This window comes from Hirundo rustica, chromosome 10 (assembly GCF_015227805.2).
Source record: "Hirundo rustica isolate bHirRus1 chromosome 10, bHirRus1.pri.v3, whole genome shotgun sequence".
NCBI classification, from domain to species: Eukaryota; Metazoa; Chordata; class Aves; order Passeriformes; family Hirundinidae; genus Hirundo; species Hirundo rustica.
In genome coordinates, this window is record NC_053459.1 from 15,011,690 (window position 1) to 15,124,438 (window position 112,749).

A 112,749-nucleotide genomic window follows, 5' to 3' on the forward strand; every position below is an offset into this window, starting at 1 on the left:
AAGGACAGCTAAAAGCTCCCCAGCATCTTCCAGGGTCTCACACCCAAGTCTACCTGAAAAGCTGTTTTGTCAGCTCTTTGCAGAATGTCAGCACTGCAGTCAGATCACAGAACAGCCTGGGCTGGAAGGGACCTCTAAATGTCACTTTGTCCATGCCCCTGCAATGGGTGGGGACATGTTCAATAAATCTTGCAATGTCAGACCTCATAAGTGGCCAAAGCCCTGGCAGCTAGTGTGTATCCCATCAGGATTACCCTCCTACAATGGTGCTTGCCCACCACCTTAACTCCTACCAGCTGGCAGAGAAGACGGCTGGTGTCACACGGAGCAGAGCAGCCACAGGCTCGCAACAACCGTGCATTTCATCCGGGGCTTTGCATCCAGCTGATCTGAGCTTTCCAAACTGGCCTTTGGATTGCAACACAAACAGTATTGCAAGGGTGTCCTCCCTGTCCCCCTTCATTAGGCTCCTCATTCCTCCACTCCCACTGGTTCTTCAATTTGCCTTGTTGCTGTTTCCCTGCTTCTAGAAGTCCAGCCTGTGACAAGGAGCTTGTTCTTCTATAGCATATTGCTTTTGACCCTTTCTGCAGCTCCTGAAGTCCTGTGCTCGGGCATCTGCATCACTGAGCAGAAAGGGAAAAACACTCCTTTGTTGAGCCTCATGTGCTTGATTGGAAAACATCCCAACTCCTACAGCTTTTCCAGAAAAGCCCTGCCTGGATTCCTAGCTGAGTGTGTCAGGGACTTGGTGTTCCTAGGGTCTGCATTTCCTACAGGGACCTGCTGTGGACACCAGGAGCCCCTGGAGCTATGGAGCCTCTGGGTGCTCCTGCTTTGCTGCCACAGGGGCCATAAGGAGCCTTCAGCTGGTGGATCCTGCCTGGGCTGGGGGCCAAGCCCTGGGCAGCCCACCTGGATAACACATCTGCTGGGTTTGCCTTGAGGCACAGAAGCCACCCTCCACTCCTCTGTTTCAGCAGCGAGACCCAGAAGCAGGTTTCATGTCAGAAGTATACATGAATTTTGATGTTAGGTTTCCAATATTTTTGCCTTGTTCTAGAGTGGCTCTGCTTCCCTTGTGTCCTGATTCACTATAGTTGTACAGGTCCTTCCTCCTGCTAGAAGAAAGTCTGTTTGGAAAAATGTTTTCATCACCAGGCAGGTCCATCTGACCATACCAGACTGTTGCTGGTACCTCCAGGCTGGGTGGCACATTCTGGGACATTGCACAAGTCTGCATTCTTACCGTGGTGTTTTTGTATTTCACCTACCACATCATAAAATTCCATACCTGCAAAAGCTACATCACTGCTCCTTGTCCAGGAGGTGAAGGACGTGACTGTCACAAAAAAAACCCAAATGTATTTTTAAATCAGGGCAGAGGATCCCCAGGACTAAGCAGTACAAAGACAACCTTTGCCAATGTCCTATAGCATGTACGTGGGTTTTAGTGGAAAAGAAAAATGAAGAAAGTGAGGGAACAACAACATGAACTAGCTAGTGCCAAGCTTTCTTACTTCCCGAGCTCCTAGAAAAGTCCCAGTTGTGTGAAAGCTGCTCTGTGCTAGTATCAGTGCTCTCCCCTGCCGTGGATTCACCTCCCACTGCAGCCAAGGGCTTTAACTTTTAGTTTGGGAACCACACAGCAAGGTTCAGCAGGTGGGAGGCATGGGATGCTGCAGTTCCCAGCCCAGCACTCCTTGCTGCCCCAGCAGGACAGCAGCCAGGGAGACTGAAAACAAGCTCAGCCAAGGGGAAAAAAAAAGCAAGAAATAGCATTCTTATTACTAGGTAAACAGTATTAACTCCGTCTTGGGGGAGTAGAAACATCACGGCAGCGATCGGCTTTTCTGCCCACAAGCTGTGGAAGGGCGGTGGAACGCGCTCCACCCTCCCCTTGTGTAACACTCCCCACGCAGCAGCTGTAAGTAATCATTTACCTGTGTCTGCTCCTCTTTCGCTGCTTTTTTTTGTTAAATGCAGCTCCCGGAGGGTGGGTGCCCTGAGGTGTGCACGGCAGAGCCTGAGCCCCGGGGCTGGCAGAGCTGTGTCCTGCACAGCCGGAGCTGCGAGCCCCGGGTTACTCCTGCGAGTAAGGCTGCCAGCTCTGCTAAGGGGGATGGGATGGGATGGGACAGTGTGGGCTGCATTTGTTGTTTTTCCAGGAAAAAGAGCTCAACGGTTCCTTTTAATTATTGTTTTCCCAGACCCACAATAACATTTCTCCACACTGCATTCTCCAGAAAAGATCTGGTAAAAACACATTGGTCAAAACACATCTGTCAGAGAACCAGGTCTGCTTGTTTACCTGACGCCAGGATTTCAACACAGGTGCTTTGAGGTCTTCTCTGAACCTTTCCTGACTTCAGGTCCTCAGAAACTGAGGACAGAAAGGGGAAGCCAGTCCCTTCTTGTGTGAGGGTTTTTTTTCCCAATGAGTAAAAATGTCTCAGAACTGACCCAGACCAGCAGGTAGTCACTTTTGCTGAGATTACTGGTCACTGTCATATCGTAACGTGACAAAAGCATTCTTTGGGAAGTATGTGTGGGATGGATGCTCTGAGAGCATGAGCAGAAATGTGACCAAGCCCAGGCAGCCCCATGCACAGAGCAGGGGAGTTGAGGAGCAATGAAACCCTCAGCCGCTGCCTTCCCTCAGGGAGGGATGTGGCCTTGGCCCAGCAAGCAGAGTCTGCAAAGAGGGAGTCTAATTTACAGTGCCCTGTAATTTGCTGATGCCGTAATATGTTTAGCTTGGGGAGAAGGCTGTGTTGATGTTAGCGTGTTCACTCACATTGGAGCTGTGGTGTGTTCCATCCACATGGAAAACACCACACAGGGCTGGGGCTGCGCCCTCCATGTGAAAATAACGGGCAGTAGCTCAGCTGGGGCTCAGCTGTTGGGGCTTTTGTGGGTGGGAGCAGCCCTCAGAATCCTCCAGACCCAGGTAGGATGTGACAGCCCAGCACCTGCTGCAGTGACACGCACTCTTCGTTAAGAATTACTGCCGAGGTTAATTAGACTTGAAGTGTCAGCACAGGACCAAGCAGATTTCCCTAATGCTTTTGAACTGGCCCTAAATCACTGATTTCAGTGTCAGAAAACATAGCTCCATGCCCCCATCTGTGACTTTTCCTCTAGCTGGTGCTTCTTTGAGTCCAGGCAGTGAAGGTGAGAATGTTGTTGTCGGTACCAACAGTGATAGCAGAAACACCACAAATGATCTCAAGACACAGACTAGGGTGCCAGGGCAATACTGGACAGACAGACAGCAAATAATTACTTCTCTGTGATCAGGTCCTGCTTTGGGATACAACATTGTCGTGGCTCAAACACGCCTCTCTGTTTGCCTGGTAGGTTTGTTAGTAGTAATTGTTTACACCTGTGCAGCACTTGAGCTCCAGGGACTGCTCCAGGCTGTCTGCTGCATCTTTCAGGGCAAGACTGCAGGACTAAGCCCTGCAGATACAGAAAAAAACTTGTTTGAAATTCAAGTTAACTCCAGAGCAAGCATTACTCTCCACAAGATATACATGGCTCTTTACACCTAAATTCTTCATCATCCTCAGAGCAGCCGAGCGAGTTAGGACAGTGTGTTCACTCTGCTTACGGACGGGCAGCAGGAAAACTGTAACCCTGAACCTTAAATGCCTGAAACCAAGTGAAGTGCCTACAGATTCAGGAGGCTTTGGACTTGGGTCTTCTGTCATCTGTGCTGGTTCTTCTCCTCCACACATGCACCACACACTCAGGGAGCTTTGTGTGTGTTGGTGGGGGGCTGCCCAGACGTGAGGAGTTATTAACTCTGTCTGCAGACACAAGATGCAGATGGACCACTCAGTCCTCAAGCTGCCCTGGAAAGGGAGAAGTCTCTCTTGCTCCATTCTTGCCAGCCATACATTCTTGAGTCCTTCTTTTTGCCATCTCTGGAACACCCTGAGCTGAGTGAAGAGCTCCCTGCTGGGTTTGCCAGTGGGTTGTCAGGCCAGCAGAAGGCAGGGAGCTGGGCTGAGACCCTGCACCACACGGGACAACAGAGATACTTATGGCACCAGTGACTGCCTGGGCAAAGCAGGTCAGCAAAGCTCCCAGGCTTTCAACAGAATTCCTCAGAAAGTGGAACGTTAAGTAAGAGTCTGCCTGGAGTCCTACGTTTCAGATAAATGATGAAATTTTCCTTGCACACACCTAATTCTACTGAAGGCAAGAGCTAGTCCTGATGCAGAGCAGCTCTTTTCACTGCATGACAATGTTTTAATAAGAATTTCCTTACAATTTGTTCCCAGAGCCAGACTCAGGCCAGCTTTGAAAGACGACAACATCAAGACCAAATTTAGGAGCAGAGGAAAATTGCTTATATAGAATTGCACTTTGAAATAAGTTGAAAACAGTAATTACAGCCGTAGCAGCAGTTCAAAATGTGACAGGCCTTTTAGAACTTGTTGCCGTAGATCACAATGTCAATATTGCAAAAGAGTAGTTTGTTTCCATCATAATCTTTTTGTCTGGCACTGAATAATGGACTACTGGAGGCTGCCCCTTTATCTTGGCGTACACAGAGCTCAGCAGTGTGTGTCAACACCAAGAACTCTTGAAAGATTGCATTGCTTTGTCTGCCTGGACCCAAAAATACAAGGGCTTTGGAGGGAATTCAACTGTTTTGTAAAGTACCTACTCTAAGCCAGCTTACCCCCTTCTAATATGGGCAAACTTGCTTATCTGTGTCCTGGTGTTCAGAACTTAGCCCTCCCTTTCCTCCTATTATTCACCTGGATAATGAAATCTGCGCTGTGAGAAAGGGGCAGCGACACACAGTGCGCACAAACCTGCAGAGGCTTCCATTGGTGCACTTCTGCCCAAATTATTTTGGGGTTATATCAATGGTGTCGGCCCTCAGCCCCTCTGAGCAGTGGCTTCAGAGAAGCTGTGCCAGGTGCCATACAAACAGCTAAGAGCTTGGAAAAACACATGGTATATCAAGGGTGGGACAGAACCAAACACATACACTTAAATCAACTTGTTCATGCATGACTGGAGTGCAGTAACAGCTCCAGTGAAGCAGCCAGTGTTGAGCTCAGTGTCTCTGAGCCTGCGGCACCTGACTGCCTTTTGGGGCATAACTTGGCTGCTCCTACTAACTTTAAAGAAGGCATACCCATGGAAATGATTGAACAAACACAGCATAGAGGGTGCTGGAATTGACCACAGTCTTGTCCCTGTTTAGCTCATCTAAGCATTTCTTATAGAACAGCTGCAGATGGCACATTAAGTGCAGGGCAAGATCTGCTCCCTTCCTGCTAGAGAAGAGATGTGCAAGTAAAGCAGTGGATCTGCCAATCTCTTCCATGATGAGATTTAGATAAATGCTTGTTTGGGGCTCCCCTGTGACATGGATAATTTTGATTCATATCTCTTGGACAAATGGGAGATAAAAGCAGTGATTTCAATATCCATGACTTTGCACAGGAGATTCTTTCAGGATATTTGAGTTTTTACCTTTTTACAGAACTAAAAGAAATTCAGAAAAAAAATGCTGGTAAAACCTAAACACACTAAATTTCCATGGAATTCAACTGCAAAACAACTTACAATGTAGCTAATAAAAAATGGAAAGTTTCCTCTCAGAGTCATAGCTTTTCCTCTAAAGAGCAATTGAGGCAATTTCCTATGAAAGCCTGTTCCTGCCCAGTGCCAGTAGCAGTGTTTTTCTTCTCAGGATAGGTGGCTGCACATATTTGTGGAGACCACCAGTGCACTTGCTGCTGGTTGTGCCATAACACCCAGCCTGCATGGGAGAAGGTGTCCCTCCCCACAAGCATGGGTCTGCTCCTAACACCAGTAACTCTTCATCCTCATGATCCTTGGGGCTCCTGTTGGCAGTGAAATCTCTTCCATGTCAGAGATTTATTTTTTCCTGCTGGATGTTTCTCATGTGGCTTTAATTCTGTTTGTGGAGGCAGCTGCACGCACAGATCAGAGGAAGGGGCTGGGCCCAGAGTCAGCTTCCCACAACTTATTTCTGGTTGACTAGGGCAGGTGGGAAGGGAGGATGTGGGCTCCATCCGTCCCAAAACCTGTGGGATGGCTCAGGATTGTTACTGTAGTGATGATATCTTCTTGCAGAGAAGACCAGAAGAATGTGGTGGGTGCAACCTGGGACACATTCCCACACCCGCCTCTGTATATTTACACTCATTCAACTCTAGCATCCCATTAAGCTTGATGGAAGCAATTAAAAAAGGCAGCAGTAGCTGCTCTTGCTCATTTGTGAGAACCAGCTAGTGAGATTCTGTTACAGATGAGCAGTCAAATTTTAAGCTGACTGGTGAAGTTAGGCTCTCAGGGTAACTCTGTACTTTGGAAACGTTGTGTGTGTGTCTGTCAGTGTAACATAACCCAGCCCAGCACAAGGAGCCTTCCAGCAGGACGAAGTTTAACTGCTCAGTAGAGTGGAGAATAGGGATCTGTTCTGAAAAGGACCAACAGGAGAAAAAGTGTGTTTATGCAAGCATGCACATCTGTAGGTGGCACACACACACACACTGGACTGTTTGCAAAGGTCAATGCCAGAACATTAGAGGTGATTCCAGCATCTGCTTGAAAAAGACTTCTAGGAGTGTCATAAGAGGAATGAAAGCCTGGAACTGCTGCCATTTGTGGAACGATTTCTTTTATTTTTGTGTGGAGATACCACTGTGAAAATGTTAAGTCCATTTGTTTGTTGTAACAACACAGGAAGGGAAGAGGTTTTCCTTTTATCCTGCTAGAACAGCCACCTTTGGCACCATATCCCTTTTCTCATCTGGTTGAGATTCCTATTCAAACCAACAGAGCTTGTCCATAGCTACCATTCAGTAAACAGCAACAAGCTACAGCTGGCTTTTTATCTAGATTGAATTAAGCAGGCAGCAGATCAAAGATGCAGCATGTTCACCTTTCCGTTTGCTAGAGCAGGAAGGGATGGATTGGACACCACTAGGAAAGGGCCTCCCTTGTTTCTGATCACAGAATCTTGTGACTGCAGCTGATGGAATAGGAAGCCCTTGAGTTGCAATAAAACGTCCTAAAAGTGGTTGACAAGCTTCTGACAAAACCAGTGGTGAGCCCCTTCTTCAATTGGATGCTCGCATCAGTTCTAATCCAGAAACGATCACAATCTCTGCAGACTGGTATTATTTGAAAATGCCATCAAATTTTCCAACCTGAAAGTGCCCTGAGGCAATCCTCGGCTATTGACTCTGGGCTTCCAGCAGCCACTGAAACTTCAACTGAGTCCTTTAACTAAGTCTTTTCTCCTTTTGGATAAACAAACCACCCCTTGCTTCCCTGTTCCCTATCCAACAGAACACTCACTCTTGTAAATGAAAGCAAGCTAATTTACTGATCTCAACGTGGTATTCAATGCTGTGAGTCACCAAAAAGGGCTCTCCCCTTTTCCATTAAGGTCAGCAGCACCTTCAGCAGGGAGCAGGTGCCTGGTCATAGCTCCAGGTTGGGCTGGCAGCACCAGCAGCAGAGTCCAGGTGGAGGAAGATTTTCTGCATCTGCCACAGATGAACACCTTGGAAGGTAATATTAGAGGAGGTCAGATAAGCAAGATAGGTTGCATTGCCTGAACCTTCTTTTTTAACAACTCTTTTCGGATGCAAATAACTCCGTTTAATACAGGTAGATGCTGCCCCAGGTCTAAACATAATTAGGGTGACAAATGGGGAATGGCTTAGGGGCAGGGAGAAGTCACCTAACTTTAGAAACAGTTTAATCTCTCTCTTAGAGCTGCAACAATGAGGACTTTTCTTTGTGTTTCTGTCCCCAAACAAACTTCCTTTGTTCTGGTGCAGTTTCTCCTCCCCTGGAATTTGCTGTCCCAACTGCCTCACTCCAATCATGCTCAGGCTTGCTCCAATGCCAGCAGTGTCTCAGAAGCCTGATGAAACCTGAATGATCCCTTCTCCCCCTATATGCCTGTGTCCAGTCACCCAGATAGAAGACAGGAACCATTTCCTGCAATAGTGTTGGCCCAACAGCAGTGAATGAGGAGCAGGAATGGAGGGATGGCACCTGCTGGAGCCCAGCCTTTGGGTACAGGTTCCGAGTAACTCAGGCGTCCACAGTGGTAGTTGACTCACCAGGAGCATGTGAGTCTTGTCCTGAGTCCCTGATGAGTGTTTTCACACCTTGACACACCTCAGCTGGAGTGGAGGACAGGAAGCCACCCGGAGAAGCCACCAGCTCAAGGTTAGGGCACTGCTTTGGGAGGACATTTGCAGCCTCCAAACTGACCAGAGCAGGACCTTAATTAAATCTTCCCTCTTGCTCATGGATATCCCAAAGGTCAGCACCAGCACTGCCTTTGCTTAAGGTGGACCTGTTTTTGGCTTTGAGCATATCTAGGGCAGAGGATGGGAAAATGAGCATCAGCTCTTCAGGGTGCCCAGCCTGAGCTGCTCCATTTAAGGAACTCAGCTCTTCGACACCTTGGCACAGCTTGGTATCCTGATGGGTACAAGGACACCCTTGAGTGAGGAACCCAGGCTAGGAGCCACATTCCCACCAGCTGAGACCAGTGGAATCAGCAGCCTTGGTGGCTGACTCAGCCCAGCTCTCCCATTCGACCTTACTGAGGAGCAGCTTCTAAATCATGGTGTGACTTCAGAGTCAGGTGAATCAGACACTTGATCAAGAGTCACTCTAGGATTTATGGATTTGAGCGTAAAGCTCAACTGTGGCCATAGACCAAGGTCATTGTGTAAAGGGCAACATCAAAATGCAAAGTCAGTGAGACGCCTGCTGCAAGAACCCCCCTACATTTCACAGCTGCTCATGGAGCTGTGCAGATATTTCGTCAAGCAGAATCAGAGCAGTCTGCAATCTCCTGTGTCATCCTTTAACCCTTGTCAGGTTCCTCTACATGCAGCTGCCGCTGGTAGGATCAAGCCAAGAGTGAAAAAGCAGCCCCGTGTTCAGTGAGGGATTCTCACTGGTGTCCAAGCCATGTTGCACAGAGGGCCAGGGTGAAGTTGGGAGCTGGAAACATTGGAAAGAGCAAAGTTTCACCTGGAGAGACTGTTTCCATCAACACTGCCTGCATCTGCCTGTGTGATACCCGCTCTGCAGTTGTAAGTGGGGGAGCAGGAAGGGACCCATTCTGTCTCTAATCCAGTCTGTATCTCCACCCTCACCTTAGCTACTTGCTGTGTCCTGGTTTCCATTTTCTCCTGTGCCTTGTGGGAGCAAAACTCAGGTTTCAGGAAATGTTTCAGTAAATTTTCCGTATTTTGAAATTGAGTGACTCACTCTCACCAAATCAGCTGCTGTTTTGTCCTTGCTCTGTGCAGTGAGACAAGCACAGGACTCCCCCCTGCCCCACGACTGACCCCAGGATTCTGGGGAGTTGGGGGTCCAGGCAGCAGCAAACATTCACCACCTTCCCCCTCAAAAAATGTCCCTCTGTGGCTTTTAGACACAAACATGATTGTACATGAAAGGGCAGTGGGTGGGGGCTTGTGCTGAATAATAAGCAGCAGCCAAACAAGTCGAGCAGGTCTGTGGAAGCAATTCAGGCAAGCCAAAAAGATCGGTGAGATGTAATTATAATCCCTCTGAGCTGGGACACTAGGAGGGAGCCGAAGGACCCACGACACAAACATGCAGCGCTGTTACACCAGGTGGAAATAAGCCTGAGTAACGACTTGTTTACAACTTCACATTCGTCCTGGCTGAGCCAGCCCCACAATGATGTCACTCTGAGTACCTTATAACTTGGCCAGGACAAATTTTTTGGGGGGTGTAAGAGGAGATAAGAAAGAGGCACACAGGTACAGAGGTCAAATTTTCTTTTTTCCTTTCCTGTGTCCTATCCTAGAAATATTTAACAGAACAGCAATTTATTCAGGATTTTCCCTCTGTTTTCTATTGCGTGTCATGTGATTTGCTGGTGTGTTGATGATGGAGGAACTTCAGAGCAATAGCTCACTTCCAACAATAGTAAATGAAAGTTCAGAGCTCAAGCAAATGGTCTCCAAACCTCTAGTACCCTGTTAGATAATAAAGAAGCCAAAAGGTACCTAGGTTATCACCAGAAAATAGCCTATGGGAACATCCTGCTCATTCAGCTGTCCCTAACTCGTTTTCTTTCTTTAGCTGTATGAGGTTTCCAGTCTCAGTTGTCCAGTGGCACAACATGAAAGGATGAAAGGGTGGCCCTTGGGAGCCAAGTGCCCAACCAGAAGCTGAAAGAAACCAGCTAGAGTCAAAGACAAAACTTAACCTAATGAACATCATCAACAGAGAAAAATATGAAAGCAGGAGAGTTTCAAATCGTCCTGTCATTTCAGATAAGATCTGACTTTCTACACGTAAAAATTGAAGTAAAATTAAAGGGAGGGGGGGACGAGAAAGAAGCTGGGGAAGTGTTGAAAGCTTTTAGGCTTTGTTCTTTAATCACGAAAAAGAAAAGAGGGGTATGTTTTCCCCTTTGTAAGTTGTATTTAAAGGCTAGAGCCTTCTTTATTTTGAGCCAAGGGAATTTTTGCTTTTGAGTTTGAAAAAAGCAGAATCAGGGTCATGATTTTTAAAAAGCTTAAATCCCAGGCGTGTTTTAGAAACAGATTCAAAAGCACATGCTCACTGCAATTATCTACGCCTGCGGTGTTTTCAGACATGTGGACTTCAGGGTAACAATAGCCAGCCCTGTTATCAGCACAAAGGAGGATCAGTTTGGAATTACCGTACCTGTAACTAACGTAGGCAGCCCTCAGCTCCGAGGGCTTCCATTCCCACTGTTGTTCAGCTGCAAATTTACTTGCAACATTCCTGAAATAGAGGGGAAAAAAAAAAAAAAAAAGGCATTCCTGACTGAAGCTTGGAGCAATTGAGAGCTGGCACCCTCTAAGCAGTAACTCTCAGCACAGGTCTTGCCTAAAATCAGGGGGATATTCTGCCACTGGAAACTGATGGTTTTTGAAGTAGAAAAAAAAAAAAATCAGAGAGAAAGGATGTCCGAACACAGGGATGCTCCAGCTGCAATACAGGCACTGCACAAGGATAAAGAGGGGAAGGATGTGTCCCTGGCTGGAACACTCCTGCACAGGAGCCATGACTCTTTCTATCCATTTGAAGCAAAGGACCATGATGAAGCATTGCAGCTCCAGAAAATGGTTTAATAGAGAGATTTGGCGCTGATGACAAATATCCAGATAGTACCCAGTGTGATCACACAGAGGCACACACACCTTGGGTAGCTGGGCCGGGCTGGTGAAAGACTGTCTCTTGGAAACCCTAAGCTTGTTATTTAGGTCAACTGCATATGACTCTTTTATGCATTTGAGTTCAAACTCCCAGGGATAATATTGTTGATTCTCAGAAAGCTGGGTGGCAATCAGAAAGGCATGGGTGGTCAAACCTTAAGGATTTGAGTTGGGGAAAAAAAAAAAAAAAAAAAAAAAAAAAAAAAAAAAAAAAAAAAAAGGGTGATGGTGAGTTTTAGCAGGTGCTGGCTCCCCTGAGCAGCTCCAGAGGAAATGGTCCCTCTGTGGTATTTTGCATTGCAAACTATGCTCAGCTGGTAGTGACAGTTTCCTAAACAAAGTACCAGAAATATCTTAAAAACATCTTAGAAATCCTGGGTCTCTGTGTCAGGGGCTACAAATCCTCGGTGGCCTGGGTCCTGCGTCTCTGTGCAGCCGAGGGGCAGGGGGACAGCACACACCCCGGTATCTGTAGCAGCCATCTCGGCTCCTTCTGTAATCGATGGGGTGAAACTGGGAGGAAAGCGTGATTCACCCCACCTGCCCGACGCTCCGCCCCGGCTCCCCACGGGTCTCAGCCCTTCTGTGGGCTCTGCCAGCCTGTGCCGACACTGCCCTGCCTGCTCCCCTGTCACCCGCACCCCCGTGTGTCCCCTGCCGCTGGCTCCCGACCCCGGCAGAACGCTGCCATCTCTGCGGGTAGCTCTGCTGTGAGTGCATCAGAAGCCGCGATGCGCAGCAGCACCCCCAAACCAGCACCCTGCCTCCTGCACGGGTCATCCCTTGTTGGCACTTGGGAACGGGAACACGCTTGTGTCACCTTATCTGCGTGATCTCAGCTGTGCATTTCATCTCTCTGTGTGCCAGAGGAGGAGCTGAAACCTGCACCCGCTGTGATTCATGTGCCATTACCACGGGTAAACCCCGTGGTGGCGATTATCAATCACTTATATAAACCGGGTTTCCAGGGTACTGAGCACCTGTGAACTATGTTAAACCGTAGGCAGAGTGCTCGGGAAGCTTCTGGACCTTTCTGGTCTTTGTCAGGGGCAGCCATGGGCTCCCCCCTGCCCCGGGCTAGCCAAAATTGTGATGCTGCGTGGAAGGGAGCCAAGGCAACAGCCCTGCCAGAGGGCTTTCCCCGGCACGGGGAGCAGATAGCCAAACCTCCCCGGCAGGCTTAAATGGAGGGAGAAAAAGCCAACAAGAAAGAGGCTGGGCTGGGGAGAAGGTAGAGCAGCGTGATCCTGGAAAGGCGGGCTGGTTTGGAGAGGGGGAAGTGCTTGGAGGCTCGGCTGGGGAGGAGAGGCTGGTGAAGGTGTGGGGTGAGAAGGTGACAGTGGAATGTGGGGACTCTGGAAGCAGCCTTGCTGGAGTGATGGGATGGAGCTGGGCGAAAACTAGTGGAGGAAGGGCGATGAGGCAGATCGTTTTGCAGCTTTCTGTTGCAAATGAACAGAGGTGGGAGAGGCTCTGAGGGTAGATAGGGAGATTCAGTTAATCTCTATCAAATTAACCATTCTTTAAAGACTTGCTGAGCAGGCAGTCTATTCATGGGGGGTGGGGGGCGTGGTGCGGATACCGGTGCCAGTCCCGATCCTTATCCTCCTGTGCCCGTGGAAATACATGGCTCACACTAACGCAGCACGGGCAGAACCCGAGTGAGCCCCGGCTGGTGGCTGGGGGCTGAGAGTGCCCCGTGCCACCCTCACACCCCCGAGTCTCCGGCAGGGGCCACACTGAGCCTTTGATGAAGATGGATAAAGGGATCTGGGAGAACTGGTCCTACAGGGAGCCCGGCAAAGCCCACCTGACAGCTTGTGCCCAGCTCTGCTAAGCACTGGTTAAACTCGGCTCCATTCTCAGCCAGAAAACCCCTCTGATAAGTCGTAAGTCAGCCAGCTGCATATTTACCTTCCAGGGCTGGCCAGCACTGACGTGCTTAGCAGAGCCAGGCCCAGTTCCAGGGAGAGGGGGAGTGCCCGGGAATGCTGCGGCGGGGAAGTGGGAGGATTTATAGCTGTTTGCGATGGGGGTCGGGTGGGTCACCTGAGCCGAGGGGGCCTCCCAGGTCCTTCTCCCTTGCCAAGAAAGACTTTCCTTGTTCGGCCTCCCAGATAGTTGGATCGAGCCGCCCCTTCCCAGGGTCACTTCGGAACAGCTGAGCCTGAGAAATGAACCCACGGGTAGGGCTCCCATCTCCCCGGGAGAAGCATCCTGCTGCTGGGATGAGGAGGTGGGCTCGGAGGCCTGCAGGGAGCTTGGCGGAGAAATGGACCGGGCTGCAGCCATTGTTCTGTATTGACGAGCATTTCTCTTTTGCCAGCGACCACCTCTTTGTACACCCCCACCCTTCCGGGCAGCCTTCACACCAAATCACAGAAAAAAAAAAAAAAAAAAAAAAAAAAAAAAAAAAAAAAAAAAAAAAAAAAAGGGATATTTCCCGGGTAAAATGGGGTCAATGCCTGGGCTAGGAGGGGTGCATAGGGATGGACTTTGTTCCCAAAGTGCAGTGGCTTAGAGAGACTGCTTTACCAGCCAGCAGTGCGTCCTGCAGGGGCTGTAGCATCCCCCACCATGGACTGACACAAACGTAGCTACGGCTACAGAACTCCCCCAGCTCTGCTCACTTGCTGGTTTGGTTTTTTTTATTTGTTCCTCTTTTACCAAGAATGCAGGAACCTGCTGCTCCTGGATGGCTCCGAGATGAGTTCCTCCTTCCAGCACTGCCCCTTCCAAAGCGGAGCTGAGAGTGCAGCCAGCCGAGCTGCAGGAGAACTGCACCGCGCCAGGGAAGCACTCGGCAGAGGCGCTGAGCACCCTGCAGTGCCCGCAGCAGCTGGCCTTGCACAGGGAAGGGGCGTGGGGCACGAAAGGGAGATGTGCGGGGAACCCCGTGTCCCTGCTGGGCACAGTACAGCTGTGGGGAGCTGGGGGACATTGTTCTGGCCGCTGCTCCGCGGGAGGTTGTGTGCGAGGAAGGCTCACAGGAAAAGTTTTCCACAAAACTGGATGAGGTCACAGAGTGTTTTGACTGACAACAGGTGACATGTAGGCTTTTCCTCTGAGAGGAGTTCTTGCAGGAAAAGACAGAAATCTGAGTAAGGTCTGGCAGGATTTCCTACAGCCAGGCCCTGGGGACAGGGTCAGTCTTTCTGGGTCAGTGAACATTGAATATTTATGCTAATTGAAAAGCCTGGCAAGGTGAAGGCTGGCTCTACAGGTTCATGGTATGGTAGTCCCACTCCCTGTCTTAAACTGTGCTGAACACCATTTTCAGCTTATTTCCCCAGCAAATACCCTGACAAGGTTTGGGTAGTTCTGCTGTTGGCAGGGCATTTTTGTCCAATCCCCATCTCCCTCATTCTCACCCTAGTTAGGAAACCAGTTGCAGAGCACCATAGATTCCTCCAAACACTATTTCCCAGCCTTGGGAGCCTCCAGCTTCGTGAGACAAAGTCTGTGGCCAAGTGAGAGTCTCTGTGTCCCTCTCCAGCCCTGCCTAGCTGCCTGCCTCACACACCACGCACGGGGCTTTGCAGGCAGGGGATGCTGCTGCTCCTCAGGACCTGCTCTTGCAGCTCCATCTGCAGGTGCTCACCCAGGCTGTGCCTGCACTGAGCCCCTCCCCGGGGCGTGGATTTCCAACCAGACTACATTGCTCATGCTGGGCTTGCACAGTCTGTTGCTGTCTGTCCCTTTCCATCGGGTTCCTGCCCTTGGTTGCGACACCGGGGTGCTGCTCCTCCCGGCTGCCTTACTGTCTGCCTCTCCACGCGGTGTGTTCTCATGCTTTGCTTCCAAACCCTTTGAACCAGTCCAGAAGATCCCTCTTATCCTCCTCTGGATCTTCCCCTGAGAGGATTTCTCCAGGACAATGATGAGAAATTCATTGTCTAGCTATGAGGAGAGGAAGGGTGTAGAGTGGAATCTTTATCTCCCATCCCTGCTAGGACATTGGCTCCTGATGTGATGTGACCCATTTGCTGACAACCACATTTGCAAACTGTCCAGCAGTTGCTCTGCTCTCTGCTGGGTGAGAACAATCTCTGGAGAACAGGATCACAAAGCCACAGGCAGCAAGTCCTGGGAAGATGGTCCAAGTAGTGTGCAAGGCTCCTCTACCCACCTGACCATGTTACCCTGTGTCACAGGCAGCTGTCCCTGGACAAGGCAGAAAGGTGTATTTGGCCTCAGTGTGAAGTCCAGCAACAGTTGAAGCAGAGCCTGTAACAACATTTCATCATCCCAGTGTCCCTCTTCACTCAGTGTTCCTCAGGGGACTGCAGCAGCCTGTCCCAGCTTCGTGCAGGGCAGTGGCCAGTACCTCTTACTGCTTCTTTGGTCACTGCAGCAGTTGTGATGGAGGCTCTTGCATACCTTTGAAACCATAGTCACAGGGTTTCTGCATCAATCCAGGTGCTTGACAGTCAGATTAGCATCTACAAAGAGAGGATATGAGGGCTGAGAACGCCTTAAACACTAAAAACATCTCCAGATAAAACTGACACCTCAGGGGCAGTCATGACTGAGGAGGGGCCTTCTGGTCTTTCATAACTCATTACTAATTACTAACATAAATCCTACAAAACCTAGCATGGGGTTTACACAGGCAATTCATGTCCTGTTGGCTGTGTTTTGTGAAAGACCTGCCCTGATATGTCTGTGGGCAGAGCTTGGCAAACTCTACACAAGTGGGAATGTTGAGATATTGGAGCAGACTCTGGGTTTACTATCCAGGAAGAAAAAGGATCCTCTGCCCAGGGCTGACTCACTGTCAAGTAGGATTTCAGGAGGCTGTTGTACAAGATTATAAAATAAACAGGAATAGTGGCGTACAAGGCTTTTAACTTGACAATTTTTCTTGATACATGAAAACAAAATGAGCTGGAGGTGGTCAGTGGAAACCATCAGGTTTCCAGCTCTGTTTGAGGCAAAGTGTTCAGCCTGGGCTGCTCATGGGGATGTGTGGGCTGCTAATGGGATGTGTGTTGTTCCTTTAACCTAAGAAATCATGAGCACAGTCCCTCCTGTCAGCCAGATGAGTATTTTGTACCCTGTCTATTGTGGCTACATGCATAGGCCTTGTTCATCCCTCTGTCTGGAGGGGCAGCTAGATTGACCTAGACTGGCCTCGAGTCTGGGAACTGCTGGCTCTGAATTTTGGGCTTGGAGAAATTCTACTACTTGTGATATATAAAATGGGGGGTAATGATGCCTCAGCAAAAGTTGCTTAGAGTGGTTATGGGGGTTAACTAGTCAATCCCTATAAGATGCTGTAGGTATCTGAAGTGTGATGGTTATATTACTGCCTTTCACACAGGCAAACAGAGTACACTTCATCTGAGAACTTAAAGCAGGCTGCTCTCACTAAGACTGCCAGAAGAGTTTTTGCAACCTCTTGTGTATGTGACCTTGCCAGGACTGACATGACCAGTCTGTGTGAAATAAGCCATTGTGATCCCATTCATTTTTTTCTAGCAGGCAAGCATGGTTCTTTCATCAGCTCATTTGTCTGATGCAGAGACCAATGCCTGGGATTTCAGGTCCCTGGACCAAGTCTGGTGTTGGACTGGCTTCACCTGCAGGTCTGCAAGCTCTCCATCCTGAGTAAGCTGGCAAAAAGTGCATGAGTAGCATCAATCCACTTACGCATTCCCACATGGGAAAGCCCGGCTGCCCCGTCTGGAGCAGAGCGTGCCTCGAGCGTTTCAGAGCTAGGAGCGGGCAGTGGGGAAGAAGCGTGCGATGGGACACGCACAGCTGCTGCAGAGAGCTGGGAAACGCGGCAAAGCGAAGGGGACCGCTGTTTCTGGCCGCGGCGGGATGCGGAGCTGCTCATCCCCGCTCCCGAGGGCTCATTCTCCCTCCTGAGGGCTCATCCCCGCTCCTGAGGGCTCATTCCCGCTCCTGAGGGCTCATTCCCGCTCCTGAGGGCTCATTCCCGCTCCTGAGGGCTCATCCCCGCTCCTGAGGGCTCATCCCCGTTCCTGAGGGCTCATCCCCGCTCCTGAGGACTCATCCCCATTCCTGAGGGCTCATCCCCGTTCCTGAGGGCTCATCCCCGTTCCTGAGGGCTCATCCCCGTTCCTGAGGGCTCATCCCCGCTCCTGAGGCTCGTCCCCGTTCCTGAGGGCTCATCCCCGCTCCTGAGGCTCATCCCCGTTCCTGAGGGCTCATCCCCGTTCCTGAGGGCTTATCCCCGCTCCTGAGGCTCGTCCCCGTTCCTGAGGGCTCATCCCCGCTCCTGAGGCTCATCCCCGCTCCTGAGGGCTCATTTCCGCTCCTGAGGCTCATCCCCGTTCCTGAGGGCTCATCCCCGCTCCTGAGGCTCATCCCCGTTCCTGAGGGCTCATTCCCGCTCCTGAGGACTCATTCCCGCTCCTGAGGGCTCGTCCCCGTTCCTGAGGGCTCATTCCCGCTCCTGAGGGCTCATTCCCGTTCCTGAGGGCTCATTCCCGCTCCTGAGGCTCCCGGCGCCGCGGCGACCCCCGGCGGTGGTGGCGGGGAGCGGCCGGCAGGGGGCGCTGCGGGCCCGGCCGCGCTGCGGGCGGAGGGAGCGGAGGCGATCCCGGGATCCCGGGATTCCGCCCCAAATCCTGCCCCGCAGGGCACCACACCTTCGGCTACAAGGAGCCCAGCGCCCCGAAACGGCACCGTATCACACCCAGCCCGGGCTGAGCTGCTCATTTGTGCTGCTGGATGCCGGTGTCTGTTACCCGGGCTCGGCCGAGGCACCGTGCGGAGGATGGAGGAAGGAGTTCGCTCAGGATGGAGGCAGGAATTCCCCCAGGAGCCGCCTGGTTCTGATCTTCCTACCATTGCCCCTTTCTTCCCCGCTTGAATGCAGGGGTGGCCGCTCGCTCGCTCGGCTCGCTCGGCTCGCAGGGCATGAAGGGCCGAGGGGTGGATCAAAAGGAAGACATTGTGCCCTGCTAACACCCTCGAGCCCGCGCTTGTCACTAAAATGTGTGACTTTGTCCCAAAGCTGGATTTTCTGCCTTCCCAGTACAGCCAGGTGACTTTGTCCCTAAAATACTGAGTGACCCTTTCAAGAGGCTGACAGCCATAACTTCAGGCATCAGAACGAGATGGCAGAGCTGCTCTGTGTCTCCCCTGTGCTATCGCTGCTCTTTTCTTTGCCTTGCACATCTCAACTCTCCTAGCAAGGACTATGTGAACTTAATGGTTATATTTCTGCCAAATTAAATTTCCTTTTATCTTTCCCTATTAAAGGGAGATGCTTTTCAGGTGTCAAGGACTCATCTTACTCCTCCAAGAGGTGATGAATCGAGGGCTGAGGTTCTGCTGTGTTTTGGTGGGAGTGGACGGGATACCAGAGAGCAGGGGGATGTGAGGGGGAGCAGCATGTCACCTGGACAGGTTATCAGCCCCTGGAGGGACAGGGCAGTGCATGGGAAGGGAAACAAAGGGACCTTCCACCATGGGCTAATATTTTTCAATCTTATATTTTAGAGCATGAACTCTCACAGGATTAGAGGCTGGGCAAGCATCCCTGCTCCTAGGAGCAGGGAGGACCCCTTCGTGGTCATCTCCTGCAGGTTTTCTGTCTCCTTGGGCTTGCCTGCATCCAGCATGACCCTCAAACCTTCCTCCTGGCCATCTTTGTCCCTCCTCTGCTCTTTCTTCAATTTTCAGCTATCGTCCCTGCATTCCAGCACCAAAGGAAGAGCTGGGAGGAGGGCAGCAGAATGAGACAAGGAGCTGCATTAGGAAAGACTAGGCTGGCCATAACTTCTTTCCAGTGGTTCATTCTCCTCACATGGCCCCCACAATCTCACTACATCCCAAATTTCTTCTGCAATACGCACCCTTTGTTTGCTTGCTTGCTACCCTTCATCTCCCAAAATACAGCCTATAGAGTCCTGTACTTTCTCTGTAACACTCCAATACTCTCCTTCTTGCCCTGCCTCCTGTACCAAGGAGAGAAGGGAAGACACTCTCACTGTTCCAGTTTCCAGGGCACTGTATCCTCCTTCTCCCCCCTGCACCCATCCTAGCCAAGCAGACGAGGACAAGGGGCTGTGGACAAACATCCAAACTCCCAGGGCAGCCATACAAGCCATAACATTGAATAATACCCTCCCATGAAGCCCAAGCACATGCAGCATGCTGAAGCTGGCCTTGATTTTCAGCACACTCGTGAGGCCAAACCTTGATTTATTTATGGCAATTTTCCAATCAGCTGGAGTAGACCAGGACTTAGACTGAGACACACACTCTCACTAATGTTTCGTATAACTGTACTTTATCTTCAAACACAATGGTCTTGTTAGAAGCTGGAAGGCTTCAGAAATGTGCAGAACAGATGTAGGTAATTTGGGATTTCCAGTCTTGGGAATATTTTGTGCCCACTGAAGTCAGTGGGAAAGCTACCAACATTTCCAGTGGGTGCTGGAATGCCTCTGAGCTATTTGGCAGAATAAATTTGATTGCCTTAATGAGTAAAGGAAGGCTTAGGTTTTTCACAGATAAAACAATCACCAGCAGTGAGCTCTGGAAATGGCTGTGTTATCACTTATGTCTCTCATAAAAACAGACCAAACCCAACAACAGCAACAAAGTCCTGAATAAGGGAAAAAGAAAACATTTTTTTCCTTAAAAGCTCTGGGCATTTGGAGCACTGGGAATCATCTTAGTGGAGTGATCAGTTTGAAAATGAGGGTGTTTCGTACCAGTTCGTTGTGGGAATATGCAGCCTGGTATTTCTGTACTGAGCAAAGATCTTATCTGACAAATGAGCCAAATTACCGAAAAGGCCTGTGTTTATCCCATTTCTATGGCACAACAAGTCCAAATCCCACTCCACAGACTCACACAGCTCTGTGTGTGCAGCAGAGCTCATTTCGGGAGGACCTTTGAGATGCAGATTTCCAGGAGTCCCATGGGCTGATTTTTTTCCCACATCATGGATGTTCCGTGCACTCAGGTCACAAAGGCTGTGTCTCCTCCTTCTCAACTACTCAGGGAAGGCTGCAAGGTTGGAGTCAAAAACTGAGATTCAAACCTTTGCTGCACCTCTTCTGTTCTATTACACCATGTTTTCCCTTCCTGCAGTAAGGAGGTTACTTTTTTTCTCTCTGAAAAGGGGCTCAGCAGAGGCAAAAAGAGCCCTCCGTGCAAGAGCCAAATCTGCAAGAGCAGGGTGTAATGACAATTCACAGCCTCCTGTAACACCAATCGGTAACAAGAGTGTCGCCCGTGTAGTGGGGAGAATATTCCCGGTAGAGCTGAGGAATCTTGGACTAGATACAAAAGTATCTCACTATGGAAATTCTAAATCATGAAGCATCAGAGGCAGTTTAAAGAAATCGTGAAAGCCACAGCCCTCTGAGCTTGTTGCTCAGGGAACTGCACGTTCTTCTAATGTGGGAACAGGTGATGTAAAAGCCCCCTTCTATTATCAAATGCTCAAGACTGACCCCAGCCAGGAGAGTGTTTTCCCTATAGTGTATTTTCCCTTCACATTGTGCAATTTCATCAGTTTAATATCCCCTGCTTGTATTTCCTCAGTCCACAGCTACAGAAAGTAGCTTCAGCTGTAGCTGTCCTGCAGCCAAACTGATGTGCTGCACGTAGGAGGCAGGTGACCCTAAGGTGACCTTGCAATGACTTCACTCGGTGCCTCACAGTAACCTATAGATACTGGTGCTGTAAAAATGGTTTTGTGAGAGGTATAAATACAAACACTGTGAGATCACATATTCCAGGCTGTAACTGAATGCAGATTCTTGGAAGAAAAACAACTCCAGGAGGAAAAAGCTGTCGAGTACGAGTACACTTCATAAATTTTTCCACAACCCCAAATGTACCATGCAACAAACAGGCTTTTTCTAGAAAGCAGGGCCGTGAACCCCACAATGGCTGGGCATTACTTGTATTGTTTGTAAACTGCCCAGAATGGGGAGGAGGAAGGGTTATCTCAAGCTCTTGTTGTGTTGATGTTCTTAGGATCTCCATGGGAACCAAGACCATCAGGAAGGAGTCGTGCTTGCTCTGCAAAGTGAGTGTGATGCCTTCAGTCTGGTGGCATGCAGCAGCTCCCCTTGCCCAAGGAATGCCCAGTGTGGCTGTTCCAGGCAGTCTCAGCAGTAAAACCAACCAGTGACTCAGGAGATCAGCCCACCCAGCCCAGCACTGACTCTGGGCAGGGAGGACACAGACTGTGCAGGAAACTGCTGAACCTCTGTCTTGCTGGACTCAAGTGCCACCAAAGGACCTGAGAGTCAAACATGTACCTGCCCACTACTTCAATTTTTGCTGTCTTTTCTCTCTACTTCTAGGAAAGCCAGAGCAAGGATAGTACAAGCAGGATTCCTAACAGCTTGTTCTGGAGCCATCATCCTTCAGATTGGAGAAGGGCAACCATCCTGGCAGATGCACCTGCTTGCAGTCAGAACAGCAAACCTTTGCTGTGCAGGAGATTTAGTGAGAGTTTACCTAGCTGTGAAAGGTGTCGTAACAATGACAATTACACTGTGGCCATAGGGAGCTCAGAGCTCCCTACACTCCGTCTCGCACTTGTCCATTAGTGTCTGGTGATGTTGCACAAATGCCTAGAGCAGGCAATCAAATAGAATTATGAGCTTAATTAAAACCCACCATGACTATTTAACCAGGCATAATTAAGCTATCCGACCTGGAATTTGCCCAGCACTCAAACACTTGCTATTTCAAATGGGCAAGAGTGGCCAGAAGTGGTTTTACAGTTCAGGGGAAAACTGCATGGCCAGCCCTACAGTCCCTCTACATCCATGCCAAGGCCTCGGTGCAACACAGTTGTTTGTGCATCTCCTGTTGAGCACTGTCTGGGCACAGGGCCACCCTCACACAACCCCTGCCAGGAGCTTGGCCCCAGCTCAGTGGGCTGCACACCACCTTCTGCCACTCTGCATGTTTTTCTCCCTCTCTCCAGCAGTTACTCTCTAATTATTCATTGGAGCAGGGACTGGATGCTGTGACAACAAAGCTTGTGCCACAATCCTGCAGAGTCCCTCCCTGACCAGTAAATAGTTGTTGAGATTGAAAATAATCCATCTGGGCTTCTGTTCAGCCTCAGAGGAGGAGAATGCAGAGGCTGCACATGGCCTCCATGGCCATCTCCTACTCATGCTGCTTTTAATGAGGCTTAGCCATGCTCCTCAAGGCTCTGTCCCAGTGAGGGCCGGCAGCAAGGGACATCTGGCTTGGGAGAGATGCCAGAGCTTGGCCATAATGCAAGATCCTGTCTATCAGCAGGGTCAGCCCTGGTGACTGCTGCAGTGTTGTCCCTGTAGGCACCAAGCATGGGCTGGGGACCCACCTGCACTTCTGGGCATCACCTCCCAGATCTTCTTCTGTGACTCTCTTAAGTACTCTGAGCTAAAGGTTTCCATGTGGTCTGTCCATCTCAGGCATTTCCGTGGTTTTGGAATGTTTCAGCTATAATTGTCCTATTCTCTGTGGCCAAGATTTGGGACAGATATGTACTTTTGTGCATTCTTACCTCTGGTTTGTTGCAAAAACAAAGTGCTGCCCAAGGCTGGAGGTTTGGCAGGGAGTGCCCACTTTGAGTAGGAGGTTTTCTGCTTTGCCTAAACTGGACAAGTTACAGGTGTCAGAAAAAAATTTTGTAGCACTTTCTCAGTGTGATGGGGCTTGTAGATGCTCACTGATACGGCTGATGTTAATATTAAATTGTGTTCTAGGTAGAAAAAATATGCCAAACTCTGAAAAATCAGCACATTGATGCCACCATCAATCAGAAGACACACCAAAAATTGTTGCTATATTTCATTTTGTGTGGATTAATTTTATGCAGCTAACATGGAACTAATTGTATTTATTTCTTGCACAGAGAAATTAATGAATGTTGGAGCAGCATTTAGAGACAGCATAAAACAGTCAGAGAAAAGCTGAAAATGAAGTTATGTCCTCAGAGCAGCATTTAAACTGAATTTAAACTTGCACTGAAGCTACAAGCTGAAGAAGAGAAAACAAAGGATGAAATTGTTTCATATGACATGAACATCTACTCTGTGGTGTGAGCAAACCACAAGGCTGAGGGGGAAGGAGGAAGGAAGAGTAAATAATGTACAATATGCCCTGGAGATCTTCTGTAGAGCACTCAGCTCACAGGAAGAGCAGGAAGCAAAATAAAGCACCCTCAGTTCTGATACTCTCTGATTTCAGAGGGTTTCACATCATCCTTCATTTTCCTTAGCCAGTTTAGGAACAGAGAACGTCCTTGCATGACCTGATAAAGCCATCTATTGGTGGTTTCCCTTCAGTGTCCCTGGCTCTTCAACCTTGCCTGGGCTTGCATCAGTCCTGTGGATCTCTGGGCTCCTGTGTCTCTTTAAGAAACTTGGCCAGGCTTAGCACTGATGTCTTTTCATCTTCCTGGATTACTGGATGAATGTCAAACCCACTTAATCCCGTAACTCACAGTAAGGGGTTCATTTCTTGTCCCATCTGCAAGGTGCCAGGCTGGGGCTGAGGGCAGCGAAGGCGGCAGGAGACTGGGATCCTTCTCCATAACTGGGGACTGGATGGGATGAGGGAAGGGGGAGCTTCCCTAGGTTTGTTTTTTTGTCATGAACTTAGGCATCATAAGTTTCTATTTTATTAATTTTTCTCTATGTCTACCTGCTTTCTGTTTTTATATTGTGAGATCCTGAGAGACGGGGATTGAGGTTTTTTTTATTCTGGATTTTTACAGCACTTCGTGCAAACCCTGAGTGCTGTCATAACAGATAAATATCGTAAAAAAATCCTGTGTATATAATAAGTTGTGTTGTTTCCTGGCTTCATGATGAGGTGCCTAATTAACGTTGCATCTAATGCTTGGACCAGCTCCATAACTGGTGTAAACTAACAAAGTTGCCTGTTTCTTGCCCTGCGGTAGCAGAGTTTAACCTGACAGCCACCTGAAATATTTCATTTAACCTGAAATATTCCATGTGTGGAGACACTTCCGTCTGATTTTCTCATGTACACGTGTCCCTGTGAGAGATCATTTTGGTGCAGGGCAGTGTTAGTTATCTCAGCCCTACAGAGGGAAGTAGTAGCCCCAGGGGGCTGATCTTAGCTCTGTGTTTTGCTGACCTGTGCTGAGAAAGAGCAGAACCTTTTTGAAATAAGTGGGTAGCACTGATACATGACAAAAATAGAGCTCAAAACATGTCTAAGGCAGGGATATCTTGGTCTATTCTCTCCTAGATGTTTGGATAAAGGAGAGAAAATACAGCTAAGATAAAAAGACAGCCAGGATGGTTGGAGGCCTGGGGGGAGAAGAGGCTGGGCTGTATTCATGGGTGCCTGCCTGGCACTTTCTCCTTGACATGCTGAGAGGCAGTTCACAAATGCAAGAATTTGTTGTCTGGGTGTCACATTGCTGAATGTCACTGAAGTGTCTCAGACTTCAGGTTTTCTGTGCTAAGTGCAGAAGAAATCTCCATGACCACTGCAGAGATGATGCTCCTGGCATCAGCAGGCAGCTGGTTCCTCCTGTATTTGGGGCTAAATCTGTCCACTTCTGTGTCGACCCTGCTCATTGTCTAAGGCACAAGAAACCCAGCCTTGACATAGCTTTTGGGCTGGACACATGAAAACCTCAAGTACTGCTTTTTTGAGCACAGAAGCTCATTCTATTCACACAGGAATGTTTGTGTGCTTGCGAAGCTGGGGGTGTAGCATGGGAAAGAATGAGTTCCTGTGATGTTTTGTGACGAAAAAGTGGACACACAGTTAAAGAAAAAAGGTCCCATTTTATCCCAGCCAAGCCTCATTGGGGAAACTCCAACAAAATCAGTGGTGTTTGGCCCAGAGTGAGCATGTTGGCATAAGCATAAAATGAAGCATCCAAATGGTCACAGATGATTTATGAGAATTCCCCATGCCTTTACTGCCATTTCCTCCAGCTGTCCGAACTCCTTCCACACCATCCTCCCATTGGAGAGCAGGAATTAGCCTCCTTTTTCCTAAATGCTACATTTGGAGAAGACATCTGACTGAGCAGGCCCTCCCTGCAGATGGGAATGGCTTCGGATATTGAAGGGTTGTTCTTAACATAAACATGCTAGCTCCAGCTCCCCTGGAAAACCAAACACCTTCCTTGGGCTCCTTTAGCAGGCACTGTTTCCCCTCGTGGAAAGTCTATGTGGAATGGATATAGCATCAATTAGGGAAAAGCTAGCAGCAGCTGATGGGAAGTTGGTACCTCCCCAGTGTGAAAAGGACAGAGTTGTTTTACTTTGGGTTCTCTACTTGCTTGTTATTTCCTTCTGTCCTGTTTGTCCCAGAGCTGAATAATGTTTTTACATGTGTCCTTCTCCAGGGCAGGGTCCTCTGGGACCTCTGCAGTGCCACATTTAATGTCCTGCAGAGACCTGCCGTGACTGCTGAGGGAGGAAGAAGGTCACAGACTTTTGGTGTTCCTGTCAACCTGACCATCACTTCCACTGGAGCACAGTGCTCCTAATAGGTCTTGCTGATCCCTCATGTCTGGGGAGCAATGCTCAAGGCCGGTTTCTTTGCTCCCAGGTGACCCCTGGCTGGAAATGTGCCATGCTGAGGATAAGAGCCAAAAGGAATGACAGTTTTAAAGCAGCTGGGGGTTGAGGGTGGGTCACAAAAGCCACAGCCCTGGAAGGTGCCCTTGGTTGCTCCTACGTGGTACTGACCCTGGTGTCAGTATTAACCCTCAGCACTGTCATGACAGATGGGTTTTGCTGTCTTCTCTCCTCAGGGTCTCTCTCCGGCTGCTGTGTTGTCCATGGGCCATCCCCCTGGCCCAGGGACTGTCCCTTGCATCTCCACCAGGACGCTGCTCTTTGGTGAGGGAGGAGTTGAAGAGAAAAGCTGTGGGCACAGCTACTCCATGTGCCACTGATATGGAGGATCCTGATTGCAAGGTGCTTTCATGAAGTTGGGGAAAATCCCCTGAAGCCCTACCAGGTAGGGAAGCTCTGGCCAGTGCAACGTGAGCAATTCTGTTCAGATGTTAGTGCAGAGGGAGAAAAAATTCCCAGGGATGACTCACAAATTCCTGAATGTGCTGAATGTGCTGAGGTTTTTCTGAGATGAGGTCAGGTCTCACAGAAGCAGGACTGCTGCAGAAGGGGCTGAGCTGATGGCTTGATCTCCATCCTGTGTGTGCTCAAAAAGAGATACCACAACAGCCCTGGGGCAGAGTCCAGTACTGGAACATATCCTTCTCCAGCAGCTGAGGAAATACAAGGATGTCTGCCAGCGTCCCCTTTGCCACCTCTCCCTGCTAGATTAGTATCTGCAAACTCACCTGGAAGGGGAATATCAGCAGTTCCTTGGGATTTGGTCAATGCTTACAACCAGCAGTGTAGCAAGCTTAGAGACAGACACAGAAGCAGAAAGAAACACAAGGAAACACTTCAAGCAGGGCTAACATCAGACATGCTTTTATTTCAGCTTTCAAGGTGGTTTTCCAGATCTAATTGTGTTCAGTAGTTAAAAAGCGCATTCATTTCTTCGTTACCCGCAGCATATTGGGTGTCCCTGTTCTTATGTTGTTTTGATTTCTAGGCATTTGAGGGTTTAATAAGGCTTTGTGTTTGTTTAAAGAATTATTGCCCACCCAATTGAAAGATAATGGGATGCTGTAGCCTTGCCAAGTGTTTTTATGCTTCAATAAAACAACAAGCAATTTACACAAGGCAATAAAACGGTACCCTGCCTCCTCAATGAAGAAACACAAAGCCATGTTTGAAACCATGTCTAGCTCAGAAAATAAATCCACCCTTGCTCAATGCACTCCATAAAATTAACTGGGTACAAAATCCCCCATACGCTCCCTGTTTCCCAGAATTTGGAAAATTAGCACAAGATGTGTTAGAAAATCTTATAATGTGTCAGCATAATTTGTCCCAAGATATGCTGCTGTCAGTGAAACAACAGACTGACTACCCATTAAGACTTCCAAAGGGGTGTAGGTTTGATCACGTACCCCATCAATCCCTTATTTCTTTTCTCTTTGGGCTCTGTCACTCTTGCAGCCCTGCCTGGTTGTGTGGAGCATTGAAGAACCCCCTCTGATGTAAGGAACTGCCTCTTTACCCACTCTGCTACAGGGCTCAGGCATTTGAGGGCATTTTCCACACTGGCATTCAGAAAATTTTGAAGGCTGTGCTGACCTTTTGCCCTCTGAACAGCTCTGTCATCTCAATTCAAAGGGCTGAGAGCATCCTCGAGCCCTCAGGGTGGGCTCTTCTTGCCTTGCCTGCTTCTTCTATAGTGGCAAAGGAGAATTTTGGAATCCCATGGAGACCGACCACAGCAGGGAAGTAAGAGCCCTGTTCCCTCAGAAGTGTCTTGTCAGGTGTCTTACCTCAGTTTGAGTTTTGAGCTTCAAAAGCCTGCCTGGAGCTCCATCTGGAAGCTATCCTGGTCAGAAGGAGGCTCTGGCCCCTTCAGGGACTGCAATAGGGAGGAGAGTTCAAGCTCTGTCATGACTGAAGTGGCAAGAAGAGTTCTGAGCCCAAAGTGGAGTAGAACCCTCTTCTTGTCCTCACACAGCACTTTCCCTTCCAGCAGAAAAGGATTTCTGCTGGCTGTTCCAGTGGATAATGCCCCAGCAAAACTGAACTTTGCCTTCTCCTCTTTGCAGCAGTTTGTACTCTAAGTGTTGCTCTTGGTAGTGCAGCAGGGGCACCACCTATAAATAAAGGCTCAAATTTGCCTTTGCAGATGCCAACCAAACTGAGGCCCTGAAGCACAGGATGGAAAAAAGGATGGTGGAGACTCACAGCAATACTGCCCTAGATTCCAGCTGGGAGCCAGCGAGGAACACACTCCCTACATTCCCCAGTGAATCCTCCCTCAAAACCCATCCAGCCCTGCATATCCAAGCACGTGATGGTTAAAAGCTTGGAGTCATTGAGAACAGCATTTTCCCTACTGGCATGAGGCACTTCAGAGCAGCATCCAGCTGTGGCCAAGGACCTTCTGAGATGCTTTTTAGGCCTGCACCTCCACCCAACCGGCTGCTAATCCTTTGGGAGTGCTTTGGTGACCTTTGTTTTGGGGCACCCGCCAGCCTCTTCAGCAGCTGCTGCTCTGAGTGACCCTCCTGGCTTACAACAATGGAGGATGTTTAAAGAAATAAATATACAATCTGGCCCACAGCAAAGCCAGGTTCACAGCAATCTTTCCTGACAAATAAAGGTCAGAAACTCCTGAAATGGAAACACACTGTGGTATTAAGGTTAAAGCTTTCACATATCTCTTTTGCCATTAAAATCCCACTTTTCATGAAGATTTTCTCCTTCCAGAAAGGATCCAGCTCATTTGAGCCATCAGCTTGTCAAAGTATGATGGATTAATGCAGCAAAAGGTTGCTGAAGCTTTTAGCTATCCTCCTCTGGATATATATTTCAAAAACCACCCTTGACCTGGCATACAGAGCAAATTTCACTCCTAGTCCTGAAGGCTTGGCCAGGGGGATGCTTGTGAGACCAGATCACTGCTCCCTGCAGAAATGACAGGGGTCAAAGAAGTAACCACAGTCTAATTTCTAACAGCTGAGACCTTCAATGCGAGGAGCTGATACAAAAGCAGCACTGTCTGTGCCTTACTTATTTTCCACTAAATGCTGAAACAGAAACCAGAAAATTAAAGAAAACTGAGTCCTTGCTACTGTGTTTAGACATCATCTCCTCTTGGCTACCCTCCAGAATCTTTTTTTGGACAAGTCCCAGAGGTAATGCAATGTAGGAGAGAGGGAGCAAATGCACACTAGGGTCTATTTTTAGTGATTACAGTAAGGCTGAAATCTGTTCCCTCCCCCCAGTCCATCCTCAGCCAAAAAAAAGGTCCCAGAGAAGCTGCTGAAGCCATACTGAACAGGCTGTGCCGGTGACACCCTCTCTGCTGGGGTGCTCACCTTCCATGCCTGAGCCAGCAAGAGGGGACACCAACGACAGTCAGGAGAGCTGGCTCCTCTGTCCTGGGTGATTTCAGGCTGATTGCTTCCCTGCTTGGGTCCAGGGCATGTGGTATGCTGGGAATCTGCTCCCTCCACAGCCTTCTCCTGCTCCCCTCAGAGAAACAGCCACTAATCAGAGAAACATCAGCTTTCACAGAGTGCTGCACCACAGGGAACACAGAGGCCATTTCCCTTCCCATTCTTCAAGAGTCTTTCTATTCTGCAGTTTCTATAATTATGGGGAACACTTCAATGAGATGGGGTATTTGCTCCTCTCCACTTCATCATCACCATCTGGATTTGTTGCTCTTGCCATATGTCCCACAGCTCATGTTACAGTCACCCTCTGTGCCTCCAGCACTGGCTGCTGTGCTGTTGTTTGCCCTGGAGCTTGGCACCCCTTGGAAGGGTAGGAGAGGGTGGCACAGGGGAGCTTGAGGCAGATACTGATCTCACAGTGTTGTTCTTGAGAAAACTGGAGTCACTCTGTAACCTCACAGCACCGCTCCACCATACCTCATGGTTCCCATATCAGATCTTTCTGTAATTTACACCACTGTGAAACCAGAGTAAGTTTGCTGCTGCAGGAGAGTTTGTCCAGGTTTACTTCAGCTTTAATGAAGCCTAAAGATTATCCATGGGGGAAGAGAAGGAAAGAGGGAGAATGAGGGAACGTGTCATTGCTTGGATTGGCAGAATCTTTTCCAAACGGAATGTTTTCCACTGGCCTGCAGTAGTTCAACAAATAATGACATTAATCCACTCCTTCCAAGTCTCCTTCCTCCATTCACCCATTCCAGCCCTTTCTCCAGCAGGAACAGCCCACAGAGTATCTGTGCAGCATCCAGCTGTCCCCAGTTATTGACACAGGTACAAGGGATGGGATGAGAGGAGCAATGATGGTGCAATATCCTGCACACCTGAGCTGGCCACAGAACCTCAGTTGCCTTATTCCTTTCCGCTGCAGCTGACCGAGTGTTAGGAGGTTTCTCATGGACTGGGGGGGTAAGGAGGTAGCCCTGCTGTTGTGTGTTCTCAAGCTGGTGCCAAGCACAGCAGTGTAGGTGTTATGGACCCACCACCAGGGGAATCTGGGCATGATCCATGGCAGCACAACTCTGACATCTTTGTGTTTTCTCTCATTCGCCCCAGGACCACACAGTTCCAGCACTCTGACTCCAGCATTACATTTGTAAAGAGTGACCAAGACACCCCACAGGACTCTGTATTACACAAAATGTTAATAATTCCAGTTCTGCTTCCTTTCCCAGGAGTTAATTTCCCTTAAGACAGGATTTTGGTGAGATGTCCTGGGTTGGTTATTCCTTTCCCACATCTGGGTGGGAAGCACTGTGCCAGCAATCTGTCTGCCTAGCAGCTGTAGCGAAGTGAGTTTTATGTGTATAGCATTAGCAGAACATTTTAGGATTCTCTAGGATGAAAACTATGGCCATATAAACCTAACACCTTGCAGTAAAAACAATTCAGCCAAATGTGCTCTGGAGTGTAGTTTTAATCACCTCTGGGCCTCTCTCTCTGCATGCAGTGTGTCTGTGATCTGCCCCAACAGCACTTCACCCTCATGAAGATTTGTGACTTTTAACCAGGGCAGGTCTTGAAGGCAATCAAAAGCTAGTCAAATTTATACTTCAATGCATGTAATTTCTTCTGTTTTCCCTTGTGCTCCAGCTGATAGGGCATAGATGTTATTTGCACCTCTTGGGCAGCTCAGTCAGAACTGCATTAAAGTACAGGAAAGATGGACTGTGAAAGGGAAGCCACAGGGAACCCAGTGCTTGTGAAAGAAGTCAGCTTAATGTCTTTCATAAGTCTCTCAGCCCCCCACTTTTTCACTGAATCATAAAGTTAAAACTGGGGAAGGCTGACAACACAGGAGTCCCCTCTACGCCTCTGCCATGCCACTGTTGGTGAGAGCCTCTGGTATTTGCTGTGGTCCTGGTGGGGGATGTCCCCAGTGGGGGATGGATCACAGTTATCACTGCTGGTGTTTAACCAGGGAGCTCCTCTCTGCTGAGCATGTCCTATCATTGCCAAATTATTTTTTTCATTTCCTCAATGGACTTTGCCTCTTGGGCTTCCACTGCTGCTCTCTTCACCCCTCTGATTTCACAGACAGGATGTTGTGTTTCCCACTGCAATAACTCCCCATTGTCTCTTGTTGGGTTGCCGTCCTCATGGGCCTCTTTCCCCTGCCTGACATTTCCTTCTTTCTTCAGTAAGTTGGGGTCTGGCTCATGTGGAGAGCTCTGTGGGGAAGACAAATATTTATTCTTGGGGTCACAGTCTCTCACTGCTGGGCAATGCAGGGAGAAAGGTCTGTGGATAAAACCTTGCTGTTTGTGATTATATTTTGGATGGGATGCAGCATCTACCTGAGCTGGCTCAGCTGCCCCATGGCTTATGCATAATCTTATTTTAAAATGTTTTCAGAGTCCTGAATGATATTTTGAAACCAGACAAGAGCTGGACAACCAGACAAACATCAAGGTGCTCAGATTGTAAGTTAATGCTTATGAAAAACAAACATGAGGTCATACAGAGGAAATATATGGCCACACTGGATTTAAGGGTAGCTATATTGATTTTAATGAGGGTTTATTTAATATTTCCACTAAAAAACACAAACTGCTTCAGATAGCTTTTGAGAGGCTGCTGAGGATTTTCCAGTTGTCCCACTTTGATGCCTACATCTCACTTTCACAAACTCTGATTCTTCCACGTCCCTCAATAGCAGCTCAGTCCTCACGCTTTTGGCATGAACAGCCCCACTGCAGGCAGCAGAGCTGCCAGCACAAGGAAATCTGGGAATCAAATCCACCAGATGTTTGCCCTAAAGATTTTCACGGGCTGGATTTCCATGGGAAGCTCTTCCCTGGAGAGGTGGTGAGTCTGCAAACATCCACACCAGCTGCGTGGGAGCCTGGGCCACCCCATCTGCACACACATCTCCATCAACCTCATTTTGGGCGGAAGAGGAGGTTTGCTCTGTGTGGCCTCTCTCTGCCATCCCATCTTTCTTCTCCCTTCACACACCACCACAGAGGGCTGCAGTGTGTCAGACAGAAGTGTCACTTGTGGCTCTGCCCCTCCTACGTGAATTCTGTGTCCCTCAAACCCTACTGAAGGAGGCCATCTCAGCCAGCCTGTGTCAGCCCCATCCATCCATCCATGTCTGTGACCTCCTCGAGCTGCAGCCAGGCTCTGGCTGTGCGAGCACACGCTCTGCACTTGACCCATCATTTTGGCAATGTCACCGACTTCGGTCCAATTACAGCAGTCATGAATTGGACCCTGTTCACGCCCTGGAACTGCCACAGCTTACAGCTAAAGTTCAGACAGTTACACAATGAAACCATTCACACGACTCATTAACTCCGGACTATGCATTGAAAATAACTGTGTCATATGAGTCTCTGATTAAATTTTCCCAGTTTATATCATTTATAGGTGCCTTCCTGTTCATAACAGCAAATCTAGTTATGTTAAACTTTCTGTCTGTCAGTGTAGGAAGAGTGGCATGTAGAGCACAATATAATAATTCTTTAGTGTTATTAATTGTTGTCATCCCAAATAATACAGGCTCTGGAAGTATTTTAAATCCAAGCTCAAATGTGATAAGAATGGAGCCAGCTTCTTCAAGACACCAGTGTGCCTTTGGATTTGTATTTCATACTTCTTGAACTTTATTTTTATTGTTTTTTAATTTACAACAGCAGTCAAGTCCAAGTTTCCAAGTAAGCAAAGTGTGAAGGCACTTGGAATTCAATAAGGTTTATACTGTTGTCTACACATGGGAAGACACAAGGATCTTCTGCTTATGTGATTTATAGGATTGTATTTCTCTGCTGAGTGCCAACAGCAAACCTTATGTTGTATTTGTCTGTGCTCTTGTATTAAAGCTTTAATAACAAATGCAGCACAGGGGTTTCTGTGTATCACAAAGCACTTGCAAACTAAAGCACACGTGTCCCAAGCTCCAAGAGGCACAATGGAGAGATGATTGCAGAGATGGCTTTGGGGAGTTAGTTTCGGTTTGTGCTGCAGTAGAGAAGCAATGGCAAATTCTAGAACACAAAACCCTGTCCAAAACAGGCAGAGGTGCAGTAAGTCCCATGAAGTGAAGCAGAGATACAGAACAGACAAGGACAAAGAAAAGAATGAGCTGTCAAGGCTGGTATTAATAATAGCGTGCAGCGAGAGAGAAGTGGACAAGCCCGTGCCAAGGCAACTTTGCTGGATGCTGCGAAGGAGGATATGAGATGACCTTAACAGTCTGTGCGAGGATACAAGAGCGGGTCACGCACTTAGAGCAATGCTGTGAGCACAGCTTTGCTGGCAATCACTTTGTGCTTCTGCAGAGGTAATGTCAAGAGGAAGTCATTAAAAAAAACGAGCCTGTCATCAGCAAGACATGAGATGGACATGTGTTGGAGAAATGTCAGGATAGAGGGCTGCTAGGACAGAGGACACTCCAGGTTCTTGAGATAGTTTATGAAATAACAACAGCTGGTGTTTGATCACAGGTCAGATGTCTGGGAGAAAGAGATAGCTGCTCCCAGGTCCTGAGCCAACAGAAATATTGCTAGAAGGAAGTAAAAGTTCAAATGCTTAGGAAGAAAAATTAAAGACCTGTTCACCTGTGCCAGTCTCAAGTCATCAGCAACCCATGCAGAGCAACGCATCAGAGAAAGACCGAAACACACAGTGAGACAACTGTGGGGAAGCAGATTTGTAAGACACCAGCAAAGAAACAACAGGTAAAACATGGAGCAGATGCAGTGGCATCCCCAGCAGGCACCTTGTGTTCTCTCCATCCAACACTGTTGCAATGCGCTACATCTTGCTATGCCAAGGTTAATAATTTACAGAAAAAATTCTTCCTTAGTCACTTATACTTTCAATCTGCCCAAACCCAGACTAGTTTTATACAACTCTGATAATGGATTTTTCCTAGAAGGAGAGTCTCAAAGTAAGGTGCACAATTAATATTGCCGCACAGCTTTTTATTTGGTATTTATTTTCTGACGTTTACTGATATTCACAACCACTCTCACACCTTCTTGAATAAAAAAAAAGTGTTGGGTAGATGGAGGCATTCTATGGAATTCAGATACAGATTTGGGTCTAAATCATGAAGTATTTAACTAATAGATGTGATATATTCAATTAACTTGCACTTTTGTACATGAGGCAAAACCCAAAGCGCTTTAATAAGCGTACGTTATACTTTTCCATCTGATTCAAAGCTCTCTATCACACTAAGGTACGTGGCTGAAGAGGTCACCTGTGTTTGACTTGGAATTATAAAGTTTGTCCAGGTTTAAATATGAAAGCAAGTCTACAAATGAAACAGGGCTTGAAACCGAGGTCTGATTGAAGTGCACTTTGGAAAGCCATTTTGAAAGGCATTTTAAATTTTACTCTTACCTTGTTGCCAAATCAACAGTGGTTTGACTCACATATCAGAGTTTTCAAGGAAAAAAAGCTTCAGATGAACTTATTTACGTAGGAAAAGGTTTTTCAAAACAACTGCACAGGGGCCAGGATCAACATCTGAACACGGGCTGAGTTGTTGCATGTTTAGAATTATTTCTTTCATTAAAGGCATGAGGGATATCTCAGGCATCTTGGGGCCTGATTCAGAGTTGTAACATCCTAAACCAGTAATTGCTGTGCCGGGTAAAACCTCTTTACATATGCAAAGCTTCCAAACCCAGTTCCTTTCCAGCTCCATAGAGGCAAGCCCACCATGTCTATGATGCTGGGGCTGTAGCAGCAGCATTGCTGGACGTTATGATCCAAATCTTCTGCAAGAACAAGGCTCTCAGTAAAAGGACCAGCAAACTTCTTTTCATCTGGTCGCTGCTTAGGCAGTGAGCAGGCTCATAAAACTAAAGGTGTTTGTTCAAGCAACTGCACTGAATGTGGGAGAGATACACTGGATTAAGAGCCTTCCCTTGTGGAGCTCTTCGCTGCAATTAGCTAACAACAGACCATCAAGGTGAGGGAAAGCCAAATGTTTGTGAACAAAGAAAGTGTGACTTCAGGCAGAGAAACTGAAAAGTGGGGTGGTGGCAGTCTGGTCCTAAAGTGAGTGGGTGCCTACAGACAAAACCCTGCAAGAAGGGCAGCAGAATGGGGCTGTAGGGTGTCAGAACAAAGAACTTTCTCTTCACTGTTTTAAAAAGGACTTTTAATGAAAAAAAAAAAAAATCTGGACTAGAACATGCAGCAGTGTGAAATAAAATATTTTGTTTGACTTCCTTCTGTCTCCAGTCACTCATGTACTTTCTGCATTCCTTCCTATACAGGGCCTCAATTACCACTACAAGCGCAGAGATGTTTCTGACTTGGAAGAAATGTGGCATTAGGTGCAGCATGTCTGCAAACAGATCATGTGAGATGTATCGTTCGGAAAATGTACCCAGGGAGCCGAGTATTTTATTTTGTGATTTGGGGCAGAGCTCTCCTCAGCTCTAAACTCCTGCACCCACCAGTGGCACCCTTGAGAAGGTTTAAGTAGCCCTCTCATAATGTTGCCTCCGCTCCCAGAGGAGGGCTGATAAACTTTTCTTTGCAAACGGCTTTATCTGGACCTGAGACCTTTGTTTTGCACAGGCAAATGGTTACAGCACATACCCCTCCCACTGCAGATACCCCTTCAGGGCGCTGGGTTCTCTTGTGAATACCCTCCCCAGCATGCCAACCTGGCAGGCAGAAGGGTGGAGGGACACCCAAACCTTTAAAACACTTTGTGCCAATTTGTAAGAAAGCAACAAGGACAATTGTTATGAAATCTTTGCCAGCTGGGAAAGATCTTCACCAAGAACTCTAGTAATTTCCAGTCATGTGGAAAAAAACTTCCTTTATTTGCAACTGTTTTAAACTGACTCCATAATCTGATCACTTGTCCGATGGGAGACTGTGGAGCCCTGTTTCTGATCCTGGACACAGCAGCATAAACAAGGCATGATTTGATCAAAGTCACTGGAGCAGCAGAGGGGGATGCACGGCATGACTGTGAGGAACATCTGGCTTGATGCAGTAATAAAATCTGAACAGAGTGGATTTCAAGCATCTCCCATTTCCAGCTATTTTAGTCTACGAGAAGATAGGCAATATCTGTAGAGATATTCCTGAAATATCTGAAAGAAATAAAGCCACAATGCCTTGTGAGAGACCCTACTAAGAATGGCACTGTACACAGACTTTGGAGCAGCAGAGCCCAGAACATCTTACAGCAAAGCACCTAGCTAAATCCCGGGTCTGATCATTCCTCCTCACTCAGGAACAGATGACTTCAGACAAATTAACTGTGTTAATATGAAAAACTTCTTGGTGACAGGTGTTCAACACTGAGATTATTTAAAATGCCAACTAAGTTTTTTTTTTTTCATGTGTCACCAGTTTGCATTGCCAAGTATCTCGTCACAAGAAAGCATTAAAATTCATGCAGAAAACCCCTAACATTTTTGGCAGGGCATTGCAACACTGGAAGAGAGAAATTTTGGAGGAATGGAGACAAACACACAGCTGGGCGCTGAAAAACTTCTCCAGCCACTCGCTGTGCCCATCCCAGATTATTTATTCGCGGAATTCCCGAAGGCAAGAGGGTGCCGGGGTAAGAAAAGCGAGCTGGGTGGAGAACCCAGCGAAAAACGGCTCCGAGCAGCAGCCTCGCATGGAGACAAAACCAAGCATCCTTTGAATAAGCGCGGGGATGCGGAGCGGCAGGAGGAGGTGCGGAGCACGGCGGGGAGAAGCGGGAGGGAAAGGCTGCTGCCGCTGCCTCCGCTGACATCACCCCGGGCCGATTTACATTTCCCGACGTCACTCACAAACCCCTGCGGCCGCAGGGGAGCGGGGATGCTCCGAGCGGCTCTGGCTGCAGTCGCGGCCCCTCCGCGCCCCCGGCCGGCTGCGGGGGGGCCGGGGCCGGGGCCGGGCCGGCGGCGCGGGCGGGGCGGGCCGGCGGCGCGGGGCCCTTTAAGAGGTGCCGGCGGCGCGGGAGGCGGCACAGGCCGGGCGTGCGTGGAGCCGAGCCCCGCGCACGGCCCCCGGAGCCCGCGGCGCCCCGGCCCGCCGCACCGAGCCCCGCTCCCGCACCCCCGCGTCCCATTATACCCACATCCACCGCAGGGATCGCCGGCGCCCGGACGGCGCGGACACCGCACCGCGCCGGGATCCGCCGCACCGCGCCGCTTGCGCGGACCTCACCGCACCGAGTTCCGCCGCGCGGAGCCCGCCGGGCGGACCGAGCGGCGCGGAGCCCCGGGCCCTCCCGCATCCCGCGTCCCGCATCCCGCCGCCGATCCCCATCGCCCCGAGCGCGCTGCCCGCGGCGCGTCCCGGCGGGGCGGCGGGCATGGCAGCCGGGAGCCGGCCCGGGGGGGCCCTGCCGCTGCCGCTGCTGCTGCTGCTGCCGCTGCTGGTGTTGCCGGCGGCGGGCGGCGGGTGCGCGGCGGAGGGCGGCCCGCTGGAGCCCTTCGACGCGCTGTACGCCAGCGGGGTGGAGGCGTACTACGGCGGGGACTTCGCGGGCGCTGCGCGGCTCCTGGAGCGGGCGCTGCGCAGCCGGCGGGAGCTGCGGGCGGCGCGGCTGCGGTGCCGGCGGCTGTGCCGAGCGCGGGTGCGGCTGGCGGCGCCGGGCCCGGGCCCCGGCGGGGACCTGGCGTTCTTGGGCTCGGTGCTGCGGCGAGCAGAATGCGTGCGGCGCTGCGAGGAGCCGCGCCTGGGCGCCGCGTCCCGCCACCGCGCCGCCGAGGAGGTGCGCGCCGACTTCCAGCGCAGGGTGCCCTACAGCTACCTGCAGCGCGCGTACATCCAGGTAGGCACCGCCCGGCCCGGCCCGGCACTCATAGCCTCCCTCTCCGAAGGGTTACCCGCGCTTCCATATTCGCGAACATCCCAGGGGTGCCCCCTCTGCCATCTCCCAAGCCGCCCGGGTATGGTCCCCCACAACGTTCTCAGTGGTCATGGCCAGTTCCCGAGGCACAGAATCCTGGATGGCAGTGTAGATTCTCTCCAGCTTTAGTTCACCTTTGCTTTTCCTGTCTGGTTTTGTGTGGTTTTTTGTTTTGTTTTGTTTTTTTTTTTCCTATTTGCTTCGGGAAAAGGATGTTTTTGTTTCAGTGTAACACAGTATAATGCTGAAAATTGTCTGCCTTCAGTTCGCAGAGAAAAACCTCCAGAAACCCCTCAGTAACACCCCAATGCCCTCTGCCAGAGGTGTTTCCCTTTCAGACAAGCTGAAATGAGTCCATGTTTCAGGAGCTGACACTGTATGTGAAGCTGGAAGGTACATAACCTGAGTTCCAGGGACCTGACGGTCAATATCCTGATGTGATGTGAAATACTTTGTAGTATTTCTTCAAAGTAGCAGTGTGCAGTCAGTATTTAGCGGCCACTGACATCCTGAGTATCATCCTCTTATCCCAGTAACTTCTGCCTTATAACTGGTGCCTTCCCTGGGACAAATGGTGTTACTCTTTGAACTTCCTTGCCAAAACGAAGAAGAAAAACCAAAGGAAAAAAAAAATAAAACTAAACCAAACAACCTCCCCACCAACCCCCACCGTGATAGTTAATGGTATTTTTCTTATTCATTCAAGACTTGTGCTCTGTCAAGCCAACTACCTGTAGTAAGTTTTCCTGTTCATGACTAGTAAGGATAGAAACTCTGGGAATCTTGTTTTGTGCCAAGTGGAATGTTTAAAGCATTTCTGGAACATCTCCCTGTGGATTTCTGCTTTATTTGAGCACATTCATAACCTTTTAGTTGCTATAGGCAACTTAAAAGGTGAAGACCTGCATAGCAGAGCACGGGGAGGGTGATTCTGCTGAAATCCATTTCCAGGTAGAGAAGAAAACGTCTTTCCTAGGCAGTGCTGGTGCTGTGGTGCAGTGCTTACACAGCAACGCATCAAGGAGGCAAACCATCAGCTCTGAAACCTAGTGGAAAATCATTGCTGCATTGCTTTTTTTAATGCTTCCTTTTCTGTCATTGCCATAATGTCAGTTTTACAAGTCAGGGACTAGAACTGCATTGGCTTAAACTCTAGTGGCCATGTGATGCATAGAGTTCCTGAAGGAATTCCTGGGGGTGAACTGGAACTGTTATTTGGCTTGTGTGCAATGCCAGGGCAGCTGATGGTCCTTACGATAAAATATACTCTATGTCGTGTCAGCATCTGTGGGAAGTGACACAAAATTTGCCATGTTAAAAAATGAAGTGATTTCTTAATCTGATTCCAAAGCCTTTTTCAGACTTACTGATGTCAAACTCACTGAAGAACTTTCCGCTAAATTAAGTAATAGGGTTTTTGTCTCCCACTTCAGTAAAAATGATATATAAAGCCCCAGAAAATTTCGGGGTATGGGCTGTTCTTGCATGTATGCTTCTATTGAGACTGAGGTTATTTTCCTCATGAAAAATGGCATTATAAGCTTTTCAAAGCAATGTGTTGAAAACAGCCCCTTTAAAATTTATTTTATTTGTGACTCATCTTAGTTTGCTTTTGGAACATCTGGTGATTTTGTGTTCATGCTAATACCGATTTCACTGCTCTCAGATGAAGTAGTGGATGTTCTTGTTACCTGCATGGCTGTCCAGGTGTTGGGCATTGGAGCCAGGGGAAGGTACTCTTTGACTAGACTTGTTTGCGTTTTTAATACCTTTTCCTTTAACCCTTTCTGATGTTTTGTGAGCAGCCCTCTGACCAACCTTGTCCCTCACAGCACCCTGCAGTGATTTGTCCACATCCTCACCTGGCTGCTTCCTGTACCTGAGCTCTGCTCCCGGGATTGCCCTTTTGCTCTGGCTCAACAAGTCTGTGCACAGGAGAAAATACCCCACACGGGATTTGCCTGCACTTGCAGCAAACACGAGGTCTAATATCATACACTTGGATGTGAAGCAACCCCTCATGCCAAGGCTGGGTGCCAAGGCTTTGGCATGTTCCCTGAGGGTTGGGATGCACCAGCTCCGCACCCTCTCGGTTGACTTCGGCTGCAGCATCTGCTCAGCCTTTTGTCTGCAAAGGGGGGCTGCAAAGTGGGGCTTGTGCAGAGCCCCCCTGCCTTGCTTCACCCTCGTGTTTTGCTTCTTGAAACCAAAGAGGAAATGAGATGAGGTCCAACACCCTGCTGTGTACCCTGTCCAGCTCCTCCCTGGGCTGCATGATGAGGCCAAGATCCTGGGCACTAGTACAGAGCACTGGGATGATGGCAGGGTTTGGTGGCATTTGTGGTTTGAGAGAAGAGGAGCAGCCTGGAATGTGCTTCCCACCTCCCACTCTTGCTGACCTCGTGCTTGTTTGTTTCTCAGGAGGGGAGAAACACATCCCATCAGGAGGGAGTGACAGAGCAAGGAACAGATGAAAAAAATCGAAGGGTTTGGCTCTTGTGCAGTTCTTTGAAAAACGGTGCTGAATATACATGAACTAATCCTTGCAACACTCCTGTGGGGTAGGAAAAGCAAAGGCTTTCAGTCCTGCTGGACAGATGCATAGCCAAACGTTGGCCAGTACTGCGTGTGCCTCTGCTGTTTTGGGAGCAGCAGATCCATCCAGATGCCCTGAGAGCAGGCAGGGCTCCCTGCTGCCTTTTGGTACCCTGGGAACAGGCTGGGGTTTCCCCCTGCCTCTGGTCTCTCGCTGCAGGGCAAGCACCAGCACAGCCTGGCTCAGTTGTGATGATGTGAATGGGACTGTGCAGTGAATTGGTGGAAAACTGGTGCTAGATTTGGAAGTTTGGGACTTTATTGCTCCTTTGTTTTGCTTTTTTGGGACTTTTAAACTGGATGATAGCAGCAACTGCACTGGGCTGCATTGCCCCTGCTTCTGAGCAAATGCTCAAGATATTCCTACAGAGAGCACTGTAAGGGGGCAGGGAGGTGATGATGTGTGTAGGTGAAATACCAGTGCTATCCCTCTATAAAAACATTCTATCAGCCTCTGCCTGATCATCCCCATCATCCTGTCATTTCCTAATTTATCCGTACTTTTCTGAAACAGCAGCAGTGGTCTTCTGAAGACCACTTTACTATTTCACAGATGTGATCTGAGTGTTTCTGGTGACTCTGGCATGATGTGAGGGGAGGCTGTGGTGCACTGCAGGAATGGGACAGCTTGTGGATTCAGCTAGAGGTTTCTGTCAGCTTCGGGCTTAGGATCAGGCTCCTGAGGCTGACTGCAAACTCCACAGATTGCAATGAACAAGCAGCCCAAGTGCAAATGCGTTTTCAAGACTTTGCAGCTTCTCAGTAGGTATTTAAGTACGAAGACTCCTCCTTTTCCTAGGACAGCTGGTGTGTTCAGGTAATTTGGAAATATAGTGGGTACATCTGGTTGAGGCAGTTAGGGTGGGGTGGGTTTGAAAAGGTGTGGAAACATGCAAAGCATCTAGTGGGCTCTCTACATCACAGTGAAAAGGTTCTTCGGTGGGTTTCTGCTGTCATGTCTCATGGGCTGGTCAGTTTGCCAAATGCTGGTGAGCCTCAGCTCTGTGCTGGCTGCTTGGTCTTTGTCAAAGAAATAACCTCTGGGCTTGGCAGGTGGGTTGGGTGGGATCTCTTTGCCCTCTTAAATATTTTATTAGTCCTGTCCTCCTTGCTTTGCTGCTTTAGTCATCTTGTTTCTGAAAAAAACCAAGCCTGCAGGCCATGATTTTCCTAACCCTGCTTTTTGGAGTTTTTCTAGCTGAGAGTGAGTGGAGGAGGAAATGTACACAATGTACTACGTGACAGCATTTGCTGCTGCAAGCTGCTGACTCAGGAGCTGTGTTGGAGCTTGCCCTGGATGGTCTGCCATAAACCCTGTGACAGAGCATTACTTCCAGTCCCCACTCTAACTCCTGCAAGTCAGCTTGGTCCGAAAACAGCAAGTAACGTGGAAAAGTTGATCACTGCGTCAATTGTAAGACCTAATCTTATTTCTCTTCTACCTTACTGACCCTCCCCTTGAGGTCTCTTTCCTTTGTCTCATCCTGTTCCCAGCCACAGCAACCCCTGGCCTGGTTGCTGGGTTGATGGCTATAGCCTGTTTTAACTTTCCCTGGATATTGGTGTGCTGTTGCTGAGCACTTCCTCCCACTCTGTAAATACTGAATTGCAGCGGTCTTGTCTCCCCACTCGCCTGAATGCCCCATTGCACATCGGTGAAGCATGGCAGGAATCATACAGACGTAGTATGTAACCACCAGCCTTCAATCTAGATGAAATAAAGCCTTTTAGTCTGTGCTTGGGTTTAGAACAATAAATAAAACAAGTCCCCAGCATGCTGGACATTGCTTCTTGCTTAGTAATGCCAGATTGTAGGTGGAGCAGAAGGGGCGAGAGTCTGACTGTGTCTGGCTTATTCTGCCTTTGGCCTGAGTTCTCCCTTGCCATGTCTGATATGTTCTTCAGTTGTGTTACCATCATGACTTCGTGTGTTGCAAGCATAAAACAATAATGTTTAGGTTTTCCATGTTGTAGGAGAAGCTGTTTATTTGTTCTTTAAAGCAGTTTCTTTTTTTTCTTAAAGACGGTCTTGTATGGGGAGAACTTCCACTTTTATCTTCAATGCCGAGTTTTCCACAGTGCAGCAGATGGGACAGTGCTGGAGGCACCCCTGGGAACATGTCCTTGCGTCACACCATGCTGTCCTGCCCACCCACACCCCCATGGTGTCTGAAATGCAACAGGCACAATAATCACTTGATAAAAGACCACAGGAGAAAAACAAGAGAGACAAGTGGGAGCCCAAACTTCAGAAACACATGTGATACAGATTATTACTGACTCCAGTTCTGCCTTTGAAGACTCCCTATTTATGGGAATCCAGACCCAAGGGAGGAGAGTTGTGTATGTAAACCTTGGCCTTTAACCTCTCTAGGTCTGGTTGTTGTGTCCTCTGCCAGTCCTTATGTGATCTCTCCACCAGCCACATTTGGGTATCTGAGTGGCTGTACCAACCCTCGGGATGGTTGCTGAGACACCTCCACCAAATTCTTTCCACCTCAAGTAACTACTCCCTGCTGCCCACCTCTGAGTGTTTCACAGGGCCAGAGACCTTTGTCTGTGTGACAGATATGTGGATCACCTACCTAGGGATTGTGGAGTAATTTTGGATTCACAGCAATGTAGTTGCTTAGGGAATTCCTTTTGTTTCACTCAAGGACTGCTGTTTTCCATGAACAGTTTGCTCGGTTTTCCTTGGTGCCACAATGCTGCATGGACCTAAGCAGATAACGGGGTCCTGTCCTGGGGTGAGCCACAGCCTTTGGGGAAATGTGGTTTCACTTGCAGCATCTCATGGGCAGTGACACAGGATAATGTGTAAAACCTCTCACTTTAAAGTCTTTGGGGGAGCAGCTATTTCTCATCACAGGCACCACCTGGCCTGCAAGGTCTGCCTGTGCAGTTGGTCTTGTTTTCACAGGATTTATGTGACATCTCAGACAAAGACCTATAGTAAAACTGTCACATAATCATTATTATTTGGATTTTTACTATTAGTGGTGTTTATTTATCTTCAATCATGAGAATTAGTATTACTCAGATACTGGATAAATAAACAGATCCCAGAATTAATCTCTTGGAACGTCTCTTTATTTAGATTTTCTGAGAAAGCATTCCTACTCCTCAGCAGAGGGTAAATGTTAGTGCTCAGAAAGTTAAAATTATTTAGGACAAAAATAAACTCAGTTTATGGGGATGGAAAACTCTTGAGTCTTGATGCTTGGGTCAGTGTCCTGGTTTAGAGCAAGACATTTAGTCCTGCCCTATGCCAGGGACACTGACCCAGCTGCCCTTGCTTCTGTTCTTGCTGACAATTCAAATTAAATGCTTTAAAAATGTTTAAAGTTGAAAGTATTGTCAGAGATGGAAAGAGGTGACCCAGTGGTTCAATCTGCTGCCAGCAAATGCAAGCTAGGTACATCTTTGTCGTGATGGTGTCTCGGTGTCTTCACAGGAGTCTCAGTCTTGACCTTTTGGGCTTGACTATGGGCTTGTGATGTACTAAAAATTAGACTAGGTGATTGTAGTGATTTTCTGCTGGTTTCTTCTGTTTATTGAGCGTTGGATTGTTGTTGTCGTTTTTTTAATTATTATTTAAATAGAGCAAATCCAAAACCAAAATTAAAGTGTTTGCAGTTTGCCACATGTTTTCAACTGGTAGTAAATTAGCACAGCACTGCCCAGCAAATCAGGACACGGCCAGTGAGCACATACTGGTCTTAGACCCACTAAGGTCATTTCATACAGCCTAGTATCATCCATTTGATAGCCAGGGCTGCTCTTTTTGTCTTGCCAAATCCTTCTTTCTCACTTCATGGCTATGCAGTCAGGCCAGAGCCTCAAAATACACTTGCAGTGTGTCCCAGCCTGTAATATTTCTCAGTCTTTTGGAGAAAACAAGGTAATCCTGAATTCCTCCTTACTTCTTGGCAACCTCCGCTGGCATGGCTTGGATGATGGATGAGACAGGTGTGACTCACATGGTTTGAGTGGATTTTTTGAGACCTTGATCTAAAGGCCTCAGATATCCTAAGTGGAACAAAACTGGGCACCAGTACTGCAGGAGAGCCCAGACTTGTGCTCTCGTTTCTTGGCTGGGACCCAAGAACCTGCCCCTTCCCTGTTCTTGCATCTCCTTAGCTTCTCATGGTTGTTGCACCTTCCCCTGCTGGCTGCTCCTTGGCAGAGCCTTGCTGCTGAACTGCCCTGTCCACGGACCTTGGTGTGCTGGGATTTGTTAAGTGGCTTTTTGTGCTGCCTGTTAAATCTCATCCATACGTCCAAGAGCTCTGCTCTGGCTTCTGCGGAGCCTTTCTGTTGTCCTTGGCCACAGGAATAACAAACGGCAGCTGATGATGAACTGCATGTGAATGAGCAATGCAATTTAGCCCTGCTAAGCAAACTTCTGCCCAGTACTCTCTAGCTGTGGCTGAGGTTTCAGCAAGGATTATTCCCATTTCCTTGTACAACTGGTGACTTCATCGTGGATGGCACCGGCAGCGGCGAGAAACCATCCTGTCAGTAGCTGATACATTTACTGCCAACCTCCTGAGTGCTGCTGGAGCCTTGCTAGCAGGATTCTGGGCTCAAAGCACTGCTGGATGTCTGGAGCAAGGAATCGAGGGGTTATTTATCTTAGTTTTTTCCTTTGGAGGTGGTATGAATTAGTCATTGTGATTGGGTTTGTTCCCAAGGAGTAGGAACCCCTGTACTCTGCGCAGGGCATATTTCCATGTGTGTAGTCTGGACTGAGGCCAGGCTGAGTTTGGATAAATCGATGTGAACCCGGAGTGACCCAGCTGAGGGCCATGGAGTTTCTCTGCCTTAGCACTGGGGAAGCTGAGATCAGGGCTTGGCCGGTGCGTTCCAGCAGTAATGGATGGCAGGGAGGAGGGCGCGAACTTCCCTGGATGCTTTTGTTTCCAGCCAATGGATCAGCAATAAGGTATTGACATTTTTATTTCTTGGCCACGAGCTGGTGATGACTAATGAAGGCAGGGGGTCTGCCTGTGGGTGGGTGCAGGCAGCAAAGAACTGTTCCTCATCAGCCTGTACCTCCCACCCAGTCCTTCTCCTTTCCATGACAACTGGTCAGTCAAACAGACCCTCCAGGGCTGACGTCAAGGGTCAGGGATTTGGCCACCAAATAATTACAGCAACAAAAATAGCATCACTACCCCACCCCTTCCTTCCCACATGATCCTGCTGAATCCCAACTCATAAATGTCCTTTTTTTTCTTTCTTGGATGAGAAGCAAAGCCCACATGTATTAGCTGGAACATATGGCAGGGTTTGGCTGCAGCCCATAAGTTGTAAAGGCCAAATACTCACTTGCAGCTTCTTGTTCACTGTAAAAAAAAAAAAAAAAAAAAAAAAGGAGGAGAAAAACACGTTCTTTCAGGATTGGATGAAAGGCTGAGTCTGTGCTCGTGCTGGGATGGGAAGCAGATTGGGTGTGGGACAGCACGCCGACCGTGCTGTCGTGACAGGGAACGTGTCCTCTTGCAGCACAGAGGTGATAGGCTGGCCACTGAGAGGTGGCCTGGTGGCAGTGGCCACTGTCCCCTGCTCCCTGCCCTAATGCTGTTTCTCAGGTCGGGTGGAGTTTGCAGACAGGCTGCTCAGGAGAATGTCACTGGCATCAAGGACGCAGAGCAGGTTTTACATGTGAGTTGGCCACAGGCAGGAGAAAATTCTGTCCTTGCAGCACTAAAGGTTTTATTAAGGGTCATGGGAACACCTGGGAGGTCACAGAAAATTTGTGAAGGAGAGGAAAATGAAGGGATATTGTCAGGAATTGACTGTCTGCACCACCAGAATGTTCCTGGTGTACACGGATTTAAAAAAATACCAGGAAAATCACAAAAATGCTTGTTACACACCAACATGCTGCTTTTCACCGTGGGTTTTCCAAAGTAGCTGCAGTGGTGGCTTTGATCTCACATCATATCCCTGCAGAAAGATGAGCCTGAGACTGTGCTGTGTCCTGTCAAGGTTAGAAGTGGGAGCACAAGAATCTGCAGAACCTTCTGCCTGAAAAAAAAATGAGTGGGCAAATCCTGCCTCAAGATATTGCAGGTAGGGCACTGCCTACACCCACAGCTCTTTGAGGTCAGGGCTGGACTCCCAAGGGTGCAGTGGGGAGATGTGCATCGCCCAGGACTGTGGGTGCAATCTCTTTTGAAGATGGAGCCAGCCATATTCCTTCCCAGGAAAGATCAGTGGGGTACAGAGAGAAAGAGCTTGGAAAATATCCTTCAAAATATTTGCTGAAGGTGTTGCTGTGACTGCCCAGGGACAGAAGCACAGTCTGTTGATTCCCTTGCTCAGGAAGCTGCTTTTAAAGTGGTTTTTGCCAAGGCACTGCCTGTTCTAAGATTTATATATATTCTGGGGCATCTGTGACCTGAGTTACTCTGTGTCTTTGGAAGCAGATGAGAAACGGCAGAGTTTCGTTGAAATGGTCTGAAAGGAAGAGCGCTGACTTGTTGCACTGTTCTGCTGCCGGAAAGCACTTCCCCATCCAGGGCTGCCAGCCTCATCCAAAGGATCTGTGGATGAAGCAAAATATTTTAGTGAAAGGGAGGAATATGTTGTGTCTTCTCCCCATTTTTCCTATTTATGGAGCTGCTGGTCTCTCTGTTGAAGGGGCTGAAGATGGACAGGAGTTTTCTTACCTTTGGGCAGCCCTGATCCTGGGCATGTGTTTGCAGGCTGTTAACCAAGAGTTGTGAGATGCACTGAGCTCCAGAGGTGGGTGAGGAAAGGCTGTTTTTGTAGGGGGAACTCATGCTGCTTTGGGAGAGGCTTTTATGGCATGGTGATGCAGGGTCCTGGTCCGTGCTGCTGAGAGCAGGTGGTTGGGGTTGGGACAAGGTTTGCTGAGTGAGTGGTGCTGGTGCATCTTGTGGTCCTAATTACCCTGGTGCACTCAGCACAGTGTGTGTAGACACTGCAGGGTGCTGCTCTAACTGCAGATCCCATTGTGGGCTGCTGGAGAACCTGGTCAGCCAGGTTAAATATTAATATTAGTGTCTTTTGGCAGATGGTGGTTCCTTGGTTGGCAGCCCTACTCCATTTTCTTTAACCTAAGTGGTGCACTCTGGTACCCAGGTGGCTCTGCTGCTTCTCTGGAGTTGTTGCTCCAGGGTCAGTCAGACCTTGGCTCTCTGCTGCTAGTAACACTTGGTTTCAGCTTGGATCCTGTTACAAGGCAGGCAAATAGCAAATAAAACAGCAATGTGCCACTTGAGGAAGCAGCTTGTCCGCTCGGCTGTCAACTGCATGTCCCTTCTGTGCAGCCTGGGCTGGGCTGCCAGACTGTGGTAGCTCACTGCAGACATGTCCTGTGTGTTTTGAGGATGCAGACATGTCCTGTGTGTTTTGAGGATGCAGAGGACATCCTCAGGCTCCCCCAGAACTGTTTCCCCAGGTAATGTCCACGTCTGGGCTGTGGTCTCCAGCTGAGTTCCAGCTGAAGCCTAGCTCAGACTGGCTTCATGCAGCACTTTTGCCTGCATGGGGGAGCTGAAGCTATTGCACCCCTGTCTGCCATCAGCATGACCTTTGTGTGCTCTCCCAGCCCCCCTTCCTGCTGCGGGACTTCGCTCTCCACCACCCAAACTGGCTGAGCCTTCCTCAGTGTAACCTGAGCATTTCTTGACCAGACCTGCTGCCCTCTAAGGGGCAGATCCTACACACACTCAGTGCTTTGGTGCTGGGTTTAGGTCTCATTCCTGTACTCTCAGTGAGGTGGGGGTTACAAAAGCACAGCATGGGACACCAGTGTCTGGTTGTTCCCCAGTGCCCCCCATAGTTCAGGCCTGCATGTCAGGGGTGCTGCAGTGAGCACTGTGAGAGGAGGTGGCTGTGCAAGACACTGCTTTGTAGAGGACAAGGCTTGTAGCTCCCCGATGGCCTGGGATGTGCAGGACAGTTCCAGTTTTGGCAGCTGGGCTCTTCCATGTGATAGCTGAAGCTCTGGGACTTGGAGGCTATGATTCTTTGAATGCTGCCAGACTCAGATCTGAGCTTAACAAAAGTGATTTTCCCATCTTGGGAGGCTCATTCCAACCTGATTACTGTTTGGGTTGTTCAACAAAGCAGTCCCTAGAAAATGACTTTTGCACTGTAGCACAAGGCTTCCCACAGTGGCATTTTTATCTCCAAATCACTGTTTCTTTAATCACTGTGCTTCTCTTTTCCAAATATATTTTTGGATCCTTACTGTGAAATCTGGCTAGATGGTAGATAAACCCTAAATAAACCATTTTTAGTTTCTAATCCTTTTTGAATCTAACCAAACCAGGTAGAGGGGCCTGACTAACCATTCATCTGGACTTTCTCTTTGAAAGTTACAGCACTTGGGGCTGCCACTGAGTTGCCAGCAATCAGTATACTCAGCTATCTTGAAAAGCACAGTGTAGAAACCATAGTGTCCTTCACAACGCTTTTGAGAAGTATTAGTGAAGGTTTGCATGTTTCAGACTTACTGTTTCCATTCCTGTCCCTTTGCTGCTGTTTTACATTGTGGATGTTACAGCTCAACTCCTAAGTGGTGGAGCCCTGCTCAGAAAGGGTTCCAGGTCCTTTGGGATCTTCTGTGCTGCACTTTGGGGTTGCTTTGGTGTTGCAGCCAAACTGTGCTGAATAACAAAGTCCTGCTAAGTAGGAATGCCAGTGGAGCTCTTGCATGCTCTAGGGGTGTGTCACTGGTCTTTTCATGTGCACAGATGGGAGCTGGGGAGATGAACAGGAAAACCCTTCTGGTGTTTGCCTGTGCTGCACACCTGAGATGGGAGGGAGTACTCAGGTAAAAGAGCCAGCAGTGCTTAGCCCCTGAGTGAGGGATTATTTTAGTGGGGTAAGAATGTACTCAATCCTAGAAAGGATTGTGTTTGGGAAGTGATCAGGATTACTGTGCCAAGGGAAACAGAATGCCAACGTTGCCAACAGTGCTTTTAAGTGCCCGTTGGTCAGTGGTACAGCTGGGTCAATAATGCATTATACAAACCACTTTACTGTCCATCTTATTTAAGCCACTTACTGGCAGCTTTGGAAGTTATTCTCTGCTATTGAGGGAGGAGGGCTAAGCCCAGACAGCTGACAGTTCAACCGTATTTAATTTTGAGTCCTAGGGTTGGAAAGGTAAAGATTGTAGGAAGACAAGGAAGGGAGAATCTGCTTTTCTTTTCACAGTTTCCTCTGAGTCAGGAGGATCATCAGGCATTTTGGAGTTTATCCTTGTAGATTCCCCTGTTGCAAAACTGCTGTAGAATTTTGGCTGTGCTGTATTCTCCCTTTTATGTGCCAGCAAGCTTGGCCCTCTGCTCTTATCTACACGTAGTGCTTTAGCAGTCCTGAGCACGGAAAACTAGATCTGCTTTTGCTTAGCATTATAAGCCAAAAGCAGCACTCGACTATCTCTTGTTTCAGAGCCAGGGTGCTGCTGAGTGCAATCAGAGACTTTGTCCAACCAGTAACGGGTGACAACAGAAGGATGTCAGTGCTAGGGAATTTCAGACAGAGATATGTACCAAAGACTGCTGAAAATAGCAGGTTTGAAGCCTTTGGAGCCGCACACTTTGATCTTGGTCCATGCTGAGGACAACTGCTCTGACTGATGGACTGCACTGTAAGTTGGTGATGGATTTAGCAGAATCCTCACGGGTATCTGGATTTGAGACCTGCTGATGTTTGCAATAAAACTGTGTAAAATGTCTAGTGGTATAGGTGTATCTATCCTTTAATCTGAAAGCACTGAGATGGAGCTTATTAGGATAAACAGAAGGGAGTGTGACGCAGCTTATTCAGAAAGAAAAAGAGCTGAAGTGGTGCCTGTACTTGCTGTGGACTTACATCTGTTCTCATGACTCAGGTTGATGCCTGATGACTTACTAAAGCACAGCTGCATTGTGCATTGAAGCGTGTGTGTTGAATCCAGCCTGTTGTGTTTTCATTCTGCACAGCGCTCAGATGAGATCTGGCAGACCTCAGGCTTAGGCGTCACAACCGCCTGATTGTCCCAACAGTGTTTTATTTTGGAGTGTGTGACCCAGACCCCAGGACAGGAATGGCTGGGTTTGCTCCAGCCCAGCACTCTGTGCCCTGATTTGCCCATCTGTGGATGGAGTTTGATGTGCAGTAATTACACAGCAGGCACTCGGCGCTGTAAGACATGACTGACATCACATATCTGGGGAATGTCAGATGTGCTGCGTGGTGTCCGTGCTCTGTGAGTGAGCTCCAGCGGGAACAGCACACATAAACAGTAGCAGATTAATTAAAGATGTCCTGTTCTGCAAAAAGCCAATTATGGAGCAGTTAGCTCAGTCAGTAGTGCTGCCTGGCTTATTAACAAGGCACGAGATAACTGTCCCCTGAGAGGAGAGCAGTCATACAGCTGTGGCAATTCACTGCCACAGCTGTCCTGCCCGTGAAAGGGGAGACATGGATGTCAGCCACGCAGCTCCAGGGCAGGTCAGCTTCCAGCCCTTTGTTAAAGCTCCTTCACAGGCAGCAGAGCAGTGTCTGTGTTCCATACAGCAGGCATTTGCAGTCAGGTGTTCCTTACTACCTTTGCAGAGATCTCATTGACTTCAGTACCTTCAGTATGTTTATTCCAGATGTTTCTCCTTGAGCTGCTGCTGCTGCTGTTTAAAGGGCCCACAAAACCTGATAATATCCCTGGGATCTGGGGAAATTGAGCATTTCAGATGAATGGGAGTCTGAAATCATTGCCAGCCTTCAGAATAATGGCTCTCCTTGTTTTAGGCCTTCAAAGCCTGATAGGATCATTGTAAGAAATGTGTCTAAAGAGTTTTCTTTGGAGTGGTTCCTAAGTTACAAACATTTTCTGGTTGGGACCTGGATTAAATGTGGAAAGCCAGCTGCCTTGTCCAAGGGCAGCAGCTTTCATTTCACAGGACGCATCTGGCTGAGGATGAAGGGTGAAGTGTCCTAAATGTCCTAATGTCCTAAACCCAGTCTCATCCCTCTGTCACACCACTGCCCAATGCCATAAATCCCATTCTACAGCTGACCATAAATTACCCTATGAATCTTTTTTATACACATCCCTGTTTCTTTCTGGTGAACCTCACCAGCAGGACCCCTACAATCAGCATGAGCTACTGCAAGGAGAGTCAGACCCATCAGCCATGGGGCTGAGCAGGGCTGACAGCTCATCCTGTCTCAGCTGCACTGTTTGATGAGAGTTGCTGAGAGGGGTTCTCCCTTTCCAGCAAGACTTTATCTATTTTTCATATTGCTTAACTTTAAACAGACAAACAAATCATTGCTGGAAAAATAATTACTTCAACACCCACTGAAATTTTTTTCAGAAAGTTGATATTCTGCTTGATTTCAGATTCATGAGATGAACTGAAATTTCGGCTCCGGAGCATATTTCGGGTTGTCTTCCACCCATGGGAGAGTTGAAAGAGAAGTGTAAGCGAGAAAAGTGAGGCAGGGAAGAGAAATGCAGAAGGAATCAAGGGAAAGGAGTCGCAGCATCAAATGTGTTTGGCAGACTCCTGTTCCAAACTAGAGCAGGAGAACGTGGGGATGCTGTTGTATTGAGGGGCATGTGCCTGTACCAGGGTTTGAGGAGGATGAGCAGTGATGGGTTTGGTTTCTTTTGAAAGGAGGTACTTGCCAAAAGGTTGGATTTGAACTTCTTCCTGCAGAAAACTGGAGCAAGAGTTCATGCTGGGCGTGAAGCAGCCAGGCAGGCTCACTGTGGCTGGGAAAGAGGAACGATTGTGGCCTGGTAATACCTCACTGGCTCTCAACCTGCACAAAGCAGACAGCTTCCGTTCATGTCTCTCAGCTTGGCACTTTTGAAGGCCATGGTAGCTTTGCTTTCATTCCCTAAAGCCTTTGTGCCTGGTGTATGGAAGAGCCAGCACTGTCTCTCAGGGGATTTGGTCCTTCCTCAGGAGGGATTTATCCTTCAGGCCAGGTAGGCAGAGAGGTGTAACCAGAGTTATTCTCAGGTAGTGTGCATTGGGTTTTCATGTCATTGAAACGTGTCCAAAATTTGTTATTACTTTTTTTTCCTAGTTCATAGTAGAGGATTTCATTTTTGCAGTAGGGCATTGGTCTTCAGCAGCAAGCATAGACACGTTTCTTTTCTGAACCATAGAGACATGGATCGCTGCAGAAGAAAATTCACAATGATTGGTGTTTTGATGGGTCCCAGGTTAGCAAGTGGGTGGATACACTTCCCGGGCATGGGATGCAGTACCCCTGACTCTGCTTTACCCCAGACATACATCTTTATATCCAGTTGTACAAGTGTTAGTGTGTTAAACTGCTGGGTGATCTCTTCCACATAGCTGGGCAGGAAGGCTCATAAATTTGGGAGATCTTGGAGCTTGTTTGTGCATACACACTCATGTGCACTCATGAGTGCAGAGTTTTAGGAACGAGTGAAACAGTTGTATTCCTTGAATCTTTCCTAGTTCCCTAATAGGAAGAAAACTTGCCAAAAATATGGCACCCTGAATTTGTAACTGTTGGCTTCTTTGTTCGCATTTTCTCATATCCCCAGGGGAATGAAGTCATTTATTTGATTTGCCCTGCTGCTTCACACTCCTCCCTATGAATGGCTGGGACAAGACTGGGAGTATGAATATCCTGGCTGCGTGTGGTTTGGAAAGATGTGTTCACTTGCACGTTGGTGTCCAAACAGAGTAGCTGCCTCTGAAATCCTATCAGTAGGGCTTTTGAGTAACTTAAAACCCCTCGCGTAGATGCTTTGAATTTCTTCCACTCTGACATTGTGTAAGCCCCTGTTGAAGTTTCATTACCTCAGTAACCACAGAAAAGCAGCCAGCCTTTTCATTGAAACCTTCCCCACAAAGGTCTGGATTCATTCCCTCACCCCCCTTTTTCCTTGAATGCAGAGCACAGCTTATTGTAGTTTAAATAACAGGAGAAGGCCAAGACTGCATATGGATCTGGATGGCATCATGCTAAAGAAGTGAGGATGTGTGCTGTCCCCTGGCTATCTCTGTGCCACTCTGTACTAAATATGGAAGGTGGCCTGTATAATTTTCAACATAATTAGGATATTCAGTGCTTTCTTTAGAGTAGCTTATAACAGACCAGTCCCAAACAGCTGCCGTTTCATGGGCCATTCTTGGTATTTTCTGTGCTTTAAATAACTCCAGAGTTTCATGATGTTCTCTAGTGAGACTTTTCCTTACTTCCCCTCTAAAATTTATTCCAGAGCCCTGCGTATTGAGTCATTGATTCACCATTGGCTTAGCAGTGCATTGTGATGTGAGCAGTCAGAAGATTTCTCTATTGCTCCTTCTCTTAGGGGTACTGTTCCTGGCAGAAGAACTTCAGCCCTCCTCAGAATAGTACAGGTCCTCGTCAGCACAAATATCCCCTTCCCACATTTGCTTCCGAACTCCATCCGGGTTGCTTCTAGCCCAACTCCTCCTGCTACTTGTAGCATAGATCAGAAGAGTTACCCAGGAATAAAAAAATGTAATTCTTTTGCCAATTTTTCATCTCATCTGGTTTCACCCAAGGAGACAATGACAGTGCATGCCACTGCTATGTAGAGAGGCTAAAATATCCTATTGAAAAATTGAGCCAAACCTCTGCCAGCAGCCACTACATGGAGCATGGAGCTGCTGATGACTTTTCCTTGCTGTGGAATACTGCTAGAATTTGGGAAAGATTTTTTTTTTTTTTTTTTTTTTTTTAGTTACCTGAGCCCCAACAACTGAAATCAATGGCAACATCAAGTGAAAAGGTTTTTCATTTGAGCTCCACAACTGACCAGTTTAAATCAAGTCAAGTTCCACTTGCTGACTCTTGGAGAGGAAAAGGAAAGACCTTTTTAGACACCAGGCAATGCATTACATGTGCCTCCCCAGACACTCTCATTTTCAGCCTTTTTTATATTCAGACACCTATAAAATTAAGGGATTATTTTCTTTGGAACAAGATCATGTCTATTTTCAGAAGCACCCAGAGCTGCTCCAAATGCTGCAGTTACTGCTGCTGGGGGAATCAGTGCCAGGCAGCTGCTCTTCATTTCTAGGGAATTTAAGAAAAGTTCACAGTGCTTAGCTGATGTTTTGTGTTCAGTAAAGCCTTTGTTTTCTCCCTCAAATTTTCATTAATCACTTTATTTGTTGCTTAAGCAGTAAGGTAGCAATCAGGCACAAATGATTGATGTTACTTGCTCATATCCCATCCAAAGTTGTTGAAACAAGAAAAGATGAGAAGACTTCTGGGTGCTGAGAGAGAAAAGCTGTTACTTCTGGCTGTGCTGTGGGAGGTCCAAGGCGAGAAGTTGACCTTAGCTGAGCGAATAAGCACAAAAACCCCATCTAACAGCTTTCCTCTTTCATGGTGGTTATAGCTCATTTTTTTTCCCCCCTCTAACTAATGATTTTTTCATGTGTAATCTGCGCAGGGCCAGTGTGCAATTCTGCTCTGTGCTAGAGGATGGGATGCTCAGAGCCAGTAACAGGTGTGCAAACTTTTGGAGTCCTTTCATCTCATAGAGCCTGCAGTGCTTGCACTGATGTGGTAAATAAATTACTGAGAGTGTACATGTTCAGCAGAGTGAAAGCAGGAACAAGAGTTCCCTGCTCTTGGTTTGTGCCTATGGTCAGAATCTGCTGGGCATCAGGCACTCACCATCCTGGTAAGATGAAAAGATACGAGGGCACTAGAAGTGTGATCATGTGCTTTGCCACAGATCACACCCTGTGTTGTTGGAATTGTTCAGTATAGAACACTAAAAGAGCCCAGTAAGTTGCCTTCCATAGAAAATGTTAAAAGAAGAAACCCAAAACAGCAATGTATGCCAGAAGGGTGGCAATGGGAAATGGACCAACAGGGCTGCTCTGCTCTGCTCTGGAGACCATGAGCCTTTCCAGTGATGTGGAATTAATTTTTTAATTAATTTCAGTGGTGCAGCTATTCAAACTCCCGTGCAGGTGGGAGGGTTTGCTCTGCACGTTTTCATTGCAGGTCACTGCAGAAGGAAAGAGGCTTCACCACATCACAAGGGGGGCTGAGCTGTGTGTATTGCCAGGAGAACAAGAATTATCTCTTCATTAGCGAGCTGCGAATGTTTACTCTGAACGTGTTGTTGTGACTTGACACCTGCGGTTCATGTCCTTCCCATGCCAGATGCTGTCAGGCTCATCAGTAAAGCCACTCTTGGCCACCCTGTAATTGTGGTTAGACCTAACCAAACCCTCAAGTGGGCTGGGAGGGGGAAACAACTCTTGGTGCATACACACTTGTGAACGGCTGAGAGATCAAGAGACACACTCTTGGTCTTTTCTTAGTGTTTCCAAGACAGAGGTTTGCCATGCCTTTGAGTGGATGCTGACATTGCCCCCAGATATGCAGGAAAGCATTTTACAATAAAAGCTGTGGTGCTAGAACTGCTTCCCTGAGAAGCTGACATTTCACACTCCTTGCTGAGAAAGCCTTGCTGTAATCTGCTAGATAAGGAAAGTATTTTTATTTCACCTCCAAATACACTGCTTGCTCAGATTGTGGCTGTGCAAGGAGAGGGGGAGGAGGCTCTTGGTTACCACAGATGCTGATCTTACCCCTTCTCAGCTTGCTGAGTCACACAGATGCAGCCCAGACATGATGTAGGTTGCATCTCAGACTTCCCATGTTTTTCCACCCGTGCAGACCTCCCATTGTGGTTTCAGCTAAAAATAGAATTGATGGACTTGATTCATCCTTCAGGGAAAGAGCAGAGGAATGACCTGGATTTTCACGTCTTTTCCGTGCAGGGATTGAAATTCCAAAGGCAAACATTGGTGTTGGCCTCTTGGAGAGATGATTGGCTTCCTCCTTCGTTCTTGGGGACTCAGGACACTTTCTGACTGTCACGTTTTGGGCTGTGTGCTAGCCCCAGTGACACTTGGAGATGGGAAACCTTGCTGTGGTGCTGATTCAGGAAGGCAGATGGGGAAGATGCTGGAAGATGTCTGTATTGTGACGTGACCAAAACTGTTTCCGGGAAGAGAGTTGCTCTACTTCTTTCACAACTTCATTTACAGCAGCCAGCCTGGAGCAGAGCCCGGAAATGTAGAGTCATGGGCTTTTTCCTTCTTGGTTGTGCACATCTTCTTCATCTTGGCCCTTGAAAAAGAACAGAGCTCTGGTTTATTATTTTCCATCTCACAGCCAAGCAGACTAGTCTCATGGAAACTGGATCCTTGCAGAAGGAAAGTTTAGAGGGTGTTGCTTTGTTTTCTTTGCCATTTATCTTGCTTGAGGAGATGAAGGACTGGGAATGAGGCAGGTGTATCACCCTCTGAATAATGTGGATTGTTTAGTGGGTTTTGGGATGAATCCTTTCCTTTGGCTATTTTTATCCTAAAAGGTGTCAAGTGCTTACGTAAATTTCATCGAGTGACTTGTTGACTTCTCAATTTCAGTTGGAACGAGGCATGTTTCCCAGCTTGAGGAAACAGTCATGAGTGCCCTGGGTGGGAGCAGTAAATTAGGCAGAAGCTGGAGGTACCAGCTAAGGAGCAGGCTGATGGAGGCAGTGGTGCACCAGTGCCTGCTTGCCCCTGACACACTGATCTTGCTCTACAGATTGATTTTCTTCTCCTCTGTTCTCAAAGGTGTCCATGATATCAGTCCAGCAGCTCTTTTTCATCTCTTTTCCCATGTCTGTAGCACTGGGTTCAACTGGGTGCCAAGGGGCAGCACAAAATCAGATGTGCCTGGCCAACACAGGGCTCCTTTGACTTCTGGTTTCAAGCGGAGGCAGAGTTGGATGAGAAAGTTTCCCACCTGGAATTTCCTGTTTGGGTGCTGGGAAGGTTGTTAGGGATTCCATTCTTAATTACGAATTTTCTGTTTCAATTAAGATCCCTCCCAGATAAACTCGAGCCCAGTGCCAGATGTGTCACAAACTACTGCCTGCCATTCTGCTCCTTCGAAGCTCCTTGCAATAACAGACTGTGGACATGCAGGGCAGTGCAGAAACTACATTTGGATTTGCTGGTGAGAAAACCTATTTGTCCCAGGCTTTTTGTTATTGCTGCTGTTGCTCTTGGAGTATTTGTGTGCACTAGAAAACACATGGTTAATGGTATTGGGGAGGAGGAGGAGGTTTGCTTTTGGTTTTTGTTTTTATGCAACTGACATGGAAAGCAGCTGTATCCAGTTACAATAAAGGTCCCCAAGAGTGGCCAGCACTGGGCACTCAAGGAGGGACAGAAAAAGGTTCAGAGCACAAACAGGATGCTTGTTTTCAGTTTAAAGGCAGTTAGCATTTGCAGTGGTTCATTAAGAACCTGGGGCAAATGATCTGGCCTGGCAAATTTTCTGAGTTAAAAGTGCTCAAGATCTTTCAGAAATTGTAATTAATTCTCAAAGTTCATAGATTTGTGTGAATGCTGCATTGAGAGATACTTTAAAAACTTACATAGTCCAGCCATCTGCTTGAGATAGGTATATGCCAGATTTTTACATGTATTTTTAAAATCCTCCTGTAGAAAATCCTGAATTCCCAAAGGAAAATTACCTTGAAGCTGGGTACTCTTTTTACCTAGATAAACATTTTTACTTGGTACAAACTAAGCCAGTGGCTATACTCTGGTTCCTCATCACCTTTCTTTTTATATGTCAGCCTGCATCTGAAGTGTGTTTTCAGCTCCCCTCTGTGCTTTTGATTCTACCTTCAGAAAGCCAACTGCTTTCAGTCCTCCCTCCTGGGCCAGACCTTCCAGACTAATTTTCTCTTGCCTCCTGTCCCTGCCCCAGCTCTGTTGGATATGTATTTAGCTTCATTCCACTTTCTCCAAAGCACAGACTTGGTATTTCTTGCTGCCCTGCAGCAGGAATGCCAGGACTGATGTTATTGTGAGATAGGCTGTTTGCAAGAGCAGTCCACATTCTTCAAGTTATTCTAGCCCTTACATTTCTGCAGAAATCAGATCATTGGCGGGGCAGGAGTGGCCTTGGTGTTTGTAGGTCCAAGGCTGAGTTAAGACTGTGCAGGGAAAGAGGAGAGTGCTTGTGAAGGGCTCTTCCTGCTGAGGGAGGCTGTTCCTCCTGTCACAGGCACTGCCCAGGGGGGATGCTGCCTACCCAGGAACGCTGACAGCGTGTGCAGATGTTTTGGAGTCGATGGGATGGACAAAGGCAGCATTTCCTGTCAGAGAAGGTTCATTTGCTGAGGAAGTTGGTTTCAGGGCCAAGAGAGCAAGAGCAGAAGAGTCCCGTGGGTGGGTTTTTGCGGTGTTTTTCCAGAGGAGATGCTGATTTAATACTTCCTGTTGTTCAGTGGGATTCTCCAGTTCCCAGGGCAGGAGAGTTCATGGTGCTGAGCCCTTGCATAATGGTGTGCAGTGCAATGGCCACACGTGCTTTCCACGCCAGCAGACGTGGGAGGTGGATGCTACTGCCTGTCAGGCTGGAAAACACTGCCAGGTTCATGAGGAGGGGTCTAGAGGGGGGGCAGAACTGCAGGATATTGCTCTGGAAGCAGCTGGCATTCAGGGAGTCTCCTGCCTTTCTGGGAGCTGGTGAACTGGACAAGGTCATAGCAGGGGTCTGAGCCATCTCCACGGCAGCTCCATAGCTCCATGAAGCTGCAACTGGTGGTGAAGACAATAGTTCCTTAGTGTTTTACTTAAAAGCAAATTCCCCTGCACTGGATAATGAATTATCAGATCCAGACAGAGGAAGTCTCTCATAATTCTCTTCCTCTGAGGTAACTCAAATTCTTTGTGAATTAACTTGTTTTACAAACTAGAAGTTCAGGATACAAAAACAGTGGTTAAGAATTTTCTCCAAGTAGTACTCCAGTGGCTGGAAAGTTAATATAGGTCAGACAGCTGTGCCAAATCCCAGCTATCCAAACTGGGTAGCAGACTTTCTGCTTTCCTATATCCCTTCACATCCAATATGATGTAAGCATCAGTAAGCAGCTCGACACATGTGTATTCCAATCATGTCAATGGATAAAGCCACACAGAATGGCTCCTTGGGCTAAAGTTGTCTTTGGGGAACTGGAGATGTGTTTTCCACCGTCCCCCCTTACTCTGTTATTTCAAGAAAGCTGATAACCTGTCCTCCCTTCCTCCTGGCTTTTTACTTGCCAGAAACTGCTGATAGGCAATAGCAGACCAGTCTGTGTGTGAGCTGCCAGTGAGCAGGGTTATCATCCCACACACTGCAAAAGTGTTTGATACCATTTTCCATTTCCCTTTTCCTTTTCCCCTTTTCCATCCTGTAGTGAAGTTAAAGTTCTCTTGTTTATGGCTGATCACATTTTGTCAGCCTTCCCAGCAGCAAGTAGTGCTTGGCAGGGTAATGCTGAGAGTGCATGGACCAAAAATTATAAATACCTCAAAATTTAGGTTGCATGCTCCAAATTTCAGTTTTTATAGGGGAAAAAGTATTGCTTCATGTTACAGCAGGGAAGTGGAAGAAGTGGAGAAAATCAAATGCTCCAAGCAACGTCTTGTCCAGGAATGGAATCCAAATAAATGCTGTCAGCTTGTGGTCTCTACAGACAGAGGCAGTTTGGGAAGGGGACGTGAGCTCAGCACTGTATCCTGTGTCCAGGGACGTGGCTCTGCTGCTGCTGGAGGATGGGGAGAAGGGCCAGTGAGAGCTTGAAGAGGCTGTTTCCAAAATGAGGAAACATCCTCAAAAGGAAGAATTGGATGACAAGGCCCTTCACACTCATGAGGTAAAGGAGGAGATGGACAGGCGTGGGTGTCCTCCACAGGTGACCCCTGTGAGTGGAGATAAGCTATGGAAAGGAGGGTGCAAGCAGGGGCCCAATCTGGAAAGTGTTTTCCCGTAAATTCGGGATTGCCATGCAACCTAGGTGGGAAGGGAGGTGTGTGTGAGTGACGGTTATCCTGCAGAGTTTTGGGATGCTCCAAGGCTGCTCTGGAGTGGTGGATTCAGTGAATCTGCCTGGATTTATCGCTTCAGTGTAAACACCAAAGTTCTCCCCAAGTGCACACCTGAGAAATGAGGCTTGCAGCCATGGATAAATTCATTATATTTGGAAATTTTCATTATCCATACATAATAAAAAAGGCCAGATACACACCTGCATAAAATTCTGGGTGAAAGCTCTTAGAAAGAAATTTTAGTAGGACGTAAGAAGTGATTTAGGGGAGAGATGATAGTAGGGATTATGGAAGAGTTGAACTGATATGTTTCTGCTTTATTAATTGAAAAAATATACTGGGGAGGAAAAAAAAAACAACCACAAAAAAACAAAAAAAAAAAGCAACACAGAAAATTTTTTTCAGGAGCTGGACACCAATGTTTAAATACCCGCTTTGGGTTTGCCCTCTGGTGTGAGAGACTAACCCCATTCAGCAATATATTCTGATTAATGTGTCAGTTCCCTTCTCTGGAACACAGAGATCAAAGGTTTTCAGAAAATTCTTCCTTCCCCACACAGAGGGCTATTCCTAGTATTATTTTTGGAACTGGGGTTACCAGAAGTTTTCCAGGAAGAAAATTACAAATCTCAGTGCTCTGTGGGCCATCTGCTTAATTTAATTTTTTTTTTTTTCTTTTTTCTTATACATGAGACATTTTGGAGCCTGTACGTAACCAGACAGTCGTGTTGACTGATTCTGGCGTGTCACAGAACACCTTGTAGCCTGAACCAGATGTGGGGAGGCTAATGAGGTGCCTGTAACCTGAGTGTGAAAACCTGAAGCTGCAGCAAAAATTTGGAATTTGATACCTCTTGTGGTAATGGAAATTAGTACTTTAGGCAGAAGAGAAAGTGCAGTTTTGGGGTAAAGTGCTATTAAAGGCAGCGAAGCAGTACATGAATTAGAAATGAGGGATGTTACTTTGAGAGTTGAATACTGCCTAGAAAAGTCCCTGGAAAAGCTTTCACGATACTTCAGTTTTGGTTATTTTTAACTGCTGAGAAAACACAGCTTGCAATTGTGGAGTTTAAATCCATAGTCCACGTTTACCTGGAGTATGATTTCCTCTCTTGCACTGAGATCCAGCACAGTGCTGGTGGGAATTGTGGTCCAAGTCCCCACACAGGGTCTGGAGCTCAGGAGTGGGCCATGAGTGGTGACACAGCCACTTCTCCCCACTAGTCACATGTAGATGGAAGTGGGGGCATTAGGGAAAGAGACTATTTTGGAAGCTACCTCGGGATGTTGGATTTTCTTCTGCCTTGGCAGGAGCAAGAAAACTCCAACTTCCAGCCATCCCCTTAGACCACTGTCAATCATTTTGACACGCTTGGACCTCCAGCCCCGTAGCTCAGAACTGTTAGTGACGGCATTTTTCTCTTCACTTGACCTTTTGACAGCTCCCTTGGAATGTGAAAGCCTGTTGGGCAGCACAAGTAGCAGGGGCAGAACCAGCTACTCTCATTAGCTGGAAATGTGACTTTGCCTTCGCTTTTCTGGTCCTGGATCCTTGAAATGCAGACTGTGGGGCACATGCCACCATCCCTGGATAGGTGGGAGTCTGCATGCCATCTTCTCAGCTAAGGCAGGTCCCCCATGGTCCCAGTGCCCATTGACTCCTTGGGAGCTGAACCCAAGGAATGGTACCAGGGGGAGCATCCGTGGAGCCCAGGACATGCAATGCACGCTGTTGCCCACGTTGGTGAAATCAGGGCCATCCTGTGCAGTGGCTTTTAATCTGGAACTTGCAATTTGGTGTTCCCAGTGGTTTCAGGCTGTAAAGATGTCCGTGTTCCCTGAGATGGATTCCTGCATACTTGCGTCATAGTGCGGGTGCTGTGAGCTGGGGTGGGGACAAACTGCCTGTGCTTGACCTGGGCTGCTAAACTCCCCTCTGATGTGCAAAACTGTACTTAAATGTGAATGCAGAATTTTTGTGGTGTCATCCTCATAAAGTAGCAAGGAATGGAAATAGGAGGAAAACCCACTTAGCTTGGGGTGTCTTGCACCCAGAGGCATTGCATGTGTTACAATTATCTAGACAGAAATAACTACTTTCAATCTTCCTTCTTTCTTTAGGGCTTTTGCTTTCCTTTGGGAGACGGCTCTTCACTCTTATTCCTTTGAGAAACTTCATATGTTTGTTTTTGTCTTGTCTGTTTGGCATGTTGAAGCAAAATGATGTGATTGACCTTTAGGGTTACAGTTGAAGTCTGGTTTCCGATCCTTGTTAATTTAGGATAGCTGCAGGAAAAATCTCAGAAGCACTGAGATGGATATTACAGATGAAAGCAGAAGCTGAATGGCTTGAAGAGGTTCAGCACTTCAGAAATTTGTAAATATTCATCTGAGAGGAGTGGAGCTTGTGTGTGATTTACTGGGTGTCCTTGGCAACCTTTGCCTGTTTATTGGAGCAAAGCAGGCATAACCATTATTTAAAACAAAACCAAACAAAAAACAAACAAAACCAAACAACAAACAAACAAACAAAACTGCCCAAGGAAATGTTTTCAAATTTTGCTTGAGGCTTCCCTGAGCACACAGATGAGGTGGCCCTGCTCCCATGTCCCAGTGGAAGCCGAAGGCGTGAGCGGAGGCCCAGAGCAGAGCCGCGCTGGCGCTCTGTTCCGTGCGGCTGCTTCCCGGTGGGTCGCAGCCGGAGCCCTGGCGCCTCGGACTCCATCCTCCAAGCGCTGCTTACCCTGCAGCTGCTCAGTGCTGGCTGTGGGAGAGCCGCTCAGCGGTTTTCTCAGGGATCTTGGAACGTGTTTGCGGCACCACGTGGATCACATGCGGCCCCTGGTTCCTGCTGGAGCGAAGAGGGGAGCTGGGTCCAATCCACTCCCTGTCCGTGCGATGGAAACCTGCCCATGCCTGTTATCTGCTAGGCTCCTCCCAAGGAGTTTCTGAGAAGGGAGCAGCAATATCTGAATTCAGCTCCAAGGGGCCGTGGAAAACCCTGCTGTAATAAACATCAGCCCAGAGCCCGTGGGACAGATGGATAAATCCTCCAAGACCGTGCTGAGAGGGAGCGCTCCACGTCACCGTGGCTCTGTTAGTACAACACCAAGTATTCAGTGGGGTTGTTCCTGTTGAGTGTCCTCGGCTTTGGTTTAAGCATCACCTGCTTCGTGCAGCATCCCTGTCTGCTCGCTCAGCCCCCAAGGAAGCCGTAGCAATTCACTGGAGAGCATTGGGGTAATTACTGACAAGGCTGTTTACATATCAAGTTCCCTCGTTGTGATGCACTGATTTGGCACTTTGTGCACAGCTGCCGGTTTAATGCTGAAGCCAGCCTTTTCCCAAGCTCGGCTGTGAGGGAACCGCTTAAAAATGTGTTGCCTAATTGCTGTTGCTTAATTAACGCTAGGAGCATGCCAGCTCTGCATCCTGGCTGTGCCAGAGAAGGGAGGCAAGCAAAACTGGGAGGGGGAAGCTCAGAGAAAGCCTGGAGTGCAGTGGGGTTTGTGTAGGTCATAATGATCTGCCAAATGCTGCTGAACTTTTTCACTGGGCTGCAAAAAAGTGGCGCAGTTTTTTTTTTTTTTCTCCTGTTCCTCCTTCCCCACATGGAGTCAACTCAGAGCCAGCAGCTTGGTACAGTGCTGATTGGAAGGGAAGGTGTTAGGCTTAACGAGTGACAGAATCACAGAATATTCTGAGTTGGAAGGGACCCACAAGGATCGTTGAGTGAATGGCCTGTCCTGCAGGTTTGTTTCTGGCTATCCCCATGTTTGCTTTGGGTGTCCTGGGGTGGCCAGTCAGCGTGGAGCTGTGCAGCAGCAGCACAGGTACCAGCAGGGGCTCGAAGCAGAGTGGTTGTGTTTGCTTACTGCTGTGCACTCAGGTGTCTCTGCACCCATGGGGTGGACAAGCCTGGTGCTTCACCTGTCTGATTCTTCGGCTTTAATGATGTCACGTGATTTTTTTTTTTTCTTTTTTATTTTGGTAGTATTTTACTACCTTGCACTACTGGACTTGGAATTACAGAGGTAGGAAAGGCTAGCATCATCTCTTCCTCTTCACTGCCTGTGCAGGGGTCCTGTCCTGGGGAGCTGGAGGCTGAGCAGCATTGGCCTGGCTGCTCTTCCTGGTGGGAAGTGCAAACAGAAAGGTGTTGATGTTCAGACTCAGCTCCCAACCAGCCTGTTTTTAGCATTTAACTGTCTGCTGCAATGGAAAGGCCACATTCAAGCAGAATCTCCCTCTGTGGGTCTTGGATGACAGTGGCAGGGGTGAAGGTATGAATGAGTGGGTGTTCTTTTGCTCCCTGCAGATGAGTATGTGCAGCTCTGCCCTTGGAGTTCAGAGAGGCGTTTAGATCCGTCTGCAGAAGTGCACTGAGCCTCTGCCGTGGTTAAATGGCTGTTCAGACTTGGAAGGAAGGAGTGGAACATAAGATCAAAGGTAGATGGATGAGGCTGTGTGTCTCTGACATCTGCTAAGTGCATTGCAACTGGCTGTGCTGCAACATTAAATTCCCAATGCCTCTTGCAGAGGGGAATTCTCATTGCCTGTATTACATGGCAGCTCAGATACACAGCCTGTGCTGTGCTGCACTAGGGTTTAATTTCTTTTCCAGAGCAGTTTTTAATCCACTTACTTTTCAATAGGCCTTTTTGAACGTAAATGAGTGCAATTAAATGTGTGTTTCCCAGCTGGATGGAGGCAAGGTAGATGAAGGCGGATGGCCTGGAAGGGAACACAAAGACTTTGGAACAAGCTGCTGTGAGGTGCTCATATGGTTTTTGGAGTGCATGAGCATCCAGTGAGGGAGATGCCAGGGAAAACGTGGCTTATGCTCATGTGAATTGCCGTGATCAGAATCCTCCTGTTTGTTGCAGAAGTGCGTGGGACTCATCAGGGGAAGTGGTGAGGAAATTAATGTCTTTGGGATCTCGGTTATTGCTCTGTAGGAGTGTGAACATGCTGTGCTGTTGCTGTAGATCTGTTGCAGCTGTGTCATCTGATGGGGTGCTGAGCAAAGAGCTCTTCAGGCCAAGGGGTATTGGTGTCTTTGTTTTGTAGGATTTGGTGCACCAGAGTAACTTGTGAGACACCTCAGAGTGTGTATGTATGTGAAAGGGAGCATCTGGGTGTGAACACAGGTCAGATTTAATTCTCACACTGCTATGAAGGCAATTCTTCATTTCTTGTTGAAGAGTGGACTAGATTGACCTGGACCAGTGGAAATTCCCTTGACTCCTTTGAATGATGGGACAGCAGAGTTCAATGCCTGCCTGATTGATCAGTGATCAGATAAAACCTGAAGCTTGCTGCATACACTGAGGAAAAGGAGTCCCACAAATTTGTCCATGCTTAAAAGGACCTCCTGGAACTGAATCTTTGGTTTGTTTGCCCATTATTCTGGGAGGTGAAGTGGGATGTAGTTTCAGTGCCTGAGTTCAATACTTTCAGAACTAGACTGTGAAGATTTTTGATGAAAATCCTCTGCAAGCTTTAAAGGGAAAAATCCACAGTTTACCATCAAATCTTCTCCCCAGGACAAGGTTCCTCCCAGCAGTGCTCTCAGAATGCTCCCACTCATACTGGCACCAGATCAGTTGGACGCTGTGGGAGGCTCAGGGTGCTCTGGGGGCAGATCAGTGGCCAGCCTGTGCCTGGGGAAGGTGCCATTGGCTCAGTCAGCTGCTGGAAGGGAAGGCAGCCTGAAGGGTAGGGGATAGTTAAGCTGTTGGTACCCTAGAGTTATTGGCCACTGCTGGCTGTGAAGGATGCTGTATGTGTCTGAAGCTCTGGATTTCTTTGTCTTTTCATGCAGCCAATGCTAAGACATTCATGCACACTGAGGATACAGTGCAAAAATCATGTCCCAGGCTGCAGAGGACCAGTTTTGTTTCAGCTGCAGGGCCCTAAGGGTGTAGCATCTCCCATCAGTGGAGCTGGGAGAAGGGGCAGGAGCAAGTTTTTTGAGGTTTTGGTAGTGTGGGATGTAGCCAGCCTGCTCCTTCCCTCCCCATGGCAGCTCAGTGGGGACAGCAGCTGTGCTCGAAGCAGTTTGCTCACCCCGTGGTGACAGCAGCAGAGGCAGAGCTGGTGTGTGGAGATGGAGCACAGCTGCTTGCAGCGGGTGACAGATGGCAGAGCTCCTGCCACGGCCTCCTCAGGCCTCTTGGTGCCGATCCCAGAGCTGCTGCCTCAAAGCTGCGCTGGGGACAGGGTCAGGGAGGGGTGCAGGGAAGGACCCACGAGCTGGGGCAGGGTGACCTCTGAGCTGTCCTGTTCCCTCAGTGAGGGCAGCAGGGCAGGGAGGGGAGTCAGTGTTTCCAGTCCTGCTGCTGCTGCTGCTTTCAAACTGGTTTGGCCAAAGGAGCTGTGGGGGGTTGCAGACAATGGCTGCTCACATTTTCCAGCTGTCAGACACTTAATGACATTAACTCCCCAGCCTCCTGGGTTTTTTACTGAGTTATTTTTTTTTTCTCTCTCTCTGGCACAGCCAGCTGAAGCGCTTCCAGCAGCCTGATAGACCCAAGTCTTGGCCCCCATCAGTGCCCTTCCACTCTCAGGGACCCTCCTCTGCCCTCCAGCAGCAGAGGGGTTTCTTGCTCGTTGGAAGGAAAGTGCTGAACGTCTGAGGTGCAGTGGGGATCCCTGGTCTTTCCCTCCCCTGGAGGAGCTGTAAATGTGCATTAACTTGATGGATGTGTGGGAGGGAATTGTCCTCCCCCCGGAGAGCAAGGAAATAATTCATTTTGTGTATGGAAAAGGCATCTGTTCTCTGCACAGACTACTGAAAGCAGCAAAAGCCACGGGATCTGAGCATCCCAGAGGAGGGGAGGACACAGGGCCAACTCCATGGCCCTGCTCACATGCAGCCCCCAGTGTCTCTGCCTTTGACCCTTTGTGGTCCCTTCCTGCAGAGGCTGGCAGGTCCCCATGGCTCTGGGTCAGTCGCTGGGCTGCAGGGCCAGTGGAACCTTGGGCAGGGCAAGGTTTGAGCCTCACACCCTGCTGGTCTCCATCATTTTCTTGAGCTCTGTTGTGCCCATTTTGGGTCAGGGACAGCTGAGCTGGGAAGTTGCTAAGCCCTGCCGCAGCCCAGTTTTTTCAGTTATTTTTGTCAATTAACAGGCAATTTGCATTCAGCTTTTCCGGCGGGTAGGGGTGGTCAGGGCGAAGACACTCAGCACGCAGAAAAAGAAAAGGAAAAATACCTTTGAACTCTGTTCAGCTGCTTGAATTCTGGAGCTGAGGTGCATCACACCACTTCTAAACTGACCCTCTCCACCTAGCTTTGACTCCAGGAATACAGTTTGCCCTTGTTACAATATATGCATTATATATAAATGCATGCAGATCTGCAGACAGTTGGGCAGGCTGTCACAACATGCTGCTGCTGTGTGGGCATGCCTGTGTGTTTGGATGATAAGGGCTGTAATGCTTGAGGAAGCTCTGGCCTGAGAACATCCTGAAGATTTTCAGTGCCTTTATGCCCCACTGTGGGGTGTACCTGCTAGGAAAGCACTCTCATATGAATTCTGCTTCCCTCCTATCATGTGCTCTGGATTTTGCACAGGTTCTGCATGAAAAATAATTTAAAAAATACTCATTAGGTCATTTAGAAACACTCCAGAGAGTTTCAGTAAGTTGCTTCAATTATTCTTTGGTATTCCTGCTTTTTATTTTCTTTCTTTTTTTTATAATGCTACGGCAGTAGGTAGTCACAAAAAGTCAGTGCTTTAGTTTATTAATCCGTGTACAGGCATGTTAGCAAAGCCTTCCTGCTCCAGAGAGCCCAAACTCTGGCTGGGCTGTGGGGTGGTGGAGTGTGAGGGACCCAGCACGGGAGAGCCACGACACCAAAGTCTGGCAAGGTCTGAGCTGTCTTTCTGTGTAGCAGCAAGGAGATATCCTGCAGGTGTTGATTTAAGAGCTGAGAGCCTGTGGGTCAGACTCATGAACCAAAACTCATTATTGGAGTTAAATGTCAGCAAAAGCATCTTTGCTCCCCTTTGCGCTGAAGAAAGTGAACTTCCGTTGTTCTCAGAGGTAGCAAGTGAGGATGTTCTTCCCACAGCCATCAGAGTGGGCAGTGGGATCATCTGCCTCCTGTTTCCCAGGGGCTTGCTTTAGCCTGCAGGCACTTGCCAATTTACCAGCAGTGCAAAGGCAGGAGTGTGGGAGGATTCCCATGGGGTGGTGAGTAACCTCACAGACCTCCTGATGAGCAAAAGAAAAACTCAAGCATTAAGGGCACTTGAGGGCTGTCATTCCTGCAGACCTGGTATTATTCCAGTCCACTTCACCTGAGGCTTCTCCTTTTTGCACCATTTCATTTTCTGCTTCACTGCCAATGAAAGCAATATGCTATTTTGATATTATTAGCGTTAGAAAGCCTAATCAGCCCTTTTCTTTCCTTGACAATATCTGCCCTGCCCGCCTGAGAGCTGATCCACCCTGCCCGGGCCCGGCCAGTCACGCAGCAGGATTTCCCAAGGGCTGTGGCACAGCATCCTTCTCCCTTTCTTGATGTTTTTCCTATTTACTAGGCACAGAGGGCTGTGGGAAAGAGTCAGGCTGACTTTGTCATCCTCCTCGCTCTGAACTGACACATACTGAAGTCATTAACTTGGCTATCAAATCTCAGCCGTGGGCTGAAACTTGGCAAAGAAGGTTTTGGGGCAAAGTGTGTGTGAGAGGCAGGATATGGTGGATTTTCCTGTAGGAAGCTGCTTGGGTCAGGGACATAAGCAAGAGGGGTCATCAGCGCCATGCCTTCAGAGTTCTTCACAGAAATGTGATTTGTGGGCAGGGCACTCATCCTAGTTCAGATTTCTTTCACTGGTATTTGTGGGCTGTGGTTCATGCTCATCTGCTGTGCCTCTGACCCCTTCTTGTCAGCTAAACACATGGCTGAGTCTTGTTGGGGTCACTCATTACAGTGCTCAAAGTACAGTCATAGAAATATGGATTTCTCCCTGGGAAGCTTCAAAAGTGCCCTTCTCCCCATTTGCAGATTTGATATTACCATCCAAGAGAGCTGTGAGTTAAGATGTTGAGAAACAGGCAAACCTGGAGCATCTGTTTTTTGGGCCAGTTGTATTTTGGACTCCCCTTAGCATTAGGAGGTTTGCCATTGACTGTCATGGCTCTAAGTTTTGATGTTTTCCTGTACCTGTATGTGAGCTCAGAACCACCCAGCCTGTTGTGCAATAGTAGGGGAAGTGCTTGGGGCATGTGTTACCTCTTCTGATGTTCTACAGCAGAGGGCAGGCAGGGAAACCCACTCAGCAGCACTGAAGTATGGTGAGCCACCCATGCAGGGCATTGCCTGCTGTGTGCCAAACACGTGGACATGGACATCACTCCACTAGAGCAGGTGGTGAAGTGCTGGAAAGGGCATTTCCCTCTGGCAGAAGAAGGGCCAGAGCCCATCCGTGTGCCAGCGCAGCACCACCGTGCCCTGACACCTCTCATGCTTTGCTCACCCTGTTTCCCTGTTGGATGCAAGCAAGGAGAGCTGAGGAGGATTTTCTTTCATTTTGTTTCACCAGCTTTCTAATTTGAGTCTGCCTGTCACTTCCTTGCTCCAAAACTACTTACTTGGCAGGGTTGGGAGCGTGAGTCACGGCCGTGGCCCGGGATCCTGCCTCCCGCTTTGGCCAGCAGCACTGCAGCTGGGGCAGAGCAGATCTGCTTGTTGCAGGGCATGCAGGCACTGACCTGGAGCAGGGGAGAGGGTGAATTACTAGGTTAATGAGCAAAAGCACTTACTCTGATGTCTGAGCCCAGACAGTTTTCTAATGTGTTGCTTTCGAAGGAGAGGGTTGTGTGCACCCACTTGGTAACTTCAGCAAACTTCTCCCAAAGGCAGGATCACTCTCAAAAGAAAAAGCCAGTGGGAGATGCATCTGTCTCTAATATCATGGGCTGGGAAATGAAACTGGATTCTAAAAGGAGATATTACTTAGAGATGAATTGGCTTTGCAGAAATTGTGCTGAATAGGGGTAGCCTTTCTACCAGGATTGTAGGGAACATGGGGTTTGTTCTCTCTGCTGGTATCTGACTATGTGACTTGTGCTGGAAGAAGAAACACAGTTCCAGTTGGCAGCACAGTGAAATACAGGGTTTCCTGGAGATAACCCTCCTGGTTTCCATAATGGCAGGACCATTGAGCCAGTCCTCAAGGATTCATCTCTTGCACCCCACTGCTAAAGAAAGCAGAGAAATTGAATATGCAGACCCTTAGAAAAACTGCCTGGCAGTTTTGTTGGTGAAAATGCCAGTGCTGCCTTCTAATAAGAAAGACAGAGAGGGAGGGAGGGAGCAATGTTTTGTTTCTGGTGATAATGTTAAAAGCAAACAAAAAGCCCTCTTAGAGATAAAGGAGACTCTCGGAAGTGCCGTAGCCTGCTTGAGATGTGCAGAACTTTGTCCACAGCCTTGAGGACTTCCAGGCCAGCTTCAAGCATCGTGTGTTGGCCAGACGACAATGAGCCCTTTGAGCACACTTTGGGTCAGAGTACTGTTTTCCTGGAGGGGGAAAGGGAAGGGAGGTTGGTACTTTGGTCTTGTATCAGCAGCTGTCTGTGGTGAGCCGCGGATGATTTCAGTGGATGGCAGGGCTGGCTGCGGCTTCTCCGTGCAGGGCTGGTTCCTGAGGCACTGAATCTGCAGCAGACCCACTGCTGCAGAACCACTGCTGTGCAAGACTTGAAGTGCCTCTGCCCTAGCTCTGTGGTTCCAAAAAGAGCTTTTAAACTAACGTGGGAGTCTGTGAAATTACCCTGCTGCGATGTGTCAGCTGTTGACACAGCAACATGACAGTATGTCATCACTTATTTCCTGCTTGAGGGATCATAAAGCCTTTTTGCATGGTTTGGTACCATCTGTTTTCCAAAAGAGAAACTTTATTGTATCTCTCTTGCCCTCATTGTCCGCCTGTTCCAGACTTGGCCTCTGGTGCTTTCCTGAACCTTGCTCATGAGCTGTCTGGGGTGAGGTGAGAGGAGGAGTTACCCACCTTCTGGTACATGTTTGGGGCTGCACTGGCCCTGCTCTAAGCCATCTCTTCAGGCTGCTGTCATCTGCTGACAAAGAGGACTGTTCTGTGCAGTTTATGGGTACCTAAGTCTGAGCTCTTTGCCTGAACAGCTTGGGACCAGAAATGCCAGCAGGCCAGCTGACGTGTTGAGAATGAGACAAAAACTGTGATATGGTACCTGAGAAACAGCAATTGCTTTGCAGCCCTGGTTTGAGCATCCAGGCATGGTGGGCAACCCTTTCTTTTAAAAATCCCTGCACTGACATATCAGTTTCTTTAAGCTTTCTCTTTTCTGTTCCATGGAAAACTGGACTTGGTACCAATGAGAGAGAGTCCAGTTTGGTTCTGCTGCTTCGGGCCAGGAAAAAGTTAGTGACATGAGGTCTACTAGATGGCAGAGTTCCTCTGCCTTCATCCATGTCATGTGCTGCCATTTGAGCTGCTTGCAGGTTTTATTTTCTAAATTAATTAATAACAAATTATTTTTAAGGGTTCCTGAGTTTCCTGATTGAGTTTTCAACAAAATGGAAATATTTGCAGAAAGCAAAAGAGTGAATCAACATCTGGCAACTTCCTCAGCCACTATATTTTTTGTCCTTTCTTGTGGATAAATGCAAAAAAAAAAGTTTAAGTGAGGTCTTTGTGCACATAAAACCCTCACTGTCCAAGCATGATTGATTAGGGACGCTTGCTGTTTTCCTAATTGTCTTTCTTAATCTTGGCATCATCCACATTTTCCGTCTTTGCTATTTCCACTGGAGATGAAATGTTTCTTTGCGGAGGGGCAGGAGACACCCACCCACCCACGTCACAGGCTCCTCACACAAATGGCTCAGTGTTCCCTGCAATCACGGGGGGAGCAGGAAGCCAGCCCCTGGCCACAGCTCAGGGCAGCAAAGCCATAGAGAGCCTGACCCTATTTGACTTCTCTTTTCTAGATCTTGGTCTCTATAAACAGCTTTTTATGGTATTTGCCTTTCAAAGAGGAACCAGGGTGTGGATGGGAACAGTGACAAAGAGCCACTTATAAGGACTGAGTGAGCTCTTACAGGAGTCCACTGCATAATTTTCAGATCAACAGAAAAATCCTGCAATATCTTAAGCCCTGACATCATCTGAGGTATTTAGTCTCTGCTGAGGCTGTCATTCATCCTCCCAGCAGTCAGGGCCGAAAGGTTTGTGCTCCTGTTACAGGGAAACTGAGTCATGGAGGTGCACAGTGCCTGGCAGAAGAATTACCAGTAAATCAGAACCAGAGCCAGCAATTGAAAGCAGAACCCCAGTGCTTGGAAAACACTGGCTTCTCACAGGAGCATGACTTCAGCTGTGTCCTCAGCAAGGGCAGACAGCTCTCATTTTTTGCATAGTTGAGCCCAGCTCTGCCCTGGACAGCAGGTACTGTCTCTCAGGGTGCCAGGGTGACGTCAGTGCTGGGGCTGCAGCAGGGACACAGAGCGTGCCAGTGCTGTGAGTGATAGCAGCCTGTGCTCACGGGGGTCCCCACAGCATCCCTGTGGGACACACCACTCCTGGATATCCTGCTGCATTCCCCTCCAGCTCCCCACGGGCTCTGGATCATCCTGCAGCAGGGCAGGGCTCCCTCTGCAGAGAGCTGCCGTCCTTCCCTGGAGCTGCACCAAGCAGCTGCTTTCTCCATCTCAGGCAGGCAGAGCAACGCAAGCAGTGATGGAATAAACACCTGTGTTGTGCCTCAAGTGACACGTGCATCTTTTAGGATGCTGCTTCCTGGCACGGGTTGAGAATTGAGAAACTGAGGAGCTGGTGTGACCAGTGAAGGTCATCCGTGCTTTTCAGCCCTTGATGTGAAGAAGGTTGGGGAGGAGTGTGTCCATACAGGGTTTCCAGCAAGCAGGGCCACAGAGATGTCAGAAGATGGAGCTTAACACTTTATGTGATTAACTTCATCCAGGCTGTGTCTTGCATCCCACCTGGCTCTATCCACGTGTGCCCCCAGTACAGGAATGTGTGCAGACCAGTGCCAAGTCCATGGAAATGCTCTTGCCCAGGGTACTGCTCTGTGTCTTATTTCCAGCTTGTGGCTGTGAGGAAGAAGGGTGAAGGTACACACCTGTAGGAGAGCACCCAGAGTCAGAAATGTGGCATGTGCCACTGATCTGCCCTTTGCAGAGGGCATGGACAGACATTAGCCCACTTCCCCTTGGGTCACTCACTCCTTTGGCCACGTGTGAACTGGTCAAACTGGGAGCTGACACATCCCACCCATGCCATTCTGCTAATTCTTGTAAACGGAAAAGTGTATCTCTGCAGGGTCTTTACCAAGCCAGGATAATAGGATTAGTGAGAAGGCCTGGAAGCCTCAGTCAGTGGAAGCGCAAGCCCTTAGCTCAAGTCTCCCTGCCTTTGTTCTCCAAGCAGGTTTGCCGTAGGTCTCTCCCATTGGATGTGGATGTTTGGCAGCCCTCCAGGATGGGCAGCAGCTCCTGGGCAGCTCACAGGGTAAAAATGATGCTGCTGCAGCAGCAGATCTTGTGATTTGGTGCTAATGGCTCTATAACTCCATTACTGTGCATTTGTAGGGGGGTTTTTTATATACTAATTAACCAACAGTTTGATTTGATGGCGATACTCTGGGCTCTATTACAAGTGGGCAATTGTAACTCAACATCCCGGTGGGCCCCATGGTACAAAGGAGGGGTTTGAAAGCACTGCTCAGTGTGCAGCACATTTGGCAAAGACTCCTTCATCCCACCCCTGGATGGAGCGTCCTGATAACGGGATGGAGCTGCAGGGCTTGTGTCACTGCTTCGGGGAATGGCATTAGGAGCCAGCAGCCCCGAGGTCTGGTTCTGATTTGCTGTGAGACATCAGACTCCTTACCTGCAGTTCAGGGAAAATGATACCTCTTTGCAGGGGCCTCGCAGGGTTCAGCTAGGATTAATAAGGGAGGGAGGGGAGATGAAATATCTGTGGCATTTTGTTGTTACTATTAATGATGTAGAGTGAAGCCAGGACGTCTCTGTGAATGATCACTGCATTTCCCTCTTGAGATCTGGCTGTGCTTTTTCCCTCCCCTACCCTCTACTAATCAGAACAAAGTTAAACTTTGTAGTAGAAGGGCTCAGAAACCAGCATTTCTCAGTGTCTGAAGGAAAAGCGGCACGTTTCCTGGTGTAATTAGGTCCAGGCTCTCAGGAAATGAAGGCTGTCTAGCTGATAAGTGTCTAGTAATGATTACCAAGCCAAGGCTGGGGAAAGCAAGCAAAGTGTTTTCATTTCAGAAGCAGCAAATCCAGCTGAGACTTGTGGTGTGTGTCACGTATGGAGGCAATTGTCCAAGTGGTATGTGGCCTTGCTCGCTGGAGCACGAGCCAGATCTGCCCTGGTGTAACTCCACAGGAGCCTCTGGAGCTGCACCAAGGGCCTGAGGAATTGCTGGCATTGAGAGCAGAGCACACGTCTCCATACTGTGCCCCTGGGCTGTCAGAGGTGTCATTCTGGGGACTGGTGTTACTCTGCTCTCAAAGCCAGCAATTCCTCCCTCAAATTAGTAACAGTGCTCATCAAAGCTTGGGGAGCTGGAGGAGGGTAGGAGGCACATTTGCAAGGGTAGAATTACATCCTCTCCAAATGGAATACACGTTTCCTCGGTGGTGCTGGGTAAACTGAACGTGGCAATGCATGAGGGTGGGTTCTTCAGCGTGCTTTTGTTCTGTGTGTCAACCCTTATGAAAGGAAACCTCTCCCTCAGAAATGTCAGGGTCAGATTTTGCAGCGAACGTGTCTGGAGGTTGCTCTGCTGTGAAGTCAACAGAGTCCATCCCATGTCAGCATACTCATCTTGTCAACAACCCTTGAGACCTGACATGCTCTTAGTGTTTCGGATGAGAAGGTGGCCCCTTCCCCTGCCCTGTTTTGTGTCCCATCAATTCAGAAGATGCATTTTGGTGGGAAACCCTATCCCTGTTTTATTCAGATGGGTTTGAGTTTCACGAACATTGAGCACTGGAGGAACCTGAGGAGTTTTGCAGAGCTGCTGCAATGCCTCTTGCCTTCCAGATGAGCCAACGTGTACTTTGCAGTTCCACCTTTTCTGAAAACTCTAACCTAGCCTGGTGGTAGGGCTTCCTCAACCACATGTGTACTCTGGTGAAAATAATATACTGATGTCTTAAAATCTCCCAAATCCCTTATTTATTGCAGCCTGTATAAATGAGTAACAGAAAGGATTATGCAACTCCCAGGAGGACAGGTCCCTCAGTGGCTTTTAAGCACGGTGGTCCAGAGGCAAATCCTGGTTCAGGAAGCCTGAAGCTGCTGTATACTGCTGACAATGCCCTGTGTGTGAGGGTCACTGTGCACCCGCAGTGTCCTTATGCCTTGCCCACAGGTGTCCACCCCTGGCCACTGCTGGGGGAAGATTCCTGGGATATTTGAATCTTTGGACTGAGCTCGGCAGCCCATACAGGTGGTGTTCCTGGCAAGACCTCTCCTTTGTTTTTCAGACCAACCAAGATTAAATTGCAGAACTATGGATATATTTTCACTTCTTCCTTGTACTCTCTCCCTTCCTCTGCGAACTTTGTTTCTGGTGCAGTGCCTTCATGCTGGCTCAGGAGTGGTGAATCAGCACGGAAATTTCTCTTCAAATATGTCAGTTTTCTTCAAACCCACCTAAGGCATTAGCTGAGTTTGCTTCCCCTTGGTGTCCGTCAGTTCTCCTTGTGGTAAGCAAAGCCCACCCCCATTCTGTAGATCTTCTGCAGACTTTGCAAAATGCTTGACTTGGAATCTGATGGTTTATTTAATCAGACCTGCAGTGCCTTAATGTCCATCACCACCATGATAGTTTCCATGAATTCAGCAGCTGTCAGTCATTATTTGCTGGTTTATGACTTGAACCCTGGAAAAGGTGCTCAAGAAATATTGTGTCTGGAGAAAGTGTGAATTAAAACCATTTCCTTGAAGACTGTCAAGGGGTTTGGGTGAGGGAAAGATGCATAGATATGCTGTGAGTCTTTCTTGTTGAAATTTATGGTTTGTTTGCTTCTCCCTTTGCTGCCCCATGACAGATCAGGGCAGGGAGAGATAACCTCTTCCTCAGATAGCACAGTCCTGTTTGCAGCCCACCCTCAGGGCTCTGCACTCTACTTTTCAGACTAAAGCTCTGGTGCTGATACCATAAACTGACCATGGTCACTGTCCAAGTCAGTCAGCCCCTCCTCAGGAGAAGACCTTTTCTATTGCCCAAGGGAAAGGTAGTGGGGCAGCCCTCAGGCTGGCACAGGCCTTTAGCCTGTTGACAAAATTCCATTTACAGCATAAAAGGGCTGCAAAAAACAAGTATCATTTATGACCAGGTCACTCTGGCTTCCTGGCTCCGGGGTGGTGGTGGAAAACCATGTGTCTTCTGAGAAGGGCGTATTCTAGGACACACGTAGCTCCTTGGATGTTGTTAAGTAGCAGCAGACAAGCATTTGCATCTGCACAGGAAACTTTGGCTCCCAAAGGGCATTCAACAGCTCATCATGTCTGACGCTTCTGAGAGGTGCTGAGCCGTTGCTAAACCGTAGAAAGGGAGGAAAGTTTCTGCTGTAAGAATTTTTCTGCTTGTCTCAGATTTTTCTGTTGTGTTTTACTTAAGTGTTTTAGTAATTACTTCCATAGAGATACCAGTGTGGAGACAGCTGGGTTAAGGAGTCTGACCCAGTTATCAATCAGTGCATTGGTTAGCTGCAATGTTCAGGGAGACAGGATGCTGGTGAAAATTCACATCTAAACTGCAAAGCTGCTTTTAACTTCCTGCCAAGTTGGTTTTGTTCTAGTTTTCCCCTAAAAGCATGAGACCCTCCTCCCCTGACAGCAAAGGCGTCCCTCCCTCCTTGCCAGGGTGTTCAGTGAGATTCCCCTTTCTTCTCCCAGGTACTTCCATGACTCTGGGGACCGCCTGCTTCTCAGTTATCAGTCATTGTATCAGATGAAAGCACATTATTTGTCTAACAGGTAGTGGCCTACAGGAGTGCTGGTGGTCCCTGGGGTGGGGATAGTCACATCCTGCGCGCTCCCAGCTGCTCGATTTCATTAGCTTAAAATGCTTGGGCTAATCTTTGATACTTTTCCAGGTGAGCAACAACTCAGGCCGCCACAGGGGTGTTATAACAACAGGAAGAACGACATGCAAGAAAAAATTCTGCTGTGGAAAGCCTGGCTAGTTTCATACTGTCCACCTTTTAGTATCAAGAAATGCTTGTTGCCATTAGTGTGTGAGTGTATTGCTTCTCCCATGCTGCTCATCTCCAAGGGCACTGGTTAATTGTCTGGCCAAGGAAAACTCTGGGGTGTAGGAGCTTCATGGGTAACCATCTGCACAGATTCCTGAGGGCTGAATACATCCCAGCTTTTCCTCATTGAAAATACTGTTTCACGCACAACTTAGCTGCTCTCAGAGTTTGTTAGGCAGAACTGGGTGTCTACACAGGACAAAATGTGGCTGAGAGTGTATTTCACAATCAATCAGATCGAAGGTTCAGTAAACACAAACACATTTCCCACTGCTTGCTCTGCAGATGGATCCTGCAATGCTTCAGTGTGTTGGAGATTTATATGGGAAGGGTCTCCCACTGGGAAGTGGTTTTGCTGTGAATTAATGCCCTGCTCCTTGTGCAGGATTTGTTACACAAGTGTGCACTGAAGCATGTAATGCACAGCCAGAAACGTGTGGAAATCTTCATTCTTACATGCCTGAGAACAGTTCAAGAAGAGCGTGTCAGAGAGGGAAGGAAGGGAGAATGTAAGGGTCAATCTAATTTGCTTTCTCAATACCAAGTGGCCCTTTCAGACAGGTTTATCCAGTCAGTCTGCTCAGCATGGACTCATGCACACATAAAATAATGCCAGAATGGCTCAAGTGAGAGATTCATTAAAAAATATGATTTCTGTCTTCATGAATTAAAAGAATTTTTTTCCATGAAGAATATTGAAGTGCTATTTGGTTTTAGATTTTCAGGTATCTCCCACTTCCTGGAGACTAATTCATTGTCTAGTCCACCCATTTGACCACGTACCTACCAATCCACATACGTTTGTGTCCTGAAAATTGATTGTTGGAATGCCAAAAAACCCCAAGCTGTTTCTAAATTTCCTTTCTCATAAGAGATTTTCTCTGTGCCAATTCTGCAAATTTGTTCTGTTTTGGATTTGGGTCTACCAGAGTGATTGGTAGGCAGCAGCACACAAGATGGGGTGGTCTAAGAGGAACTGTCCAAAGCAGACTGGAGGTTGTCTTCATTTTGAAAATGAAAAAACCTCTGAAAAGATACATGTGAGCCTCCAGGAATGCATCATTATTGTTCCCCATCACAGCAGTAGCAGGGATAGGAGGCAGCCTTGTTTATCTCGAGTTGGAAGACAAGAAACTAATAAAAGGTTTGGAGGGCAGGGGATGGTGTGGTACTGAATTTAGAGATGGCCTCATGCCTTTGGCTCTTGATACCTATTCCCTGCACTTGATTAAGGTCCTTTCCTGCTGTGTGCTTGCCTTGCTGTGCTGGCTTGAAGGCGAAACCAGCGGGAGACTCCAAGTCAGAAAAAACAATTTAGTAGGAGAGAAAAAAAGTAAAATAAAATAAAATAGAACACATGCAGTGGTACAAAAGATCACTGTCAGAGTCAGAACACAACCTGAAACCATGGTGGTAGCAGTCCAGATGAAGTGGTCTTGTTGAAGCAGTGCTCCTGCAGAAAGGTCTGGTAGCTCTTGTCCTCTGGGAATCCAGTGGGTAAGGCTCCCTGTGCTGTCCCAAATCCCAGATTATATCCAGGTGGGAATGCTTGGCTCCTCCCCCTGGGCGGAGCATCTCACAATGGGCTGATATCATTTTATCAGTTTTGTAATGATTTTGTAATGATTGATTGCCCATTAAACAGAGATAGCTCCTGGAGGGAGTTATCTATGAGTCATGCAGCAGGGCATTGATGGGCCATGAACAGAAGATGGTCTGGAGGGAGGGGGCAAGCGAAACAGTGCACAACTTAGTTTCAACATTTCATGTAGATGGTGATAGAATACATACTTTGGGCACATTTTACATTATAACCTAGGACACTTGCTTTCTGATTTTGGTGGTTCTGTGGGGCCAGTTGGTGCCATAGTGGGCTGCAAACAGCTCAAGCATCATTATGCAGATGTGTGACCCATCAGCAGAGGGAAAAATTCCTGGTTAATTTCTCTGGCGAATTTCTTCCTTCTTATTTGCAATAATAGTTGAGACAAGGTCACATGCTATTTATAGCCATCTCACTGCTCCTTGCTCCTACTCGCCTGGGCAGTAAGCTCTGCACAGACACAACGAGATTAATCCTTCATGACACTGAACCTTTTATTTCCCTTGTTGTGCTTGCAGGCTCCAGAGCCTCCTTCCTCTGTAGACCCCAGTGCACTAAGCCTTCAATACAACACATCAGCAGTGGAGCTGTGGAAAAGTTTAGAAAACCATTATCTGTTCAGCAAACCAGGGATTGTCTGCAAGGCTGGAGACTTTGTTTTCTAGGTTAGCTGAATGGTTTGAAATTTTTCATCACAAGCTCCATGCCAAGTTCATACGCTCTGCAATTAACTGAGGTTATGGGCAAGTAGGTCCAGTCCTGGCACAGCAGGAAATGCTCAGGGATCTGACATATTTTCCAGTACATAAACATTCCCCTTAAAGTAAGAAAATTTAATTGAAACTATATTTTATCTGATGAAGGGACCTTAATGTAGAAGCAGGTTGGGTGGATTAGGACAGTCTGACACAGAATGCATCACAGCTGCCAATATCTGATATTAAGTTCAGTGCAATGGGAATTCATTATGAAAAACAGTCAGAGGTCTTGGCTATATCCTACCTGTGACCTCTCATCTCAGGCAGTCAGAATCTGTATTGCTTTGGCTACATTCTCTCTAGAATCCTCTGACTTTTGCACCTCTTTCATCCTTCTTTTTGCCGTGAAAAGCTCAGGGTGAGCTGGGAGCAGCTGAATACCTGTAGTTGCTCTGACTACAGCTGCTTCCCCACTTAAGGTGCAGTGTGTCAGTGTTCAGCACAAGCAGAGGGGTGGTGGGAGGGCAGCCCTGGCTGCATGAGGTGACTGTAAAGCTGTGCAGTGCTTGTCTCACAGACCTGGCACCCCGCCTGTTCCGCTTCCTTATCCCCACTGCCAAGCTCCAGAGAGCAAACTTAAAGGACTGCAAGTTTTGGGTCGTTGTAGCTGAAGCCATGGTGCTGCTGTGAGGCCTTTTCCCTAGGGAAGGGAACAGCAGTTTGTGTGCTGAGCATCTGGCACGAGAGGGGCTTGCAGCAGGTTAGACATGTTTCAGTGTGACAGCTTGTTCCTTAAGCCCAGCAGGTTGGTGACTCTGGCATCACAGGTACAAATCAGGTTGCTCAGCATGGAGTTTGCTGGCTTAAACATCTTGGACAGGTACCAGGACGACAGTGCATAGTAAGGGTCTGTTAGCATTGTGTTATGTCACCATGCAGCCTGTGAAGGCTCCATAAAGGGTTTTGTCAATGGTTATCAGTGAGGATTGGGTTCAGTTGTCTAGTGATGATCACGATGCTCACTCACGGTCCTTTCTCCAGCCTGTATTTGTTCCTGCACAATGCTCCAGTTACAGCAGCCTTCCTAGTCCAAGCCACCCCTGCAGGCTGGAAGCCACAATCCCACTGAAGGCCAGGCCAGCACTGTCCCAGATGGGAGTGAAACTGAGCATTTGCAGTTTGCTGAAATCCTTTCATCTGAGGTTCTGCTGCTTAAATTGGTTTTTTTTTCCTATTTTTCTGTGAAATTAACCACTCCTGAATGTCATTAAGGAAAATAAACATCTTCCAGCATCAGGACCCAGCAGCACTTAACGTGTTATGTTTTCCCCTTCTCGGCTCTAGATGTTGGCATGTTAAGATGAAAATGGACAGGGCAGGGTGTTCTCAGTGCTGATGCTCCGATTTCTTGTGTCTTCTCTGGCTGAAATACACAGGGTTTGGTGCAAAGCTGCAGCAATGGTCCAGCGATCTCATTCCAGTGGGATGAGCAAGCAGACCTTAGAGCACATACTGAGGCTGTGAGTCTACATTTGTCATTTTTTCCTTGCTGATTTTCATTCAGCAGTTGTTGTACAAAGATCAAAATCTCCTTGTGTTATGTGCTTGCACATGCTTGTTGCCCCCAAGTTGCTTGCCATCCAAATAAACAAAATTACTACTCTGTGGGAGAAATGCTATTATTTTATTGTTATTAGTTAAAAACAATGGAAAATCAGGCACAAAGAAAACTTTTTTTTTTTTTTTTTTCCCCAATGGCTGCACAGTGAGATTGTGACAGGGCCAGGAACTGAGTCCAGGTGTCCTGAGTCCCAGCCCAGACCTTTAAGCACCAAAATATCCTGCTCCTTGTGAATTCAGAATGTTTTGGCAAAAGTTTCCCCAGAGTGTTTCATAACTAATGTCAGAGCTAGACTCTGAACGTGTCTTACCAGTTAGGAATTTTGCTTTTATATACACTCACCCACTTAAAAGCTCCCCCAAACTTAGCAGCTGTTGGCTTCTTCGTGTTACTTGAATATTTCTAAGGCAAATATGGAACATGATAAATTGAAAAGTGTTGAGTTGAAATGTTCTGCTCCGAGTCCACTTAGCAAACTCCAAAGGTCATTTCTGCTGTGTAGAGCCAGCAGGACTAGACACAGTGTGAGCCTTGTTTGAAAGGGATTTTCTGTTGTCTAGAAATGAGGCTCGACTTATTTCACAGAGGTGGATGGTATCCAGAACTAAGCCCATCCTGGGATCTCTGACAGTTTTTGACAGCTTCCTGAAAACGATCTAGAACTAAGGGGAAAAATTACATCCCGCAGCAGACTATTGCAGGCTGTGTCTTGAGGGACCGCTTCCCCTTCTAGAGGTCCTTAGTCCCATTTAAATGTGCACAGGCAGGGTGCTGTTTGTGAATAGAAATCTGTGATGTGGAAGAATGCAGTTCCCCCAGGCAGCTCAAATTGTGGCTTCTTAGGAGTCCTCAGGAGCAGGTCAGCAGCTCACATCTCTGAGAGACAAACCTCTTGTTCCATCTTGACTATAAATACCAGCTGCAGTGGCATTACAACAGACACTCAGCAGGACCTGGAAATTCCCTTTGTGAGATGCTCTGGTCAGTCCTTTATCCCACTTCCAGTAGTGTCCAGCTGCAGTGAACTTTTCCAGAGTGGGACTATGTTGAAATGGTCTGTTTCAAAATGGAATGTATGTCTCTGAATAGGAATGTCTCTTTAAAAAAAAAAAAAAAAAAAAAAAAAAAAAACAACTTCTTCTCTGAAGGGGTTTTGGGTTTTTTATGTGATGTCCTGGTTAAAAATTTCTTATAGTCATTTTTCATGCCTGCTGGAAAGCCAAGGGATTATTATGGAGAGTGGTGTCCTTTGGAAAACTCCAAATGAAAGACTGGAATAGATGTTGTTTTTGCAGTAAAATCTGGCTTCGCTGCACATATTGTCACTACAGAGATAATCCCAAAAAACTTCTGAAGTTTACACAAGGCAAATTTTTTGCATTTCTGTGGGCACTGCAGCGCAGCTGTGCTTTGCTGTGCAGACCTGGGGAGCGGGCTGGGATGCCGTGGCTTTCGACTTCCTTCTGGGGATATTCCTGTGTGCTTCTTGGGCTGGCTGTGCCCTGGATGGAGCCTGTCTGCCCTGCTGCAGGATGACAGGATGTGCAGCTCATGCTTCCCTGCTGGTCTCTGTTCTCATTCTGCTGGCAGGGTTTGTCTGCTGGGTGCCTGTGCAGGTGAGCTGCTCTACCACGTCACATGGATGTGCCTGAGCTTGCTGGCTCTGGTGCCTCAGGAGCAGCCTTGCAGCAGTGGCACAGGGCTTGGTGTGGGCTTTCCTGTCAAGGAGAACACTTGGACACAGCCTAGCCTGGGCTAGCGTTAGCCTGGCCCTGGCTGACAGGTTTGGGTCAGGCTGCTGGTGTATCCCAGGGCCCTGACTGCAGCTGCTGGTACTCAGTGGTGTTGGCTTTCTTTCAGAAGCAAGTATTTTGGTGATTTCTCTCTTGCTAGCTGGTGCAGAGGGTTCACCTGAACATCTGTTCTGCTCCTGATGCTCCCAGCAGTTGCCATGGATATGTTTAACACCAACAGTTCTGTTTGTTTATGAGGCTTTCTCCAGGGTGAAACTGATGTCTGGTCTCTGTTCTGAGTCCCTAAACCCAAAATAACTTGGTATATCAAAATAAATTTCTCTTTATACCTCTGCCACCAACAGCAGAGTCTGGCCTTTTGCAGCTATACACAGCTGAGCTTAATAAATGGTCCTCAGTCCAGCTCCATCTCCAAGCAGAAGCCCTCAGCCCGGACACAGCTTTCAAGGCTTATAGAGAGAGCAGTCTTTGCAGCTGCTTTCCCCTCCTCTCTCCATCCCATACCTCATGAGAGCGTCTTTCCACCTGGGACTGTGCAGGGGGTTGAAGTAGCTGAGTTAAGAAGTTCTGCTGGAAAACAGGCTGGATTCCATCACCAGCAGACCATGCTGCGGTGACTTGTCTGGCTCTCAGGAACTCCAGCTCTTTCCATTTCACTTACATGGGGCTTTCCTCTCAGTTCAGCTTTTTCCTTTAGCCTCTGCATTCGGGTTTTCATTGGTTATCCCATAATTTCCCAATCCAACGGTGTCAAAAGATTGTCGGAGGATGCAGCATAAGCTGCTGTGTTCACCTTCCTACATCACCAATCTCATTTGGTCTTTTTCACTTTGTTACAGCTGAACAAGCTGGAGGAGGCAGCAAATGCAGCTCACACCTTCTTCATGGCAAACCCCGAGCACATGGAGATACAGCAGGACCTCGAGAACTACAAGACCACGTCAGGGAAGGTCAGCTTGATTGACCGAGAGGCCAGGCAGCACATGGTGAGTCTGAGCTGAGGAGTGCCCAGCTTAAGTATCAGGAAGTCTGGAGAGGAGGGATTAGGAGGCCAAGAGAGATGAAGCTATGAATGGGGAAATTCTTACCAATACAGCAAAACAAACTCTCCCTTTCCGCATTTTCACTTTTTTTTTTTTTTTTTTTTTTAATATAATGCATAATCCAGGAGTGGCACTGAGGATTTCCTAAATATGGAGGAGTTCAGAAGAGGCACATTTATTAGGTTCCACTGGTCCAAAAATCCATCAATGGCTCTAACATGATTTGGTACAAGTGGTTATATCTGATAGGTATCTGGGGAGATTGTCCTGTCCCTGTCCCCTTGTCCCTTATTTTGAGAAGCATCTGCAGGCGGCAGGGCAGGATGCTGTGCTCCAGGCAGCGTAGCCTGCTCATGGTTTGTGTTCTGCCCACCTGTTCTGCAGGAGGACTACAGTGCTGGAGTGAGGCACTACGACAAGGAGGAGTACGAGCTGGCCATTGAATTCTTGGAGCGTGCCTTGAAAGGATATTACTCTGAGGATGAGGATTGCCAGATCATGTGCGAGGGACCGCAGAGATTTGAGGAGCACGAGTACTTGGATTACAAGGCTGGTCTCTACGAAGCTATTGCAGGTGAGATCTTTATGCACTTTTAGAGTTCTCACCCATGGCCCTGAAATGTTTTGAATTATTGAGTTTGGGTCTTTGGCTGGATTTGTTGAAGTGTCTTCCCTTCCATCTCTGCTGCTGGTGAGTAGCGCTGCAGGAGGCACCTGGAAGCACAAACTCAGGGGACAGTGAACTAGAACATCTCGTTTTGGTCCTGAACAGAAGCTGGGCTAGAAGAATTACATTTCCAGATGCATGGAGCATTTGCAGCTTTCTGTTAGAGCTGGAAGTTTAGGTGTTTTATCATAAACTGCTTCCGTTTCCCTGTACACAGTCTCGCACACCTCCCTGGAATCTAGACATTGTTGGCCTTTGTTTACGTTTTCTGTTTCTGAGAGCACATGAAGAGAGCTGCAGAGTTCTCTTGGCTGTACTCCAGGTGGCCAGGAAAGTTGCCAAAAAGTCTCGTAACATGGATTTTCTCCCCATCCAAAAGGATGGATTTGTCATTAGTGGAGGCCCACCTAATTACGATCTTGACTGAAATCTCTGGAGAGAATTGAACGTTGCTGTGTAATCTTCAGATTTGCATGTGTGGCTCTGAGCCAGAGAGGATTAAAACAGCTCATTCTCAGTAGAAATGAGATTACATTTAATTAGTCGTAAGGGAAGGAAGAGCAACAAATTAAGGTTTGTTTGGTGACAGAAATCTTATTTATCTGCTTATGGTCTTGGAGCTGCATCAAGCCCTGAAATCTTGTTTCTTGTGTGGAAAATACTTCCCTCAGATGCAGACTGCTTTTAGGGTTTGGATAATTCTGTTTGTGTCGAGACAGGAAATCTAATCGAAACAACCAAGAGGAGAAACCACCAGCATACCGGATGGGAAGCTGCCCTGGTGGGGTTTGTTTACCCATGCTGGAAATAAAAGTGTTGGAAGGGCTGACTTGGTACCAGTGTGGCTGTCAGCTGATCAGGCCTGCTTTTAGAGCCTCCACCAGGATGCACATCAAGAGAGCAGCCTTCAGTGGCAAAGCAGACCCAGCATCCTTCTCACTGAGAGCTGCTGCTCTTCCAGCAAAAGGACAAAACTGTTCCTGTGCTGAGCAAGTCGAGTGCAGCCTCAGTGTGCTGAGGTGTTTCTGTGCTGGCCCATCCTGAGCACAGACTCATGGTGTGGTGGTGCTCAGAGCAGGAGGGACAACAGTCCCTGCAAGTGCTGTGGCTTGGCCAGGTGCGCCTGGCCATAACAACCCCAAACCCCAGGACCATTCAGGCACCCAAAGAAACAGGGAGCTGAGGGAGGGAAATAAGATCTGTAATGCAACTGCTTTTCTGTAGGAAACTAGGTGGTTCCTTCCAGGACAGCATAATCTAAAGTTCACCCCTGGTTCAAGGCGCTCTGGCCCAGATGTTTTGGTAGGGAGTGGGAGCATGTAAATATACCAAGAAAAGAGAGTTTAGGTTTCTTCAAAACTCATTTCTCTTTTCCATCCCAAACTGATTTGCTGTGCTGCTGCTTAGAGCTGTAACACTCTCACCTTTTCCCCCGAGGGACAGATACATTTCCGTGAATTGATTGCAGTCTATAAGGCTTATTTCTAGGGCACTCTGACAGTACCAAGAAAAAGCAGTGCTTCTCAGTGATGGATTGATTATTTCAGCTCTAAGATGCTTAAACAGGTTTAAATTACAACAATATGATTTATGTCCTTTCCCTTCTTGCTTTTCTTAATGTAATACCTGGGATGTGTATGGTAAGTCAGATAACTCCTCAGACTGCCTGTCAAGAGCAAATGGGCACTGTTCTGACTTTCCACTTGGTTTCATTGCAAATTCCTCTGGCAGTTTTTGTGGCAGCTCTAAGAAATGCTTTGGTAGCTGAGCACATGGTTATTTTCAAGCCTGTGTTTGTTTCTTAAGGTTTTTAATAGTGCGCAGAGACAGAGCAAGCAAAGTAGATTCATAAGTACATTGCAGCAAAGGCTCCAAAATGGAATCAGATGTCAGTGTTGGCTTTGAAATTGTACGGCTGGTACAACGCCTATACTGTGGACTCCCACAATTAAGAAACTTTGTTAATGGCAGATGTTTACCAAGTGCTTGTGATTCCCTGGGAGATAGCTCATCTCTGAGAAGCAGCAAACACGGGGGTTTCTGCTGCCCAGATTTGCACCTCGCACCTTTCAGACTGTCCTTGCTTGGCTGAGCTGAGAATCTGCACCAGCCCCTCTTAGCTAAACCTCCCCGTGCCCTCAGAAGCTTTCTTGGTGTGGGAGAGGATTAAAGATGGGCTGAAGGAAGGGAGTCTGGAGCTGGATTTCTTGTGGCAGCAAATGTGGCCAGCTTGTCTTTGCATCTCTGCTTGCTTTGTGCCTCCTGGGGTTGAAGTGCTCCCTGCCACCTGCAGTCCCTGCTCCCCTGGGCAGAAGCAGCAGCTCCTGCCACACAAAAGAGGTGCTCAGGCTCCCTCTACAGTTGACAAAAGGAGGAAGGCGTTTCTTAGGGGGGGCAAAAATGTAACTGCAACTCTGTCAGATTGGCTTTGAGGAGCAGCCGGAGCTCATTCCCTCCCTGCACACTCACCTGCTAGCCCAAAGCGGAGTGAGCTGCACATCCTTCAGCTCAGGAGTTTTAACCTCTGTCTCTCCTTGTCTCGGCACCATCACCGTCCTTCTCAGCTCAGAGCACCTTCTCCCTCTTTTCCTGGCAGATCACTACATGCAGGTCCTGGCCTGCAAACACGACTGTGTCCGCGAGCTCGCCACGCGCTCGGGCCGGATCTCGCCCATCGAAAACTTCCTTCCCCTCCATTACGACTACTTGCAGTTTGCCTATTACAGAGGTAAAGCTCTTACACTGTTCCTCATAGCACCTGCTGAGCTCTGTTTTTGTACAAGTTCAAGTCGTTCCATGTGGGAGTGAGGCTGTTTCCCCCAATGTCCACACTACAGTGATGCAGAGGCGTGGGCTGAAAGAGAAGCAAAGGACGTTGGAAATTGTGTCTTCAAAAGTCAGGTTGACTGAAATAACAGTTAAGTAGTTTTATGAAGGTGTTTTAGGTCATCATTCAGGTTTTAAAAGCCCAACCTTTAGCTTAAGCATTACTATTCTCTAAATAAATCATGCTTTTCTGGGTCCTTTCATTTGCCTTTTGGTGTTAAAATCCTTGGGATTTATATGTTTCACATTTTCTGAAATGAACTGATACATTTTCTAAATTAATATATAGCAGATATATTGAGCTTATCCCAAGACGCCAATTTTTTGCCAATTACCAAATATTTAAGATTCACTGTAAAGTTGCAGGAGTTGGCAGCATGGCAAAATGTCAGGGGTTGGCTAAAAAATAATGCCAGCTGTGTGGTTCCGTGTGCTATTTTATTGTGTTCTGTTACATAAAAGAAAATAGAAACCTGCAGAAATCTGCTCTCTCAGGCTTTTGAGAGGCAGTTCGATTCCAGACAGGATCCACATCCTGCCCATCCAGCTGGATCCAGTTTGGATACCACCTGGTCTGTGCATGGTGGTAGAAAAGTCTTGTCTCTGTGCCTCATTTTCCTTGCTGGTGAAGTGGAGTGGTTAAGACAAAGTGGAATCAAAAGAGCCCTGTGAAGTGCTGGATTGTTGCTTCAGCTGAGGGAGCTCAGGTTGTGCTTCTCTCCCTGCAGAGTCCCTTCCTGGGCTCTGTGTGAGCCCCCTGTGCCCCCCCTGACCACTGTTGTGTTGCCCCCAGTTGGTGACTACGTGAAAGCCCTGGAGTGTGCCAAGTCCTACCTGCTCTTCCACCCGGATGATGAAGATGTCCTGGAGAATGCAGGTTATTACGAGGGTCTCTTGGAAGGGACAGTGGATCCAGCCACCATCAAACCCAGAAAGGTGAGAGTGAGTGACACCTGAGAGCTCTTGGTGGGAGGCTTTAACAAAAAAAAATCTTCTGGAAATAAAAGCAGCTTGGCAGCTTTTCCCTAGTGGGACCACTTTGAAAAGAGAAGTGGAAGTGCTGGGCTCGCTGGTGATGCTGAGGTGGTGATTTTCAGGGTGTTCAGAGTCACTGGTGTGGGGGAGAAGCTGGTGGGCAGGATCTGCTTTAAATGAGCACTTCAGCCTAGTAAAGCCTGAGCAGGGGCAGGGAGGGCAGTGAGCAGCAGTGTAAACCCTCCTCTTGCCCAGTGCTCCGGCGGAGATGCAGAGGAGGAACGCAGTGAACACCGAGCAAAGGGCAGCATCTCCACAGAGAGGGCTGAGGCATATTTCCCCAGGGGAGGCTGGGATCTCAGCATTACTCTCAAGTCTCTTAGCTTGGAGTAGCCTGTTCTGCAGGGAGTAGCTCTGCTATCACAGGGTTAGGCTGGAGTCAAAGAACGAAACGGTGTGTGTTCCATCACCCAGCAGGACAGGCTTCCTCTCCAGTCTGGGCAGCCTTTATCTGTGGCCCTGGGGCTGCTTTTCTCACCATACAGGAGTTCCTCCCAGCCCAGCCCAGCCCTCCTCATTCCCCTTGCTCCATAAGTGGAGTGTTGGCAGGAACCGTTTTGTCCATTCCTTTGGGAATTCCTTGACTTCCAGGCAAATCAAGGTGAATTTGGTTAAAGTACTCTAAAAATAAAAGCAAAATGATAAAAAGGAAAAATAAAGAAAAATTGTTTTCCCTCACAAAATGAATCTAGACAAAAAGCCTTGAAGTTGAGAAAAACATTTAATTGTTTACAGTGTTTTGAAGTTTTCTGTAAAAAAAAAAAGAATTGATTTTTGCTTTGCGCAATAGTTTTCTAGGAGAAATACCAGTGTTTCGTTTGCAGGTTTTTCATTCAAAATAAAGCCCTCTGATGGACAGTTCCCAGCTGGCTGTGCTTTGTGACCCCCATCCAAGCACTGTGAGCGCATCCCAGGGCCAGGCCATGGGCTCCGTGTGGGGAGCTGAGGCACAGCCCCGGCACTGCCCCACCAGCCTGACCTTGCCCCCATTCTGCAGCCTGGGTTTTTCTGGCCTGCCTTTTGCCCAGATATACTGAGGCTCTCCAAGGTGCTCAGGAGTTTCTGCCAGCTATGGACATGTGTTTTAGGGATTCAGGCTTCCTTAAATGAGCTGCTGAACACCTTCTGTCATGTGCTGAGTGGCTCAGCCTTGTGCCTGGGGCTGCTCCGAGCATCCCTCACCCCACAGCAGTCTGCAGCATTTCGTGGAAACCAAAGCCCTCTGAAGCAGAGGTGCATTGCCATTGTCTTGCAGATGACATGGCTGGGCTGGCCATGTGCAGCTGCTCCTGTTTTCCTTCTCTTTTCAGGAAGCCAGGACGCTGCTGCGGCGCCACAAGCTGGAGTCTCACCTGTTGCAGGTGGCTGCGGCCGGCCTGGGATACGCCTACACGGAGCCGGTAACGCCCGGGGGTGCTGTGGGCAGCACCTTTAGGAGCTCACAGCTGTAGGACCAGCTCCCCCCTGTCCCCCTCCTATAAATCCAGTCCTGTGTAGGTGATTCAGGAGCTGGGCCTTGGCCTGGTTTGTTCCTTACAGGAAAGCAGTGATGGCAAAGCGAAGGAGGCAGTCCTGGGGTGAAGGAGAGGCACGTACGGCCTCGTCCGGCTCTCTTGCCGTGGTGTCTGAGTCTCAGCCACTGCCGTGGTGATGGGGTGGGACAGGGGTGCCTGGGCAAGCCGGGCTTCCTAGGTACTCAGCACACTGGGCCAGTTTGGGTTCACGTTTTCAATCTGGTGACCTCAGGTCATTGCCCAGAGTTGTATGGGATGGAGCCAGAGAGGCTGGCTGATGTCCCTGGGAGTCAGGCAGAGAAGGTGATGCCCTGGCTTTGGCTGGAGCATTAAATTAAGAAGTTTGTCCTCTCTTTTCCCACAGAACTACTGGAACAGGTACGGCGTCCGCCAGGACGAGCACAGGTGAGCCACAGTCACCCCAGCTGAGCTGCAGCTCCACCATTCCCCACGTGGCATCAAGGGGATGTGCCCATGGTGGGGTCCCAGCCTGCCACTCAGGGGTACTGCCCATCCACCCAGCACACCATCATGGTTGAATTAGGGCTCTTTGCCCCTTACCATTGCAAACATTCCCACAAGGACCGTACTTTAGCTGACTGCCTCAAAACCAGCAACTCTAGAGGATTTGATTGATGAGGCGAGTGATGCTGGTCAGATTTGTTGATGTCTGTGCTTTGTTGGTGGAAACTGTTGCTCCCATTACCAGAAAAGCGATGTTTGCCACAGGACAGGGTCAAGACTTCAATTTGTGTGGTTGTGACATTTGTCCGAAGTACTGATTTCCTTGGGTTTTTTGTGTATTATCTTCCAAAGGGTGCAAAAGTGTAAGTCTCAGAACTTGTGGCCGAAGTCGTGATGTTCCCCTTCTCTTTTGCTCCTCAGTGTCCCATCAAGTATCAGCAGTGAGCCAGAGGATGGGCCCCGGCTGTCCCTGACAAAGAAACCCATGCCAAAGCCAGATCGAGAGCTGAAGGAGGGTAAGGCTAATGAAGATGTTTCAACAAAATTGGGATTTTTTTTCCTATTGCTAGAGACTACAGGCTGCAAAGACTGGCCAGTGAGCAGTGAGAGCCACTCCTGTTTAAGGGAGTTCAAGTTTTGTTTAAGTGACAGAGAAGTCTTCAGTGCTGCCATGGCATTTCTGGGTCTGTGGATCCTGCTCTTCCCTTGGACTTGTTTTTCCCACCTGCTGAGTAGAGAGCCCTGAGATGTGGAGCTGGGAGGCTGGGTCTTCCTCACCATGGGGAAAGCAAAGCAGCAAACAGTAGTCATTCCTCCAGGTGCTTTTAAGATCAATGTGTTCCCTGTTGCCCAGGCTGCAGAAGGATGGATGCTGGAAGCATCCTGTCCTGATGCTTTCCTAAATGTGCTGGATCACACCATACTAACAACCACTTCTCTTTGCAGGCTGGCTTACGATTTCGTGTCTTAGCTCACATGAAATCACTTGTTTATAAGCCTGTCAGCAGACATTTCAACTGATTTCAGCACATTTTCAGCAACCACAGAAAATACCATAACGTTTTCTACTAAAGACAGGATTTTTCCCCCTAACAATTTTGAAAAACAATATTGTAGCCAAGCACCAAAGCAGAGTCCTTGCTGCAAAACAACAGGGTCTCAAGCCAGGAGGAGTCTTGTGTCTCTAGTGAGCCAGCTCCACAGCAGCAGACAATTAAACCTCCCTCTAATGCAATGGGTGGTAGAGCTTTTTGGGGAATTTCACAGCTTTCCCCAGCCTAAGTTGTGTCCAGCTACTCAGTGTTGTGTTCAGAGTGTTGTTATCCCTTCTCTAGCTGTACATAAAATAGGCAAATAACACAGGAAGATACCAAAGATCTTGTTTAAGCCAAGAGCTGGTTGAATTATATTTGCTGGCCTGTTTGCTGTTTATAACCAAGTAATTTCAGAGTCCTTTCTGGTTTTATTTCTGTGCTCTTATTCTGGTTTACTTGTAGAATGTTTTTGTTCACAAAGAAAATTGAAACCATTCAAAAAGAAGCTGGGGTTTTTGTCCATCCAGCTGCTGCCTTTCTCTGTTGTCTTTTTCTTTCTCTCTTTCTACTTGGAAAAAGAAAAAACTGAAAGAGAAAAGTCTATTTTAATTTTGTACTCTTCCTCCCTTCCTCCTTTCTGCCAATTCCTTCACTCCCAAAAGCTCATAGAACTCCTCAGTTTCTTTGGGGTGTTTTTCACAGAGCACAGACACAGGAAACAGGTCTGTCTCTCTGCTGGTGCTTAGAGCAGGCAGAGGCAGGGAAAGCAGGTGGGAGCACAGTGTCAGTGTGGGACAAGGGTTCACTGTCCATGGCACAGAGCTGCCCCACTAATTCCCTGGGAGGAACAAGAAGAAATGTTGGGAGTGTTGAGTGATGCCTTCCACGTTCATCCCTCATGTGCCTGTCACTGAGGAAGGGCAACATCTGAGCGGGAAAACTCAGCCCTGTGTTGGAGCATGCCAGGAGCTTGGATTTGAGAATTCTGATCCAGCTGCATTTGCAGTAAGTGTGGTTATCAAGCAGCAAAATCAGCACAGTGAACACCAGAAATGTCCCATCCTTTCCATTTCCAAGAAACCTAACTCTTCAGAAATAAAGCTGTGGGCTAATGACAGGGCTTTGTGGGGCTTACGTGTCCTCCACAGGCCAAGGAGACCTGCCAAAAACACAGCTTTGACTCAATAGACAGGAAAAGTAAAAGTTACAAAAGCATTGTCACAGAGAAGTTTCCTTGTGCCACACGGTGAGAGGAACTCTGCAGCTCTGTTTCCTCTATTTCTGTCTGTGACAACAAATAACTTTCTTCACAGTTTAAATGTATTTAATTTTTCTTCTGGAGAAATATCTGGTTTAGGCTTTTGTTGTTATAATTTCTTTCCTCTTCTTTCTTTGAGGAGATGCATGCAAGAGGTTTCCAAATATGGTGGTTTAGGGGTCTTGCTCTATTTTTTATCAGTCAGACTTAATGGGGATGGATTGAAACCTCTTGTAAAAAGCTTGCAGGCAGAGGGAGGCATCTCCGAGGCTGGATGTGAGGGATGGCAACTCCTTTGCTTCAGTGGAGGAGGATTATCCTGAGAGTCCTCTGGCTCACCCACTCCTTCTTGGAGGAGAGCAATGCTTGCTGCAAGCTCAGCACCATGTGAGGTTTTCTCTGTGTACAGAAGACAAAAAACACTGATGACAGTTGCAGAGTGGCTTTTCATGCCAAGGCAGCAGCATCCACACAGCACAATGGGAACCTACATTGGTGTTGACAGCTGGACTGCAGAGCCAAGTTAGCCACTGTCCCTGTCTCTCCCTGTGTCCCACTGGGGTTTGGTGTTCCCAGGCTGTAGTCCCTGCATTTGCAAGGCAGCTGTTGAGAAGGTAGAAAATGCTGATGCTCCTGCAGTGAATTGATTTCATCTCCTTGTGTTCCCATTGCTTCTGTTTCTTTTGTTACTGATGGGAGGCCAAACTCTGCTCTGCTGTGGAGCTCTTTGCCTGTCGGCACACCTGGGTGACTTCAGCTGGCCTCCAGCCACCGTAAAAGATGTCAACAAGGCCAGGGCATGCTCAGCAGGATGGTTTTGTGTCTCTCCTCAGGGGGCCCTCTTCTCTACAGCGATGTGAAGTTTGTCTACAACTCTCAGCAGCTGAATGGCACCCAGCGAGTGCTGCTGGATAACGTCATCTCGGAGGAGCAGTGCCGGGAGCTGCACAGGGTGGCCAGAGTGAGTGGGCAGTGGCCCTGGGCTGGGTGTGACAGCTGAGTGTGTGATCAGCCTCTGCAGAGCTTCTGGGTTCGTGCTTTGCTGGGTGTTGCAGCTGATGGCAGGATGCCTGTGGAGGGCAGGTGGATGCTTGTCCCCAGTGCACACCCGTAACTGCAGCACGGGAGCTGCTGCTCCATCCTGGGCTGTTCTTACCAACACGCTGCGAGACAGCCTGTGCAGAAAGAGCTCTTTCCCCATGTTACAACAACCCCAAAGGGTGCTCATCCACAGGTCTGGATGAGCCTTCTCATTCACCATTAACTGAGCTGGGAAGGGACTGAGGGTACCTGAACATCCCCTATGGGGAGGCGAGTGGTTGATATCTGGCATCTGTGTTCAGAAAGCTGCAGCTCCTTTCCACCCCAACTCACCTGGCCCAGTGAATGCAGCCCTGGGGGTTTGGGCGAGAGGGTGCCATGCACTTCTATTGCAGATCCCTCTCTCCTGACAAACCAGTTCACTCCTCATCCGTATTCGTGTCTTCCAGGGGATCATGTTGGCTGGAGATGGTTACAGGGGCAAAACATCCCCCCACACCCCAAACGAGAGATTTGAAGGAGCCACTGTCCTTAAAGCCCTCAAGGTACAGCTCCCTCCTCCTCCTCCTCTCCCTCCCGGTCTGCACGTGACGCTGAGCTCTCCTTGCCCTTCTCCTTGCCCAGTATGGCTACGAGGGCCGTGTCCCGCTGAAGAGCGCCCGGCTGTTCTACGACATCAGCGAGAAGGCTCGCAGGATCGTCGAGTCCTACTTCCTGCTCAACTCCACGCTCTACTTCTCCTACACACACCTGGTGTGCCGCACCGCCCTGTCCGGTGAGGAGCCGGGGCTGGCACTGGAGCAGGGAGGATGGGAGCGGTTCAGCCCTCCATGGGGCGTGTATGGGTGGGGGTCCCAAGCTCAGAGTAGCTCTCTTTTGCTTAATGCTTAAATTGGTGGCCAAGGACTGGGCAAAGTCACCATCCCACAGCAGCAAAAAGTGGGCACTGCTGTCCCCCAAAAAAAAATTTCTGCAATGTCTCTTGGTTTTCATATCTGCAACTCTTCCTATTTTCTCTTCCTTTTTCTCTTGCCTTCTCTTGTCTGTCCCTTCTCCTTTCCATCCCAGCCCCAGCTCTCCATCTCTCTTCCCTGCAGTCAGGAACAGGCAGAGCTATGCAGATCTGAGTCCTCAGATGTTGCCTTTCCTCCCCAGCCATTCCTTTCCTCCTCTCACCTGTGAACACCACCTGGAGTGGGGTCAGGGTAGGCTCCCATCCCACAGATCACGGCATTTCCATCTCATCCATCCCTTCTCCTTCCCCCTTCCTCCACATGGTCCTGCCTAGGCCAGCAGGAGCGAAGGAATGATCTGAGCCATCCCATCCATGCTGACAACTGCCTCTTGGACCCTGAGGCCAACGAGTGCTGGAAGGAACCTCCTGCTTACACCTTTCGGGATTACAGGTAGGAAGGAGGGAGGGACTCTCCCTAGGGACTGCTCTTCCTCTGGCTGTCCCCCACCCATGTCTTAGTGGAGCAATGTGGGAACTGTCCAGAAGGTGTGGGGGTCAGCCTTGAGACCTCCCCAGTGTTCCCCTAACTGGGGTTTCCCACTTCCTTCCCCAGTGCCCTCCTGTACATGAATGCGGATTTTGAAGGTGGCGAGTTCATTTTCACCGAGATGGACGCCAAAACCGTGACAGTGAGTTGGTCTGTGGGTCAAAAGCTGTTCCTCAGCACTCCATGCTCAGGGCTCTCGGCTTCCCCGGGCAGCCTGTGGCTCCTACCTTGCAACCAGCCCATACAAAATCCTGCTGCAGAGGTGCACAGACCATCTGCTCCCTCCCTAGAGGCCGTGGCAAGCAGGAAACCTGTGGATTAGGGCTTCTCCCTACCCCCAGTGCAGGCAGAGGGGTGGCTGGTAGCTCTCCCTGCCTGGAGGACTGCTGAGCTGCCACCCCATCTTGTGGTCAAACATGAACTGGTGCCTCCATACAGATGCAGAGCCTGATCCAGGTCTCTTGTTCCAGAGTGGGTCACAGTGGTGGACCTCAGATCCTGAGAAGGCTATGGCTCAGGCATGAGCCCTCACTCTGAGACCATTAAGGAAGCTGGGCACCCACACTGTGGTTGGACAGAGGTCTGGGCACCATGCTGGAGTCTCTGGAGAAGCTGGAGTGTAGATTGTGTCTACCTAAATGCTTGAGGGTTGATTTGGTTGTCACTGCTGCTCCTGAGGTCCTGCAGGGCTCTTGTGGACTCTGCCAAGAGAAGAAAGAAAGAAAGAAAGAGGGAGAGAGGTGTTTCACAGCCATGCCAGGCTTACCCCAGACCTCCCTGGAGTTGTGCCATGGCCCCATTCCTCTCTAGGTGGTCACCTGTAGGCTTTGCAGAGATTCCATGCCATTATGTCCTTTCTCCACGACGTTTGCACAGCTTCACACCTCCCTATCTACCCCACACGTTTTTCCAGCAGTGCCCAGAGCTGTACATGTCCCCCAGAGCAGCTCACCAGGTCCTGGGGCGATGCTGAGGGTTGCTCAGTGAGGTGCCAAGGCTTGGAGCGTGGTGAGCCCAGCCCCAGCCAGTGTGTGCAGCCGTGCTGCTCCTTGCCAGCCCTCATGCTCTTTCCCTGCAGGCCTCCATCAAGCCCAAGTGCGGGAGAATGATCAGCTTCTCGTCGGGCGGCGAGAACCCCCACGGGGTGAAGGCGGTCACCAAAGGCCAGCGGTGCGCTGTGGCGCTCTGGTTCACCCTGGACCCTCTGTACAGAGAGCTGGTGAGTCCCTCCATCTGATGCCAGGGGAGTTGGGGCGTACCCAGCGTCCCACAGGAACCTGGACCATCTCATTTTCTCCAGTCCCGGTCCATCTGTTTTTCTCCCATTACACCCCCCACAGCAGCACTCCCATGACAGAGCTGGTGACCCCGGGTTTTTCCTGCCAGTCCCGGTCCTGGGCACCCATTGCCCTTAGCCCGTGGGGTGCAGTGCCGGGCTGGGGTGCTGCGTGGGGCGTGGAAGGGCTCCGTGCAGGGCCGGGCTGGCCATTTCTGACACCTAGTGGCAACAGCTTGATGGGTGGGGAGCTCCTCCAGAGCCGTCCGCAGCTCAGAGTGCCGTGCTGAGTCCTGCTGCTAAGCCCTTGCACAGGCATTTCGGCGACAAGAAGTCCGTGGCTCTGGACACCCAAGATGCCTTGGAAGATCTGGGCTGTGATGCCTTTCACCAGGCACCTTCCACATTCTGTTTTAAAAAGCTGTTGCACCAGCCCCTGCCTCCCTTTGGTAGCAATTCTGGTCTGTAAAAATTAAGGATACAAGACCGAGCAAAGCTAAATGCAGGGAGAATGCAAACCCCCATTCCTTTGCCTTTTGATGGAGGTGGGCTGCAAGGTTTGGGGAAAAGCTTATTTTCAGACATGCGCTTCCATGTGTCTCAGTTTCTTTTGCATTTAGCAGAAGTTCCTCCAGGCTTGGTCTGTATGGTAGGAGATCAGCCCTGCCCAGGGAGCTGGAAATCAGCAGCAAGCAGAGGGGACAGGAGGGGAATGTGCTGTGGCAGTGGCTGCTAGTGGAGTGTGATAAGGGAACTACAGAACATCAGCTCTGCCCCAACCACTGCAGCCCTGCAGGGAGGAGGGAATCAGGTATTGAGGTGGAAAAGGATTTGATTAATTTTGCCCAGCACATCACCCGCTCGTGTCCCAGGCTCCCCACACCCTCTCACTTACACTGCTGTTCTGGGATAAAATCTTTGCTGTGTGTCCTCCCAGCAGCCTGAGCCTCATTGAATGAGCTGGAGCAGGCACTGAAGCTCTGCTGTTACGATTTCTTCTCTTTCCCTCTTGCAGGAACGAATCCAGGCAGATGAAGTGGTTGCGATGTTGGACCAGGAGCATCTAGGACCCAGTGAAATGAACATCAACCCAAAGGATGAGCTATGAACTAGGCCAAAGACTTTTTCTATTAAATATTTATTTAATATTGTTAATCTTATTAGAACCCTTCTATTTTTGTACAGAGATGCTGTATAAATTAATAGGTTATATGATTGTGGAGTTTCAGGAGTGCCTCTTCTGTGTTTAGCACAGCTTTTGCTGGAACCCTCATCCCTGTGCCAGCATCTCCTGGTGGAGCTGACTCTGCTTCCAGCATCCCCTGTTTTTCTCTAGCACTTCTCAGGACTCATTCAGGACCACTCTACCCACTTGGAGAACCTATATTTTTTTGCTTTCTCAACCAAAAATAGCTGCCTCTCTGTAGCACCTACTGGAGAAGTTCTCAGGTGTCCTAATGCACCAGTCTTCCCTCTCCTGCTACCTTCTAGGGGAAACTGGAGCACAAAAACTGGAGTTTCAACTGTCCCTCACCATTTGAAATATGCCTTTTGGGGAAAAAAAAAAAAAAAAGAAAAAAAAGAAAAAGAAAACCCAAGTCCTAGCAAAATGGAGATACCTCTGTAGCCATGCAAAGCTGGTGTTTGGACATTAATTCTGAGCGGAGCTTCTGGAAATCAGCTGCTGAGCAAGGGCATGAGCTGTGCACAGGCATGGAGGGATGTGATTTGCAGCTGACTGTGGTGAAATAAGGTCTGTTACTCATGTTCAGTCCCTTCTTTTGCTAGTGCCCTGGGAACATGAAGGATGCTCTTTCACACTGCATCCTTTGAGCTTCCAGCCCAGTCTGCTGCTGGTAGAACCCGAAGTTCGTAGTCGTAATTTCCAGGTCTTTGTTGGAAAGCAGCTTAGGAAGTTACAGTGCCGTGGTGTCAGAATGCAGCTCTGCACCCTGGGTGTCCTGGCTGCATCCTCCCATCCTGGCAGTGCAGAAGCAGCAGATGTTCATGGTGTGGTAGTATCTATTTGCTCAGAGTAGTTCTGACCCAGCCTGAGGATGTTGCAGTGAAAGTAGTCAAGTAACTGCTGCTAAGCCAGTAATTCATTCTTCCCCAAACATTAAATATAGTTCTGTGTGTGGGATCAGAGCAGCCCCTGTCTCAGTCAGAACAGGCACTGAGTCACAGAATTACTGTCCCAGACATAAGGACAGCTTTTACTTTGACCCAACAGCTGCTTCTGCTGCTGGAACGCAGTTCCTAAAAGTCAGGTTTTAGCAATCTTCACTGTTGAAATCACTGCAAGGCTGCAATCTATCCAGAGAACACTGCAGGGACCTTTGCTAGAGTTCACATCCTTGAGCTGCTTTGCTCAACTCCCTGCTGTATTGGCTCTTTTATCAGTCTTTTCTACTCCTCTCTGCCAGTTTTGGCATTCCCAGTACTTAAAATCTGCAATAGAGAATTGTCTTTTCTCTTTGCTCCTGTAGCTTGTGCCTATTCAAACCTCCCAGGCTCAGAAGCCCCCTCTTCCCATCCAGTCACTGGCTGCAAAGGCTGTAGACAAGGACTGTCCTTCTGTAGAGACCTCCTCAAAAGCTGGTCCTGGGCAAGATAGAGGGGAACTCTGCGTATGGAAAAAGAAATGCCCAGACTGTGAAGAGGGAATTATGACTCCCCAGAAAATGCTGGAAGAGTCATTTGCTGCACCTCCTCCAATGCTGCATCTGCAGAGGAAAAGGCTCTGGGCATTTTTAAGCCACCAGCATTGCTTATTCCTTTGTTGTTATCTCCCTTCCTCACAGATTGTTGAAAAGATTTGTCAAGTTGACCCCCCAAAGAACAAAGAATTGCCCATAGGTTTCTTCCTTCGAAGAGCCTTCCCTGCTTAAGTGCCTCTTCTGTAAATACTTAGCTCTGTCCCTCTTTTCAGAACAGCCAGAGGAAAAGCTGAGGAGAAGGGGAGGGCAGCTGTTCACTTTGGAGAGCTGACCCCTGTTTCATTGTTCCTGTGCATTCACCACGCTGCTGCATCCAAGGCTTGACTCTGAATGCTGCACGCTCCCTGTGTGTCTGTGCTGCCATTCCCCAGCAGCCACTGCCCAAGTGCATCCTGCAGAGCTGCCCCTCGGTGCAGCCCCAGCCCTCCCAGGGATCCCACCAGCTGGTTCTCCTGCCAGGAGCTGCAGGGGCTGGCACAGGTCATGGTTTGTTTGTTGCTGTGGTTGTTTGCCAGAGCTGTGTCTAAATTCAGGGAAAATAAATGAAACACATCTGGGCCTGTCTTTGTCTTTCTTCAGTCAAATATTAGAAGGAGAGACCGGGGAATTCGGGGTCTGCTTCATGATGGCACCTGTGCCTTTGGGGTTTCGTGCCTTAGACCTTAGAGCACAGCCCCCTCTCTGTGCTGGAGCAGTGTGGGCTGTGTGTGTGTGCTTTTGGCTGCCTGTCCATCTGTCTCGCCCTGTATCCAGCTGTGCAGTGACTCCTGTACCAGGGACATGCTCCAGGCACTTTGGTCAGCAGGAGGGAGCACCCTGTGCGCTGCTGGGCTGTTCAGGGCCACGGCCAGCTCGGGTGAAACAGCCCTGGAGCAGCCTCGGGGGGGTGCATCATTTCAGGACTCATTGCAAACATCCCCCAAGAAGGGAGAAGACTCTGGGTTGCCTGGGCCGTGCCTTTCACTGTGCTGCTCTGCCAGTGAGACCTGCTGGCAGCCTGGGCCGGGCTGAAGCCAGGAAATGGGAATGCAGTGAGTCAAAGGCACTTCTCCTGTTTGTTTGTTTTTCCAGCTCTCTGCTCTGGCAAAGTCTGGCTCAGAAATGGATTTGTATTTCTGCTGTAGCAGCAGAGGTGTGTGCCAAGTTTATTGGCACTCTGTAGCCTCACAGGACCAAGTCACAGAACTCTTTGGGGTAGGCACCAAAATACAGCGTAGGGTTTTGCATCTGTTGTATCCAAGTGGGATGGGTTGGACTGAGAAATCAGTTTTAACTCTTGGATTTGATGTAGGGGCTCTTACTCCAGGTAGCTGCTGAAAGCTTCTCTCCAGCCAAAAGCTCATCCCTGAAACCTCACCTGAAAATATGACTGTGGATACTTACAAATCTCTGAATCTTTAATCAAGGCTGAAATAGCTAAAGCTCTTCATGTCCAGTGGCTGCAGTCTAAAGGAACCTGGACATTCCACAGGCATTAGCCTGAGAGACTTTCTGAGGCAGTAATTTTAAGCAGCTGAACCCTGCCAATGTTCTTGTGTCGGCTTAGGGCCATGTGGACAGTCAGCCTCCAACAACTCCACTGGATCACACTAATTCCCATTATGTCCAAGCTGGGCCATGATAAACTTATAAAATATGGTTTATTTGGACTTTTTTTAATGTCCTCTTTATTTCCCAGGCTCTAGACTGGCACCCCAAAATAGAGCAGCTCTGATTACCCCATGAGCCCCACTGACAAGCTCTGCCAGCAGCCAGCCTGGATGAAAACCCTGTGCTGCTGCCACTCTGTCCCACGCCAGCTGCATCCCTCCTGCTGTATTCCCACCCTGCTGCTGGCTCCTTGGCCTGGTGATGGAGAATTTGGGGGGCACCATCCCCACCATGAGGTTGGCAGTCCCTATGTGAGGGTATCCCCACCTCGAAGGAGCTGGTGCTGTGGGTGGGAGCAGAGCCTGCCCTGGTTTGTCAGCTGCTGAGTGCCTCAGAACTGCTGCAGCTCAGCCAGAGAAAAGAGTGGAGGAGAGGAGAAAGGAGATGGAGTTTGCACTGAGCCCTGCTCATCCGTCCTGCTTACACCTGGGCAGAGCCAACCTGAACACTCACAGGCAGCTGAATGTCTTCCCATGAAAAGTTATCATTAAAAAAAAAAAAAAAAAAAAAAAAAAAAAAGGTTGTTTCCTCCTGTCCACACCCTTGCCCAGCCTGGGGAAAAAAAAGAACAAAACAGCTGGCAGTGAGATAAAAATGGGCTAGTCCTGCTTTGGGGAAGAACTATATTAAAAGAGGAAAGAACTATGTATGTCTTTTGTTTCCACAACTGCTCCTTATGTCCACACCCCACTGTAAGAGCCACTTTCTCCTGGGGGAAGTGTTCTTGCTTGTCCGTGCATTGGGGTATGACCCTGGCCAGGTTCCAAGACACTCTTATGCTCTTCCCCACGTGTGCACGGCCCCACACACGTGTGTGCTTCTTCCTCCTCCATTTCCACATCAGCACCCTGGTGTCAGCACCAGCACCAGAACCAGCAGAGTGCAGCCATGAACAGTCAGATCCTGCACTGCTGTTCACCCCAAGCACAGCCCTGCCTGAACTTTGGGCCTGGGGCTCCACAGGGACAGGTCCACCAGATGTCACTGAGAGCAGCAGATCTCCCTAGTATCCTCGGGGAGCACAGTGTGGGCCACCTGACCATCCCCCCAGTGGAAACTGCTGTCTCCACAGGTCCAGAGGATACCACGGCCAGCCCAGAATTGCTTTTATCTTGTTTTAAACACATGGTAAAAGCTGGCACTGAGTTTGTTTCCTTCTCATTTAGCAAAACTTTTGTTATGCAGGGAAAAAAAAATCATAAATGTCATCACGTCCCAACCTCCTGGCCAGCATCCAACCCCACCAAAAATAAGTGCAGCACACTAGAGGAGAGAAAGCAAAACAGGTGACTCAGAGAGCTGTCTGGCCATCCTCACCTTGTTTGTGGTTGAAAGCACCCCTGAGCTGCAGGGGAGGGGTCCAGCTGTGCCAGCCAGGCATGCAGGGCTGTGGTGGCACAACCCCAGTGCAGGAGGCTGCAGTGTGTGCCCTGGTGGGAGCCGTGGGGGGAGCAGGAACCGTGGGGGCAAACAGAGCAGGCTGGGGAGGGACACACACTGGGGAAAGGGGCAAGTCAGCTAATGATTGCTTCCAGGGATGGTTTGGATAATGAGAATGGCAATTCTAGTAGGTATTTCCTGAATCTGAGCAGGGCAGGGCAGGGGGGATTAATCTGAGCTCAGTTTAGCTTCTACTCCTCCTTTATTTGTAATGAGATTAGCAGCAGAGATGGCAGGGCACCCTCGATGGGGTGAGCTGATAAGCACCTCCTGCCCGGCCTTGCCTGCGAGCCCAACAGCTGAGCCACGGGGGGAAAACCGCCAGGAAAAACCACCCTTCCATCACACAGGGCTTTTTTTTATAGTCCTGAGCTCAGGGGTAGAATGTTGCGTTGGACTGGCTGGTCTGATCCTGGCGGTGCCAGGGGCGGTGCTGATATCCCAGCACAGCCCCGTGTCACATCCCCTCCTTGCAGTGCTTCCGCACCTGCTGTCAGCTGCAAGCACCAGGTTAAACTGATGGGCTCGTCCCCGCCTTACTGGTGAGATATGAGGCCACCACTTGGCCACCAAAGTGCCTTGGGCAGCCCCAGGGCAAGAAATGAGAGTGGTTGGTTTGACTGCGCTGTGGCGGAAGCTGTGAAGAAGTGTGACCGCCCTGCAGAACATCTCCCAGCTGCTCACGGGGCTGTAACTGGACTGTAGCAAAGGCGGAGAAGAAGCTGTCTTATGATTCATCCCCACAGAGGGCAGAATGTGGATCCCCTGACAAATTTTGAAAAAATCTTCATAGCACCCATGACAAGGTCTGTTCATGGCAAACCCAGAGCCACCTCTGAGTGCAGACAGCCCTAGGCAGGGGAATTTTGTCTGTAAAACCGCTGAAACCCCCCACAACTGTACTTAAAAGACTCGTATTATTAAACCAAACCCGCAAGGGCCAAGTGTATGCATCCAGGCAGAAGCTCCAGCTGCTGTGGGGTTCCTTGGCACCCAGCTTATCCTTGCAGGGCTCCCTGCCACCATTGGGCATGTCTGAGCTGATGGCAGGGCCTGACGTCCCCTTTACCGTGTTGTCATTGTCAGCATTGCCTCATGCTGGGTGTCCATGAAAACCCTCTGTGCTGACAGGCATTTCTCACTCAGCCCTTTTCACTGAGCCCCATCAACGTGTGCCCATAGCCCAGGGCTGACCAAGTTGCTACAGGGGGCAGTTCCTCAGTCATGTGGTGATTGTGGGGGGCTTCTCCCACCACCACACAGGAAAAAGAAACCAACAAACCCACCAGCATTTTAAAACCAGTTTGCAGTCCCCAGGCACCTGGGGGTTGTTTGTACATCTCCTTTCATTTCGACACCTCATGTGAGAGGCTGGGAGCTGGCATTCACTGTTCCTGTGGTGCCAGCTCTGAGATTGTTTTATTTGATTTGCCAACCAAAATGGGTGGAAGGGTGGAGACTGTATTTTCCCCTTTATTTTTGTTTTCAAAAAACCCTTCTGGCCCTGGGTGAGGCAGAAGGAGCTGAGCAGTTTCACATCTATCTACTCTGTGACAGTTACCTGCCTAAAGCATCAGGGCACAGCCTGGCTCCTTCAAGCTGAAGAACTGGGTGTGGGTGGACAGCCTCCCTGTCTAGGTGGGGAAAGCCCTCAGCCACCTCCCACAGCATTTTTCTCCCCACCAAGCACACTGGAAAAAGCTGTCCTGTGAGTCCTTTCTTCTTTCCTCTGGCCAGCAGAACAAAGGAAAAATGAAGTCAGCCGATGGCACTGGGAGAACACGGGGCGGGCTGTGAACTCCTCGGCAGCAGTGGGGTGATGGCTGCACTCATTTTCCAGGGCTGCAGGGAAGGGGGTTGTCCCTGAAGTGCCCAGGGAAAGCCCTGAGCCGCATGTGGTTGACACCCTGAGGAGCTCTGAGCAAACACTCTCAGAATGCCCATGCCCACACCGAAATGTGTCCCAGACAGTGACTCTCAGGGATGGCACGCAGAGCATCCGGACTTTCTCTGGAGCCTGGCTGTACCCTGTGCTTCCCCAGGTGATTCACAGAGCCTTCACAGCGTCTCTGCAAGCAGAGCAGCCCAGGAGGGATTTTCCATCTCGCTCACGGCTATGAAGAGATGGATGTTCATGTGCATCTTCCAAGAAGTTCAGCCACGAGCAGACGACGTGCTGTGCTCTTCTGTGCCCGGCAACCTGCCATGTCCACCCTGCCAGTCACGGGGCCACGGAGCTGCCACCAGGCTTTGCTGGCACCTTGGGCTTGCCCACCCTTCTGGAGCCTCCCGAGAGGCCTTGGGGAAAGCAAACGTGCCTGCACCAAAGCCAGGCGCTGCGGGGAGTGAGAAATCCTGCCCGATGAGCACACACCCTGCCCTGCCCAGCTGGCACCGTGCACGTCCCTCCCTGTTCGCCGGGCTGCTGCCCCTGCAGCCACCACCCGCACCTGATAACTCCCCTCGAGGTGGAGATGCCACATCCTCTCTCCGTTTTCAGACGAATTACACTGAAACAAAAGGGGAGATGCACCAGACCAGGAATGCTACCAAGCCCATGAGTCCCCCACGCAGCGGGATGAGGAGCTCCTGATGGCACGGATACAGGAACCAGCAGCCAGCCTCCCACTCCTCTTGCTCAACTGCTGGCGCCACCAGACAGAAGATAACAAACATCTCTCCTGCTCTCGTGATGGGCCTAGCAGCAAAAGGAAATTTCCAGGTCAGAAACTCCTCCTGCTGGGTACCCTGTGCTCCAGGCTGTGGGGACGAGCTGCAATCCCAATTTGCTCCTACTGTAAGCAATGCATATTACTGGGGACACGCATGTGCTGCACACCCTGGGCAACGCCTTGGGTTCTCCCCTGCTGCCTTCAAACTTCATCTCACTTCCAGCAGTTCCACCCTTCCCAAGAAACTCCTGCTAGTTCCTTCTAAATACCTGCAGCTTCTAGGGAAAACCCAGCAGGACTTTTCATTTTCCCCTCCTTCAGTAGCTCTGCAAGCCAATGGTCACCGTGCACCAGGCCATGGCAGTCTGAAGGCAGCTCTGCCTTGCAGGCACACTTGGTATTAACAGGGATAAATGCACCAAAGGGATCATCCTGTTCTAACCTAGGAGGGGGAAAAGGGCAGAGTGCTGCCTGGGAACACAGGCCAGCTCTGGGTGCATCCCCTTGACCTTTTCTCTCCCTGTCATGCCTGGCCACCCCAGTTAGCATTGCTCTTCTCTCACTTGCACTGGGGATGCTCACAGCCAGCTACAGCAGCATGAAGGAAGGAAATCAGGCTTGGGAAATTTCCCTGTATTGGTATAGATGTCTGTCTTGGGAATCCTTTTCTGCAGCTTCACTGGGTTTGATTTGCTTGTCTCAACTAGCTGAGAACCTTGTCAAAGCTATTCCAGATGCCCTGGCCTAAGCAGGCATGCAAGGGTTAATCTGTGTGCTCCTTGGGTCCAGCAACCCCTCATTTCAAATGGAGGTGTGAGACTCAAGAGATACAATTTCTTTCCAGATGGATTCTCTGGATGGGCTTCATCTCCTGTGAAACACCTGAGCATCTCTGTTCTGCTTCCTGGCCATGGGGGCATTACTACAAAAAACAACAGCAAACAAACAAACAAACAAACAAACAAAATCCAATTTCATTCAGCTCTCTGGTTCCTGGGGCCTCTTCAGATAGCAGCTGGTCACAGCCTGTGTAGGATCCAGGATGCCTGCACCTCCTCACCTGCCCATCTTCGTGTGGCTGCTGGCAATCCTGGCAGGGCTTTCAGTCGTGTCCAATTTCCTCACCTCCGAGGCAAGGCTGAAATCATCTGAGACAGCTGCTGCCCATGGCCTGACTGTAACGTACTTGGCTTAATGGTTACTCGCTAATATTTTACCCTTGGGTGAAGTGATAAGGTTCTGGGCCAGGTGAAACACGTTCAGCCATCTCTTCTTTGGGGCAAGCTGTTAGAGTTGTGCAAAATCAAGTTTGTGTGTGGTTTTGGTGCATGGGTTTTTTACTGTGAGCCCTAAACCTCCAGTGCACATCACAATCCTGCCTGCTGGTAGCTCCTAAACAAATTACTCCCTCCTGTTCAATCACTAATTAAGCAGCAGAAAAATTAGAATAGAAACCATAATGGAAGCAACTGTATTGCTACCCAGTCGCTTAAAGCTGGAATAAGACTTTTCTCTAAGGAGAGCAAATTGCCCTCAGTGGCAGGCAGAAGCCACCACAGGCTGCTCCTCCAGCGAAGGGAAGTCCTGCTGAGGATTTTCAAAGGATGTTGTGGGTTACACAGCTCAGGCCAGAGGGAGAGGTCTGACCCACCCAAGGCCAGTGCTCAGGGCTGGGTATTTGCTCAGCATCAGCCTCGAGAGGCCAAATGCTGCCCTGGGGGAGGGCACTGGGCACTGCTGCGGGTCCAGGCTCCTTACACTCGGGCATTGCAGCACCTCCCAGGCACAGCGGGGGGGAGGCGATCCATTACCGCCTGTTTCTGTGGAGAACATCTCCATGGAAATACTCCTGTTCACCTTCAGGCTGGCAGCTCTCTGCAGGCTCAGCAAGGGCTGCTTGACCGTGTCGTTGGAATAAGAAATCAATGCATTTATCTTGCATTTTCCGCGGCGCGTGGATAATTTGATGCAATTGTGTAGCCGCCCACGCCTTTAATTAATCAAAGAGTTTTTCACGCAGCACTGTGCAATATTTTATTTCCTAACATCCCTGCTACAGTGTACTAGGGTCTGTTGTAACATTTCTTACCCAATTCCAGCATTGAGGGCTATGCAGCCAAGAAGAAGATGGATCACATGTGTGGAAATCTTCAGCGTTGTCTCCAGAGGCGACTGCCAAGGAATCAGAAGCTGAATTAATCAGAGGCTCACAAAGAGATTTGGGAAAACAAAACAATAATAAAAAAGAACCAGCCAACAAATGAAAACAACCTCAGGAAGAAAACAGGAAGAAGCCAGCAGATTTCCTGGGGTTTCACTTAGGAATCTCAGGAAAAACTGGAGGGCATCAGAAGTTCTCCTAAAAAACTGGGTAACACCCTCCTAGAGTTCACTGTTCTAGGATAGAGCTGAAAATCCCTTCCAAGGGGCCACCACAACATTTGACCTTCAAACCTTCTGCCCAGCTACTTGTTGGTGCTGCTGATGGGACAAAGGGAAGCGCAGAGGTAAAATCTGGAGATGGTTGGGCCGAATGCTGAGCACCTAAACAGAAGTGCCTGAAAAATGCCTGTCCAAAAACCTGAGAGCTGAGCAGCCCTCCCACACCTTTGAGTGCAAAAGGGCTCTTCTTTCCAGGCTCCCTGAAGATTGTGGCGACCCCAGCCAGGAAAACTGTGCTGGGATCTGGAGGCCGAGGCAGGGGTGAGCAGTGGGGGTGACCTGCTGCGGGCAGAGAGGTGTCCCCACACGAGCACTGCCCACGACTGCCAGCCAAGGCAGGTGCCATCCTCTTCAGCTCCCCAGCTTCTCCCTGGGAGCTGCGCACCGTCTCCACGGCACAGCCCCGAGCTGCAGCAGGTGCCTGTCCAGCTCTGGGGGCTCTTCTCACATTTGGTCTCCCCGGAGCAGGAGCCGCCTGTGCCAGGGTGAGCTCTGGAAGACGCGCCATGGAACGGAGGCGCAGGCGGCTCGCAGCCAGCCCCGGGAGCGCCCCTGGCAGCAGCGCTGGAGCCGCACGGCGGCACACGGGGGCCGAGCCGGGCCGGGCCGGGCCGGGCCGGGCTCCCCACACAGCCTGGCTGAGCCGCCGCCGCTGCTGCTGCTGCTGCTGAGGGAGCTCTGGCTCTCTGCAAAACACCCGGCGGTATTTTCTCAGCTGGAAGAAGTGATGTGTATCGCTCTGCCAGGGGAGACGTCTGCAGCCAGGGCTCTGTGTGTGTGCGTGAACGGGAGCTGGAGCACCCCTCCTGCCCACGCACGGCGCAGGGAGCACGGGGCGCTGCAGCACGGGGCACCCATGCAGGGCTGCTGCCACCTCCGGGGTGCTCCGGAGGCATCTGAAGGCATCTCTGGGCAGAGCTTCACCAACGGAGGGCACAGCTTCAGGCTTCTTGCACCCAAGGGCTGCCCCAAGGGGTGAGAGCAGTCCTCTCTCCTGGTCTGGCAGGTGATGGGGTTCCGATGTTCATCTTCTGAATTTCTCATTTTTGGGCTGGGATGGGCACAACACTGGGGGATTCCCTGCGTGCCCGGCGAAGGGCAGGAGAGCAGCAGCTTTCCCAAGAGGCGGCCGCAGGAAGATTTGTTTTGGAACGCCAACAAGGCACTTGCTTATTCCGCCCACGCAAAATAAACAAACAGGAGTTGCTGCCGCCGCCCTCACACGCGGGGTGCAGGGGGTGAGCAGAGGCGGGTTTATAACCCCGTGCCCGCGCTGTGAGCACGGAGCTGGCCGGGGGGACACGGACACAGGAGCGGAGCCCCGCACCCGAGCCGAGCCGAGCCGAGCCGAGCCGAGCCGAGCCGAGCCGAGCCGAGCCGAGCCGAGCCGAGCCGAGCCGAGCCGAGCCGAGCCGAGCCCGCGGGGCCGCCAGGGGGCAGTGGCTGCCCGGCAGCGCTCCGCGCGCTCCCCCGACTTTGTGATTCATTTTTGCTCCGCAAATCCCCTTGACAGGGAACACACGCGGCTGGAGGCGATGGACACGGGAGAGTCCTGGCTTCCGTGCAGCCCGATCGCACCTTGTCTCTCTCTCTCTCTTTTTTTTTTTTTTTTTTTTTTTTTTTTTTTTTTTTTTTTTTTTTTTTTAATACTAGTTTGTATCTCTCCTCTCCTCTCCTCTCCTCTCCTCTCCTCTCCTCTCCTCTCCTCTCCTCTCCTCTCCTCTCCTCTCCTCTCCTCTCCTCTCCTCTCCTCTCCTCTCCTCTCCTCTCCTCTCCTCTCCTCTCCTCTCCTCTCCTCTCCTCTCCTCTCCTCTCCTCTCCCCCTTTTTTTATTAGAATGCTCCAAGACACTCATTTTGAGACTGAAGAGAAGAGGAAAAGCACCATCTCTTCCCAGGCCCGCTGATTTGTTTGACTGTTCCCTTCAGCCCGCCGCAGTTTCTTTGCTGCACAGGCTGTGCCATGTCTGTGTCTCTCACAGTGCAGCCACAAGTTTTGGAACTCAACAAAGCTGACTGTACAGACAGAGCTACCCTGCTAAATATTAACAAACAAGCTTAGTCTTCCCTTGGCCTTGATGCAGGCAGTAATGAGACTGCATCTTCCAGGGCATGATTCAGAGTGGGAATCTAATATGCTCTGAATGGCTCCCCAGGGACTTTTCTTGCCACCGATGATGTAGAGAGCCTAATCTCCTACCCTGGGCTGTTGGGAGACACAATGTAAGCATCTCCCTCGCATGCTGTAATGGTTGGTATCAGCCCAGCTGCTGGTGAGTAATTGCTGAGCATGCCAGCAGGCACACACCTCCTGTTGGAGCACGTATCCCCACCATCCGGGGAAGTGGCACTGCCAAAAAGCCGCTGGCTGCTGTGCCCACCTTAGCACAAAGGCACCGGGCAGTGCGCTGCAACAGCAGCGGGAAAATCAGCTGAACAGTGCACGGAGACCCTCACCAAAGAGAGCACTCAAACTGAAATCCAGTTGCCCATGGGTCTCTTAGGGATATTGCTGCGGGAGCAGGTGGGGCATGGCGCTGCTGTGGCTGCAGTCACCAAGGCACAATCAATGTCCTCAGGTGTAGTAGGGACCCTTCAGGCCTTGGCTTCAATGCTACAGGTACAGAGCCACTGTATACCACCCTCAGTAATGTCTCTCAGTGCTCATCCATGCCCTGGACCTGCAGCTGCAGGTCCCTTGTCCTGCCCCAATTCCTGCATCTCCTGCCCCCTAATCCCACAGTCTTTCCTTCACTCACCTGTGGCACCAGGCACCTGGATTATCTCATGAAGGCAGAGCTGATGTTCCTAAGAATAAAACATACAACACCAGGAGTGTTTGCAAGGAAGTCAAAACATTTTAACCAAACCAGTTAATTCCCCAAACACCCCCCCAAAAATGACCAATTTGAGCCAAGGAAGTCCATAGCAACACTCACCCAGGAGCAGGGCAGGGCTGCAATGGGCAGCCCTGCAGCACCCACAGGCAGACAAATGGGGTGCAGAGGGGCTCTGACTCCTTACTGAGTTAAAGGCATCTACTAGCTCTAACTGCTGTTGCAGTGCTCTTCCATACAAATCTAAAACCACCTGGCTTCACAGTGCTGATGTTAAGACCATGTGGGAAGGAATCCATACACAGTTGGAGAGGCTGGGCATGTATCAGTAGATCAGGGGCCCAGATCAGGATAGAAAATCTTGGCAAAAGACAATTACCATACGCCACCGAATAAATTTTTGGCTCCTTCATCTCAGGGAAGCAAGCTGGGAGAAAGCCACAGCCGGTCCTTGCCAACAGAGCATAAAGATTAGCTTCCTTCCTCTTTACTTGACCTTCATGGCCAGTGTCTCCAGATATCAACAATAAGGCTCCGAAACTCCAGCCACCACCTTTTGCTATGTGCTCAGGAAGACAATTCTGCCATGGGTCACGGAGAGGCAAAACAACTCAGGACCCAGAAACCACCAGCTGGAGTCTGGCAGGCAGAGAGCTGTTTGCCAAACCTCCCTGGCACAGGCTCAGCACGGGCACAGACCACAGGGGGCCAGGCAGGGCAGCCCCGCAGCCTCCCCACTAACCCCCACCCAGAAAATGACAAGAGGTGCGCATTCCACAGCTCAGTAAATCAGAAGGGCAAACAGCCCAAGCTCTGACTCGGCGCAGGGCTGGGCTGCCCACGTGGTTTTCCCACAGAGAAACAGCTTGGGAAGAGGCAGAGTGGGAGGCCAGGTCCCGCAATCCTTCCCCCATGGCACAGGCAGCTGCTTTGCCATCAGGAAGGGGGTTCGCTAAGGCACACAGGACAGGAAGAACATGATGAGCAAGACACCCTCCACAGGCTCCACTCGGATGCTTGCCAAGCTTTGTTGTGCCCGGCTAAGTTTCATTCCAGAGGACTGCTAGCTTCAGCACACTCAGGACTAACAGCAGAGAAGGGCATGCACGTCTTCAGAGGTCCACCCAGGCTTGCAAAACACAGCTGGAAGCTCGTGATGGATCCCTGCCCTGAAAACTTCGTGCTTGTATATGAAGCATCCCAATATCCAAAGATGAAATTCCAATGGGTATGGGTGGAGGGCAAAAGGGAGTGCAGCAGCTTGGGATTCCTCAGCACTGAAACCCTTGCTGTATCCTAAGCAATGTGGAGGTTCCCCACTTCAGCCGTGGATCACAGCAGTCAGAAATTACAACCATATTTGAAGCCTACCTGTTCAATGGAAACTGAAATTTTATTTTACGTGATCCAATTCACTCATCTAAAGGGGCAGGATCCATCAGCTGAAACAGCAAATTCTCACAGCGGCTCAAGTAGCACTTCTCTCTTTTGAGAACAACATACTAATTTTTAATACCACATTCAAGCAACCCCTGACGGCCAGAGTGCAACCAGGGTGCTGTTATCTCTGGATATTGATATTTGGAGTCGACTACTCTAATCTTTTGGGAAAAGGGAAAAGCAACAGCAATCAGAACCAAAGAAATCAGGCAGGCATTCCCTACCCTAATTAAACCAGCTCCTAAGGGAGGCTGGGGAAGCCTCTTCTTTTAAGACCTTTGTGGGG

The 112,749-nt window shown here is 49.0% G+C and overlaps 1 protein-coding gene across 3 annotated transcripts; it reads left to right on the forward strand.

The window, feature by feature from the left end:
• Positions 1-1,826: 1,826 nt before the first annotated feature.
• On the forward strand, positions 1,827-100,529 carry P3H2 (prolyl 3-hydroxylase 2). Of its 3 annotated transcripts, XM_040074630.2 has the most exons (17): positions 1,827-1,927; positions 26,002-26,210; positions 35,544-36,853; positions 84,442-84,588; positions 85,030-85,219; positions 87,909-88,040; positions 88,932-89,074; positions 90,484-90,573; positions 91,052-91,092; positions 91,573-91,667; positions 94,278-94,405; positions 94,935-95,030; positions 95,110-95,260; positions 95,774-95,891; positions 96,054-96,129; positions 97,066-97,206; positions 98,279-100,529. In XM_040074630.2, the coding sequence occupies exons 3-17, from the start codon at positions 36,683-36,685 to the stop codon at positions 98,369-98,371; spliced, it is 1,812 nt and encodes a 603-aa protein (XP_039930564.1). In that variant the 5' UTR covers positions 1,827-1,927; positions 26,002-26,210; positions 35,544-36,682; the 3' UTR covers positions 98,372-100,529. The 3 variants fall into 3 exon arrangements, with proteins under 3 accessions (XP_039930564.1, XP_039930563.1, XP_058277966.1); XM_040074629.2 differs by lacking the exons at positions 1,827-1,927; positions 26,002-26,210; positions 35,544-36,853 and adding an exon at positions 37,589-38,059; XM_058421983.1 differs by lacking the exons at positions 1,827-1,927; positions 26,002-26,210; positions 35,544-36,853 and adding an exon at positions 41,956-42,114.
• The last annotated feature ends 12,220 nt before the right edge of the window (positions 100,530-112,749 follow it).

Coding starts and splice junctions, on each gene's coding strand:
- P3H2 (XM_040074629.2), top strand. CDS start 37,598: ATGGCAGCCGGGAGCCGGCCCGGGGGGGCCCTGCCGCTGCCGCTGCTG. Junction 85,220..87,908: donor TCTCTACGAAGCTATTGCAG/GTGAGATCTTTA, acceptor TTTTCCTGGCAG/ATCACTACATGCAGGTCCTG. Junction 97,207..98,278: donor ACCCTCTGTACAGAGAGCTG/GTGAGTCCCTCC, acceptor TCCCTCTTGCAG/GAACGAATCCAGGCAGATGA.